The 143,811-nt window shown below is 31.1% G+C and overlaps 13 protein-coding genes and 1 non-coding gene across 26 annotated transcripts; 2 read left to right on the forward strand and 12 right to left on the reverse strand.

The window, feature by feature from the left end:
• Positions 1-2,901: 2,901 nt before the first annotated feature.
• On the reverse strand, positions 2,902-5,468 carry LOC114183080 (zinc finger protein BALDIBIS-like). Of its 4 annotated transcripts, none has more exons than XM_028069932.1 (4): positions 5,298-5,468; positions 4,900-5,158; positions 4,358-4,757; positions 2,902-4,118 (listed from the first exon to the last, which is right to left on the reverse strand). In XM_028069932.1, the coding sequence occupies exons 2-4, from the start codon at positions 5,051-5,053 to the stop codon at positions 3,215-3,217; spliced, it is 1,458 nt and encodes a 485-aa protein (XP_027925733.1). In that variant the 5' UTR covers positions 5,054-5,158; positions 5,298-5,468; the 3' UTR covers positions 2,902-3,214. The 4 variants fall into 4 exon arrangements, with proteins under 4 accessions (XP_027925733.1, XP_027925731.1, XP_027925729.1 ...); XM_028069930.1 differs by having other exon boundaries at positions 4,358-4,760; XM_028069928.1 differs by having other exon boundaries at positions 4,358-4,760; positions 5,254-5,468.
• Positions 5,469-14,416: 8,948 nt separating this feature from the next.
• Positions 14,417-17,019, forward strand: LOC114184067 (NAC transcription factor 56-like). The gene is made up of 3 exons (XM_028071303.1): positions 14,417-14,710; positions 15,022-15,308; positions 16,055-17,019. Exons 1-3 carry the CDS (start codon positions 14,536-14,538, stop codon positions 16,628-16,630), a joined length of 1,038 nt encoding a protein of 345 aa, XP_027927104.1. The 5' UTR covers positions 14,417-14,535; the 3' UTR covers positions 16,631-17,019.
• A 422-nt stretch (positions 17,020-17,441) lies between these two features.
• LOC114183243 (syntaxin-71-like) lies at positions 17,442-20,333 on the reverse strand. 2 transcript variants are annotated; one of them, XM_028070180.1, is made up of 9 exons: positions 19,678-20,333; positions 19,468-19,593; positions 18,605-18,764; positions 18,427-18,512; positions 18,252-18,320; positions 18,106-18,150; positions 17,954-18,016; positions 17,786-17,862; positions 17,442-17,664 (listed from the first exon to the last, which is right to left on the reverse strand). In XM_028070180.1, the coding sequence occupies exons 1-9, from the start codon at positions 19,831-19,833 to the stop codon at positions 17,652-17,654; spliced, it is 795 nt and encodes a 264-aa protein (XP_027925981.1). In that variant the 5' UTR covers positions 19,834-20,333; the 3' UTR covers positions 17,442-17,651. The 2 variants fall into 2 exon arrangements, with proteins under 2 accessions (XP_027925981.1, XP_027925980.1); XM_028070179.1 differs by having other exon boundaries at positions 19,468-20,333.
• Positions 20,334-20,583: 250 nt separating this feature from the next.
• On the reverse strand, positions 20,584-21,199 carry LOC114183244 (protein transport protein Sec61 subunit beta-like). The gene has a single exon (XM_028070181.1). It carries the CDS (start codon positions 21,081-21,083, stop codon positions 20,769-20,771), a length of 315 nt encoding a protein of 104 aa, XP_027925982.1. The 5' UTR covers positions 21,084-21,199; the 3' UTR covers positions 20,584-20,768.
• Positions 21,200-22,118: 919 nt separating this feature from the next.
• LOC114185948 (MLO-like protein 6) lies at positions 22,119-26,563 on the reverse strand. 2 transcript variants are annotated; one of them, XM_028073924.1, is made up of 15 exons: positions 26,330-26,563; positions 26,190-26,247; positions 25,853-26,079; positions 24,863-24,979; positions 24,690-24,750; positions 24,392-24,480; positions 24,130-24,204; positions 23,880-23,974; positions 23,733-23,782; positions 23,590-23,630; positions 23,313-23,486; positions 23,167-23,202; positions 22,939-23,006; positions 22,794-22,854; positions 22,119-22,696 (listed from the first exon to the last, which is right to left on the reverse strand). In XM_028073924.1, the coding sequence occupies exons 1-15, from the start codon at positions 26,438-26,440 to the stop codon at positions 22,313-22,315; spliced, it is 1,647 nt and encodes a 548-aa protein (XP_027929725.1). In that variant the 5' UTR covers positions 26,441-26,563; the 3' UTR covers positions 22,119-22,312. The 2 variants fall into 2 exon arrangements, with proteins under 2 accessions (XP_027929725.1, XP_027929726.1); XM_028073925.1 differs by lacking the exons at positions 22,119-22,696; positions 22,794-22,854 and having other exon boundaries at positions 22,935-23,006.
• Positions 26,564-29,878: 3,315 nt separating this feature from the next.
• On the reverse strand, positions 29,879-34,353 carry LOC114184765 (MLO-like protein 6). The gene is made up of 15 exons (XM_028072076.1): positions 34,255-34,353; positions 34,101-34,158; positions 33,808-34,022; positions 32,403-32,519; positions 32,254-32,314; positions 31,949-32,037; positions 31,768-31,842; positions 31,481-31,575; positions 31,341-31,390; positions 31,203-31,243; positions 30,938-31,111; positions 30,789-30,824; positions 30,646-30,713; positions 30,493-30,553; positions 29,879-30,414 (listed from the first exon to the last, which is right to left on the reverse strand). Exons 3-15 carry the CDS (start codon positions 34,015-34,017, stop codon positions 29,992-29,994), a joined length of 1,500 nt encoding a protein of 499 aa, XP_027927877.1. The 5' UTR covers positions 34,018-34,022; positions 34,101-34,158; positions 34,255-34,353; the 3' UTR covers positions 29,879-29,991.
• Positions 34,354-35,550: 1,197 nt separating this feature from the next.
• Positions 35,551-35,622, reverse strand: TRNAP-AGG. The gene has a single exon. It is a non-coding gene; the product is annotated as a tRNA-Pro (tRNA).
• Positions 35,623-52,856: 17,234 nt separating this feature from the next.
• Positions 52,857-58,668, forward strand: LOC114185706 (auxin response factor 4-like). The gene is made up of 12 exons (XM_028073579.1): positions 52,857-53,751; positions 53,881-53,937; positions 54,072-54,257; positions 54,360-54,444; positions 54,541-54,631; positions 55,239-55,403; positions 56,223-56,342; positions 56,443-56,521; positions 56,617-56,779; positions 56,888-57,645; positions 57,735-57,925; positions 58,246-58,668. Exons 1-12 carry the CDS (start codon positions 53,413-53,415, stop codon positions 58,427-58,429), a joined length of 2,418 nt encoding a protein of 805 aa, XP_027929380.1. The 5' UTR covers positions 52,857-53,412; the 3' UTR covers positions 58,430-58,668.
• A 1,473-nt stretch (positions 58,669-60,141) lies between these two features.
• LOC114184847 (E3 SUMO-protein ligase SIZ1-like) lies at positions 60,142-79,495 on the reverse strand. 6 transcript variants are annotated; one of them, XM_028072192.1, is made up of 19 exons: positions 79,266-79,495; positions 78,941-79,037; positions 78,468-78,548; positions 77,845-77,887; positions 74,159-74,231; positions 73,511-73,670; positions 73,192-73,322; positions 72,580-72,648; positions 71,931-72,018; positions 71,775-71,850; positions 71,491-71,564; positions 71,203-71,310; positions 68,538-68,699; positions 68,335-68,439; positions 68,172-68,252; positions 67,641-68,070; positions 66,840-67,550; positions 60,837-60,937; positions 60,142-60,725 (listed from the first exon to the last, which is right to left on the reverse strand). In XM_028072192.1, the coding sequence occupies exons 2-19, from the start codon at positions 78,962-78,964 to the stop codon at positions 60,675-60,677; spliced, it is 2,568 nt and encodes an 855-aa protein (XP_027927993.1). In that variant the 5' UTR covers positions 78,965-79,037; positions 79,266-79,495; the 3' UTR covers positions 60,142-60,674. The 6 variants fall into 6 exon arrangements, with proteins under 6 accessions (XP_027927993.1, XP_027927992.1, XP_027927988.1 ...); XM_028072191.1 differs by having other exon boundaries at positions 60,142-60,688; positions 66,840-68,070; XM_028072187.1 differs by having other exon boundaries at positions 66,840-68,070.
• Positions 79,496-100,793: 21,298 nt separating this feature from the next.
• LOC114183621 (protein disulfide-isomerase 5-1) lies at positions 100,794-103,295 on the reverse strand. Of its 2 annotated transcripts, none has more exons than XM_028070701.1 (5): positions 103,027-103,295; positions 102,770-102,828; positions 102,488-102,663; positions 101,472-101,574; positions 100,794-101,097 (listed from the first exon to the last, which is right to left on the reverse strand). In XM_028070701.1, exons 1-4 carry the CDS (start codon positions 103,144-103,146, stop codon positions 101,483-101,485), a joined length of 447 nt encoding a protein of 148 aa, XP_027926502.1. In that variant the 5' UTR covers positions 103,147-103,295; the 3' UTR covers positions 100,794-101,097; positions 101,472-101,482. The 2 variants fall into 2 exon arrangements, with proteins under 2 accessions (XP_027926502.1, XP_027926503.1); XM_028070702.1 differs by having other exon boundaries at positions 100,794-101,106.
• A 7,175-nt stretch (positions 103,296-110,470) lies between these two features.
• On the reverse strand, positions 110,471-112,511 carry LOC114183853 (vicilin-like seed storage protein At2g28490). The gene is made up of 5 exons (XM_028071012.1): positions 112,176-112,511; positions 111,850-112,037; positions 111,650-111,724; positions 111,067-111,507; positions 110,471-110,970 (listed from the first exon to the last, which is right to left on the reverse strand). Exons 1-5 carry the CDS (start codon positions 112,468-112,470, stop codon positions 110,599-110,601), a joined length of 1,371 nt encoding a protein of 456 aa, XP_027926813.1. The 5' UTR covers positions 112,471-112,511; the 3' UTR covers positions 110,471-110,598.
• A 7,633-nt stretch (positions 112,512-120,144) lies between these two features.
• Positions 120,145-122,162, reverse strand: LOC114183854 (vicilin-like seed storage protein At2g28490). Of its 2 annotated transcripts, none has more exons than XM_028071014.1 (5): positions 121,838-122,162; positions 121,502-121,689; positions 121,312-121,386; positions 120,743-121,141; positions 120,145-120,646 (listed from the first exon to the last, which is right to left on the reverse strand). In XM_028071014.1, exons 1-5 carry the CDS (start codon positions 122,133-122,135, stop codon positions 120,275-120,277), a joined length of 1,332 nt encoding a protein of 443 aa, XP_027926815.1. In that variant the 5' UTR covers positions 122,136-122,162; the 3' UTR covers positions 120,145-120,274. The 2 variants fall into 2 exon arrangements, with proteins under 2 accessions (XP_027926815.1, XP_027926814.1); XM_028071013.1 differs by having other exon boundaries at positions 120,743-121,180.
• Positions 122,163-129,071: 6,909 nt separating this feature from the next.
• Positions 129,072-131,095, reverse strand: LOC114184045 (vicilin-like seed storage protein At2g28490). The gene is made up of 5 exons (XM_028071279.1): positions 130,769-131,095; positions 130,425-130,612; positions 130,244-130,318; positions 129,660-130,100; positions 129,072-129,563 (listed from the first exon to the last, which is right to left on the reverse strand). The coding sequence occupies exons 1-5, from the start codon at positions 130,824-130,826 to the stop codon at positions 129,192-129,194; spliced, it is 1,134 nt and encodes a 377-aa protein (XP_027927080.1). The 5' UTR covers positions 130,827-131,095; the 3' UTR covers positions 129,072-129,191.
• Positions 131,096-141,682: 10,587 nt separating this feature from the next.
• Positions 141,683-143,023, reverse strand: LOC114183811 (LOB domain-containing protein 1-like). The gene is made up of 2 exons (XM_028070960.1): positions 142,609-143,023; positions 141,683-142,360 (listed from the first exon to the last, which is right to left on the reverse strand). Exons 1-2 carry the CDS (start codon positions 142,843-142,845, stop codon positions 142,001-142,003), a joined length of 597 nt encoding a protein of 198 aa, XP_027926761.1. The 5' UTR covers positions 142,846-143,023; the 3' UTR covers positions 141,683-142,000.
• Between the last annotated feature and the right edge of the window lie 788 nt (positions 143,024-143,811).

Genomic DNA, 143,811 nt, shown 5'->3' on the forward strand with positions numbered 1-143,811 from the left:
GTTGCTTGGGAGGACACTCATACATGTGGTGGTTAATTCTAAAAGGAGAAATCACTTAAACTAGTTTAGTAGTTTAGACTTTAATGAAAAAGGTAATATATTCTTTCCTTGTTATACCACAATGAGTCACATTTACATATAATTCATGCCAAGAAGACTTTTGATATAAAGAATCCTTGGATATAAGATTCTTCACTCATATTTATACCTCATGTAAACCGCACCAAGACATATTCTCCAATACCACTATTGAATTTATTGAGAAGAATTCAATGGAGATACACAATAATGATAAGATTTGAGTCCAACTAATATAAGGGTTAACACCACTTTCAATTCATGACCTTAGTATAATGCTTTTATGAGTTACTTACCTTCACTACAAAAAAATACCATATTATCAACAAAATTTTATTGACAAAAAAAAATTTGTAGGAAAAATTGGATTTGCGATGAATTTTACTAACGAAAAAAATCAATCAATAAAGTAGGATTTATCGATAAATTGTGTCGACAAATTTTAGGATTTTAATTACCAACAGATATTTTTGTCAGTAATCCTTTAGTAAAATATATTGATAATGCATAATTTTTATTATCAACAAATATTTTTTCTGATAAAATGGACGTCAAAGTTTTTGCTACAGCTTTGACTATGTCGTAGTAAAATCCATCTACAAATCAATCAATAATAATTTTTCTTTTTAAGTCTGTCAATGAATTCTTTGATAATTAAACTTTCTGAAATTTCATTGATAAATTTATTATTAGTTTAATTTATCGATAAATTGGTCAGTAATTGAATTTTTTTTTAAATCTGTCGATAACTCCATCAACAAAATGGCCGTCAATTTTGTCACAAAATCTGATGAGGAGTGTGTTATAAATTAAATGAAAATAGATGAGAAAAAGAAAACAAAAATGAAAATAGGGAGGAGAAAGAGGAAGTGGGGAAGAGGAGGAAGAGAAGGTGACAACAACAATTCCAACATAAACAACTTGAAAAATTAAAAAAACATTATGAAAATTTAATTTTTCGGAAGAAAAAGTTGTACTTGAACGGTAAAAAATAAAAGAGTGTAATTTGGGAAAAAAAAAATATTGATAGCATGCACGTCAATAAGATTCAAAAGTGATAAAACAAAGCCTCTTAATTATAAGTCACCTCTACCTTAATACATTTTCCTTCAAATGAAAATATTATCGATTAGGAGTAACTCGATCTTAAATTAATTAATTTCATAATTTTAAGAGTGTAGAATTACATTATATTCTCACCATTCATCTTTTTAAGACATCATAGTCAAGATTAGTTATCCTGAAAGCTTTCAAGAAATTAACGATGATAAAAAATAATTTATTGTAAGCAATGTTTTAAAAGAATTTCAACAGTAGAATAATTAAACTATACCAGAAAACAAACCGTGAACTGAAATATACTTAGTTTATGTTTAGGTCATAATATTTTATGACCTATTTTATATTTATGGTGATTTTCTTTCGAATCAAATCAAATGCTAATAAAGTTGACACTCAATAAGATATTCTCTAAACTAAATTTGACTGTTCATAATATATTAATTTATAAGCTACTTACCTAAGTTTATATTTTTAATTTGTTTTTTAGAAGAGTTTTGTATACTCGAAATTATGTATATACCTTTTAGATATACGATTTAATTGACTGGTTATTATTCAGATCATTCAAGCACTGTCTGCGAAAAAAACAAAACAAGAAAAGAAAAATCAGTAAGGTAAGCAAATTCTGTTACAGGCTGAAATGTCAGAGATTACGTGAAAAACTTTGTCATGGAGAGCTTTGAGAAAATGAAAGTGTATAAGAATCGTCTCCTCTCTTAAATTATCAAACGAAGGAGATGAGGAAGGTCATATACAAAATTTCCTTTATCTCATGTTCAAGTCTTGAAAATAAAATTTTACTCTGCAGGTCTAAAATTGTTGTCTAATCTCCATAATTAATATATTTGATATACTTATAATAATATCTTTAAATAAATTAAAAAAACTGCAACCGAAAAATTTAATTGCAACATTCTTGTTTTTTTCTTTACAAAGTTTGCATGCACGTATCATCTTGTTGGAAGTCTCACGTCGACCAGAAATAAAAATAATTCATAATATATAAATGGGTACCATTCTTATCTTTAAAACTGATTTTGTGAGATTGATTTAGGCTTTAAAATCTACTTTTAACATGGCATGAAAGTCATCTTAGAAAGTGAGATCTTGACAAATTAATTAATTATAAAACATAATTTTCTCTCAAATTTAAGTTTTATTGCAACAACGTCACCACAATTTTAATAATAATTAAGTATAATATTTGACACACTGTTTTGTTCGATACAACATACATAATATATATATAAGAGAAAAATAGAAATGAATTGATAGAAATATTGCTTAAATAAGAAAAGTAGTACACACATGACTTGGTTTAACTGTTAAATCAGTGGGCATGCTTTTGTACATGAGATAATATATTTGTGTGTGAAAAACAACAAAAATGAAATAGCTGGAAAGAAAGCTTTTGCCTCTTTGTGAGTATTTTATTGAGGGGAGAAGTAGTTCACGGCCTCCCAAAGGTCACTGAAAACAAATAAAAGTAGGTCATGGACAACACTTGCTGTAGCTGCTAAAGTTGCATCGTCGTAAAAACACGTAACAAGGCCTGTGTTTTTATTTTTAAAACACTGTAGTGGTAAAAACATCGTGTAACAGTGTTTCCAAAACCTATAACTTGGAAACTTGATAATGAAAGAGAATGAATCGTAAGCATAAAAGATTTTGAAAGTGGAAGTGTTTGAGCAGCATATATAAGATTGAGGGAGTGTGTGCGTGTGTGTAGTTATTGTTTGGCCTATAGTACACACAGCATTATGAAGTAGGATATGCAGAATGTATGAAACTTAAAGAGAAAGAGGGAAATAAAATTGTTACTTAGAATATACAATAGAAGAAGCTAGGTAGCATAGAATAGAGAGAATATATATTGTCTGTTCCAAAACGTAATGGCCCCCACATCCTTCACGGGATGCTTCTGTGATATCGATTTCATCACGTGATACCTCCCTGTTCACTGTGCATGCTCACCCAATCACTCGCTGCTCGCTACTATCGTCACTTTGAGGTACATATCTTCTGTTCATTCTATGCTCTCTCCATCGTCATCATCATCTTCATCATCATGCAATCAGTAGTGTCCACGGAACTGCCTTTGCACCTTCATCACTGACCCATCTCCCACACCCATGAAATCTTTCGTTTCGGTCTTTGAACTTGAATCTACTTGCTTCTCCATTATTTCTGCTTCTCCACTTTCCCACTCTTCGATCCTCGGCATCACCATATGCTCCAAACTCTTCCTGCAACTCAAGGAAAACCCACTTCCCATGTTGCTGCTTGCCTGGGAATTCACCATCAGGTTGAAGTTTTCAGACTCGTTTCCTTGCTTGAAAATCTTCTGAATTTCTACCACATTGTTGCTTGACGTCATGTTCGGGTCTAACAAGCCAAAGCTAGAGCTGTCGAAGGGTAAATTATCATTACCATTACCATTACCACTCATCCTAGTAGATTCCATGTGACATGGGTACAAAGAGCTCACGCTATGCGACAACTCCCCTTTGTTTTCTTCTTGCTCTAGCTTTAGTCCATGATGAGGCACAGAAACACTGGCACTTGTAAAAGATGCTTCTGGGTATCGGTAATTTGTCCACTGTGCCTGTGACGACGCTGTCCCGAACATGTTGTTTGTTTCCGGCAACGTTGTTCCAGGTGAGAATACACTTGAATTGCCGGGAACAAGGCCAAGAGGATGGTTCAGTTGAAGATTTGTCTGGTCTAGCCATATCGGTAATCTTAGCTTATGTTCAACATGTTCCGCGGCGTCACCAAAATTCCCCATGTATGATTCTGAACCTGGCCCACCAAACTCTGAATGAAACCCGTGTAATTGTAGACCCTGAGGCATTAGTCTCGGGCCTTGCGCGTTCATCAAAATATCGTTTCCGAGGTTTGATAAAATTGCCGGAAGTCTCCCACTTTGTTCCACCATAGCGTCACAGAAAGCTCTATGCGTTACAAAGCTGTCCTTCCTGATTTGTCAAACAACTACAATAATTAATTCCCCATCTACCTCAACATTCTCCACTTCTCACCTCAAAAACATTAATTGCATTTAATAAACGTCCCAACACATACATTAAATTCAAGAATTAACCATTTCATTTCCTGTCATATAATAATTAAACATGCAGCAAATGAAGTGGAGACATATAATTGAATGAGGTTGATATGATGATGAAGAATGTGTTAACAGTGATAGTGTAGATACCTGGAGAATATTGTGCCACAGTCACATTTGTACTGTCTAGTCCCACAAATCTTGTTATGGGCTTTCCAGTCAGATTGAACAGCGTATTTCTTGGAGCACTTTTCGCACTTCCACTTCTTCTCACCGTGCTTTCTGCTGAAGTGTTTCTTTATCCCAGTGAGGTCTCCCAAGGCTCTGCAAGGGTCATGGTGCACGCAACTCTTCTCTGGACACACGTACACCTTCTTCCTCACCACCTCTTCCTTCGATCTTTGCCGCAGCTTCCACGGCAGATTGTGCCCTCGCCGATGCAGCTGCAGGTTCTGGTCTCTCTGGAAACCCTTGTTGCACACTTCGCATATGAACCGGTTCGTCGCCATCAGCGACTTTGGCGACAGAGCAATCACTTCTGCATTCGGATCTGCTATATTGGGCCATTAATTTACCAACCCGTGATTAATTAATATAATTTTTTTTTGAATTATATATAAAAAGAAAAAATAACATATACAAGACAAAGATGGAGATTGACATAAGAGAGAAGGACTTGGATGATAACTTGCCTGGTGTTCCGGGTAGGCTTCTTTTTCTCTTAGCTGATGATGAGTTTGGATTAGGGTTAAGATTAGGGTTTGAGTTTGGGTGGTGAACTTGAACTTGAACCGAGGAATCTCTGAGGTTGGAAGGGACAGTTGTTATTGCTTCACCAGACATCATGTTTGAAACCGAAGAGAATTGAAGTGTCCTAAACAAGCAACCTCGCAAATTCCGAAAGTACAAGCTAGCTCAAAAGTTTTGAAGCAGACAACGGTGACACAGGCACTGCAAAACAAAGTGGCATAACATGGAAGAAGTTAAAAAACAAAAAATTGGTTTAATTTTGCGATTTGAGACAAGAAAAAGGTACACATACATACATAGATATAGATGAGAAGAAATTGAAAATGGTTGTTTGACGTACATGTGAATTGCGGTGAGAGGAGAAATGTTAGAGAGTTTTTGGGTGAAATTGAAGAATTGTGAAAGAGAAGAGAGAATAAGGAAATAGTTAAAATGAATTGAATCTGATTTCTCTCCTTATCAACACGGCTGCTGAGGGTGTCAGTCAGCCATAGACTATGCTGGACCACTTTCTCTGTCTCTCGCTTTCGTGCACCATATATACCAATACCAATACATATACCTACTAATCAAACTAACACTGCTACTCTACCAAGTCAAATTAAACCACCTTCACACCGGTTTCTACCCTTCTTTGAGTTTTACCCGATTTACATTCACGTTAGATTAGAGATAAGATGATTTTATAATATATAAATATCGGTCTTTTTAGATTTAAAGTTAATTCTTAACATATATTTCTATTCATTTTAATCTCTTACACCTATCTATATATATATATATATTTTGTTCATTTTTGTTTATTCATGAAGCTTTGCTTCTTCAGCCTGCCATTTCCTAGACTGCTAATGTTGTTGGAAAAGAAACCTTCTTAAATTTCACATATTTAACTATTAGGTTTTCTCTCGTTAAAATATCATTTACCATAGTTTTTTTATTTCTAAATATACATATGATAGTTAATTTATGTTAGTTAAAGTGTCATCTCAGCAGTTCTTTAGATATTTTTGTTATGGCATGCAATAATCATTTCACTTCTCCACGTGGCTAAATATGGTAAAAGTTTAGATCTTTAAATAAAAAAATAAATAAAATGACAGATGCTCTATACTTGCACGCTGTGGCTAACAAATTGGTCCACGTGATAATATAATTAAACATGTATTTTATGAAGATATATATGAGTTGGAATCTTGTTATGTAGAAACCTTACTGTAAATATTCTGCATATATATATATATATATATATATATATATATATATATATATATATATATATATATATATATATATATATATATATATATATATATATATATGCTCTAGCTGGTTGATGAAATCTGAGGTTTATAATTTCTGAGGAACACATATTCTGGGAGACAAATTTTCCAGCACAGACACTTTGGCAAAACATGGGATGTCATGTTTCTCATATTTTCTTTCGTGGCTGATGATGCAATCATCTTTTTTTATTCACCAGTTAACTGTTTTCTTGTTTCCCGGCGGTTCTGTCCTTTTTATACATAAAAAGATAAATTATAATCTTTTGTAAAAAAATTATAATATGATCAAAGCATTTTTTTTGTATATATATAAACTGTTACATCTAAGTACATGTACTACCTTTCAACATAAAATATGTATATTAATTTAATATACCTAAGTTGAATATAGAAACAAAGTTAAGTCCATTAGTTTCAGATTACATGCAACTATGAAAACATTAATTCATAATAATGTAATAGGAAATTTTAATCTGAAGAGAAAGAAGGAAGAGAGAGAAAGTGATGATGGTGTCCGTGAGGCTTAACTTGTTGGGAATGGGAATGGGAGCCCACAACACAAAACCATTCTGTGAGAGAGAGAGTTATGAATCTGAATATGAATTTTTGTGTCTATGGCTCAAAAGTTGAAACATGGTGGGCTAGCCAACATGAGACAATGATAAAGGATAAGAGTTTTCAATTTTTAATGAGAAAATTATACTTTCACAACTTTATTTTACAATCTAAAGTTATTGTTTTTTAATATTTTTTAAGTAATTTTTCATTTTTTCTATATTCCAAACTTACTTTTAAAATATATCAATTCAGAAAATTATCAAAATTTAGATATTATAATATTATTGTTCTTTTTGTTGTTACAACATGAAGTAAAATTTTAAAATTATAATAATAACGACAATAATAATTATCCACGCGCTTCTTTATTTCTACAGCCTCTCTAAAATATCAATATTTCAATGTAAATCAATTTAATGGATATTTTACAATTTAGATGCGGTTATGATTCTTAGATTCGATTCGATTCGAATAACCATGCTCACCAACTCTTCTTTCACCCGTGTTTGATTTCATACAAAATAAAAACTAAAAATTAATGATTAGTGAGTGATATAAATAAATAGAATTTCATTGTTATTTAGATAATAGTTAATAAACATGAAAAAATTGAAATTAGAATAATATAAATCAAACAAAATTATTAAATATGATAAATAATTTTTAAAACATCAAAATGAAAGTTATTTAAAAATAAAATAATTATTTTTGTAACAAATTTAAAATTATCCCATAGCTTTTAGTAATTTTTGTTTATATATATATCTTAGTTTAAAAATTTATATACTTATTTCATTGATAAACTCTTGAGCGAGTTGCTGTCTATTACTTCCCTTTTCTCTATAAATTCGCTCCTGTGGCCCACATCATCGATCTCGTCTCCTGCGGAATTTCTTGTCTTCTTTCTTTATCTTTTGCATGTTCAGAGAAAAAAAACAATGTATTGTGATAAAATATTTCTAAATTATATTTTTATAACGAGAGTATATGTAACTGTTCGAAAATTTTTCAATAACTCTTATTGAATTATAATTTTATTTTTATTTTTTATCAATAAAGTATATTGTTTATAAGATTTTTTATATACATGACAGTCTGTGTTATGATGATGCTTATCATGACACCTCTCTCACTAATATATATCTACAAGTTCTTTAACACAAAAAAACAAATTATACATTAACTCATGAATACTCTCTCCTTAGTTTATACAGGAGTGAAATTAACCAATCGTTACCATAATTGAAAATTTTATTTAATATTGACTATTTTAGAAACAAGTTTTTTTCAAATTGTCTTTTATTAGAACAAATTTTAAAAATAAAATCACTAACAAATTAAGATATTTATAAGATAACTAAATAACTAAAGTTTATATACTTTGGGTCTATTTTTTTATAAATTGAATAAAACAGAGTCTTAAAAAAATTTAAATTTAAATTTAAAAAGGTATTTATAACATTAAATTTTTCCCATTTACATAGCATAATTCACATCTATGTATGTGAATTTAAAAGAAAAAAAGTGTAACAACAGTGTCTTTACTGATTATGCTTAGGGAGGCAAAAATAATGTAAAATGGTAAAAAGATATAACTTTTGACAAAATTTTCCTCTTGTGGTTGAAAAAGCTCTTTGTCAAATTATTTACACTCTTCATGCACACGTAAAGCTTCTTTATTAGACTAAATCAAATGTCTTGTTTTTTTCTTTTATAATTTCAAAATAAATTTAGGAGTGCTTCAATCCATATTTTTCTAATTTTTATTTTTAACTCCTGTGAGTATTGTAACTTTTTTTTTCTTGCATCAAATATGTGAAACATTACTACTCTTTTTACTTTTAAAAATTCTAACAATTTCAACAAATAAATAAAAATGAAAGGAAGATATTTTGACAAAAATGTCAGTAGCTGTCAGAAATCATATACCAGGAATATTGAGGGTTTGTCCTCTTCATAAGAAGAATATTAAAAAAAGGTAGGAAGGATGAAATATAGAGGATCCAATGCCATTTTAAATAATATTCAATTATTTAGCTATAATTATATGCAAATATTAATGCAGAAAAACGAAAAACGAAATCTTGTATTAAAAGAAAAACCGTAAGAAAATATTGTATGAAAGTTAAGTTAATCTATGGTACATGACAGCAACACTAGATGTGCACGTGAACTTCATAAATAAATTATTAACATTCTTAAAATGCTCCTTCTTGTCTGTCACGAGTTTCAAACAAATCCGAATTTTTTTCAAATTACAAAGAATATTCACATTTATGCATTCTAAACACTGTTCAAGTTAAAATATTTAATCTAAATCTAATGCATAGATGTATGCATCAGAATAAGTTAAAAAGCTGCTTTAAAAAATGCTACTAAATTAAATATGAGAAGGTTGGTAAGAAATTTCTTATATTCACATAAATAGTTTGCTACTTCATCAAATCTGCAATCAGACAATTAGTTATTGGTTATCTTTTATGTGAAGAAGCTAACAAATATGAGGTACATTTTTTTAACTGATTTTATTTATGCTATAGATAATGGCTTTCTTAATGCTATATTAGATGTTTTTCATATAGTTATTTATAATTATTTATAACTATAAATTACACCTAATTTACAGTTCAATATTATAAAAATATTTGATTGTATTTCAGTAATATTTTACGTAGTATAATATAAAACTGTTTCTGGTTAATATATTAATAATTATATAATTTAGAATATATATATATATATATATATATATATATATATATATATATATATATTATTGTTGCGGTGGCAGCAATTGTCCCGTGGCGGTGGACCGAGTCACAATTAAATCATGACGCTTGGGCTCATACGCTCTTAGGTAGAAAGAGTTGCGTCCTGACTAATAACTATGACTTTTGGTTAAGTGGTAAGTGCTCGATCCAACAATGTTGAGCGGAAGATTGTTGCGGGTAGTAGCAATTGTCCCGTGACGGTGGTCAAATGGTAAGCGCTTGATCCAACAATTATGACATTGGTCAATTGGTATTAGAACCAAGGTCATGAGTTCTATTTCCAATAGATAATTGCTGAGGGAGAGTGATCAAGTGGTAAACGCTCGATCCAACAATTATGACAACTTGAAGTAACCCATTTCAATTTTATCGAATGCTTGGTTTTGATGAATCCACCAAAAATTCAAATCAAACTATACTGATTAAATAGAATCAGTATCAATTTATCTTTACCCTAAATTTAAATAAATTAAAGTCATAAATACCTAAGAAATGTATCCACAATTTTCAGCCTCTAACAAATTACAAGAATTAGCCTAATACGGAAAATAGTAATATTAAACCGTCCCAATAGAAGATTCAATTCGTAAAAAGAAAAGGACTGGGTCACTTACAGAACCGGGCCTTATGGGCCATCACTTTTCAGAGCCTGGATTCTACATTTGGGTCAATATCCTTTTTTAATGCACCCACATACTTTTCATACGCATCATCATGGAGATGGTTAAACTGCCCTCGTAAAAATAAAAAATTTTAAGATTATACAATTTGAAAAGAAAAAATAATTTATAAAGTTCATAACCAAAATTTTTTTCGTATAAAAAGATAACTTAAAGATTACATGATACAAAATAATAAAAACTTCTACATTATACAAAGTAACACATATTTTTGTATTACATGATATATATATATATATATATATATATATATATATATATATATATATATTAACTATATATATATATATTAACTTTTTGTTAAAATTAAAATTAGTCTATCTTCAAAACTTTAGACTAATTTAGTCTCTCATCTTTAAAAACATGATAAATTTAGTTATTTTAACAATACTTTATTAAGTTTATTTGACGTTTTATACGTATTTCTCAATCAACATTGAAGCAAAAATGATTTAAACGATATAAATAACTCAAATACTATCATGAAATGCATTTGAAATGTTAAATAAACTTAAATAAAATTAGTTAAAATGACTAAATACACACATTTGTAAGGTTGAGAGACTAAATTAGTCCAAAATTTCGAGGAATGACCATTTCTAATTTTCACGTTAAGAGACCAAAAATATATTTAACTAAAAAAAATTACAGAATGCCCAATCTAAATCATTTTTCAAAGATAAAATGAAAATTTTTATATTCATAAAAGTGCAAAAAGAAAATACCAAGTGGAAAAGGAAATTCACTCAGGTAAATATTGTTTGATTACGTTTAAAATTTAATTAACGGTGTTCATAATCATAAACACTCAACTTTAACGAAATACCTAAATATCATTATTACTTAGAATGAAGATATATCAATAGCAAGGGGCTTCAGTCATTTTTGGGAAGGACAGCATAAAAATGGATAATGAATTTCTCCATCTTTTGTCTTCTCAAGGTAACCATGTCTGCATTTAGAAAATGAATTATTAAGATTTTGAATAAAAAACGATCATTTTACGATTTAGGAAAAGTAAATAAGATTACTTTTGCGTAGGATGTAGTTGTCAACGAGTGGGGACACAAGAACATGGATTCCCAACAAAAAAAAATGAAAAATTGAAAAGGAGCTTGTAAAAAGTTATGAATCTTTTTCTTTTGGCCATTATGATAAATAATGATTTCAGATAAATGTAATGAAAATTGGAAATAGAGAGATTTGGGTGCAACCTCAATTTTCCTCCTATTTTGAATTTTGATTATGGCATAAAATTTACAAAATAACATAAATAAATTAATGTTCTATCACTATTAACGTGTTTTATTTTATTTATTTATTTAGGACTCAAAAGATAAGTATTGCTTTAAACATGATGAAGAAGAATTGTTTAGATAAAAAAAAAAAGAATATAACTTAAACCCAAAATTTTAGATTCTACCTCAAAAATAAAAAATAGAAAGAGTCTATTCACTGTATATCATATTATATTTTAATACATTATAAATTAAAATGTAAAATTTAAAAAATATATTTTTTCGTTCCACTATGATGGGAGGTGCAGGAAGAAATGATAAAGGTGTTGAAAGCAAACACATTAATATAATTTAATATAATTATTTTTACAAAACCTATAAACATCACTCTCACACATTAGCAACTGCTCTTCTTTCTCATCTTTCCTTTATTTTAAATTAATGATTTTAGTAACTTACTTTTAGGTTTTAGATTAAAATAAATAAATGATAAAGACTAAAAATAATCTTCTATACATATAGGAATTTGTATCTTTAGTGATATATTGAGTTAATCCAAAATTCATTTGTTATCACGTTAAAATTGATTAAAAAAAATAATACAAAACACGAGAAGACTAAACTAAAAATAATAAAAAAATACAATCCACAAAATATAGACAAAATATATTTATGATTTTTTTTAAATAAATACATAAAGATAAAATATAAAACATTTATATTGTTACCTATAAATAAAATTATACTAATTAACTCATCGGCACAAAGATTTCTCTTACAAGAAATACGATAAAAAGTTTTGAATTGAATATGCTTAAAAAAATTGCAAACATTAAGATCATTTCATTCTAAGAATCCAAAGAATAATTTATTGATATAAGAAATCATAACAAACTAAAATATAATTACTCTATAACAAAAATCAAGATTATCGAGAATCTAATTAAGCATATTTTTATCTCATTAACTGTCAAATAAGAAAAAATACATAAATTGAAAAAAAAATGTTAAGTTAATCACTGATTTACCTTTTAATGATATTACAATGAACAGTTAGATTTAACTTTGAAATTAAATAAAAAAAGAAAAGAAAAACATTCTTGAAAATTAGTCTCTTCATAGTGTCATGTAATGTTAAAAATGTTAATTAATAAATTATACGTGTTTATTGGAGAAATAACAGCTGGAGAAAATCCAAGTTGTGTGAAAAGGACCATGCAGGGCTATAGTTTCATGATTATCGTGTTCATTTGCCATGTCAATTATATGGGTGCTTAATTAGTGGGTGTCACATGTTATAACTAATTGTTTTAAATGATAGTCTCATAATATCAACAAATGAAAACTAAATTCATCAATAATCTATAATTTGTAATATCTCTATACTTTTTTGTTAATATTTGGATGGAATATCTCTACACTTTCCAATATTTAATATATAAATATATGATTCATACTCATTAGATTCAAATGTCTCAAATTACATACCAAACTCGTAGAAACGTCAAATTCTTATAATTTCCATAATGATAATTTATTCGTTATTACTCAATAAAACTTTAACTATAATTGGCACCTATTAAATCAAGTCAGTGATCTGAGAAGCATATTTCTTATGCCATTAGAGTAGATACTTTTAATCATTAAAATTAAACCTATAAACCATGAAGTAAGGTTTGACCAGAGTAAAAAAAATAAAATGCTTGGCCACTAAAATAACTTAGTGATGGACGCATGAAAAAAACCTCCTAGGATTCGAGGTGTTTAAGGACAAAACATGAGGAAGAAACTCGATTGGAACTAAGTTTTGTGTGTCAACGTGAACCAGAATATTGATTATTTACAACTTATGCGAGGTAGGTTCCAAATCAAAAGCTGCTTTCGCTGGTGACGAACAAATTGAAAAACCTGGGTATCATCGGTTTTTGTTTGCGACCAAAATGTTTGTGAAAAAGTTTGAATGAAGGTAATACTTTCCCTGTTGCTTTTGATCAGCTCTATTTTTGTTAACGAGATTCTAGTTCAGCACGACTATTTTACATTTCTTAATTCGTTAGCATTTGAATAATGAAAAAACAATAATGTCACAGACTCATGTGTTGATGTAGTCCCCATTAGACTTGGTTTATGTTTCAGTGCTAGGAAATGGGAAAAAAAGGACAAGAAATGAGGACAAGGCTAATATAGAAATGAGGAAGTTTCAAGGCATTAGAAGACTTGACATTTGAAGTAGCTTTATTATGTCTTTGTAATAAGACAACTCGCGAAGTTCTCCAAGGACACAAGCTTAGCGCAGAAACCTATGCAATCAGACTCATCACCATGCCTTCAAGTTTAAATACTACATAGTTGTTTAGAGTTGAAGGGGGTTCTGTAACCTTAGCCAAACAAACAGTGAGAAAAACAAAAGCCTTAGGTACCCCTTTGGATTTTTTATTTTTTAGAAGAGGGAGGGAGTTATTATTTACTTTGATTAATAGAGAGTCAGTATCAGAGGGTATTTAAATTTGTCGTCTGCATTGTGTAATCCAATCAAACAAGCAACGTATCTTAACCTGTTAATCTGCTTCATTTTGGATACATTTTTCTTTTTGCACAAGAGTCCTGTCTTGCGAAAGTGACACTAACTTATTATGTCACAAAATTAATTTTATATCTCAGTTTTAACTTTGTGCAAAGCTCAATTTATAGCAGAACTATGCATTGTGGTGATGAGGTGTTAAGCAGATTGTGCTTTATCTATCATGCGCAAGTTGCTATCTAGTACGTAGGTGAAGGTCAATTCATTGAGTAAAGCCAAATTGATGGGTTTCTCTGTCTTCTTCTCTCAAACTTTACTTGCAACTAATTGGTTCCTGTCCCTAGTATCTTCTCCACAATGTTGGTAATATCTGCATGGGACTGGAGCCATATTATATATAATGCGGATAACTAGATAAAACTTTACTCTCTTATTTAAACCCAGCCAAATTGGTATTATCGGCACTTGTTGATTCCCTTGGTCTCTCTCTCTTTCTCTCTCTTTTGCTAAGAGCAAAGTGTTCTTTGATGGAGGGAGATCAACTGGGTTCTGGTTACTCTTTTCCACCAGGCTTCAGATTCCACCCTTCTGATGAAGAACTCATAGTTCATTACTTGCAGAACAAAATCTGTTCACGTCCTCTTCCAGCATCTATTATAGCTGAGATAGATCTCTACAAGTATAACCCGTGGGAGCTACCCAGTTTGTCCTTCGCCATGCACTCACTCCTTCTGTTTACCAAGGGATTAGATAAACTTCTCCGAAATGCTTTCAAAGAGAAGAAAATAAAATGAAAATTTTAACTAAACTTTTCTGCATCTGTTAAACTTTATGCTTAAACTAGCTGCTTCAAAAGTTTATATTATAAACTAGTTTTAGCTTATGAGACTTTTTACTTTATTTTCTTCTCTTATAAATGTTTCTGAAAAAAGTTTATTGAGAGACTTCCTAAGTCATGTTGATGAATGCAGTTGAGAAAAATGAATCCTTTTTTTTTTTTTGTGATTTTGCAGATAAGTCTTTGTTTGGAGAAGAAGAGTGGTACTTCTTTAGTCCAAGAGACAGAAAGTACCCTAATGGATTGAGGCCAAACAGGGCAGCAGCATCAGGATACTGGAAGGCAACAGGAACTGACAAGCCAATTCTTTCTTCTAGTGGATCAAAGCGCATAGGAGTGAAGAAAGCTCTGGTGTTTTATTCAGGTCGACCTCCTAAGGGATCTAAGACGGATTGGATCATGAATGAGTATAGATTGATTGATACAATCACCAAATCCTCCAGGCTAAAAGGCTCCATGCGGGTAAGTATTCTTGTAAACAAAAATTTTGGTTCCATGGGAAGAAGAGTTTAAGATAACAGGATATTTATAGCAGAATTGCTTTCAAACAGGATCTTGAACCACACAAACTAGCAATTCCATTTGGTTTCGTTGTTCCTAGCAGTTGGTTTAAACACACATGATTACTACTAGTAACTTAAAATTGTTGAATAAAGAAATGCAGTATATTAAAGTCTAAATAAAAACAATATCTGCTCAAATCTTTCCACCGAATTAAATACTTGTTTGTCCAGCTAAAAGGGTCGGTCTGATATCCCTATGAAAATGGAGATAAAAATTCCATCATTAAAAACATCACTCCCAATTTTCAGGAGATATAAAACTATTGTAAGAATGAACAGTACTTTAACTTTTAACATAATTAAGTAAACTTCAACCATTCTGCTAAAAACTCGTAACAAAGCATAGTAAAGTATAATATAGATTCCATTGAGGAACAGCATGAAACGGGCAACTTCTCAAAGGTACGAATTTAGAGTTCAGTTTTATGCACTTACATTAGATTTACGGATTACTAAAATGCTATATGTTAATGGTGGACACACCAATCATTTTAAACCAAGAAAAAGATATCTAGGATCATTTTTCTACTAAGATAACTTGTGAGGTCTATTCAAACTATTTTCAAACGTGTTTCTGAAACTTCGATACCTTATTCATAGTACATGAACTTCATGCAATAATAAACTTGTCTCTTGTTGTCACAGCTGGATGACTGGGTACTTTGCCGGGTTCGACATAAAGGCTACTCTTCGAAGATATCAGGTGAAAATCAAGAGAATCCTAGTGAACTAAATCTGTCTGCAAAACTACCTAGGAGTGAAGAATATCCAACAAACATGAACTGTCGGGCTGACATGATCACTGATTATCAATACAAAGACTATCAGATCATAGCCTCTATTCTTGTTGGTGCACCTGTATCTCCCACTGAAAACATGCCAAATATGAGCTTTAAGGGCTGCAAAGGCACCAATCTAGTTTCAGTTTTTGAAGATGGTTTCACTAAAGTGAACTCTCAAACGACATTTCCTTCTTTCGACAGTTACTTCAACCCACTGACAAGAAAATCCAATGAAGATGAACCGTATGGAAATCTCATCTCTTTTAACAGGAAGTTCAACGCTGAGGACAAAATGGACGAATCACCTAGCAGTAGAGAATTGAACTGCTATAACCAAAACCAGCCTGAAGATGACATTTTCAGTGGTAACCCACCAGACAATGGCATCAATTTTCAAGAGCTTAACGATTTAGTCTTTACAGGAAGGTACCCTCAGTGATGAAAGTTCTTATTATAATTTATAAGACAGTTATTACTTCACAGGTATGACTTAGATGTAACCGGAAGGATGATAGCACCAAATATTCAAGCGAATGATTGATCTTTTTCTTTATGCATGGCTAACATGGGGCAGTATAGAAGTTTCCATGTATTCGTGAAATTACTAGGAATCAGTGTAAATAATGCCCCAGCCAATTAGCTTCTTGAGCGTGACCTGTGTCAGTTCAACCAGTACTTTATCCTACCTAGTATAATCATAGCGTGTAGAAACAATTTGTATCTATCCAACCCTCAGGAGTTGCTTTTTATTTAAAAGTCACATGTAAGTAACAAGAAAATCCACATGCTGCTGCGTATTGCAATACCTTCTCAGGAGTTTTTATTTTACTTCTAAATGACTTGTATCATTTCTCACACCACTTTTAATTTTGGCTTTTGTATGTTTTACTATAAAGGTCAAATTTTACAAAATTCCAATTTTTATAACTTTTCATTTGAACTTTAATTTTTACCACTCAAAATTAATTTAATTATTATAATCAATTTTATTTTTTTTATGAACCAGCATAAATCATCGTGATCTTCACGTAAATGATCGTATGCATTAAGAAAATTTTGCAGTTCACTTTGCACCATTTGTTTCGGTCACTGATTTAACATAAATGGTAATTGAGATCATATTTAATAATAAAAGTTGTTTTTGTGAGAGGTTATGTAAGAATGGTGTTAGAAGACTGGTGTGCCCCAAACATCAATCTTCTAACTTAGTATGCAGAGACTTACATGCCAAGAGAAATAGTAGGCCAGACTCATGAAATAGAGCGATGATATATTAAAGTGGCCATTAATACATCAAGGAGTTACAAAGCACATTGGTAAAGTATATGTTGCCATTCTCCAGCAGCTGAACCGTGATGTAGTGTTGGAAATTTACAGTGACAGCCCTCAGATAGCGCAAGGATGTAATACCATGTTACAACCGGATACCAGTACAATAAGGGAAATGATTCAAAATCAAGTCACCTCAGAGCACTGAAATAAAGAGAAGATACTGTGTTAGCCAGGAGATGAGGGAATACAGAATTAGCATAAATAAATAAATTAAGAAGCACTCTTGCTAGTTTCGGTTATGATGAACACAATCGCAGCTTACTTGTATAAATACATAACGATTCCAAGAAGAACACAGAGTAGAATGATGTCGATGATGAAGTTTCGACTAGACCTTATCTGGAGAGGAAACAAAAAATTGCAATTCAGTTGAAACTTGCAATTTGAAAGTTTTCACAGAAAGCAGAGTGCAATTAATCATGTCAATTACATCGTTGAGAGTTTTCTTCAGCTTCACGTTAGTGTTCCTCAGTTCGTTTGTTGTCTTATCCACCTGTGTAATCAGATCACGCACTTCATATGCATTCATGACAATATTATTCTGTGAAAACTACCTATCTGTCTATCTATCTGAACAGATACCTTTTTGTCAATTTCGTCCATTAGTGGAACTTGCCGATCCAATTCCTGAACATAGTTGGGGGAAATATGAGAAAAAGATTACCCTCTTAAAAAGCCGACATCTTTCAACAAAACTCAAACAGAGAAAGATGCATAACAGAACAAACCTCATTCATATCTTGGGCCAGATCCTTCAAGGTATCCAATCCCTCCGATATGATATCAAGTCCTTCATCCTGTACAAATAAAAATTTGACTCATCAAGACTATAGATCAATCTGTGGCAAATACCATAAAAAGACTACAACAAGGTAATTGGAATACTGAAGAAATCTTGCATACCTGTTTCTTCCTGCGCATTTCATACTCTTGTCGGAACTGACTGGATTCTTCACTTTGTTGGAAATATTCATCATCAAGTTGTCCTTCTGAGGTTAGGAATGAAAGAGGCGATCATAATTAACAATGAATTCAGATGCTGATGATGGTAAATGCATTCAATACTAGTAATGCCGATCACCTGAGTCAAACTTGACATAGGGCTGAGTTGAGTCAGCACCCCATGCTGCAGTTTGAATAGAAGCACCAGAAATACCATCAGGTATTGCTTGGATTCTCTCGGGCAATGCCAGAACAAGATCCTGACGAACGGCCATATCCTCTTTTGTGAGACCTTTAACCTGTTAATGTTAGCATTAGATTTTTAAATGCAACCAAACCCTTGCTTCCATTATTACTACTTGAAGATAGCATAGACCCAAGACACAAAGCAAATTGAAGCATATCTTCCCTCTTCTGAAAATAGATTTGAATAGCAGTTATTTTATTTTCATTCATCGATTTCTCGCTGAAACGTATATACCAATAGAAGGTGGACCATTAAGCACATTTGAAAGATTTCAGAAAGACAATATCTTGATTTAGCCAACCCTCAACCAGTGACAAAGGGACTCTAGTGAAAGCAAAACTCAAAAGAGTGGAACTTATTTCTTAAGCTTGTTCAACCAGACAAATAATTCAAATTCATTACCAGAATGATCTGCATCTCATCCTTCTGAATACTTTTATGTAACTTGCGTAACAAGTCATTCCTTTTTCTCTATTTGGTGTACAATAACTAAACGGGGATTTTTATGAAACTACTCAAATCTCCCACCACATTGGCCATTCCTTCTAAGGCCATAAAAAAAAATGTCAATATGGTATTTTTGTTTAAACCATGATCAGTTGGAATTAATTTTCCGTCTGATAGAAAAACAAGTCCTTTGTTTTAGCATACATTAAATGCTAATAAAACTGCACTTAATACGGCAAAAAAGGTGAAGAAACAAAAAAGAGAAACGTTAGAGCTGATGAACAGATTGTGAAAGAAGGTTGGTGGACCTTCTTATTCACCAATTTGCGCAGTCTTGGAATCTCGTCCATGAGTCTGCCCTTGGTCCGACGAACCTCCGCATTCAAAGCCGCAGAAACAGCCCTGTTGGACTCCGTGGAAGCAGCCTCCGATTTCTGCATTGAAGCAAAGAGGGTGAATTTCGAAGAAAAGCAAAGAGAAGAAGAAGAAAAAGAAAAGGGAAGGGAAGAGAAGGGAACGTTGAGAGCCGTCTGAATGCTGGATTCGACGGCTGCATAGAGACGAGCAAAGGCGTCGTCGCCATAGGCGTTTTGCTCGCGCTGCTTGTCGATGTCGTATTTGTCATATTTGTGACAAATGGAATCGACGCGGAAGAGAATGTCGATGACGGACATTGTTGCCGCTGTTGTGGATTCTCCTCAGGTTGATTCTGTGTGGGGGAAACTCTGCAAAATAAGGAATGGCAATGGATAGCGTGACACCATGGGGGAGAGAGAAAGTTGTTGAAGTTCTTCTTTTTGGTTACTCTCCACTCTTCCATCTCAAACGCTAACGCAAACCAGCCGTTCAACGCACAATTCGCTGCCACAACCCTTCTCCACACATTACCAATGTCAATGCATGCATATTCCTTTCTCTTACCTCATTATAGTTACCGTTACCTTATTATTAATAAAGTTAGTTAATTTATCTTCCTTTTTTTATAAATTTTACCAAGCAAAATAATGTATATATGAAGGTTATTTTGTTATCCTATAATAGGAAGTAATTTTGTAATAATTTTAGAAACTAAACCATTTCTTTTAATAAATTTCAGATTAGATTAACTTTAGATTTTTCTAATAATTATTTTAAAATATACTATAATATTTAATATTAGAAAAACTACCGAGTTTCACTCCGATTAAGAAAAAAACATCTTTCATTGTGTTGAGTTAGATTGAGTCTTCTGGAAACCAACCGCAAAAAGATCTCTATCCGCGTGTAACTCTATGACAAACATCAAATACATGTCTTTCTAAATGTGGATTTCTTCACCAAAAAACCTAGTTTAATTTCAAAGTCCCTCAATTGAGATTCAGTTTAACGGTGTGTTCTGAAACCATTCCTGCAGGAAAATATCTCAATTCGATTTCAGACTAGGAAAAAAAAAAACATAGCAAACTAATTGATATATATGATCAAAAAAAGAAACAACATAGATCGAAGTTTAAGGGCACATTTGACTTCACAAGAACAAAATACTGAAATTGAAAATGTGAATAAAAAGCCGAAATTAAAGCAGCCAGGGCGTGGATCAGACCCACAGATCCGAGAGAGGATCGTAAGATCAAGCGCCGCCAGATTTGGAGCGGTAGAGTTTGCCGAAGACGTGGAGGGCGGTGACGAAGCCGATGAAGCAGAGGCTCATCACCAGCACCACCGTCGGTGAAATCTTCAGCCCGGGAGCGTCGTCCGTGTAGAACCTCAGCATGTTGCCGCCTCCACCGCCGCCGACACTGGCGCTGGTGGAGCTGTTTCCACCAGCAAGGCGGCGACGGCGCATGCCGGCGGTGGCAGCAGCGGAACCGCGGGGAGCCGCGATTCCTGGTCGGGTGGCGGTCGTTGAAGTGGAGGACTGAGACTGAGAGGAACCTCTGGCCATGTCGCAAACACAAGGATGAAGAAGGAAACAGAGAAATTGGGAGAAGTGGAATTTGAGGAGAGAAGAAAAGGAAAGAAAGAATTAGGGTTACAATAGTAAAATTAAAAGGGCGTCATAAAAATTGGGATCTTTTTCATAATCATTTCATCTTAGTTTTGATAAGAAATTTAGTCTTTATTTGTAACAAGATAAATAGAATAAATTACACACTATTATCTTAATTATTTTGTTTTATGCGTGTATTAATGAACTATTTTTATTTTAAAACACGAAAGAGTTGGATTAAGAAATTATTAAATCGGGTAGATTTGGTAGTTGATCGGCCCCCATAAACTTGATTTGGATCTCCGCGAATAATTCTTCATAGATTTATTCTATTTAAAAATATTAAAAGAATATATTTCATTAATTTCAATGATTTAATTATTTTATGTTTTACCCTTTTCTTGAAAATGGTAGATTAATTAGATATTTACAATGAAGTAATCTTATAACTTATATTTACTTATATTTTAAATTATGTATATCTTAAACTAAGTTTATTTAAAATAATCATTGATACGTTTTAAAAATGGATATATTAAAATATTTAAATTCCAGTGAATATTTGTTTTAATAAAGTCATCACAATGAAGTGATTTAAATATAACTCAATCTTGATCAAGAATTACCTTCTTTGCACAATGAATTTTTATATTATTTATAGTAAATAAATGCATATTAAGCATTTTTTTTATTGTGAATGACATCAGTATCTAATTCAGTGGAAAACTATAAGGATAAATAACATATATGTCAAATATGAAACTCATACATTAAATAACCTAAACAAGTTTAGACAATTTTTTCCATCAAAATTTTAAAAGAGAATTTTTTTTTTTTTTAAATTACAAAAGTAGGAAGCAAAACTTAAAAGATGAGTTTTTTCATAAGTTAGAACTAGCTGATACATAAATCTAAAAAATATATATCTAAAAAAAAATCTCTATGGACAAATTTCTAGAAAAAAAAATCTTTTTTCCTTCTTATTTATTTTGTCTCTATAAATTCTTGCGAAAAGCTTTGTCCATTGAAATTCAACCGGAGGAATTCCTACAACTATGTCTATAAAACTATACATAAAAGATCATTATTACAACCTCTCTTGTGTTATTTTGAGTTTTTTCACATTTTATACAAGAGTTTAAAACTCACGCACCATAAAATCTAAGTGCTATGTAAAATTTTAATCATTTATTATCAAATGAAAACTCCTTGCTATGTTCAATATTAATCTCGTGTTGACTCCGGTCATTGACATTTTCTGGTGGGCCATGATCCAACTGATCCATTTCCATTTCCTGATGATGCACCTTAGATGATGGGCCTAAATCGATCTCATAGGGATGCTGGGCCTCAGAGTTAGTGGGATAGGTGTCCGTTTCACTGTGCCAACGGCGTAAGAGATGGGCCTGAGACACAGAATGATCGGGGGTTGTGGGCCCTGACAATGGGGTTTGCGTCTGTGATCTACGGTTCTGTTGCTTTACGTGTTTCTTGGCTCCGTGGTGCCAATTCCTCAGAGCCATGGCTACTCGTTCGTTGAATATGGTTGATTTCATGGTTGAACCCATCTGTTCCAACACATCACCAATCAATTTTTATTCATTCCTTAATCCTCTTTCAGAAACCCTAAATTAGAAACGTTAAACACAAACTAAACTAAACTACCTGTGTGACGAGGGCATAGAGAGGAAGAGTAACGTAGCTGCAGAGGAATTGAACGAAAACCCTGCCACATCAACCACGTTAATTTTATTCGATTAACTTAAGATTAATATTTGCAAAGTTTTAATTAGCATGAGTGTGTTCTCACCCCATTGAGATTTTGATCACCACATCCTCCGTCTGCGAATGGAAACAAGATTTCATCCCAAACTGAAGCTGAAAAAGAAAGTTCCATAATTCATATAAGTAAGTGAAAAACACGACAGTGCTATTCATCAAGAATATAAATAGCAACGTTAGATATGTTATGTTATGTATCTTAGTGTGGAAAATTTTCGTTTTCATTGGTATGTAGAAAAAAAGAAGCACGACTAACCGCAGTCCATGAAAAGTAGGCGAGTTGGAAAGAGTTCTATTCCGATGAACATGCAAGAAAAAGAGACATAGAAGACTTTGGATTAATTAAGAATGTTTCATTTGATTGATGTTGATGCTTTGAACAAATGGTGTACGCATTGAAACCTGAAAGAGCACGAAATTGACGAGGTAGAGAATGAGTCGAGGTTTGTTAAACCAGAAGAGATCATCCCCAGGTTGAACCAGTGGCACGCCCTTTACAACCTCTCCACGTTCTTGAATTCTTTGACCCATCTTCGTTATTATCACTTGCAGCTTAGTTCCCACTAATAGAACAATCTGCATGCATTTTCACCACGTTAATTATGATTACAAAAAGTAAAATATTGTTAATTATTGATTAAGCTAAGGCTTAATTAACGTTTAATTTGCATGTGCTTACAATCAAAGGAGCAAATGGAAGCCACAGATAAGAGTACCAGCCTGATATCATATACAAAAATTATGTAAGGAAACGTAAGTTATGTACTTACCTTCATATATCATAAGAAATTATTAAGCTTGGTGAGTTATTATAAGAAGTACCATGGGTGTGAAACAGGAGAAAAAGCACTGTGATGAACCAGATTGGAGGACTGAAATATTAGAAAGAGAGGAGTTAATTAATTATACAATAATTTTACTACTTTTGCGATAAGTAATTCAGAAGAGAGAAAGAGACAAGCACAAAACCTGATTTCAACCACCACTTTGAAGTCTTCTTCCAAACTTCTTTTGATATATTGCCGAAAATCGAATTTATGGCGACTTTGAGGCCCCAAATGTGCCTAAAGAAATTCAAGTTATATTTCATTAAGAACACATTTCATATGTTTCATGTTAAGTTTGCAATTTTGTTATGTTTCTCATAAGTTATAGGGATTTTTTTCATTAGAGACTAATTGTAGTTGGTGAAATTAGTAAAGGAGTGTGATGTGATTACCATCATAAATCCATGCCTCAAGGTCAAGTAATCAACTTTAGGAACTGAGCGTACGAACTGCCTGAAGAAACAAACCTGTACATAGCAATAAGGTAAAGAAAACAAATAGCTGAGGATGTGTGATAAAAAAAGCTCGCTACAATGAAAAAATGATCACGACATTTCATATATAAGCTCTAATATGCAATCTTTGAGATTGATACTCTTTTATGTATACATGAACTTGGAAAAAAAGAAGAAACACAAGCTTGAAATGACTTACAATCCAAACAAGGATAGTATGTTGAGTCCAGAAACTCAAGTGTCTTCTTCCAAACGATGTTTCTCTTGCAAATCTAAACCGTTCTGGATCTGTACAGTAAAAACAACAGACAAAATGTGAGTTTATGCACTACTTTTCTTTCAAACGGTTATACTTTAATTAAAATATCCTTATTACTCATTAATGGTAGTTAAGACTTAGAAGACATATATAATAAAGTGAGGATTTAATCAACCAAATTTTTAACCTAATTCTTAAATGTTTTGAAATTTGAAGAGTATAGTGTGCAGAGACAAACCGTGTGAAAATTGATACTGTGCTGTTTTTGTTTCCTCTTCCCATCGTTTCCACCTTCTCATCTATTATTGATTTATTCGACAAAATGAGTAAATCAGAGCCAAGAGTTATAAACGTTGTAAAAGAATCAAACATACATGTTTTCTTAATTAATATAGATATTTTATTGGTTACCTTTGCCCTACCCAGAGCCAGAGTGAGAATGCAGTAAAGGACGTGAAAAACAGCCAGCACGAAGATGAATATATGAAGTTGATGAATGCCCTCTGATGAGACAAATGGGACTTTACCCTATTTCACAATATAAAACACATTATATTTTAAATTTAGATTAGGAATTGAAATATGATTTTAAAATCTTACGTCAAGTATAAGAATGAAAAATCTACGAAATTATTGTTTTAAATTTTAGACTAAAAGTAGATTCGTATTTTTTATAAGAATTCAATCATTAATAACAAATCTTTTTTGTATTTTCTTATGGAGAATCATAAATTAGTGCAAATACAGTATTTTTATTCTTTTTCAATATTTCTTGTTGAAGATAAAAGTTTAACAATATTCATAGATTTCTAGGATAGATTTTATTTTTCTTGTTCTGAAGAGTTCCTTTAGGATTCAAGAACACGGTGATTTTTATTAAACCAAAAATAAAATAAAATGGTACAAAAAGTCAAAACATTATTAGTGCTGGAAATTTCTAGTTTCACGACAAAGAAAAATGCTCATGGAAATCTTCCATGACCGCGGACATTTAATCGAATATGAAGAAGTCAACATCGCAGTCAAATTAAATATCATTTAAGAAAATGCTGACAGATTAAAAAAAACGATTTCATTCCTAAATAAAATCCCTTTTTATATCTTTACCTACGTCTGTTATTCTTAAAAATATAAGAGCACTATGATACTTTGAAGTTATAATTTTTAAAGGTATACCAACAAATTTTGAAACACACTTGAACATATATTATTTTATCTTTTAATTTTTTTATAAATATAAAGCTTAACCTTTTAATGATCAAAACACACTTTTAAAAATAGATTTTTAAGTTCTGGTGTAAAAAAAAAAAAAAAATCCTTTCTTAAAATTTGACAGCAGCACTAATACTTTGAAGTTATATAATTTCTTAAAATCTGACACAGTAAGATATATATATATACCTGTGCCGCACACTTGTCAGTTCCTCCGGCAGCCAAAAGACGGCGTTGATTTTGGTGATGATCGGAAGCGAAAAGGTCCGAGAATAATCTCCGGGCATCGGTTTTGTGGTCTCTTTGGTGGGTGCAGGGGTGGAATGTGGCAGCAACCTTTTCTGATATACATATCCTCGATATTACACTTTGTCCCACCGTTAGAAGCAGCGATATGAACCCCAATAACATAAGTTCTGAATCCAATCAAAAATCCAACTCAATACTCATTAATCAAGCTTCAACTAATCCCTCACACACGAAACTCGAAAGGTTCAGATTCACACACACACACACACACACACACCTGATTTGATCTTTTCAAGTGACTCATGCAGCGCTCTTTTGTGCTTCTTCTTCAACCACTGCTCCAAGATACACGGTGCAGCGATTATTACAGTATTCATAATTAAGATTAAACAGTTACAGATATGAAATATAGATAACCTTTCCTATTAGGTTGAAGATGTATTCGATGATGATAGATACAGAGAGCAAAACGAAGCAAACAACGGCCACCGCCCAGGTCGGAGTTTCCTCCAAGCTTCTTCCTTCCATCTTCTTCGCTTATTGCCTTCTTAATTCCTTTCAATCTATATAAATAGATTGCAGATTATGAGTGCCAAGTACAAACTTAGCTAGCTCCCCGATTTTGAACGAAAATAAAATCTATGTCCTAGTTAGTTGTGTAGTGTGGTGAAGGTTATCACAACGTTAGAAAATTGTCCTTTTATAATAAATTGTATACATGATAACTTTATTCATTTTTATAGTAGTTAATTATCTTTAAAATCGCATAAATTTAGATTTTTATCAAACCAATACTATTATATGGACTGTTCCGATTGATGATTTGACGTGCTTAATTTTGTAGAGAGAGACTTTTTGTTACTTAATTTGTTGCTTATTTTACTCATTATATAATTTTTTTAAGAAAATAAAGATCAGAGAAGTCATATCATCAAATTATGGTCATGATGACTCACAAAACTTGACCAAAACGAATTAATATCCTAAAAAAAATTGAAATTTTATTATATAAATAACATGTGTTTATTACTTATCTAAACAACATTTTTAACAAGGTTTAAAAGGCGAAATTAAAAGAAATATTATTCAAATTATGGGAAAAAAATTATATTTTATATTAGACTGGTTACTTCAAAATTAAGGGGTTAAAAAGGTATTTAAAATATTATTTATTCTGTACTATATATTTTGATTGATGGTAGACCGTAATAAATACTAGTGGTAATATTTGAAGAAGGAAAAAAAAAAGTGAGTATAAGACTAAATAAATGTTGTGTGTATTAAATCACTGGAATGACGTGCAGAGTGGACAAGCGCACGTAATCTTCCAATCAGATGCACTGAATCCTGATGATACAGGATTCTTTAAATTTTTTAAAAATAAAATTATGATGAATTTCTAAACTCTGAATGTAGTTATATTATATATCATTAATTAATTTTATCTCTAGCTAATATATAAGTTTCGACCCAAGAACCTGACGATATTGTCTTGTTTACACTGTAATTTCTGAGTTGATAAAAATTTCTGGTTTACACTACAATTTGGTCCCTTTTGTCTTGTAATTGAACAAACAGTTTGGTTGAAGACAGTGACTGCTTATAATTAGTTTGCCAACTCTGACTTACCATATTTGAAACTGGATAAGGAATCGTGTAGGAAAATAAATTAAAAAAAAAAAAAAACTGAATCAATGTCTCATTTATAAACTGAAGACATATGCAGTATACTTTTTTTTCCTCCGGTGATGCATAGTTAACTTTTACTTCAGTAAATTAAAAGAATTTGACTATATACCAACTAAACTATAATATTAATATTAACTTAAATCATAAATATGAGAGTCCAAATATCAAATATATAATTTTTATGATATGGGTAGGAACCTTCAGGACACTATGGTCTAAATTAAAAATAATGATACCTAGGGTGCTACGCATTAACGCTATAATGTCAAGAAGTGGCTGCAACTCTTCTTTGTGATAAGTTGAATTTGAATGAATTAATTCACGAATAGGTTACCCTTTTTAACTCTTTTTGGTTATATTTTTTTCTTTGGGAATTTCGTGGAATTAATTTAGCAAGGAAAGAAAGTGTGTTAAAATGCAACTAGGTGCAGTATAAGTTATAACCCCACTTGCTCAAATTAAAAAGAAAAAAAAAGGCATAGAACTGATCAAATAAGTATTCATGAACATTAAAAACTAAAATCTAGATAATGACTTAATTGGAGGGTAACTTTGTGTATAAGGCTTATATAAATAAATGCTGCCACTTAGTTGACTGACCTTTGTGCCTGCCAAACAAAATTCCCATCTAGATTGTATGAATAAACTTTTATGAGGTTTTGAACCATGGTTACCTCCGATTTTCATTTTCGAAAATATTTTTATTCTTATTCTTTTTATTAAATATATTATCAATTTCACTATTTTAAAAAATATTAGTTATGAGTTATTGTCGCACACCTACATTATTTAAAAATATTATATATATAAATAAATTTTTGAATTTACTAAATTTCATCGATATAATGGGTTTATGGGTCTTGATCCTTATATGGTGCTCTACTTTTTCAATTCTGGTCAATGTGGGACTTAGACTCACACTTGGATTCCTAACAATTTCGACCTTAAGTTAGTTGAGATTATTATAATCAATCACTCAGTTCAAAATATTATCCTTTTTAAATTTCGGAATTCTATCCCAATTTTGTACTCAAAAGAAGCATTGAAGGATTAAAGGAAGAATATATATATATTTGAACTATCATAGGTCTTGATTAAATGTGAATGAATTTGGTGTACAGAAACCTAACAACATCTTGAATGTGATGATTGATCTCAATGATACTATCTCAACAGACTTAAAGGTCAGAATATTAACATGGACGAAAATGAGGTTCTGAAGACAAATTCTCGTTCTCCAAGGAAATAGAAAAATGGTTTCAAAGATTTGAGATGATGGATTTTAGAGAGTGAATGAATGAATTTGTATAGATTTGGAGGTAAAGTTTGAGTTGCTTTTTTTTAAGGGATTTGAAGGTGAAAGTGAGTAGATTTAGGAGTAAAGTTTTTAAAAAAATTTAGAGATTAACTTATATGATAGATAAAAAAGTTTTAATAAATTAATTAAAATTACTATTTTGACCTTATATGTTGGGTCTTTTGAGAGATGATTACCAAGGAGGTACAATATTAATAAGACATGAGTCCAACTCACATATAAGGAATTGACACTACTGTCAACCCAAAACCTTAAAGCTTAGTTTATGGATCTTCATTCTTATATGATGCTCAATTTTCTCATATTTACTTAATGTGAGACTTAGACCCACACTTAAATTTTTAACAAAATATATATATATATATATATATATATATATATAATCATGTAACATGGAATCGGTTCTTCCGACCTATAATCATGTAAACACTAATATAGGTATAATTGTAAAAGCAAAGATTCATTCCCAAATCACCCCGCAATCAAGATTGGAAAAACTCATCATCTTGCAAATTTGTTCCTTCTGTCACCCTCCAATCGCATGATAGCATATGAATAGGCACTCGTGGATCCGTGCCTCACAATCCCTTTGAATAGTTTATCCTCTCAAAGGAATTCAGCATTGGTCTTAATTACGAGTATGAAATAGTGGTTTCATAGAAAAACATTCGTTATCCTTATACCTTGATAGAAGATTTATTCCAAATACTTAATAATGACATATCATTTTAAAAATTGAGATCAAATATAATTTAAATATATTTTTCTCCCTCGATCCTCTAGACGTATTTTAATGATATATTGTGATAGGTCTTTTAGAAGCTAAAACATATAGATGGAAAATTTGCATTAAGAAACGTGGCATTTTCAAAAAAAAATAAAAATAACTAACTAATTTACCTTTCAATGAAGGGATACATAACCAAGAAGAAATGTTTTATAAGAAAAAAAAACGCATAAAACAAAACAATATATTAACCCCCACGTTTTGCTTCCTTGGAGTTATACAAAGATGAAATGCTACTAAAATCATGATCACCTTTGTCGTATTGGCATCTAATAAAAATTGTTGTCATCTTTTATCGAAAGAAAATTCTTGCTTGTCTTCAATATCAATATCAATCTGGTTTTGATTAAGATCTGAGACCTGATCCATGTCAATTTCCATCTCCATCTCCATTTCCTGCTGTTCAATGGAAGAAGTAGCTGCAGCATTAACCTTGGAGGAAGGGGGTGAATGGATCCCATAAGGAAGATGTGCCTCAAAATCCAACCTTATCGGAGAAGATGGATAAGTCACCATTTCACTGTGGTACCGTCTCAGCAGATTACCCTGAGACTTAGGATGCTTCGGTGTTGAAGGTCTCGTTGAAAATGGACTCTGCGATCGTAATCCACGCTTCTCTTTTACGTTCTTCTTCGCTGTGTGGTGCCAATTTCTCAGAGCCATCGCTACTCTTTCGTTGAAAATCGTTGCCTTCATCGTTGAACCCATCTGTTCAACTCTTACAAATTATAATCACTCTGATCACTACAACGTAAAATTTTATAAACACAATAATCATTAAACTACCTGCGTCACGAGAGCATAAAGAGGAAGAGTAACGTAGCTGCAAAGGAATTGAACGAAGATCCTGCAACACCATCCGTGTCAATTTTATACAATAAACGTGAGAATATTATTTGCAGAACAAAGTTTTTGAATGAGTTGCTAAATTGGACACACCCCATTGAGATTCTGATCACCACGTCCTGCTTTTGGGAATGGAAACAGGACTTCATCATAAATTGAAGCTGAAAAACATAGAAGAAAACAAGATAAAAATGTGAGCAGAATTCAGATAACTTCATTTATTTAGCTTTTCTTACCGCAGCCCATGAAAAGAATGCAAGCTGAAAAGCGTTCTGTTCCAATGATCATCACGCCAGAAAAGAAACATGTAAAACTTGGATTATTAGTCTCTAATTCATTAAGAAGTTTCATTTTGACAAATACTTGATGCTATTGTTGAACATACCTGAAAGAGCACAAAATTGATGAGGTATAGAATAAGACGAGGTTTGTTAAACCAGAAGAGGTGATCCCCTGGTTGCACCAGTGGCATTCCCCTTACAACCTCTCCACGTTCTTGAATTCTTTGACCCATCTTCGTTATTATCACTTGCAGCTTCATTCCCACCAATAGAACAATCTACGTGCATTTTCACCACGTTAATTATGAATACAAAGAATAAAATATCATTATTATTGATTAAGCTGAGGCTTAATTTGCATGTGCTTACAATCAAAGGAGCAAATGGCAGCCACAGATAAGAGTACCAGCCTGAACATATATACAAATGAGTGCGTGGACACATAATAATGATCAATAAAATGATTGATTCAGCTTAGTGAATTATGCGATGTATTAGTTCACTCACCGTGAGTATTAAACAGGAGAAAAAGCACTGTGATGAACCAGATTGGAGGACTACAAAATTTGAAAGAAAGCATGCTTATGTATGGCACTTGAAAATTCTAAAAATATAGAACAAGAATAAGGACACAGAGATGGTAAAACCTGATTTCGACGACCACTTTGAAGTCCTCTTCCAAAGATCTTTTGATATATTTCCGAAAGTCGAATTTCTGGTGACTGTGAGGCCCCAAATGCGCCTAAGGAAATTCAAGTTATGTTTCATTAAGAAGACAAGTTCAGAGAGTTTATACCAACTTCGTTTGGATCGTTCTGGTTCATATTTTTCAAAATTTTAGTCCAATAGATTTCATACAAGAGTTAAATAAGATTCAAGTTAAGTTTGTAATTTAATGTTTGCTGCAATATACTTATGTTGGTGATGTGATTACCATCATAAATCCATGCCTCAAGGTCAAGTAATCAACTTTAGGAACTGAGCGTACGAACTGCCTGAAGAAACAAACCTGCACAGAAACATTTGATTTGCAAAAGGTGTGGTGGAATTAGAAACTTCTGCTCCAACATAAGGACAACATTGGTCAATGGTCAGGGTCATAATGGTATACTTACTATCCAAACCAGGACAACATTTTGGGTCCAGAAACTAAGGTGTCTTCTTCCAAACGATGTCTCTCTTGCAAATCTGAATCGTTGGGGATCTGCGCTAAATAACAACACACAAATATTGCACTTATAATTGTGACCATTTCTGGCTTGTCTAAATTACAAATATTTCATTGAAAACTTGTTTGGTTGTTAAAGAATTTTCTAAACAACTTTTACTCGTATCACTAAAAAGACCATTAATTTTATTCACAGTTACATTTTTCTCAAACTAATATTGAAAATGCATTTGAATTATGCAGAGGACGAACCGTGTGAAAATTGATACTCTGCTGTCTTGGTTTCTACTTCCCATCGTTTCCACCTTCTCATCTATATATGGAGTTTGAATTGAAGAACATAACAACTGAGATAATATAAGTTGATAAAGAATATAAATAGATATTTTGTTGGTTATTACCTTTGCCCTACCCAGAGCCAGAGTGAGAATGCAGTAAAGGACGTGAAAAACAGCCAGCACGAAGATAAATATATGAAGTTGATGAATGGCTCCCGATGAGACAAATGGGACTTTACCCTATGCAGTTTTGCAATAAAAAACACATTAGTTAGGACCCCTAACCTAAACTAGAATTTCTAGAGATAAATAAATTAAGCAATTCAAGTATAGTTATTATTTGCATTATGTCTTGCCCTGGTTTTCATACGTATACTTAGATTTTTGGGATGTGCTTATAAAGGGTTGATTTTGACAGAAAGTTGAGTTTTGAAATTAGATTTAATATATTTTAGAGAATAGATTGGGTGGTGCTTCGAGTTGCTTCAGTTGGTCTAGTGTTTTATATTCTTTAAAAGTATTGTGATTAATAATAAATTTTTTTATTTAATGGATAAATTTCTAAAACATTATATATATATATATAGTTTAATACCATTCTTTTTCTTATATTTGTAATGGTGCATTCGATATATATCTTCCCTTCATTTATTTTTTAATCAATATGGTCTTTCAAAGCTAATATCTTTCTTCTCATTTTACTTGTAAACAATAAATACGTAAAAGGAGTGACAGACTGTATTAGTATATATCAATTTATATTTTTTAAATGACATAAATATTTAGTTAACAAAAAAGAACCATATTGAATATTTAAAAAAAATATAAAATCAAATTGAGTAAAAGATAAATAGAAGAAAAATCGAATCATTCTTATAAATTAGGAGTTAAAAATATTATTAAACATATATATATATATATATATTATTCGAATTTAATATTTTGTATTATTGGATTTCGAATTTAATATTTTGTATTATTGGATTTAGTTATAGAAATATGTAAATATTACCATATTACATTATATATATATATATATATATAACTAAAGTCTTATTAATCAGGTTGGAAAAAGATAATCTCAAGTGAAATATATTCCTTACTCATTCCTTGTTAAACTTAAAAAGTCAAATTTTTAAATGAAGCAAAAATCACTACCCATATATATGAAATGAATGAAAGTAGTTAATTTTTTTCTTCTTTTTTGAGGAGGGATTGATCACATAGTGGATTTTCTTCAAACTAAATATAAATATAAGGTAATTAATTAATAATTAATGGTGGATATTTCTAACCCTGTGTTTGCGGCAAAGAACAGTGTCCGTTCCTTTGTTTGGTTGAAATTTTTTGGCTAACAAGTCCCTTATCATAAACATGTACATTCATGTTTTCTTTGTAAGGAAATATAAGGAGATGAATATTTCTGTCAATAAATTATAATATTGAATAAATTTAACGCATAACAGAAGTGTATTAAAAAAATATATGTATGCCTGGAGAGAGGATCTAACCCTACATACATAAATACCTGGGCGGCACAGTTGTCGTCCGATGGTACCGACGCTAAAATGTGGCGGTTATTGTGGTAATCGTCGTCTTCTAACGGCGGAGGGTCTTTTTTCTTCCCTCTTGTGTGAGTGCAAGGGTGAAACGTCCCTGCAACCTTTTCTGATATGCATATCCTCGATATCAGACTTTGCCCTACCGTTAGCAGCAACGATATGAACCCTAATAACATAAGCTCTGCATATTCATGCAATCTAACTTTTAGTTTCTTTCTCACTCAAACAAGTTAATTCAACGGTTCAGACTGCCTCAAACCTGATTTGATCTTTTCAAGTGACTCGTACAGAGCTCTCTTGTGTTTCTGCTTCAACCACTTCTCGTATCAACATACACATACACAGTGTATTAGGGTTCATAACAAAATAAAATACTTACACATATGTAACTAATAATATGAATATATATATACCTTTCCTATTAGATTGAAGATGTATTCGATGATTATAGATACCGAGAGCAAAACAAAGCAAACGGTGGCCACCGCCCAGGTAGGTGTTTCGTCTAAATTCCTTCCTCCACTTCCTGCCATGCTTCTCAAGTTCCTACTTTCTTTCTTTTTTTTTCTTATTATTTGTTCTTATTCTTGTCGCTTGTAGGTGTATAAATAGGTACCATTACTTTAATCCATTCAAAATTCCCTTCAATTGCTGAAATTCTCCAACTTCGTATTAAAATCCATTTCTTGTCAACTGTTAATACATTTTTACTTCTATGTGAGATATAAGTTCACTTATATTAACGTGTCATCATTCAAAATTTTATTCGAGATTTCAAATTTATTAGAGATTAGAAAAAAATTATAATAGATAGAGAAATGCAAATATAATATTGGAAATTGATTTTGTAAAGTTAGTTAAATTAAGTTTAAAATTCTACTTTTAATTATGAATAAATTAGAAAATACATGATAATGAAATTTTCGTATCAACGATAAGATATTAGCATTAATTTGGATATTGAAATCCAAAATGGTAGTAGCTGAAGTCTACGTACAAGTTGTGTGCGTAGGTATTAAATTACTAGAATGGTGACGTGGGAAGTTGGTTACTGCATGAATCCTTGAAATGAGAGGTATATGTTTTGGACCAATGCTTCGTCAATTTTCCATTCGCAGATCCAAACTTCATTTGGAATTCCTCAGTTAATTAACGTTGCAGGTCACAAAATTAAAAACAAAATTAATGAACAACATTGTTGCTGGTTCCCAGAGAGAGATGGAATTAAAATTTCTGGTTTGTCGTACAACTTTTTCTTCTGGTTAATTAACAAACTGATCCTTCTTGAAGACTGAGTTCAATGAGCGTAATTACGTGCCAAACTATACTTTAATCAACCCGGTTTAGAGTTACTAATCTTAAAGTATTCAGATAATATAGTTGTTGCAACCTAGTTGACTCACCTTTGTACCACTTCCATATACGTGGATTTCATAATGTATGCACCATGATTTGGCATGTAACACTATTACTTGCCTAATTAAATACTAATAAATGCTCAAAGTATCCAAAAGAATTCCTCACGCACACAAGTTATTTTTATTCATTATAATTTCTTTTGTGTCAAGTTATTTGTATTAAAAAATGTCAATTGATTAATTTAAATAATAAACTATTATTTGTGAATATTCGTGTTACACATCTACTTTCGTCACAGGGGTCGCTGTAACTTGCTTATTAAAAAGAAGTTTAACAAAATCAAAAAATTTGGGGCATTCCGAGAATTGAACTCGGGACCTCTCGCACCCTAAGCGAGAATCATACCACTAGACCAAATGCCCTTACATGTTTTCTCTAGAAACTTGTCATAATTTGTTAATCATATAAACATATACTATTTTTGAAAATATAAAATTTGTTATCTATTGATAATAATGATTTAACAACCTAATGTTTTAAACAATATGGTAATTGACTATTGATCATTTATATTTATTCATAGTACAATTTTTTTTTTATTACGCTTACATTTTAAATGTTATAAAATAGCATGAATATGTCTACTTAGATAAATATATTTACTCTTTAATACTTGCATCTTATAAGAGTACATGTTGTAAAGTGTTTACACATTTGTTTAGTTAGTATAATTTACTCAAATATTTTGTGTAATTTAATCTTGTAATTATTTCTCTTATTAAACTAATCCACATAATTTTTTTTTTACAACTTTGGTACAATTTATTTTTAATTGATAAAAATGAATATAATATATATATATATATATATATATATATAATAGTAAATTATGTTTAAAAACAATATTTAAATAAGTTACTTAAAAAAGTTTAAATATGTTTATCGAAACTTACACATGAAACTAAAACTTATTTTTTAATCTAAATTTTGATATATTTTGATCTCAAAACTTTAAAATGAATTAATAAAGTCTTTTTATCCAAAAACATTAAGATTTTTTGTGTTAAACAATATTTTAAAGTGACATTTACACTTAAATGTATTCAAACGCTTAAAATAATTTGTAAGTAAAACAAAAATAAGAACAAAAGAAGACATGAGTGTTAAAAAGTATAAAAAATACTTTCTTCCCATAACATACACCTTTATGGGTATATAAATTGCATATTCAATAATAGAACAATTATTTCTTTTGACTAACATTTATATATAATGACAATGGTTCCGTCGCAAAGTGTCTAAAACATGAACATAAAATTCTATTGTTCTATGTCAAAATATAATTATCATAGTTCATAAAGCAGTAAGATAAGAGTTATATAAATAAGCAACAAAATTTTGACTAAAATAAATGCAAAGAAATATATAATTTATTTTTTAACGTGATTCATGCGCATGTATTGTCCACCAAAAAATAATTGAAGTATTTGGAATTAATACCTCGTATATTCGGATAGGTATTAGAATTTGTACACATACATAAATATTGAATTCTCCATATGAAAATCAAGTGCATATCTAATTTCAAGTTGACAAGTTAGATTTTTGCCCATTGATTTAAGTAATGTCTATGACTTTTCATTTCGGAATAGATGACTATTTTTATTGAATATACCTGCCAATCAAAACCAAATTATACGAAATAATGCATTAGAATTACACAACACTATATTTAGGTAAATAATTATACTTTGAAATAGGAGAACTTTGTGTGAATCTGAAATATCTAAAATATTTAACAGATTTAAATGTGTAAAAGGTATTCGTACGAAATTCTTTTTAATTTTGAGTATTTAATATCTATTAAGTAATTTTATGATAAACACGTGAAATAAAAAAAAAAAGGAAAAAGCATACAAGAGTAAAATTAAAAATAATAATTGGTATTCTTTTTTAAATCTTTGAAATAAAAGTTTAAAAAATAAATTCCCAAAGTATAATTAAATATTAATAATAATGCAGAGTTGAATAGTTGTAAGTCAATGTAAGAATTTGGAAGTGAAAAGTAGTGGTGCTTCAACAACCACGTTGGAATTTTAAATGTCCTACTTCATTTTCCATGCATTCATTCGTGGTTTCTACTTGCATACTCCATTTGAAGCAAGTTGCTTATCAAAGTTCTTAAATTAAAAAAATTGATATGCTTTTTTATAAAAAAGAATCTTATATAAGCAACTATAGATAAAGTTGTTTAGCTATAAAGAAAATAACTTTTAAAAGTTAAAAATATATTGTTGTTTGATTATAAGTGATACCATTAGAAGAAAAAAAATATTTTAATGACATTTTGAAATTATAATAAGTTTATAACAGTTTTATAATTTTATTTGAATTAATTGTTATTAAAGTGCAGCAAAACATGGATTATTTCAACTCTTATTGTTTCCTTAACATGCAATGAGAATTTTTATATAAACATCATCTAAAAAACCAAAAATAACGACTTATGAAAGTAGCTTTTGTCGTTGTCAATAAAAAAAAAAATGTCTTTGTTTCTTCTCACAATGTATTTATTTTTTATTTTTATCTTTGGATTTAATTTAGACAATCATCCACAAAAATCATCATTTAAAATAGGTTAAAATAATGGTTTGTACAATAATCATCAGCATATATATTTTTTGGGTTGTTTTTGTTTTGTAGCGTTATAAGCACCTGCATTTCAGAAAATTATCTCCCACACATTCAAGCACAAATATACATCACAATAAGAATAACTTTTTCTTTAAGAAATATTATGAAGACATCTTTATGAACTTTTTCATAATTTAAACTTTAAGAACATGATAAATCAATATATAAAATTTTATTTTTGAAATTTTAATATATTGAAATTATTTTAATCAAGGTTAATTTAAAAATTCCCTTTTGAGGACAAATAGAAGATAATAATAATAATAATAATAATAATAATATATTTATTATAATCAGGATAAACAAAAAAGAGAGAATAATTTCAATTTTAAAATAGGAATAAATGATAACTTATATATAAATAAAAATTATCTGAATTGATTTGCATTTGCTTTGGAATCTTATATCATTTAAATACTCATAAGATTATAAAATTAATAAAACTAAGCGATCTATTCAAATTCAATTAGTGAATTATTCCTTAAAACTCATTTGTTTGGTTAAATAAACATAAATAGCTAGTATATATTACTTTTTTCATTAAAATTGTTTTTTTTTCTTTCTAACATTTGTGAGTTAAACTTAAACATTCTTTAATAAATAGTAAATGTCATTTCAATTGTTATATTGTGAAAATGTTACTTAGAAATTTTCATATAACAAAATTAATTAGGTTATAAATGAGAAAACTCAAGATTAATGTCTTTTTAAAGAAATCAAGCTCAACCTTTTAATCAATATCAATTAAAAAAAGTCAAACTTAATATATCAATTTCTTTCACAAGTAAGTCCAAATTCCAAAAACTTAATTAAACAAGGTTTACGCATTTTTTTATGACCAATTAAGTAAAATATCAAATTTAGTTCAAAATGAAAAAGTACATTCTTATTTAATTTAGTCGAAGTCTAATTTTCTTTAAAATACTTAAAATCTCATAAAAATTTCACTAAATTGCAATTCACTATTTTTTTTTACATTTCAAATCCGTAGATATTTAATAATCCTTCAAAATTTGTGCTAAAAAGTTGATAACATGAGCCAGAGGGAAAATATTTAATATTATTTTACAATGCAGATATTTAATTAATTTAAAAACCTATAACATAGAAAACACATATATAATTTAAAACTAGGGAAACTTCAAAATAATGAAATTAATATTTTTCTATCAAAAAATAACGAACTGCTATTTTAATTTCTTTTACGTAATATATATACACACACATATTTATTTGACTATTTAGATATTTTGCTCCTAGAAAAAAGTTGCTCTTAAAAGATCACTAATAAAACTTACCTCTGCATATGTTGAAATGAAGTAATACAATATATATTAATGAGTTTTTTTTTTTAATGGGGAAATTCATTTATAATATAATATGTGATAAATAATAATTTTCGAAAACCTTCACTCTTAAACTTAACCAGCTAGTTTAAAAATTATATTTCGAAAATAAAAATAGAGAATTTAATGAAATCAAACTTTGACATTGATATCTTCATCACCAATATTTTTATTTTGGCAACTTAAGTTTTTAAACAAATAACATAAAAATAAACTGTTAGTCTTTTGTTTTGTCCTTTGAGCAAGTGGTTCAGCTTCAAATGTTTCAGTCAGTTTGAATATTAATTGTATTTTGGAGTGTGAATAAAGTTATCCAATCTCATAAAAAATCATCAAAACAAAAAGAAATTTTGATTATTCTTTTAATTGTATCGAATTTGTGTTTAAATATAATTATAAAAATAAATTATTTATTTGAATATAATAATAATTATATTAAATTTGTTAATCTAAATAAATAAAAAAACAAAGAAAACTACCCCTGCGTAGTTGAAGAGAAAACAATAAAACACACTAAATAAGATTTCCAGTAGCAGTGTACTGTTATAGATAAGAAAAGTTTAATGTTTAACCTGCAAATGTGAAACAATTTTTTTTTTTTTGTGCTTTCTTCTCCAAATTTGGTTCTAATAAATCATTTATCGTCTATTTCCCTCTCTCCCTGTTCGTTGTGCTTTCATCTTATGTATTGGCTATAACAAATTATACAATATACTGTTTAATGTGTTGATTTAATTAGCTTTTACATACATTATTAAAATATTTGCAATTTTGGACTAAATTTCACTTTATATTAAATAAATTTACATACATTTGTACAGAATACGTTATTTTTCAATCTTCCTCTAAATTTGAAGTTTTATTAAAATTTTAATTAATGTCATTAATCGTCCTTTATTTATTTTAGTGTTTATATTTTTATTTGTTCCTGTAATTAAATTGGATTTTTTATTAAATTTTAATTAATGCAGAATTTAGTAAAACTTGAATACAAAATACAGAAATTATAAATGATATTTTATTAAATACAAAATTTAATGTTGAATTTTTATTAAATTTTAATTAATTGATATGATATTTCAAAAATATAAATTTTTGTGGATAGTCAATTTTCAATTATAGATAAATAAATGAAAAATTATGAAGAAAATCAAATAAAACAATATGCATGAAACTGAACTTGAAATGTAAAGGAGTGGGTTGAATTTTTAAAAAACCTTTCATAAAATAGAAATAACTGCACAAATATAATAACTGAAAAGGGATTTTTTTTTTTCAATTTTTTATAGAAATATAATACATGAAAAGTTGTGTCATCTTTGCCAATGTGTCAAACATATTCTGCAGATGATATTCCTTAAATTCATTGTTTGTGAAAATATTGCTGTTTTGGGAAACCACTAGAGGAAGACTTTGTTTCAAATGTAGGTTTTCATCTTCCTCTAAATTCAATGAAAGGAAACAAAATTCAGAGAATCCTAAATTGAAATAAATAACCAATATAATACAGAGAAAGGAGAAAAAAAGAAACCCTACATAAACAGATAAAGGACAACAAATGGTTGAGAAAGAAATAAGAAAGACCTTGTGAAAGTTTTTGAAATAGTGCGTCAGACAAACAAACGAGAATGGAGAGAGAATTATATTGTGTAGATGCAGCTTTGTTTTTAATAACTGACACAATTTTTCAAATTTTAAATATAAAAATTTATCCTCTTGTCCACATTTCGTAATATCTGTTTTATACTTAGTTATTTTAAAAATTATTTATTTTATAAATAATTTACTTTTAATCATTTTTCTACAAATCTCTTTTGTCTTAAATCATTATTTAAATTTTCTTTTACAAATCTTATTTTTTTATAATTTTATATTTAGCAACTATTTTAAAAATTATATATTTGTTGTTGATCTTAACTTTCTTGAAAATTAAAAAATGCGAATACACAAACGCGACAGCACTATGTTTGCTAGTAAAAGTAAGGAAAATAACTATTAAGAATAGAATTGAAATAGTAATTGTGGACATTAAAATAATATATTTTCTTTATATATTATTATAGATGTTATAAGTTTTAAATATAAAAAAGAAACTATTAAAAATAGAAGTGAAAATAGTAATTGTGGACATCAAAACTATGAATTTTTTATATATATACTAGCAAAAACACAGCATTATCTTGTGTGTCCGCGTTTTTTAATTTTTATAGAAATTTGAGTTAAGATAAACAATATTTACTTTTAAAATATATAATTAATTTTTAAAATAGTTGTTAAATAAAATAACTATTAAAAAAAATAATGGTTAAAGGTAAAAGAAATTTTTAAAATAACAGTTAAAAGTAAATTATTTATAAAATACTAATTAAAGAAAATTAGAAAAACAAAATGTGGACACAAAAAGATGGTCTCTTTATTTATTTATTTATATATATATATATATATATATATATATATATATATATATATATTTATTTATTTTGTTATAGAATTAACTCTTAAAAAATTATTTCCTAATTTATATATAAGCTATAAGAATTAGTTTGTAATTAAAAGTAATTTTGAAGAGATAATAATATAGAAAGGTTAAAAAATAATAAATAATTAGAAAATATAAATAAATTCATTAAGTAATAAATTATTCTTCTTTACTTTATTATTATTATTTTTTGTTTCATTTAAAGAACTTTTTTGTTTCGTTGAAACAATTTTCGTTATTTCTCAATGATGATTATTTCTTAACAACCATTTCTCAGGCAAGTGTACTGGTACGTAGTAGTATCAACAAGTGTCGTATCCACAAATAGTTAGCAAGTATATTGGTAGTTTGATTTTTGGTTTTTTGGTTTTGATAGAGTAAGTAAAAATAGATAGTAGTTATTAGATAGATTAAGTCGAGAAGAGGTTATGAATTAATTTCATCTCATCTTCTTCTACTACACCACTATCATTTTGTTTACTTATTATGCAAATCATTCAATGTCCTGAGAATACTCTTTCTATGCAAATCTAGGTTCAACCCTAATACACTATAACCTAAGGACTTCAAACCCAGTGTGATTCCTCAAACTCTTGGTAGAATGAATCATTGCTTTAATGTGCAAGACTATCTCCTTCAGCATCCCCTCTAGTTACTAAATAAGCACCAGTACATATATGATCATTGATTGGAACTTAGTTTGAGATCAATCTTTCAACTCAATCCAAACCATTGAAATAGGAAGAGTCGTCAATTCATCCACACAAGTTGAGACAAGTCTTCTAACTCAAATCAAACCGGTGAAATAAGATGAGTGATCAAGTCATCATTAAGTATAAATTAAACAAAAAAAATCGAATGAAAGCAAAGATAACTATCCAAGAAGTATAAATGAATAGAATCAGAAAATTACATCAAATCTGGACATGAGGGAGTTCAACTACTCAGAATATTACAATGCAATTCTAGCACAATCTACACATAAAAGCATCTCCCTCGTGCCTCACAAACCCTTTTCTATCCTACTACTACATTTTCTAGCCTCAACTTAACGCCTCTAATGAAAACCCAAGGTCTTTATTTATAAAAATTTTGGGTAGTGCTCAACCACAAGGATTTTTTCACAAGTGAGTTTTCTTCTCAACTCAACCCCTTCTCCTGGTTTTTAGCACATGACATTTCCTTCTTGACAAGGTTTTCTTGGTTGCTCAACCCCATGAATTTGTACTCCAGGTTTCCTTGCAAAGAAGGTTTTCTCATGAGGTTCAGCTCTATTTGTTGTGCTCAGCCAGAAAGTCCAAATATGTTGTTCTGTCTTTTCTACTACCATGGCTCAGCTGATTTTATGATATTTTCTCCTATTTTTATTGAAAAATAGCAAAAATATCATTATAATTCATAATACTCTATTTCTCAATATATCATTCTGTATTTTGAGCTCAAGGAGGTTTGTTCTATATACAAATAACATCATTTGATACATGATAAGTGTCAATTTTAGATAGAAAATTTACTTATTTTTGACACATATATCACCCAACCATTAACTATGTTGCTATTTGAAAAGTTTTATTAGATCTCTAAGGTATTTTTCATCATATCATACCCTTAATTATATATTTGCTTTCCTTTATGCAATTTCATTCAATAATCTCTCAAATTGTTTCAACGACACACATTTGGTAATTTTTTAATATTTTTATTTATTGTTTATTTTTATCATGTAGAATACTATTTTGATATATTTAATATAATTATTTTTTATTTTCTAACTCATTATCAATCATACTATAATTTTGTCACTATAATTATATAAGTAAATTTTATTTACTATAATATAAAAATTTAATGTAATTGTCATGAATTTTGTTTTATTATTATCTAACATATATATTGAAGTTTAAAAGATACAATATATATGTTAAAATATAATTATTATTAGTTTAATATTTGTTCTTTAAGTGATTTTGATAAGATGATGTATTATAACTTTTATATACTATAATATAAAATTTTAATGTAATTGCCATGAATTTTCCTTTATCACCATCCAACATATATTCTAGTTCAAAAGATACAACTTTTATGTTAAAATTTAATTATTATTAATTTAATATTTGTTCTTTGCGTGATTTTGATAAAGTGAAGTATTATAACTTTTATCAGTGTATAAAAAATATATTCATTAGAATTTAAAAAATTAAAGTAAACAAACATTTAAAATATATTTTAATTTTTTTTTTTTTGCTTTTATATTTTTTTAATAATATTTTTAAATTTTATCAGTTAGGTTTCATTAATGTTTCCAAATTTTATCAACTAGATGAAATACAGCTCTTACATTTTATAAAATCTTTAAATGGTAAAATTTTTTCTGTATATTTGAAAAGAAAAAACTTTTGAAGTTTAAACAAACAAATACACACTTTGATGGATAAAAATAACAAAAGTTTGTTAATAACATTCAAATGTGATCGGTCATAACTGAAAAATTATATATAAAAAGTCCTTATTAGATTATTGATTCGTTAAATTCTCGAAAATATTTTTCTTTTAAGTTGTAAGAAGAAATGTTTAAATAATGATATATAAAGTAAAACATAAAGAGGTTATCGATAAAGTGTGTATTTGTTATTTTCTTTTGTCTCTTAAAAATCTCACCTTAAAGTAAAACACAACTTAACATTATATTTTGGATTAAATATGTTTTTGTCTTCAAGGGTTAAATATGTTTTTGTCTTCAAGATTGAATGAATTTTGAAATTAATTCATCTTTAAATTTTTTTACTAATTTGATCTTTCATATTTAAAAATACGTAGATCGAAGAAAGAATAATTTCAAAACTTACTGAAACTTCAAAAATAAAAAAAATTTAACCCTTATGTTTTATTGTCTTTTTTATTTTCTTTGCCAATATATTTTAGTTGTTAATTAATGTTTAATTATTTTTAAATTTTAACCTATCTTATCCAATAGGCATAGAGTCCCACAAAGTATATTCAATTTCATGATTACAAAATATTTTCAAATTCACCTGTTGGATAAAATATCCATATATTAACGGCAGGTACGATCGTTAATACTAAATATTAACAGAATATTTAGTATATCAGATAACATATCATATTTGTTATTATGTAAGGTTAACTGTTATATTGTTAGTATTATCCTATTACCATAAAGATTTATGGTCCAAAAAGGTCTTATAAATATGCGTAATATCTTCCATATTTATTATATAAATTAAACGCATTAGAAAAAGGACAAAATTGACGAAAATTTGAACCAAATGAATATTTTAACTTAAATAATGATAATAATCAAAGGCAAAATAGTAATCTCCTATTTTTATCGATTAAAATATTTTTTTTAATTTATTAAATATATCACATCACTCGGTAACTTTTATAAATTTTTGCCTCAATTCCTTTAAATCACACCCTCTTTTCTCTAATCCAAATTCACATACACTTTTTTCTCTCAAATTCACTCTTTTAAAAAGGTATTTTCAAATCCAAACACACCCTTAATCGGTACATACATGACACGCAAAGTAATTTATCGAAAGTTTTATAACGAAACGAGCGGACTATAATGTTCAGAATGAGTGGAGCATTTAGAGCAAAATCAAAATTAAAATTGATATTGAACTGAATAATACGGTAAATAATTTTTTTTTCTGTCTGATAGGTTATATTTTTTCATATATGGTTTATAGTCATGGTCATGGCATAGTTATGGTCATTGAGAGATTGTGGTTCTATATGGTTATATGACATTAGTCTTACACATATAAGACCTTAAACACCACTTTTACACCAAAACCTTAAGGCAATGTTGTTATGGGTCTTTATTCTTATATAGTGTTTAACTTTGTCTTTTCTATCCAATGTGGGACTTTTTGACTCACACTTGGACTATTCCCAACACTGTCCAAAATTCTCACAGTTATTATTTCATCTTTAATATCATTCCCTTTTTATTTTCTCATTCTTAATTATTTTTAGCATTTGTTTGCATTCATGTATGATAACATTTGCTAATAATTGAAAGAAAAAAAAAATCTAAGATCTATTTTTTTTTTCGCACTTGTTACAAAAAGAAGCTAAAAAGTATGGAATGATAGATTGAGTCGAACAAATGTCATTTGTATTCCTCTTGGTTAAGTTACGTACCAGTTTAGTTTAAGTCTTAATGTTTACTTGTTGCACCCCTTTCCTCTGTGTTTATTAGTGGGCTTTTTCTCGTACTTTTAATACTTCTTCTGGCACCCTCTAAAATTTTGAAAATGATCATTTTATCCCTAAATTTTTCAAAAGAGCCATTTTATCCTTAAAATTTTCAAAATGACCATTTTACCTTCCATACAAGTGACTTCTGGATTACATTGGGAAACTTTCCAGAACAAACTTTTCAAAAATTTTGGAACAAAGATTTGGAGAGTAAAATTTATGGAACAAAATATTTGGAATGCAATTTCCATAATACCTGAAATATTTTTGAAATCAGGTTTTTAGAATGAGATTTCTGAAACAAACTTTTCAAAATATATATAATATTTTTAAATAATACTTTTTTCAATATTTTCTCTTTCCTTGCTCTGTATCATTCTTTCACTCTTCTTCTTCCTCTCTAATTATGGGTGTGGTAGCATTGATAGTGGTATGACCAAGAATATTTGATTTTTTTTTTCTCTTTTATGGGAGTATAATTAGTAATTATGGGATGTAAGAAACAATAACCTTAAATTTATAGGCAAATACAGACTTTCCAGAATATTTTCAACTACATAAAATATTGATATCAGATTTAAGTCAAAATCTTACGACAATAAATTTATAAACTTTCATTCTTAAATAATACCTATCTTCTTATTTTTAACCAATATAACACTTAAACTCACGTTTAGATTCCTATCATGTAATTATCGACCATCACACAAATCTTAGCTATTACTCCTTAAGTTTTCAATCGTTATCACTAAAACAGTAACAGACAAAATAAGTTATGACAGCTTCTGACTTATTATCGTAATAAAAGGTAATCTGAATTTGTTGATTAATTAAATTTAATTAGGATAATGTTGTGAAGATTTGGTGGTAATGAATGATGGTGAAAGATATCTAAACCTTAGGGTTGGTGAAAATGAGTATAATATGGGAAAGAGAGATAATGGGAAATGAGAAATGGAAGTTGAAGAATGATGGGATGTGCCCACCAGGTGTTTGTTTTTTGGAAGTAAGCCGAAGATGGGGCAGCTTTATAATAAGTCCTCATTAGACACTAACACAGTGCCATCCACCAATTATTTTGCCTTCCCTTTCGCTACTTCGTAGGGTATATACTCAATACATTATTATCCAACCAATATCTTACTTCAACTTTTACTCATGCAAAACTAAACTTAATCAATAGCCACACAAATTCCATCTTCACAAAATACTATCATATTCTTTTCTTTGGATCTTTAGATTCCAGTTTTATAATAATAATAATTCTCACTGTTCATTTAATAGACACTTTTCACGATTAATTCGATTAGTCTTAACTTTTTTAATAAGTTTAAAATGATTTTATTAATAAATAAGATTTTTAAAATAAGAAATCATATATTTTAAGGCTTTTTATTTGACTAAAAATATATATTTATTTTCAAATGAGAACACATTTTTAAGAAGGGTTAATGCGGGTCGGCACACATCATTTTGATCCGTCGTACATCTCCTCGGCAAAAAGTGATTTGAATCTCTCTGTCTTACATAAAAATTGTAGACTAATTTTGTCTGATTTTCTCAGTAGATCGACTTGCATAAATTTTGTTTATTTTCCAATTTTGTTATTTTGAATTAATAAACGTAAAAAAACATAGTTTAAAGATAGCTAATAAAATATTCATTTAAAACAAAGTAGAAATTATACTTTTTGAATATTGATTTGTGAGATATCACTATTAAGATTCTTTTATTATAATGACGAGCATTACTAATCCAAATGATTAGGTCCACAAATTTACCTGAATATTTAATTAATAATCCTTATATTTATATACATCTAATGATTACAAATTACTTTAGTTGATTATTTGTCTTTCCATTTAATATTAAAATATATACCTTTTTTACAATTTAAATTTATACAAGTTACGTAGGTCGATCTGTTTGATCTCGTCATTGGTCTATACAAATTGTGGGTTATGTAGGACGAACAAAAGCAGGTAAGTGAATTTCAGAATTCAACTTGTCATGCACTTTTTTTATGGACTGACTTGAAGAAGAAAAAAAAGGTAAAACCAAATCAGTCAATAAGTGGGACATAATAAGTAAATAAGTGAAGAGTTATCTATTACTTTTCGTACATTTTTTTTTTAAATTTACTGATCAATCTTCTTTTGTCATCTAATGTGATATATTTCTTATGTACCACGAATTTGATTATAAGTTACATAAATCAACCCTTATTGCTTGCAGTACGAGTTGATCTGATGACCCACTCCATATTGTAATCCTTTTTTTTTTTAATTAAAACATGTTTTCAAATTATGATATTTTACATATAGCATTGAATTATATGTACCTATAACATTTTTTTTGTATACATAATAATATGAAAATACTAAATAATATTAATATTGTAAATATTAATTAAATAATTTTTAAAAAAAAACACAAAAAATGATATTATTATGTATTCAACGTGATATCCATTTTCTTTTTCTCCAAAGTCGATTATTAAAAAAAATTATACTTATATAAATTTCAAATACCAATTTTACAAAATTTAAATAATTATAGAAAAAGTAAAAATGACTAAATGTGTATCTTAAAAATAACTTGTCAAATTAAGAACCAAGAAAAGGTTAAATATTTTTTTAGACTAGCTAATAAAGTAAATCTATTTTAATAATTTTAAACGTGGATAACTACGAAAATAAAGATAAGTATTAGGACAAATATAAAAAATAAGATGTAATATATATGTAAAGAGAAATGATACTTTGACAAAGTTTGATTTGACAAACTTTGACAAACAATCAATTTTGTCATATCCAATTTAAAATATGGATAATACTCATATTCATATTTTTACTTAGTCAGTTTAGATATTTTTCTTTAAAATTGAAACAATTTTAAATAATATCTATGAAACAAGTTTTTCCCATCCCTAATTTTCATTCCGCAGTAAGTAAACAATAAATTCTTTATCATTATTTGATTTTTACTTTTAGGCATAATTTTTAGTTTCCTAATTCTTTTATCACCCCTTTTGTATTTAATAAAAATGTAGACATAACCATGCCAGAAATCTAGAAAGCAAAAAGTTGGGCGTAAAAAATCATATGAAGAAATGCACAATAAAACCTAAAAAGATGGAAGCCGATAAAAAAAAAAACGTTAGAACCAACTTAATCATGAAAGGCCCTAACTTTTATTTTATATTAACAAAAATTTAAATTACCATCACTTTCGGTAAGAAAAGATTCCTTAAATTGCAATACTCATCATTAATTAACAGTGGGTTTAACTTCAAACATAATCAATCCATCATTAATCCCCTTTTTACCAAGAAAATTAATAACCTCAGAAAAGGGTCATTAGATATTTAACAAAAAATTCTAAAATGTTTAAAAAAGGGCGCATGCACTTAAAAAGATGGAATCTCTCAAACAAGACTGTTATTGTCAGTGTCCTAAATCAAGATAAAGGCCACAAACACACACACACACAGAGAAAAGAGAGAAAATTATTGTTGAACTGAACAGTACCAATAAATGAGGTGTAAGAAGTAGGAGAAAAGAAATTAAAAATAAAAATAAGAGAGAGAATAAGAAAAAAATGTTATGTTGTGTGATGTGATAATAGAAAAGGGATAAAAATAGAATGAAAAAAAAAATAAAAAAAATAGAGGTATCTATAGATAGATATATGAAAATTATTCTCATTTGGTGGCAGACATCAAGAATTGCAGACTATATATAACTAACTTTAGTCTTTGTTTAGAGTCTTGTGGTGCATATTTGCGTCCTTTTTAGGTTTATACTTTATACCCAAATTTCTGAAACCATTTATTCCCTACTAATGCAAATAATGCTGTTACCTAAATAGCAAGAAGTGAGGAATAATTGACCATTTTCTCTTTAGTTCAATCATATATCATAACTGTAAACAGTTCTGAACTATGAATCAATGAAACAAGACCACATAATCATAGTTTTTAAAGCAGTTATTAAGAAAATTAACAGTGTGTATTGTCGGTGACATACATAATAACAAAGCAAAACAGAATTGGTGTTTCTGTTTTCATGTTGGCATACCCAAAAGAGAAATAAGAAGCCATTTCCAGTATTTGAGTCAATATAACCCCACTTTTGATGTCGACTAAACCAACTTTTTTTATGAAACTTGCATGACTTTAGCACCAGGACAGACAAACCTTTAAGTCACGTCCATATCTAATTGTCTACTATCCCTTTGTAGCCATGTGAAGATATGCATACATGTATATTCTATGTCCTTTTAAATACCAGAAATACGAATTTTAAACTTAACTTGGTCTCAAAATCTCGGTTTATAAAATTAGATTTGCACTCAGTTACATATTATAAATTGTATTATTTCTAGTTTATGTAAAATTTTCATAACAAAGAATTATGAAAACTAAATACTCAAAATTATATATTACATATAGTACACAATAAGGAGTCATCAACTTTAAAGATTATTAATGACTCCTGGTGACCGCTTAGGAGTTCTTTAATATAGAGTAAACGATCTTGGAAACTACGGTGACCGCTTACTGTGTACTAAGGAATTCCTTAACATCATATATATATATATATATATATATATATATATATATATGATGTTATTGAGAAATAAATTTATCGTGTTATTAGAACATTAATACTAATGTGATGATATATAAAAGCAATCCATCTATACGACAACAAAGTTGGAATTTCGAAAGCATCCTTTGGTGGAAGATTGCAGCTTTTAGTAACTGGAAAGAGTATATAATATAACTTTACAATGCATACACGTTGTGAATAGAACCCTAGCTATAGTATATATGCAGTGTATTTTTACTATTAAAGGAAGAACAGTGGTTTACATTTTGTTACAATGGTTTCATTAAGCATGGAAAAATATGTTAACATCTTAAATGTTTAGTTACTTCACACCACCAACTTTAGTAACTCACCAATCACTATAAATAATCTGCGTATTGTACAAATATCTATATATGATAGTTCTTTAACCTCGTCGATAGTGACATATGATTGCGTTAACACCTTTTTAAAATAACCATTTAAGAAAAGTAATAAAAGTAAAAGAAAGTGGAATTAACCCGTGCATGCCAATGTTTAACTGATATTACTTTATGAAAAGATGTTACTGAAAGCATTATTAGGAATCACTTATTATGGGAGTGTTTTTTATTATGTGTGCACTGACAAAGTGATACATTTGAAAGTGGAAAATGTTGATAGTTTTTCAAAAGCTCTTGAAAAGCGTTGTCTTATTTTATGTTCATCAAAATTTCTTATTCGGAAGAAACTGTTCTAACCCAACTGTTATAGCAGCTTCTTTCTATCTGATATACCATTCATTACAGAGGAAAACAAAAATAAAACTTATTATGTTAAAAACCTACTAATTAGTATTACTGAGATTTATATTTATTTGACGTTTTACCTGCAAGAATGAAGATTGTTGAATTATATTTAATAGCCGAATGTGGATAGAATTCAAAACCTACTAATTGCTGGAACCTTTCATTATTATTTTACACTAGTTAAGCAACCGTTAGTCAACAAAACCTAGTTGACCCTTTTAATTGCTTGCTATATAATAAAGATATATGAATGTAACGTGCAATAGTTATATATTATCTATCATACTTTAGCATCAGAAAAGTAGCATTTAAAGATCCTGTCGTATTCGATTCATTTCAATCTGCAAGTTTTCCCAACTGTTGAGTCAATTCCATAGGTGTCCCATTGTCGATGATATAGTTATATTTATATTTCATCATCATAAAATATACATTTTAATAACTCAAACCATTTTCACTATTCTTTTCAAACTATGATTCAATCATAAACTATACAATTAATGTGAGTAATTTATGAATAAATAAAAGCAAAGAACTGTGTAGTGTAGGTTATAAAGCAGAAAATATTTTGAAGTGTTTTGTAACATGTTGAATAAAACAGGAGTGAGAAAGAAAGCAGTTATTTGCAGATAGATTTAATTTTATTTTACCCCCGGAGGGGATGGTATGGTACAGAAACAAAGTGATGGAGATGAAGGGTCTATTTTTGACATAGAAAAAAACAGAAAAATGAAGGACAAGTAAGTAAGAAAGTTGCAGGCGCGTGAGTTGAAGTTGAAAGCTTGATGGGTAGAAACATATGAAAAAAGGAAAGAGTGATGAGACGTGAGATATGTAAAGGAGAGAGAGAGAGAGTGAGTGAGTGCTCTTTCCTTCTCTTTCTGAAGTCTGAGAAAGTTATTAGGATTAGGAGTCCTAACAACTAACAAAACGCCCACCCCAACTCTACACTGTATGTATATCCTACACATACTCACTTTTCTTGCTCTAACTAAAAACTTTTTGTTGTATTCAAATGAATGCATGCATAGTGTTTGACCCTAACATCAAGCTTTTCATTCACATGATCATATTTTTATCTACAATTGTATGTTAGAATTCGTATATACTGATAATACATGCTAATTAAACCGATTTTTATGTATAGAGGGTACTGATTTTATAAAATGAAGCAGTGTGGCTGAATGTGTCGGATATCACACGCCAAGAAATGAAATCAGCCGAAAAAAGGTGGGATTATTTTTTTCTATTAATGGTTTAGGAAATAATATATTAAGTCTGAGTGGACTGGATTTGAAGCATGGTATTGATTGCCATAATATTTACGTACCTAATAAAATGTGGGGTGGGTTAAAGTGTCAGGTTGAATTTTCTTATGTTCGAGAGGTGTTTGATGAATTGAATGAAAGGGGTGTTTTTGGTTGTGTTGGTGGAGGGCCTCACAGACAAGTGAAGGAAATTATTAACAAAGAAGAAAAGATAAAGGTAAGTGCAATGCAATGTAATGCAAAGCAAAGGAGAAGAGGGTGGGGAAGTGTGGGTTCTGTACTGTCTTACCTGTCCCCCCCACCCAACACAACATACTCACAAACACATACACACTCTCTCTCTAACACTACTCCAACTACAACTCCAAAAGCCACTACCACATTGGCTTTTGTTGCCTTTTGTTGCTGTGCCTCCTATGCAATTGTCTATGTCTGCTGCTTCTGCTCCCTCTTCTCAGTACCTTCAAATGGGGGTGGAATCATACTTTGAATTCCTTGTTATTATTTGATGGATACTCTTTTTCTCATATTCTCTTCTCTTCTTCCCACCATGTCCTCTCTTCCACCCCTCCCCTGTTTCTTTTTTCTCCTTTGTGGTGTCCCTCCAAACATGAACTCCTTTTTCATGATTTGACCTCATTTCCATTTTGTTACAGTTCTCACTTTCTGGATTTCCTTTTCTTAGACCCACTTGATTGCACCCTTCGCCTCCTTTATCCTCTCTTTCTTTCTCTCTTGTTTTTTATTCTCTCTGGTTCCTCCATTGAGTCCCACTCTCCACAAGAACCAACAACCATCACACTGGGGCGTTCATGGAAATTGATCTGAACTATGCAGTGACTGAGCCTGAGAAGACCGCGTCTTGCAATGGCGACTGTGACAAAGGTGCTGCTTGCGTTTGCTCTCTGTCCTCTCCTACTTGTTCATCTTCTGGTTCCTCCTCCGCACGTGTGTCCTCCTCTTATCTTGAGCTCTGGCACGCTTGTGCTGGCCCCCTCACTTCCCTCCCAAAGAAAGGGAATGTGGTGGTGTATTTCCCACAAGGGCACTTAGAACAAGCCTCATCTTTCTCTCCCTTTTCATCAATGGACATGCCAACCTATGATCTTCAGCCACAGATCTTCTGTAGAGTTGTCAATATTCAGTTACTTGTGAGTTCTCAAATTGAGAGTGAACTTGAATTTTACCTGCTTAATTCTTTTAAACTTGCACCCTCTTGCATTGGTTGTATTTGTATGGTTTAATTGTCTTTTCTTTTTTTATTTTTACACTATGATTAGGCCAATAAGGAGAATGATGAGGTTTATACACAGGTTACTTTGCTTCCCCAGGCTGAGGTTGGTTTTTGTCCTTATTCTGTTTTTGTGCATAATTTTTGTTCCCTAGAAGGATGAGATTTTTTAATTAAATTCCTTGAGCATTGTTTATAGTAGAAGGGCTGTAGTGGCTTGAAATCTTGGGTTGTGCTCAGTTGGCAGGGATGTATTTGGAGGGAAAAGAGCTTGAGGAATTGGGAGCAGATGAAGAGGGAAATGAAACAACACCTACAAAATCAACTCCTCATATGTTCTGCAAAACACTCACAGCCTCAGACACCAGCACTCATGGGGGGTTTTCTGTCCCTCGCAGAGCTGCTGAAGACTGTTTTCCTCCATTGGTGTGACATCATGCTCTAGTTTGCATTCAAAATTTCCAACACATGAAATTGTTTAGGAGTTGAGTTCATTGCCTTGATGTATTGCTTTTCTGCTCACTGCAGGATTATAAGCAGCAAAGGCCCTCTCAGGAGCTTGTTGCCAAGGACCTGCATAATGTGGAGTGGAAATTTCGACATATTTACAGAGGTAAATGAAAAGAAACAATAAACAACTGTGTCCGGTTGGCTTTATAGTCATAATGACAATGAATGATACAGAAAATCCTTGTGATAATTTTGTCAGGTCAGCCAAGGCGGCATCTTCTCACTACTGGCTGGAGTATTTTTGTTAGCCAAAAGAATCTTGTTTCTGGAGATGCAGTTCTCTTTCTGAGGTGTGTTCAAATAGGATTTCGTTTTATGAATAAATAATATAAACATTCATAGTGTAAAGATTTTTTATACAGTCACAGTATCAGTTCCTCAATTACAAATGCTTATGAATAATAATTTTTGTTGAACTTCTAAAATAATTACCTTAAAAGTTGTATCAAAAGGTGATTTTTTATTGATTAACAACATTAAAACTTTTTCAATGAGCGTGCATGCCTACTACACTTTTACTTTAATTGGTATTGATAGGTATGTTTTTATACATATTGTTTTAGCAGTCAATTGATAGGAAATACTCTCACTGAATTTAAAGATAAGCTAAAAAAAATTGGTTATGTAATTTAGGAAATGTCTTTCTTTATTTAATGAAATCAAGAACACTAAATTGAATTTAATGAACATTTTTAATCAGGGTGAAATTAAGATTTTACTTATATTTGATTATAGATCTAATACCAATTAGCATAAGAAATCAGAGAGAGAAAAGTTCTTCTCATAGTAGAACATACCATAAAACCTCTGATGCTTTTTGTTCACGAGGAAGCATGGAGAATGAGTGGTAATGATATTATTATGGTTGTTCCTCATTGCTTATTAATATCTTTGTAGGGGTGAAAATGGAGAACTGAGATTGGGAATCCGAAGAGCTGCTCGACCAAGAAATGGTCTTCCTGAATCAATTGTTGGTAGCCAGAATTATTATCCCAATTTCCTTTCTTCTGTGGCCAATGCTATATCCGCCAAAAGCATGTTTCATGTTTTCTACAGTCCAAGGTACTACATTCATGCCTCAGGAATTTTCGTCTGGCAAAATGTTAGAAGTTAACTCTCAAAATTACTTAGCCTTTCATAAACATTGATTTGGTGATGTTGTGATAACTTATCTGTCAATTATTAATAAACTCATAGTTATAATTGCAGTGAAGTGATAGAATATCATAGCTCACCAGAAAATAGTAAGAACCGAATAAAAGCATTGGTGGTTCTTACATAGAAGCGCTAGAGAGATAGCTCAGATGTTTATTTAATGTATCGTAATTATCTGTTATTCTTCCATCTTATCAATTGTGAGAGAATTGGGGTCTTTCAACACTGGGAAGTGCAGAACCCTGGAAGTTCCACAAGTTGAGGAAATCTCTTAGTTTATTCATAACATACCAGGTTACTATTAACTTCATCCTTTCTTGGGAAGATTAGTACCATATGATTATGGATGCAAGGATAGTGAAGATCGAAGAGTTTTAGTTTAAGGAAAAAATGAGAAATGGCTACGGTCTTACTAGTTTTGATCTTTTTGGACGGACGGGAGGGGAAAATGATTTTCATCTTCTCAGTCTTTGAAGAAATAAATAGAGGTGATTTTCCCTACGAAGAGGAACATGATAATCTCTTCAAGAGAGTCTATATTGTTAGTGCTCAGTTATATTGTTCTGCTGTGTCAAATAGTAAGTAGCCTATGCTGAATAGGATCCTTACATTATATGTGAGTAGGCTTTATCTGTTTCTTGTTTGATAAATGATTTCAGCGTACTCAAGATTGGCATAAGAGTGTAGCAATAAATTGTAACGTGTTTGAACTTTTGTATAATACAGAGCAAGTCATGCGGATTTTGTTGTGCCCTACCAAAAGTATGTCAAAAGCATAAAGAATCCAGTAACCATTGGGACAAGATTCAAAATGAAATTTGAAATGGATGAATCTCCGGAGAGAAGGTCAACTACAACATAGTTATTAAACTTTAACCATTATCTACCATGAACAAAAAAGGGAAAATAATCCCAAGGAATATGACATTCTCTTCCTGTGTTGCAGGTGTACTAGTGGTATAGTGACTGGAATGAGTGATTTGGATCCCTATAAATGGCCTAAGTCAAGATGGAGGTGCTTGATGGTACAATTGCTATTTTTTTTCTTTAGAAACTAGTGAATCTACGGTACATTACTACAGACCAAATGGTGATAGTTTGTTACTGTGATATCTGACAGGTGAGATGGGATGAAGATATTGAGATTAATCATCAAGATAGAGTATCTCCTTGGGAGATTGATCCTTCTGCATCTCTCCCTCCCTTGAGCATTCAATCCTCCAGAAGGCTGAAGAAACTGAGGCCAGGTCTGCAGGGTGCTTCACCCAGTCACCTCATCACAGGTATGTATGAATCACAAATCCTAATGCTGATATAGCCAAAGTGTCTTAAATCAGTAAACTTCAGGCATTCTAATTCTCCTCTATTTACATATTTTTTGGCTTATGCAGGAGGCAGTGGGTTTATGGACTCTGAGGAGTCTGTAAGATCATCCAAGGTCTTGCAAGGTCAAGAAAAGTCAGGTTTTATGTCACTGTATTATGGATGTGACACAGTAACTAAGCAGCCAGAATTTGAGATCAGATCTCCAAGCCATCCAAATTTTGCATCATCAACTGGAGTGAGAAAGATTGCTGCTGGTGAGTTTATGAGGGTTCACCCTCCTAGTTATGCAGGATTCACAGAACCTAACAGGTTTCAAAGGGTCTTGCAAAGTCAAGAAATATGTCAATTGAGATCTCTGACAGGAAAGGTTGATTTGAACTTTGGTGCCTGGGGCAAACCCAGTTGCACAAATCACAACCTGCAACAGGCAACCAAACCCAACTTTCACTCTTTAGCACCAGAAGTTATTCAAACTGCATATTTTCCTTATGGTGATATTCACAAAGCTGGCCAAGGTAGCAGCACCAGCATGTCGTGCTCTAAACCTAACAATTTCCAGCGAGAAAATGTCACATTTAACTCTCCTTCCTCTCAGTCAAGGATCATGAGAAATGAAGCTGGAAGACCAGAAGTCACAATCCAAAATGAGCAGAAGCTGCAGGACAATATTTCTGGGGCTGCTTCTTTAGGGACAAACATGAGGATTTCAAATGATGAAAGTTTCAACGGGAAGGTAAATGCTTGTAAACTATTTGGATTTCCCTTGTCTGGGGAAGTCACCACCCAAAATTTACAGAACTCGGCTAAAAGAAGTTGCACAAAGGTGAGCGATGATAGCAACAGAGTTATATTGTGATATGCGTTTTTCTCTTTGACAATTTGCCAACACATGTAACATAACACTGAATGAAGGTTCACAAGCAAGGTAGCTTAGTTGGAAGAGCCATTGATCTCTCAAGATTGAACAGCTACAGTGACCTGCTGATTGAACTAGAGAGACTATTTAGCATGGAAGGCCTTCTAAGAGATCCTAATAAGGGATGGAGAATCCTTTACACTGACAGTGAAAATGACATCATGGTTGTGGGAGATGACCCGTGGCAGTAAGTAACCATCTTTCTTCACTCTTATTTGTTCTAATGAAATTTGAATTCTCTACTGGTTTTCTGTAATGTTACTCAGCTGTGCTTTTAGAATCGATTGATGAACACTGATTTTAGCGATTTAAAAGACTTTTAAAATATCAATATCAGTTTATTTTAATGCTAAATAGATAATAATACTGTCAAAAAACCAATACAGAATCTGAACTCTTTCAAATGCAGCTTTACCACCTTTGAGACGGTTATCATAGGCCATGTAATCCCATGTAGCATTCTTGGTGAAATCCACTGAAAAACTGCATTTTTCCTTTTGTCTGCAGTGAGTTCTGCGAGGTGGTCTCGAAGATTCATATCCATACACAAGAAGAAGTTGAGAAGATGACAATTGGGATGATGAATGATGATACCCAGAGTTGTTTGGAACAGGCACCAGTGATGATTGAAGCTTCAAAGTCTTCTTCTGTGGGTCAGCCAGATTCTTCTCCAACAGTGGTTAGAATCTAGTTTTAAGGTTGTCTTAGGTATTGTGATGTTGCCCTATTTTTATGCTATATGATCAATACTATTTTGCACATATGTTGATTGATACCACCATCAATTGCACTATCTATGAACTAACAAGGTAAGGGCATACTAAAAATAAATCGACAACAATGTCTCTGAACTTGCTGAATAAGGGCACCATATTGCTTGGTACCATGTAAAGCCATTTACAAGTAACTTTGGAGTAAACTGTTAAAACCTGCACGGTGTAATATCCATATAAGTTTATTTTAATCATAATATTTAGGTTATTAAAGAAACATTTTCACTAGTGTTATCAGGTTAATTGAAACGCCAAAAGATTTAAATCTTCTATAAAATAACAATTGAATGTACAATGTTCATGAATTTTGTTTTTATCTTAAAAAGAAAATCCAACTTATAATGCATTGTTATTTGAAAAATTCATTCCATATCTACCATCATACTAAAATAACATGAATACTTCATACTAAAATAAAATGAATACTTTTATTTAACTTAATAACATCTCAAACGGCTAGTTTAAATATAATATATTAAAGTGATAGAAATTTTATACTCATTTATTGCTCATTATTCATGTTTATTTCAAATTTGATTTGACTGAAATGTAAAAGATTAATTTATGGTAGTACTAAAATATGTCCAACTTAAGAAAAGATGAAGAAGAATGATTGAACTAGAGTAAACTTAGATCAGATAGATTCGACGTATCTCTCAGTCACACTTACACAGGTTAGTTCTCATACATTTTAATAAAATCACTAATTATTGAGTTATCAATAATAACTTAGATTTTAAGTTCAATACTAAACATCAATTTCTTAAAAGTTAAAAAGACTTCTTTTAAGATTGACAATATATAAAAACTAATGAGTTAAATTTTATTTATGACAATTAAATTCAATAAGTGATGCAATCTAGATAAAAATATAGAAAAGTGTTGATTTTTTTATCCAGAATTATCAATGTAAAAAACGTAACTTTATTCATATGTAATATGTAATATAAGATGAGTACAATGGAAGAAATATAAATTAATAAACTAATAAAAGACAATGCCTACAAAATAGGATAAAAACATATATATCCTTTGAATTAACATGACATTTATTTAAAATAAACTACACGTAAAAATCTTAATACATTAGGTTGGTTAACTAGTTCCAACAATTATGTCTTCAACAAAAATACTTTCGAATTAGAATTTGAATTTAAATCTTATTATGATTTTCAAAGCATGAATAAATTAAATCACGAGATAATATATATAATACTATAATTTATTAAACAACTTAAAAAACTTATCTCTTGTCTTTAGTGCAATTTACTCAAATATCTCAAATATATTCTCTCTCATCATAAAACACGAACATCAATTTCATCGAATGACATAGTTTAATAAGAACGTAAATCCTAAACTCCACTCGTTTAATATGTTGGATAGTATACTAGAAACCTACTTCACACTTCAACTAAGCCTCTTGTAACTCTTCCTTGAAAAAAATTATAGGAGTAATTTTTCTTTTTTCCCTAATACTATATATTTCCACAATATTCATGATAAATGTAAAAAAATCTCTTTTCAAATCAACAAGCATTACAAACTATTTTAAAACAATTATGTCACAATGGTGCAAGATTAGACAAATAAAGTACTTCCTTCTGTAGAAATCAACTGTTTGGAAATATTAAGTAAACTAGAACATCAATTAAAATAAACGAGAATTTAACAAGTTTTCTTCCCCTGTTCCCAAACAGGGCAAAAAATTTGCGCTACATTGAAGATCATATTTCAAATATGTTACTCCAGCTGTGCAGACAGGAAAAATGTTTATCCTCTCCAGCATATACAATCGAGGAGGTAACTTTAATGCCTAAATATATTACAAATATTGGCAATCATATATTACAAAATTGGGTGACTACCTGGGTGTGAATAAGATTAAACTACTTTTGATTTTACTATTAAATCTGCTGGCTTAACATTTACAGATTAATTACTGTCAGCAGAAACAAAATTGCAGATACAATAATCTTTACAGCACTATATACCAGTAGCATCAGTTCCTGGCTGAAAACTGGGGAATAAAAGCATGCCCCTGACCCTTTCATTATGTCATATGGACAACTTGAATATCAAGCATAAAAAATTGAGAAACTTTGCAGCCTACACCCTCACCACCAATGGAAAAATAATACCAGAGGTGTGCCTCAGACCACATTATCTTCCATTTCCTGAGGACCAAAAATGCTGCTCAACTTTCTTCAGTTTCTAAATACAAAATGTGGGGTTAAGAAGGACGTCTAGAGTTAATAGAAACACAAGGTTCTAATACCTCTACTCGGAATCTGAATCAATAGAAAGATACGGGCGGGGCCTTACTGAACGTTTTTGACGAGGAAAAGAGAAAGGGCTATCTGAATCAGATCTTTTCCGAATTGCCTTGTCAGATCTAACATCATTCATACCAAGGAGTAAAGGAGCTGCACAAGGAGCCGTGGTAAGTCAATAATGGGAGGAGAAAAATATATACCATTGCATATAAGAATCACTGAGTTAGGACTAGAATATGGTAAAATCAAATCAATCTTGCAAAATGTCTACAGTTACAGACAAAATAGCAGAATTAAACATCAGAAAGGAGACAAACCAGAAAAATGTACAATCACAGCTGACATGTTCTGTCAAGAAGTTATCTTCTCCACGATTATAGATATGGTTAATTACAGTACATAAAGATATGTATGGAAAGCTTGATAACAGGTAGTACAATAGTTTCAGCAAACTTTGATAGAATAGACTTCAATGCCAACTTGAACTATGTAAATAAATTATTTTATTGATAACAATCACCCAAATTACACTCTCATCCTCTGTTTGTAATAATGTTATAATTGTAGAAATAAAGAGTTTATATAATCAAAGAATATCTAGATTATATATGTACTATTAGAAACATTTTCTTTTATTCCCGTATCCATATTATCATGAGAGGATATCAAATCTCCCCCCTTTTTTATATAGATTCATTTCTTCTACAACTAAATATATTGTACTATACATATCCGAGACCATCTCAACCTATATATCGGGATCCATATCGGCTAATGATTCAATTCCATGAAAGATTTCTAGTGATCAATTTATAGTTGTCCGATATGGCTTATCATTGTGATCCATTTATTTGCAAAATAAATCAAGTTAAGGGAGAGAATACATAGAGATTGAAGGAAAGACGAACTTCAATGATAAGCCACAATTGGGCAAATGATTACATATCAGCCTACCATACATTTCGGCTCTCAAAAAAAATAGACAAGGTGAAAAAAAAACAAGATAACTACTTTATGGTTTCAACATTAACTTCTTCAACGGTAGCAGCAGATTTTGGAGGCGAACTCATATTAGAGGGAGTTCCTTTGTTGTCGACATCTTCCTCAACATCTTCAGCATCATCCTGTCGGCATCAAAGACAGACATATCGGCCAGGTGAACCAATGTTTTTTTATGAACATCTTTGTTCACATCAAAGCGTTCGTCACCGGCATCGATGTTGTAGAGGAGCGCTACTTGGTGAAGTTCTTTCTTAAAACTTTTGGGTTTCTAACAACTCCTCAACCACGCTCTCTCGAGCTTGCTTCCCTTCAGCAATCATCTCCTTGGCCTTTTCTAATTTGCCCTCGGTCTCCAAGCAACGATTTTTCCAAGATTTCAGCCTCGTGCTGATTTCTGACAAATCATTCTCCCATTCTTCCTTCTCGATTTTCATAGCCATCATCGGGCTCTTCAGCTCGGCCAACTCATAGGCTATCTTGATTTTTCCACATCCTCTGTCTCGTTTTTTAGGAGAGCAAACATTTGGTGGCCGAAAACCATTGATCGACTATTATATTTCAGGGAAGCGTTTATTAGCGAATTTGGAGAGTTGTCACCCAGCAATCGTTCCTCTTCCTCAGATAAGGATAATTTATGTTTTTCTGAATATCTATGTTGCCCACCAACAGACTTCCATTGTCTTTATGGTCAAACTGAGAAGTCCCCACATACTCCCCAAGGTTAGTCGACTTGTTTTTCGTTATCTGATTGCCTCCTTATTGTGGCCGGGGTGGATACGTTTCTACTATTGGACCTTTTTTAGTACCACGACTTGGACCACTACCATCCTTTTTCTTGTTCTTAGTAGCAATCTTCTTTAGGTCAAAGAAGATGTTCTTATTTCCAGTCTTAGCTTCAGCTAACGACATGATTCTTGCCAACACAGAGACATTCAGATTACATAAAACATCGGCCATAACTTCACAAAGAAAAGAACATACCGAACATGCCGGTAAAGGGATGCAGGAAAGGAAAACTTTCACAATTTGTCGAGTAGGAAGTTAGCAAGGTAATTCATCCAGGTATCCCAATATCTTCCTATCCTCTTTTGGCAAAGAATCCCTCGACCAATAAAAAGGAAATTTAGGTTTTCCACCGACGTAGAAGTACTCTCAAATCGGTTTTAAATTTCTTAAAGGGTGAAGAGAAAGTTGAGTAAACAGGATCACGCTTGTCCTTCTAAAGATAGCAAGCTAACCATTTTCCTAGGTCAGGTACTATAAAAATGAAGCAATACCTGAGGGGTTGGATTCGTGTTAAAGAGGATACAGATAACCCTAAAAGCCTAGAGAGAAGCCCGTGCATTCGGGTGAAGTTGGGTAGGAGCCACATTTAGGATATGTAGCACTCCCATGGTAAATTCATCTAAGGGAAGGTGCACATGTAAATGTGTGAAAAATCATGCATACATATAGAAAAAGTCATGTGGGTAACTGTCTCAGCCATGACAAACATTATTAATGGTACTCACACAGTCAAACAAAACTATGTCGTCAGACACATGCTCCTTGAACATATATAAATACTATTGCGGTACCACTTTAGGGAAGACGACACCTATATTTATAAAAATGCCCTAGAATACTAAGACCTACCCAAACATATCCCCATCTTAGTGGGAGATCATGTTTGGCCCACTCGAAGGCAGAGTTACTTTCATTACCTTCTATAGGACCCTTGTTGGAAGATGACGCCCCTGATGAGGATGTCGTCCTCTCCTAGTCACTAAGACTTATCTCGACACCACTACCAGACATGTTGGATGCACTAGAGGAAGACATACCAGTGCAGCAGCAAAGTGCACAAGTCTCTTAGAAGAAAGGATGTATTATCAGAGGAAGGAGTGGGTAACTTCCATATGTTGAAATGACTAACCTTTTATAGGCAAGAGTGAAGCATCTTCAACTTCTACCTTTCCATCTTCAACTGTTGGTGGTCAAGGGATTTTTGCCATCACTCTTCTCAAGGTCACCTACCACTAACAACCTAATAGCCTGGTAACGTTTCAATCAAGCCTCTTCACCTACTATATCTGTAGGACGAAGTGACCAAAGAACATGAAATTTTCTCTACATTCCTATGCATATCGGCTAATGTTACCTAGAACATCTTGATATTCAAGAGTCTCATTTGGATCGATGGGGCTAGTGTATTGTAGGTATCTGAGACCATCTCGGCCTACACCCGATGTTATCTCAGGCATCCTAGATATGTCATCTTGGCCCATCATGACCGAGATCCTTTTGCTTTTCATATGATTGAAATGATCTTGGTCCATACCTACCCAGGATCATCTCGTGCAAGCCATGAACACCCACGACAACCGAGATCACATCGGCCTCATCACATTGTAATAGTAAGGATTAATTATGAGATAGTAAATGTTGAGAGCTAAAACGTATTAGTATATCATTAAGCAAGTTAATTATGATAATTATCCATGTGGTCAAGACCCAACCAAGTAAGAGCCCATAAACCTAATATAAATAGCATAGTTCAGGAGGGAATTAACTACGTATTCATTATTACAGAATTGGTGATCATGACACACACCCCTGACTAGAGTGTCAGAGTGTCTTTTGCAGGAACACCCCATTTCAACTTAAGACGAGGCCTGGATTAGGATACATCTCAATTAGGAGGTTGAAGAGTAAAGACAGAAGAGACCCCATTTCAACTTAAGACGAGGCCTGGATTAGGATACATCTCAATTAGGAGGTTGAAGAGTAAAGACAGAAGAGAGGAGGAGCTTCTCGTTCACAGTGTGCTTTCGGTCCTGAAAGAACATAAATCATTTGTGTTGTCTCATAAACACATGTTTCAGCTTAGTATAAATACTCTAGAGCCTTGTACAAGACCATGCCAATCTAGTAAGCCTATTGTTTCGGTGCCACCTCTAGTGAGTTTTCTAGTAAAGCTTCCGTCAAGGTAGTTAAAACTGAGACTATGGTTAGGATAGTGAAAGGTTCACATAATCGTAATTCGTGGGATCACATGAATTGTAGATTTTACTTTCTACAAACATGATACACACATAACCAATAGTAGAAAACTTGTTTTAATGTTCTTAATATTACATTTTATTGGATTTGGGTAAAGAGATGAACATGCATGTAACCCATGCAAGTTCCAAGTACCTTAATTGGGTTTATTTTTATTGAAACCCATTCAACCAAAAAGGTGAAGGAAGGTGAAGGGTGCACTAGAAAACATCCTTAATTTTGAATTGGGTTTGGATTTTGTTTTAATTGAAACCCCATTCATGAAAAAAGTGGATAGGTGTTGCAACTGCAAAAAATGGTGAACTTTAGTTACATTAGTCTTTAAGCATGTGGTATTGCGGCTAACAACACACATAACAAGGTGAGTTTTCAATTACATTAACTTTTAATTAGGCTTAGGTTTTATTTGAACTAAATCCAATTACCCAATTAGGAGGCGAACAAGTGGCACAACAAGCAATTTAGAAAAAACAATGATCCACAAAATTTTATGATTTTGTTCAACCATCCTAACAACTTTGTTGTCCACGAGGCTTGGGATTTGAATCAGAAATGTGTAAAATCATCATAGGATCTTACGATTTTACGAGTAAAATCTCGATTTTAACTATAATGGTTTCCACACAACCCTTGCTTCTCCAACAAACACAAGGATGAAATTGTGCCATTTTGATGCATCCAAGCAAAAGTAAACCCAAGCAACCAGTCCACATGCCCTTATCTCAAGTTCCCGTTACAACTCCGTTCGAGGCGTACGGCGATGTAGATGGCTGACGACCTTTCGAGTAGGTCGCTTTCTTTGTGTGCTCCTGCCCTTGTGGTGGCTCTATCACAGTTCATTTGGTGGTTCAACCCATTGTCCCCTCTCCTTAAGTTAGTTCATTCTTTTTTACCCAACTTTCGAAAATATGAAAATGACTTCCGACGATCAACCTCCATAACAGATTCTCCCATCTTTTCTAACCATTTTGTAAGTACAAAGAAAATGGACATGGACGGGTCTAACTATTCCACTAGGGATTCTGAAATCGGGTTATTGTTATCTTAACATCAATTGAATTTCTTCCTACATAACATCATGAACAATGGGTAAAGATTGATGCTCAACTATGTAGTGTTATTAAATCCACTATTCACACCTCACTCAAACCTAGTTTTCATCCCATGGGTTGTATATCAATTTGGAGTGTTCCCTTTATAGAAATTAAATACATCATCTGTAGTGTGTGCCAAGATCTCTTAACTTTCTTGCTTGACCCATCATGTGTAGTGTATCTATTTCAATATATATGTAAAATAACATTGTTATCATATGTCGTGATAAAAAGGGTATTGTACAACTAAAACAATATCTAGCTCAAAATTTCAAGATAAAAATGCATGGACACCTAAGGTATTTCCTTGATATAGGGGTGGCACAGTGCAAAGATGGATTTGTCATAATGCAGATAAAATATGAATAATGACATTTACTAAGTTTGTGGACACAAATGGATCCAATGCCAAACTTGTATCTAGTCAAGGAGAACAAGTCCTAGGAGATACATATGATTAGTTGGTAATCTAAATTACCTCACTTTGATTCGTTCCAACATCACCTTTGGTGAGCATAGTAAGTCAATTTATAAACTCTCATAGTCAAGAACATTGAGATGTGGTCATACGCATCCTAAAATATATTAAGAAGGTTCTCTAAAAAGGCCTCATTTATAAAGATAAGGAAAATACTCAAATTCTTAGGTATTTTGTGATGACTGAGCAAGTTCATATATTAATAGAATAAAAGACAATATCATTGTCAAGAATAAGTAAATGGTTATTTGCCCACTTGAAATATGGATGATATTATCCTCCACATGTGTTTGTGTGTAACTAAAACTTGAGTCCAAACATATGAAAGTTGCACAAAATGATATCCTCAGATAAAATCAGCACTCAAATTGACAATTGAATTCCTCTAAAATAAGAAAAAAGTAGTGACAAAAGCTTTAGGCCAAGAGTAACGAACCGGTATCTGTCAAGGAATTTGTGGCACCTTCTCCAGATGCAATTTGCGGTCTGGAATTCAATCCACTTGCAGTGGAAGTGTCACCATTACTGCCACTAGCACCACCTCCAAGACTAAGAGTGATCCAATCCTCCGTAAAGACACCATTTGATACGTCTGCATGATCACTCAATTCATGCTGCATAGATGATTCTGCTGGTTTTGTAGGTAGAAAAATCTGAAGGGAGGGATCTTCTCTGGGAAATGCCAGTGGATTGTCAACCAAGCCACCATTTAAATCATCCTCAGGTCGAACTACCGAGGAATCTGGGGTAAGAGTGCTAGATCCCAAAGCAGTATCCGGGGCCAACATATAACCATTCAGGGACGATGAGCAATTGATGTTACCACTCTGCAAACCAACCAATGTATCTGACACATCCTCCACTTCAGAACTAAATAATTGGAATCCTGGGACTGCTGGAGTTCCAGATTGCAATGGCCAGAGGGAGGACATCCCAAAATCATCTTCACTGGGATGACTATTAAAAACTCCCAAACCTGCATTTCCACCAGGATTGTGATCTTCCGTATATGGATCAATAATTCCAGGCTCTAGCACCGAGTAAACATCAACTGCAGCACTAGTTTGATTATTGTTGTACCCAGTTATAGGAGTCGGAGACATCAATACATCGTTGTCTTCTTCTGAATCACTAATAACAATAACTTCTGCATCACCAATTGGAGCAGAAGCATTATGAACAGAATATCCATATGCGGAATCAATATTACTGTTAAACACAGAATCAATCTCAATACCATTGGTAGTAGAATAATCAATATGTCCACCACCACCCTGATTTACGCTTGGATCATCTTCATCCCGGCCACTTCCAGTGTCACTGCTGCTCATTGGAATAATAACATGTTCAATATTTTCAAGATCCTCATTCAATCTATTATTACCAGAAGAGGTGTTTGTATTCTCAGGTTTGCTGACTTCCCAAACACCGTTACTATTCTTCCTAAGTTTTAAACCAATAGGACCATCTGAAACACCTTCCTGTTTGAGCTTTAAATTTTCCATTTTCTTTATTTCATCAGTAGAGACAAAGAGAGATCCATCAGGACGGTGCCAATGAGCAAGAGTTCCCAACTCCCGTCGTTCACTTTCATTCTTAACCTTGACACGCCAAAAACCATCAGGCTTCACCTCGATCTCTGTAATCTCTTCTCCACAATTTTTCATCTATGCCAGCAAACCAGGATACATAATAACTACCGAGTCAACAAACTCAATTATACGCTTTATCAAGAGAGAAATAAAGATAAAGGGGGACATAACACTACCAGAGTAGTGATGCGATTGAAGTAAGGGTCAATGATGATATTCTCCAGAGCATAATTTTTAAGGCATATGGGACACTGCCACTGCAGAAACATTTAATGCTTCATCAAAAAAAATTTAAAAACAGGTGTACGACAAAGCAAGCTCAACTTTTGAGAACCATACCTTCCTTGATCGTTCATTCATTTCAACAAAAACTTCAAGATCGAAACAGCCCATGTGAACACAAGGTTTGAATCTTCCTGCAATCTTCATTCTAGAACCACTCATCTATAAATTTAACAATTACAAAAAATTTAGAAGACTTTCAGGAAGTGAATCATAAAACTTCATGGCAACTAAAATAATCCAACACGTGAAAGCCTTACTGGGCAACGAAGATTGATGCTAAAAGTATCTGAAACCACTTCCAAATCACTATCACTATCAGCATTATCATTAGCATTTCCACCCCCAACACAACAACAAACACGTGCAAGAGCATCTTCAAAACGCTCACCATCAGGCTCCTCTGGAATCATGCTTAGAATCTAGAACCAGAGAACAAGTAATTGATTTAATAATACATGTATAATAGTATTAAATGAATATATAGACTTCAAAAATTAAACATACATGTCAAGGGCATTTCAACACGACACAGATAGAAATGTCACATCCTTCGTGAATTAAATTTTATTTTTCAAAGGAATAAAGTTTGATATTTTGGCTTTGATGCTTAGCACTTCCCTGTGTGGTTGTTTCACTAGAGTAGCCGACTCCGACTCAGTAAAAGAAACCCATAACAGAAACGGAGAAAGGAAAATGATTTCATGGTTTACTGAAAAACAGCATAACAAATAGAAAATTGAAAGATAGCCCACGGTTGCCCCTTACAACTAGGGATGTCAAAAAAATCCATACTCACAAGTATCCGTAGATAAAACCCACAACGGGTAAACAATAAATATTGTAAACGGGTATAAGTATTTTTTTTATACCACATATACCCACATGTTAATGGGACAAGTAATATCCGTACATGTGGATATCCATATACTCTAATTTAAATTAAATAAAAATTTAAAAAAAACATGATTAAAATATTAATATATCGATTTTCAATGGATTGTTTTTATCCATTGGTTTTAAAAATTTCATTTCTTTGTAATATGTCATTAACAATATTTAAATGGGTTATCTGGACTTTGTTTAAAATTTATGAATGTTATGTATTTTATTTTATTTGAATTTACGATTGAAATATGTTGTTAAATATTTAAATTTTTCTTTTGTAAATACCCACGAGTGTCCGTGGATATTAAAAAAATATGTGAGTACCCGCATAACGGATACCCGCACGGATATGGGGACGGGTACGGGGCGGATATTTATCCATCGGGTAAGTTACGAGGGAGCAACTATCCATAGGATAATGATATTTTGATCCACTTTTAACACCACCACTCATATCACCCTTCAATTATCTATTTTAATTTTTTTAGTGGTGTGATGTGATGATCTAAGAGTGATTGGAGTGCTAAGTTAAAAGTGGGTCAAAATATCATTATCCCTACCCGTATCATGCCCGCTCCATTGACATCCCTACTTACAACTAAGCTTTGACACTGCTCTCTTTAACCAAATGCTAACAAATCTCAATCCATCCCCTTCGACTCCTAATTATGCCAAGCTGCCTTCTCTAACTAATTCTCAATTCTCTACATTCAATAACTGTTGAGATTTGGGATTCTGTAATCCAGAGATTTGGTACCTTCATGGTTGCTGCATTTAAGGACCCTTAGATTTAGGAAAATGTGTTTTGTTCCTATTGACATGTACAAAAGATGTCATTTTATTTTCACCATTTCTTAAACAATCATTATAAACAGGATGCATATGGAAAATACTGCCTTTTTACAAAATCGAAACAAAACACAATTCATTCCATGCACTGTATTTCTACATGTTCTGGAGGTAACCGTATCCTTAACTCCTTGTGCTTTCCTTTTGCTTGTCTACTACAAATTTATTTTTCCATAAGAGAAATATTTGTAATTAAAAGTAATGTCACTCCCACTAAAATCCATGCACACTCTCCACATTTAGTGAATGAGGGGCAAACACAATTCAGATCACACTTAAGCATATAAGAACGATAGATAAAATATTGGCAGCATAAAACATTTCTGCTTTGTTTGGAAACACCAAAACTTCATCAAGAAACAATTTTGGGTTATGATAGACATGCAGCTTGATTAAAACAGAACCCTACCAAATAACATAAACAAAGATCAATACGTTAAAATCTCCAAAAGAAGCCAATCCAAAACAAGTGTTAGCAATATTTCTTCACCATATTTACTAAGCAGAAAACTGGTAATCACATAAAAATAAAATAAAAAACAAATGAACAAGATTCATATATTATATTTTTAAGAGTTCGGTAGACCCAACCATGCCCTTGTTATTTATGAGAAAGGATGTTAAACATCATACAAAAAAAAAAACAATAGTATGCCGATAACTCCAAAGCATGGAACTAAGAAAGCATAAGAACTCTGACAAATACAATTTTCACGTCAGAAACAATAACAAGACATACCTTTTCCGAATTAAAATGAGTGCTAAATGGCAATATAAGCAACAGCTACAATGTCAAGTCAAGCCATAGCACTACATAAACTACCCTGCCCCCCAATACTTTCCGAATTCAATAATGTCCTTAGAATTGAAAAAAACTGAGAATCACATTAGCAATCCAAGTTTTGCTAAATTTCATTTTTCTTTTTCAGAAATAAACCCAAAGGAAACAACCAAAAACTTTTGACTGACATCAATATAAGGAGATTCAACATCAAACTCCACAATTCAATAAGCTAGGATTGAAGGAACAAAAAGTAAGCCAGAATACTATACTTAAAAATTAAGCAAGTTTAGAAAGCAATCTTGATTGAATAATCTTGACTATTCCAATAAGTTCTAGACCGAAGGAACCAGAAATCAGCCAGAATACTATACTTAGAAATTAAGAAAGTTTAGAATGCAATCTACCTCTGGCATGGTGAGCCTTTTAATAATTCGAACCCCTAAACAGAATATGCGAGCATCCACCACCGTCAAGGAAATCCTATTAATTCCATCCTTCGAATATGGTGTGATCTGACACAGGAGAAATAAAATAAGAAATTGAATAAACTACTACAAATGAAATTTAATTAACAAAGAAGAAAAAATTGATCTAAAACCAGCACTCAAGCATAAATATCTACATTCAAAAAAGGTATAGAAAACAAGATAAATTTCTTAATTGTTACAAACAATAGAAGACAACAAACTCACAACTGAACCAGAGTCACGACCATTAGCCCCAAGCATCTGTGAACCGGGTCTGTTAATTGCACGAACAGGAAGACCTACAGGTATATAGTTAAAATTCAATGACAAAAATACAATTCAACCATAATACATGAATTCCATGAAGAAATTTGGATACTTTACTAACAAAATACGTACTTCTAATCACACATAATTTAATGTGCAGACTAAATTAAGACCCAAGACATGAAACAAAAGTCTAAAAAGGAAACTAACAAAAGAGAGTAGATTAAGACTAGCACACATACCGTTGACTTTTAAATCTGTATGTTGTGGCCATTGCATCCTGAATGAAACCTTGTCATTCAAAAGCATACACCAAGCCTAAATATGAAAGAATTGTCATACATTAATACCTAAATAGCCAGTTATGCATCAAACTACAAGCACTAAATCATACCAACCTGAATATCATACTCTGGTTTCGATACCAACTCCTTGTTTGCTTTCGTGAGTTGAAACGTTCTTTCCACACTTTGTACTGGGCTGGTTCTAAACAATTCAAATAGAAATATGGTTAAACCATTCAAGCACAAAATTATATTAAAAGTAGGTTTAAACAATAAATCTGTGATGGATTTGATAATGACTTAAGAAAACCATGAGACAAGATAATAAAACACTCAGGAGGGGAATTTAGTTCCGAAAGGTTAATGTCCTGAGAGAACTTTCAAATCAAAAGAGCAAACTCAACACCCAAACAATTTTACTTCACACAATGTAAATATAGGAAACAGCGCTAATATTGGTATCCCTTTGAATAGAACAAAACAACCAACACGGAACATACGTAGAAAGAAACCAAAAGCTATACACAAGACACCCGAACTTGCATTAGAAGAAAAGAATTAAATATAACACAACTCCACCCTCACCACTAAATTAAATGGAAAGTAGTCAAGCCTGAATGAAGGAGAACCCAAGCAAACAATTGTAATTGTAACTTACGCAACAAATTCTCTTATTGGCAAATAACAACTAAAACAGACATTCAATTTGCTCAAACACAAACAAAACCAGTAGCACAATGTCACAAACCAATTACACCCTTACCCATCAGTGGGAATATTGGTTGTTGTCAACTTCACCGGAAACAAAAGGTGTGTGACTGAAACACAAAACCTGTAATATAAAGAGAAAAAAAAAATTGAGTGATGGGCTAAAGAAAATGGCAAATAATAAATGCATACAGGAGAGTATCACACACAGAGGAAGAGCTTTTTAAAAGACAATAAACATAGCATTCATCTGAGAATCATAATAATATTCTCAAAATGACATTGTTCTACAAAAACCGAAGCCTAATAATGGAAATTGGAATCTCTATTCATAACTAGCAGCCACAACAATGTTAGCTTAGAAGAATGAAATACCAAAAAGTGAGTATCTCTACAACTATCAATATGCTACTGAAAGAATCATCAACAACGAAGTTACCACAATAAAACATGTTATTATCCATAAGTTCAGTCAATTGTATCACTACAGGATATCAGAGACAACAAATTGGATGAAAACGGAAATAACACAGGCCCTTGATAATACAAAATAAAATGGCATGTAAGTAAAGATTACAAATATTTAGCATTGAATGGGGGAAAAGAAAATTTTTGAACTATTATTTATTCCACTCCATCTACTGAAATAAGAAGAAACACAACATACGGGTCTGCACGATCAACTCGACATATTTCACAGTAGAATTTATCAGGAACATGTGGGGTTCCATCCGTAGGTTTCTCTGGAATAACAACACAGTTTATATGCTGCGACACATCACACCTTGTATCTGCACACTGCATTTAGACGAGAAGAAAAAATGTTTCCATTAACAAACATAAATTTATATGAGATGTTAATAAAACAATTATATCAAAGAGAGGGGGATTGGGATGGAAATGACCAATAAATCATAGGGGCGAGAAAAAAAGGCATATAATATTTAAATCATCTGGATAGATAACATATATATTGAATATTACACCTTGACCAAAGGGTCCGTATCCAATACATTTCCACAAAGACAGCGAATCTTAGTATCTGATAGAAAGGAATCCTCCATTTCACTTTTAATTTTCACATTACTGCTATCAGAGCCCTGTCCCTTCGATGACAAGTCAATGGCCCCAGAAACCTGCAATTTTCTGGGCAAAATGAAAACACAAGTCACAAGAAAAATAGTAAACCAAGGAGATTATAGTATATGCCCGTAAAATCAACTTAACATAAACGTAGAAACACATCATCAAACCATGAGTAAACTACAAACTGATCAAAGATGAGCTTTATTCGGATAAGTTAGAAATGTTTTTTAGAGTTTCTCTACCAAAATAGAGGATTTTTCCAGTAGAGAACCTCTCAAAAAACACTTATAAACATAGACACACATCATCAAACCATGAGTGAACTACAAACTGATCAAAGATGAGCTTTATTCGGATAAGTTAGAAATGCTTTTGAGTGTCTCTACCAAAAGATAGAGGACTTTTCAAATAGAGAGCCTCTCAAAAACACTTATAACTTCATATTCAAACATTCTCCGAAAAATTGTTGGCCTTCCTTTACATTTATCTGAAGCATAATAAGCTAGACAAAAGAAAATATCATCAACAGTGTTGTCTCTAACACTAACCTATATGTGTCCTCCACTAACTTGGCCACCCGTTGTTTTCCAACTGCATTCTTCTTGATCCACAATTTAGATACTGGGAAAAAGTAACAATCTGTGAACTCAGTTTACAGGGGAAAAGATAGAGGCATATCTGAAAGGCAACTTCACAAAATAAAATTATATGCATAAAAAATAAAAAATCCAAAATACATTCAATTCAATAAACTATGGCTTATAGAAGTTGCATTGCCACCACTCTAAACTAGTGTTCTAAAACTTGAGTTCGACCAGTTTTATTCAAATAATTGAACTGGTACAAACTTATTCAAATTGGCTGGTTCGCAGCACACCAAGAGAACTGGACAGTTTTTAAAACAAACAACCCATCACACCCAGTAAGGCGACATGCCATCACCCAACCCTTGCCAGTGACTAGTTTGTTGCCTAGTTCACATTACAGTGTTGCAGGGAAGAGATAATGTAAAGAAGGAAAAAGATTTTCCAAATGTTAGAGAGCAGAGGAAGTTCCCAGAGATTGTTACTAGCACAAGATAGTGAAATGAGAAACTGATATGAACAGTTTAACTGAAAACAGGAGAATTAAACCTCCAAGGTTTGGCTCTAGCAAAGAGCTCCCCCTTTTCTTACAATATATCCCTATGAATGCACATTAACGATCTAATTGATACCTTCTAACTAGTTTCTTTTATCTGTCCCTAACTAAGTTTTTCTTCCCTTCTATCCTAATGATACCAGTTTCCCTTCTACCCTAATTATACCACCAGAATGAAATTCAACCATCTTCAACTTGAAAACCTCTGGAAACTGGAATCAAATCAGATTTTCAACCACCTTAAGTAACCTTCTTCAATGACTAGATAACCACTTATTATGAACCTAATCAATGTGGTACCCTGATGAGAAATTTATTAAAATCCCGGAACAATGCTGGTTGAGATAGTGCAAGATCAACTTCTGAATTTAGCTTGGCAAAATGCCAATCTTTTCTTCTTGAATCCTGTTATTAAGGTAAAAAATTATAGCCAGTTTGCAGAACTCAAGTTCTGCGCCTTCCTCTTTCTCCATATCTCTGAATATCTTCATCCCCCTATTTATCTAATTAGTTACATCTACTTAACCAACTAGTCTAATAATCCCTAAATAATTGTTCTTCCCTCCTACCCTACAGGAGTCTAAAGGTTGTGGATATGCCAACTTCCACTGCTTGATGATATCGTCTCAACAAGAAACATGAACAGTATGCACTACGCACAAAGCGGGTTAGCTTCTTCGTGACTAGTCCTCATTGCATTGAGACTAAAGTTTGACGAGCCTATAGGCCAAAAATGGTCATCTATTTCTAATTATTTTTCTAATTTATATTTTATGGTCTTAAGCAGATGATAGATGCTTTACATTTATAGATATTTTTTATACTGCATTTTCTTTACTTAAAACTTTATTATAATCAAATATTATGCTAATCTAACTACTTAGAACTTTGCTTTAATCAAATGTTATGCTAATTCAACATAGTATATATCTACATTCCTTTTGAGAAAAAGAGGACCTTTGAAGAAATTGGTTTTTGGGTACCAACATTCAGCAGTGGGTCAATTTTCTTTTTTATTTGGCCTTTTGTATGCTTAAGCCCACAAAACCCAAGCCCAAAAACCAACTTTTTTGTAACCCCAGCATTGATAATAAAGAAAACACCTTCGCTGACTTGACATCATTGCACCTTCTTCAATCTAGTACAAATGTACATCCTCTCTCACCCAAGCCCGAGTTGCATGAATCACTACAATCAGAGCTCTTCTCCACAACTCATGAGTTTTGGTTCCTCTGCTTCTGCTACTCTGTTTGTGTGGTTGATTGGTTCTCTTTCTATGGAAGAAATGAGGATCTCTTGAGGCATTATGGTTTCAATTTGAATGATCTATCTTAGAGATCTAGTTTCAGGTGTTGTTTTTTGTACCAGTAGTCACTTGGCACTACTATAGTGTTGTGTTTTTCATATATTTTAGAATCTTAAGCTTCATGTTATGATTCCACAATTTACAATTTTGTATCCTCTTTCCAAATCTGAATAGAATCTCGAGTTTAACTACTTATGCTATGAGGAAGAACAGCAAAACAAGAAGTACAAAGATACTAGACAGGAAAGCAAAGCAAGAAGCCAATTCCACAACTCTATCATCTCTTACACTTGAAGAATCAAAAGCAATGGATAAAGGAAATGAAGGATAAAGGAAATGAAGGGCAGCAACCTTGAAGAATTTTGGAGACTATGCTATTTATATTAGGTCAAGGCAATTCTCTAGCATTGCTAGGCCCACATGAAGCCAGCATTGTTAAATAAACTTCATTGCCTAAAGTTCATTTTATTCATAACTTATATTTGTATATTTTATAAAGTTTGACCAATGTGACCCACTCCTAGCGGTATATGGCTTGTGTTGTAGTTGTTGACTACACAGTTGCCAATTCCAAATAGCAGCCAGTGAAGTTGACCTGAAAATGCTATAGCAGATAGTTTCTGCTATAGAGGAATTAAAAGAACAGAACCGTGCAGGAACAGAACAAAGCAAGGCAGCAAAGGACATAGTCAGATGGAAAAGTTGACAGGTTTTCCAGAAAATTTCTGAAGGTCTCAGTATGATTGGAAACTATGGAGAGCAGAGGCTGCATAAGTTGGGAATGCCCACCTGTCACAGCTGGCAAGGGAATGTTGTCAAGTATAGGTGGGTATCCCTCATAAAAACAGTGGGTGCTACTTCACAACAGAGTGCACACAACTGACTGACAAAGTAGAGTTCCAGTTTTGATTCCAGGGAGGGAGGGGAACCCAAATTGAATCTCCCAATACAGCCATTAATCACTTATTTCATGGCTAAAATGGTTTCTTGTGACTCACACCAACAGTTCTTGCTCCAGCCAGGATTTCAACAACTTCATCCATTCAACTTTCGTACCATGCTTGAGCCACTCCATAATAAAGTCTCTATTTGGCATTGTTATTAACTATGGTTGACCAATGTGACATATTGAGCTAGAAATTCAGCTGAGTTGATGATGAGACTGAATTTTAAAAATGTACATATAAAAAGACAATGACAAGCCATAAAAGGAATTTCTCTGTACAAACACAAAGCCAAAAGAAATGAGAAAACCCAAACTCATCAGATTAAGGGCATATTTGGATAAGCTTCTCCATAAACAATTCTACAGGGGGAAATGAAAACAAAAAGTTATAAGCTTCGCTGGAGGCTAAAATTAGTTTATGCATAAGTTAAAGGCAAATTTGGAGAAACTAATATGAAAGAAATTCTACAAATTAACTTATATATGAGTTAATTTTAACTTCTAAAGAAGTTTATTTCATTTTTCCTTCCTGTTTTCTTCTCCTACAAGTGTTTGAGGCGATGTTTATCCAAACAAACCCTGAGAAGGAAAGTTTACAATACATCTGACTTGTATAAAAGAAAATTAAAACGCTAAACATATACAGCAATTAACCACTGCAATAAGATATTGACATTGACATACAAACACATTTGAGACATTTGTATGTTAAGGAGTTAAGTTAATAACTCTAACATGTAGGTATTCAAATAAATAAACTTTGACACAACCCAAGCAGAAACATTACAAAAAGGTTGAGTCACCATGTGTGTACATCATAGAGAGAGTATAAATAACCATACCTTGGTCCTCTGAAAGAATAGACAATATCCTATCAACAAGATCCTATAGAAAATGAAGCATTCATATTATTATATTGTCCAAAAACCCCAAAAGATGTTACTAAGTCAAGCATTAAAAAACAATATTATTGCCCAAGTTAAAATTTAAAAACCAAAACAAAAAACATGAAAGTCTATGCCCCTTCGACAATATCCATCATTTCAAAGAGTTTCAAACGCAAATTCTTCATTACTAGGATACATATAAGTTGAAACTATGCAGCCTAAATAAAAGAATAAAGAAAGGGGGTAGATAAATAAAAAAAAAAAAAAAACACGTAATCAGAAAATGAACATCATTCAATGATGCCAACTACTCTAGCACTCAAGATTTAAAGAAAAATCCTAAAATTGAAGATACATCTTTTCTGAGTTTCAAAAGCTATTCTTCATCACAAAAAGACGTATAAGTCTAAACTGTGCAGCCCAAATAAAACAATTTAAAGAGGTAAGGAAATCTCATAAAAAATAACAAGTAGTAAGCCAATGAACATCATTCAATGATGCGAATTAGCACTCAAAATTCAAAGCAAAATCCTAAAATTCAAAATACATGCGTAATAGAGATTTTTTTTTCGTCTCACCTGCTTCTTTCCCTGTTTTGACAGTCCCAATTGAGTGAGCACATCTTTGAGCTCTTTTAAACGAAAATATTGCAATTTTTCCTACAAGAAAAAATCACGAGACCAGTAAAGTACAACATCATAGTTCTTGATTAATAATACACAGCATAAAATCAATACAAAAAAAGTGAATACTAACATTTCCCTGAATGACATACTTAACAATGATCATGATAAATAAATCAAAATAAACAAAAACTGCAAGTACATTCAATGAATAAGGTACAAACTATATTTGTTAGAGAAAATTCTAATTCTAAAATCTAGCACTATAAGTAAACTTATTTTTTAAAGAAGACTCCTTGTTCTTCTTAGAATCCATTCCAAAACTAAAATTGTCAATTACCAGCAAAATCAACACTGCATTCTGCATTAGTATAGTACACTAAAAAACCAAAATAACGATTTTCAAAAAAAATTAAATACAAGCACACCTTGCAACTAGCTACCAAATCCATTTTGCACAGAATCTTCAGCAAGGATCGAAGAGCAATCAACAAGCAAAATCCCGGAAGCTAGCACATGCTACTCCTGCAGTGATCACTCTGCTCGAATTAAGTAAACCAAGCAAAACAAAAGCAACCAATAGAATTTAAATAATAAATTGAAAAGATTAAGAGCGAAACAGATATTGAGGGTGATAATGATAAATTGAGCACAGATTAAAATGCACATCATACATACAAATAGGAATCGTAGCACAGAACAAGAATAAAAGAAGGAAGAAAAACAGTAACGATTAGGGTTTTGGAAACTTACTTGGGTTGATGTGAGTTTCTTTTACAACCACAACAAATCCTACACTTGAAACTTCGGACTTATCGGACTATATGCAATCCGATTTTTTAAACCAGAACACGTCCGGGTTAGGTTTCAGTACGCTAGGTTTCAGTAAGCGCGTCTAAGTTCAATGGACACAATCCTTTTCTGCTTTTCTGTATTTCTTCAGGTTCCTCTTCCCTGCTACAGTTTATATAGGGTTTCATCAATGTCACATTAGACTGATTTTTATACCAACAAAAAGAAAAACTGTGTATAGTGATAATTGTAATATATGTATGTTTATTTATTGATAGTTATAGTTGCACTTGTTCCTTAAAATGTTTTTTAATGATTAAATAATGTTTAAAATAATTTTTCTTATTCAATTAAAATGTTTTTTTAAAATATCTTTTTGGATTTTTTTAACTAAACATAGTTAATAAAAAATAACTTTTAAGTAACTGTAGTTGTAACTATAGTTTCAATATTAGTCTGTTTGTATTCTATATGACTTGAAATGACAAAGTTTGTGCACTAATTAAGATATTGAAGTGAACTTTTTTTTTAAGATATATTGTACACTAATCAAAATATAACATTTTTAAAAAAAAACAATCATATGCTATCAATTATGTTGTAATCACATATGTGAAATAATAGAATAGATGATGAAGTTTAAATTAGGTCAATTATAAATAGTGTCAATTCTGAAAAATATTAATATACAAATATAAAAAATATTAAAATAACAAATGAAATAAATTAATTTGGTATTTTATTAACATAAAAAAAAAGTTAGTTTAATATTTTATTAATAGTTATGTTTTATATTATAATAAAAAATATAATTAAATAGAAAATGTTAAAACAATAATTTAGAAAAAATATTTATTTTTATTTCAAAATATAACTTGTTTCTTATTAAAATTTTATGAAAAAAATATTTTACTTAAAAGATTAGTTTAACTCTAATTTATATTTTTAAAGAAATTATATCAAATTATTTTTAAAATTCTAATTTTTAAATATATTAATGTAAAAAATATATTTTATTATATCAATCAAATCAACAAAAATTTCTTTTCATTTTTTTTTCAATACAAACAACTCAACGTTTTACGAATTCTTTTGCCTCCTCTTGAATCTAAAGCCTAACCCATACATTCAAAAAAAAAAACAAAAATAGTGTTTAAGACCCATTTCTTTTTTTGTCTTAACATGTTTGGGCTTGGTTTTACTAGAAAGCCCATAGCCAGCTCCCTTGTCCCTATAAACCCCAGCTATCCATTCATTTTTTATTTTGTCTCCCATCCCAAAGACAACTCCCTTACTCTTTCTCTTTTTCTCCAACAAGGACTCTGTTAGATTTTGAGCAAGTCTCTCCCTCGAGCTAGCAGAACATCCTTCCTCCATGTAAGTTAAGCTTAACATTTCCTTTTCTCCTCTTCCCACTCAATTCCCTTGGTTCTGTCTTGGGTTTGTCCTTAGAGACTTATTCTCACCCTTATGTTCGTACTTTACATCTCTTTAGATCGTCTTTGGAGTTGTGGTGCTCTTCCTTGGATGTTTGTGTTGGTTGGGTAGCATTTTTCCAGGTAAGGGAAGTTAGGGTTTTCACGTTTTTTAAGTATATTGCTTTTGTTTCATGTTTTAAAGCTACTTGGATGATGTGAAAATTAATTGCTTGTGTTTTGATTTGGGATTTTGGCTTTGCATGCGTGGATGTAGGTGGAGATCTGCTCTGCTCGCTTAAGCGAGTAGTTTTTCGCCCAAACAAGGTGTTCTCGGCTAAGCGATGAGCTCTCGCCTAAGCGCAAATAGTAGAAACTCTTTCATGCTCTCTGCCTCGCGAGTTGTCGCCTAAGCGAAGACCTTTTCGCTTGAGCGAGACAAATTTCTCCTAAGCGAGATGGGCTAACTTAAGCGAGAACTCGTGGTGCACACTGTTTGCGATCTCACCTAGGAGAGAGCTTCTAACTCGAGTGAGAGGTTCCTGTCGCTTGAGCGAGAGCTTTGTACCTTGAGCGAGATTGACAACAGTATTATCTTAAGTACTTGGTTGCTTCCTTGCTTGCTTGATTTACTCCTTAGAGCTTAAAGTATGATACCATGTATGTTTTATGTGATGTAATGAGCTTGAAATTGATCTATTGGTATGAAATGAGACATTACTTGGTTGGTTGGTTATGCATTGGCATGAAATTATAATGCTTGAGATGACATGTGGAATGTTGTTGGTAAAAGAGTTCCATGGGAAACTCTCGGTGATGGTGTGGTTAATGTAGTCCTTGATATAGGAGATGTCTAGATAAAGGAAGGTATCCTAAACTCTAATAATCGTTCACACTCACATAGAGTAAAATGAATTATGTGGTGAGGGTGGTAGGAGGTCCTAATTTCGGGAGGTGTTTGAGCCTGATACAGAATGGGATTAACCTTGTGTGTGGTTGGGTGATAACCCCTTGTGTCTAAACTTTGCAGAGTTTAGAAACTAGCCTAGGTGCATACTTCCTTTAGAATTATATATAAAACGCATAATCCGGATAATTGAGTCAAAAAGTCTAATTGTTTTCTTTCACATGTTTTGTGTGCCTAATGCTTTGCATGTTTATAACCTATTTTAACATTTGCTTGCTCAATAACATGTCAAAATATTTTACTTTACCTTACCCTTTTATCTGTGTTTTGTGTTTTGTTTGACTTTTCCTTTTTGCAATGATCACCAAATCATTGGTGTGAGTAGATGTGGAAACTTCGGGTGTTGTCTAGGTTTGGTTATGTTGTTTTTATACTTTTTGGGAATACAATGTATTGTTATTTTGTAAATTTCTTGCTCTACGAACAACCTTTTGAACAATTGTTCCATTTTAAACTTTATTTATGACATGTGTTTGTGCTTTAACTTTTCCTTTATGGATAAGTGTAATGGTTGATACCTATCAATATTGTGTACTCTATTTATATTATAACCATTTGATGATTATTTATTGAAATTATTTTATATTAAATGGGATGTCACATATTTTATTTTTTTTAAATGATAAATATGTTTCTTTGTTTAATTCCTTTAAAATTAAATAATTTATTTGTAGTCCCTCCATTTTAATTAGAAAGATTTAAGTTTTTTTTCTATAAAATACTAAAGTCACCTCACTTTTTTAAAAATATAATAACTAAACAAAAGTATCAAATTTTCATATTGGGATCCAGTTTAAGTTTATTCAAAATTCAGAAAATTAAGTTAAATTCAATTCAAGTTGGATGATGAGTAATTTATTATTATTTCAAATCAATCAGATTTTCAAGTTGATTTTATTTTTTATTAAATTTGAAGAAAAAATATACCAAACTGTAGAAACTATGAATGAGTTGAATATTTTAATTAAAACTCCAGCTGGTCCTCTTTGTATAAATATTATAATATTATAATTATAATATAATAATATTTTATTTGGAAATTAACATTAAAAAAATACATATATATTTTTGAATTAATCGACTAATGCCATATTTAAAATTAATTAAAATTTTAATATTAAATATACTTGCAAATTTGATAATTGATTCATCAAGTACATTTTATTGAGAAAAATGTTATTATGTAGAATGATAATTTATTTTTTAAAACAATGAGATATTTGGTTTCATCTATACATATGTACAAAAATTAAGATAGTTAGATTATATTATTGAGATTTTTAGAATATTTTGTCTTCAATACATAATATTTATAAGGATTAGTTTAATATTAATTTTTATTTTTCAATAGTTAATTTAAAATTCAATTTTAAAATCTAAGTACCATCTTAATATTAAGGAGTTTAATTGTTTTTTTAGAGACTAATGTACCCTCTTTGTTCGATCGTCCTACATTAAGCAACTCTCCTAATTAAAATATATTTTTAAAAGTTTGTGCAAGATAAAAGAAATATTTATTTATATAATTTTTGTTAAATATGAATATATTTTTCTGACGTCTGATGTTAATTTATATAAAACTAAATATCTTGCAGGTCATGTATAATTAAAGAAAATATATAATTTACTCAAAAGAAATAATTATCATTATATATAAACTAGTGAAAAATACATCCGCATTGTGTATGTGTTTATTTTTTTATGATAAAAAATGATAATAAAGTTTTAACTATAAAAGTAAATATAATTTTTTTTGTAGAAAGATTTTATTTCTTTTGTAAATAATTTATATTTATTTAATTTTTAAAAAAATGAGTAAATATAAAAAAAAAAGTTAAATTTCAAAAAATACCATTTGAAGGATAAAATTGGAAAAAAATGTGAAATCAAATCAAATTTATATATAGATATAAAAGCTAGATATATAAATATAGATGAGAGGAATTTAACATCATATCAAATTAATAAACTTTAAAAATAAATACAATATTTTGTTTGAAGAATTGAATTATCATATATTTTAAACTAATACAAAATCTGATATTAAGTTTAGTGATGAAACTTCTACTCGGAGTTCGAACTATTGGATGAAAAAGTTAGTTTATTTAAAAATAGTGTAACACTTGATTTTTCTGTTAGACAAGACAATCTCTATTTATTTGAAAAGAAAAGAAAATATGTTAAACTAAGTTTTATTTAACTATAGGTGAAGTCTATTTAAAATATGATTCTTAAAGCATTAATATGATAAAAATATAAACATAAAATGAAAACAAAAATTGTATAAGACTTTGTACGAGTATAGTATAATGCAAAAAGTTAATACTAAAATAACATAAACATGGATTTAAATGGAAGAGACATAAATATAAATGTGAAAAAAAAAATATTATAGTATTTATTGTTTATCTTGATATAAACATTTAAAATTAAAAAATAAAGCCCAAAGCGCAAGAAAATAAATTCAAATTTTACATATAATATATTATATGAATAAAAGTTAAAAAAAATTGGAAAATATATGACTTATGAAATGTTTTAAAAATTTAAATAATTTGTATATGCTTTGATCATAAATTTAGACAGAAGCTATAAAAGCATGTGCAAGTCTAAAATGTTCCTTTCTCACAACTTAAATTCACCAACAAACAAATGAGTTAGTCCTTTTACTGAGTAGTTGGATAGTATTTAATTTTGATATCTAACCATTATTATTATTTAATTTTGAGATAAATGTTTTTATTCATTATCTTTAGGCATATTAATTCTTTTGGGATTTCACTATTCCTCTTAAACATAGATTATAGTATTCCTTTAATAATTTTAAAATATGATGTACTTGCACTAACTCAAGTGGTGAATATGCTACAATTTTATCATATTTCATGTTCAGAAGAGTTACATTTGACATATCAGTACAAAATTATAGTCAACATGTCAATCTTATTTCAAAATAAATAAATAAATTGGGTTAATTAATCTATCATTAACATACAAGTGAACAAACTTAAATTTTATAATTATTTATGCTAATAATGATCACGAAATTCAATTATATAAAAAAATATTATAGATTTTACACAATTTTATAACTAAGTTAACAAATTACCAATTCCACATTTTATAAAAAAAATTTCCGGTATATTTTTTGTTTTTCGAGAATTTTTTTTTCATTGCTTTTCTTTTTTTATTATTTGTCTTTATATAACATGTTTTTTTTACGGGATAGTACAAATTTTGTTAATAGAAAGATTGAATAACAATAACACAGTTTTTTTATAAATTCAGATGTAAGTTTAAGTTTTACATTATGTAAATCATTACCCAAAAGTGATCTACACACAAAACAAATTTTGAGAAAAAAAAATCTTATGCAAACCAAATGATATAATAATAGTTGGAACTAATAAGGAAGAAAATGATCAAATTAAACAAGTTTTATAGGATTAAAAATGAAAGACCTTGAAAACTATGATATTTTGTAGGTCTTTAAGTGATTAAAAAAAGAAAAGAATAATGGTGAATCAAAGAAGTATGAGCTAAAAATTTTAGTCAAATTGTTACCAACTTGAAATGAACCTTTTTATATGTTATAACATATTTGCCCAATCTGTGTTTAACAACACTCATAATTTCTTGCCACGCCTACAATGGTTCATACAATTCAACAATTAAGATTTTGAAGTGGAGTAATGTGTTGGGTATTGGGCTCCTTTCCTATGTGGAAAAAAGGCCCAAAACTTGAAAAGCCCATGTCTCACTTAACCTAGTAGAGAGGGACTATAAAATAAAGAGAGAGACAGAACAATAAAGTCAGAACACACTGAAAGCCCTAACACATAGAGGGAGAGGTAGAGGGAAAAATTCTGTTCACGTTTTTCATAGAGCTATCGCAGTAAATTCGGCGCTGCGGATTCGTTCACCGTTGGATCGGGCTGAAATATTTACAGCAGGTTCGGAACTCATTGCTCTTCATTATGACCGGTCGGATCTTTGATACGAGGTCTGAGTTGGGAGATATTAATTTCACATTGCAATAGTGATTTGTAGAGGTTTTCCTCTCTTGTTCTTCTCTATTTGAAAGCTTTGTTGCTTTGTTATTTGGTTGGGTGTTGGCACTAATTTGTGCTATTGATTGAGACTCTTTTGTACTCTTGTTGATCATAGTGGAGCTATTTCTTTAGTCTGGACGACTCGTGGTTTTTACCCTTGATTTGAGGGGTTTTCCACGTTAAAAATTTTGGTGCCTTTATTTGTGCTTTTGGTGATTTATTATTGCTGCTCTTTGATTATTGCTCCTCATAGATTCTTGTAAGTTAGGGGAAATTATATCCGCTGCATTCTTTGGTATATTGTTTGTTATTGTTTTCCCCATCAGAGTGGCATCAGAGCTCTTGGTTGGGCTATATTTACTTGCTTGAATGATGGAGGTAAATGCAAAGATGGTTGCTTTGAATGGTACAAATTATCATTTGTGGAAGGGAAAGATGAAAGATTTATTATTTGTCAAAAAATTGCATCTTCCGGTCTTTACTACATAGAAGCCAGATTCTATGTTAGAAGAAGAATGGGACTTTGAGCACCAATAGGTATGTGGTTTTATTCGGCAATATGTTGAAGATAATGTTTATAATCATATTGCTAATGAGACACATGCCAGAACTTTGTGGGAGAAGATTGAGTCTTTGTATGCTTCTAAGTCGGGCAATAATAAATTGTATTTGTTAAATTGCTTGATGAATTTGAGGTAAAGGGAGAATTCTTCTATTTCTGATCACTTAAATGAGTTTCAAGGGCTCATAGATCAATTGTCAGGAATGGGCAAAAAGTTTGATGACGAAGTTATGGGATTATGGTTGCTTAATACTCTACTAGAGTCTTGGGAGGTATTTCGGGTTTCAATTACGAACTCTGCCTCGAATGGTGTTGTTTCTTTTCAGATGGCAAAAAGCGGTGCTCTTAGTGAAGAGATGAGAAGGAAGGCACATGGTTCTTCATCTCAGTCTGAGATACTTGTTACAGAAGCTAGGGGGAGAAGTCAGAAAAAGGAACATAAAGGTGGTAGAGAGAAGAGTAGGAGCAAGTCCAAGTCAAGATACAAGAATTTAGAGTGCCATTTTTGTCATAAAACTGAGCACATTCAGAAATACTGTTTTAAGTGGAAAAAGGAGAACAAAGACAAGAAGGGCAAACAGAGAGAGAATGACCATGATGATGATGATCGTGTCACTACTGCTACAGATGGTGATCTTGTTCTTCTTCGTGACTTTGAGTCCGTTAATCTTGTATCTGATGAGAGCATGTGGATTATTGATAGTGGTGCCACACTGCATGTTACACCTAGGAAGGAGTTCTTCACATCTTACACTTCTGATGATTTTGGAGTGTTGAAGATGGGTAGTGATGGTGAGTCTAAAGTGATTGGTGTTGGTGATGTTTGCCTGCAAACCAACATGGGAGTGCAGTTGTTGCTTAAAGGAGTCAAACATGCTCCGGATGTCCGTTTTAATTTAATCTCTGTGCAGTTGCTTGATGATTGTGGTTATGACAATCACTTTGATTCTAGTAAATGGAAGCTCACTAAAGGTAACTTGGTTATGGCCAGAGGGGAGAAACAATCTAAATTGTACTGAACTAAAGCTTTGGTTGCTAAAGACAGTGTGAATGCTATGTATATGGAGGTATCTTTGTGGCACCGGAGACTTGGTCATATAAGTGAGAAAGGGCTTAACTGCTTAGCTAAAAAGGATGTGCTTATTGAGAAATGCAGAATTGGAGAAATGTTCTCATTGCATGGCTGGTAAACAAACCAGAGTATCTTTTAAGAAGCATCCTCCCTCAAGGAAGTCAAAATTGCTTGAATTGGTGCATTCTGATGTTTGCGGCCCATTAAAGGTAAAGTCATTTAGTGGTGCACTTTACTTTGTTACTTTTATTGATGATTGTTCCAGGAAGCTATGGGTCTATGCTCTTCAGCGAAAAGATCAAGTACTTGAAAAGTTCAAGGAATTTCATGCTATGGTTGAGAGGCAATCAGGCAAGAAGCTGAAATGCATTCATAATGATAATGGTGGTGAGTACCGTGGACCTTTTGATGTTTATTGCAGGCAGCATGGTATTAGACACGAGAAGACTCCTCCTAAAACTCCTCAGTTGAACGGTCTAGCGGAGAGGATGAACATGACCTTGGTTGAAAGGGTTACATGTATGCTTTCAGAAGCAAAGTTGCCTAAGCCCTTTTGGGGAGAGGCATTGCTTGCAGCTGTGCATGTTATTAATCTCAGTCCCGCAGTTGCTTTCAATACTGAGGTGCCAGACAAAATTTGGTTTGGTAAGAATGTTAGCTATGATCATTTGTGTGTCTTTGGTTGCAGGGCATTTGTTCATGTTCCTAAGGATGAAAGATCCAAGTTAGATAAAAATACAAGGCAATGTATCTTTATTGGCTATGGTGAGGATGAATTTGGCTACAGGTTTTATGATCCTGTTGAGAAGAAGCTTGTTAGAAGCCGTGATGTACAATTCATGGAAGACCAGATCATTGAAGACATTGATAAGGTGGAGAAGACCACACCCGAGAAAGATAATAATCTCACTGATGGTAATCCGATGAGGTTGCCCGCTCACAATTTGGAGAATGTTGAAACGAAAGCTCAAGACAATGAGCAACATGGTGATGTTGATGATCAACAGTTTGGAAGTGGAGTAGAGGTTCCAATTGATGATGCTCAAGAGGAACATGATGATGATGATCTTGGTGATATACCTGAATCACCTCAAGTCCAACTCAGGAGGTCTAATAGACAAAAACAACCTTCTACAAGGTATTCTTGTGATGAGTACATAACCTTGACTGATGGTGGAGAACCTGAGTGTTTTGAAGAGGCTTTGGATAGTGAAGAGAAGAAACAGTGGCTGGATGCAATGCAAGATGAGATGAAATCTTTGCATGATAATCACACTTACGACTTGGTGAAATTGCCTAAGGGCAAAAGGGCATTGGAAACTAGGTGGATTTTCAGGGTGAAACAAGATTCAAATTCTACGCTTCCAAGGTACAAGGCCAGATTAGTGGTGAAAGGTTTCAGACAGAAAAAGGGTGTTGATTTCAATGAGATTTTCTCACCTGTGGTGAAAATGTCATCCATCAGAACTGTGCTAAGTTTAGCTGCTACTCTTGATTTGGAGGTTGAGCATATGGATGTGAAAACAACTTTCCTTCATGGTAATTTGGAGGAAGAAATATACATGAAGCAACCTGATGGTTTTCTTGTTGAAGGCAAGGAAGATTATGTGTGTAGACTAAGGAAGAGTCTATACGGTTTGAAGCAGGCTCCAAGGCAGTGGTATAAGAAGTTTGAGTCTTTTATGTGTGAGCAGGGTTACAAGAAGACTACTTCTGATCATTGTGTCTTTGTTAAAAGTTTTTCTAATGATGACTTTATTATCCTGTTATTATATGTTGATGACATGCTTATTGTTGGGAAAGATATTTCCAGAATTGACAGGTTAAAGAAGACACTTGACGAGTCTTTTGCCATGAAAGACTTGGGAGCTGCTAAAAGGATTCTTGGCATACATATCTCACGTGATAGGAGAGAAAAGAAGATTTATCTATCACAAGAGCAATACATTAGGAAGGTGTTGCAGAGATTCCAGATGAAAAATGCTAAAGCTGTGAGTACTCCTCTTGCTACTCATTTTAAATTGAGTGTTAAACAGAGTCCTTCAAATGAAGTTGAGAAGACCAATATGAGTAAAGTTCCTTATGCATTTGCGGTGGGCAGTTTGATGTATGCGATGGTGTGTACAAGACCAGATATTGCACATGTTGTTGGTACAGTTAGTCGATTTTTGTCAAACCCAGGTAGAGAGCATTAGAATGCTGTGAAATGGATTTTGAGGTATCTTCATGGTACAGTTGATATAAAGCTTTGTTTTGGAGGTGATAAACCTACTTTGATGGGTTACTTAGACTCATATATGGCTGGGGACATTGATTCCAGAAAGTCCACTTCAGGCTATTTGATAAAGTTTGCAGGAGGAGTTGTGGCTTGACAATCAAGACTACAAAGGTGTGTAGCGTTGTCTACTACAGAGGCAGAGTTCATTGCTATTACTGAAGCATGCAAGGAGTTTCTATGGTTGAAGAAATTCTTGCAGGAGCTTGGTTTTGTGCAAAACAACTATCCATTATTTGTGGATAGTCAGAGTGCTATCCATCTTGGTAAAAATTCAACTTTTCATTCTAGATCCAAACATATTGATGTGAGGTATCATTGGATACGTGATGCTTTGGATGCTAAGTTATTGGAGTTGGAAAATGTTCATACAGATGATAATGGTGCTGATATGATGACTAAAGCATTGCCAAGAGAGAAGTTTGAAGTTTGTTGTGAGATCGCTGGTTTGGCGGTTATCTCCACATAGTTGTGAGGGGGAGATTTGTTGGGTATTGGGCTCCCTTCCTATGTAGAGAAAAGGCCCAAAACTTGAAAAGCCCATGTCTCACTTAACCTAGTGGAGAGGGGCTATAAAATAAAGAGAGAGGCAGAACAATAGAGTCAGAACACACTGAAAGCCCTAACACATAGAGGGAGAGGTAGAGAGAAAAATTATGTTCACGTTTTTCATAGAGCTGTCGCAGTAAATTCGGCGCTGTGGATTCGTTCACCGTTGGATCGGGCTGAAATATTTACAGCAGGTTTGAAACTCATTGCTCTTCACTCTGACCGGTCAGATCTTTGATACGAGGTCTGAGTTGGGAGATATTAATTTCGCACTGCAACAGTGATTTGTAGAGGTTTTCCTCTCTTGTTCTTCTCTATTTGAAAGCTTTGTTGCTTTGTTATTTGGTTGGGTGTTTGCACTAATTTGTGCTATTGATTGAGACTCTTTTGTACTCTTGTTGATCATAGTGGAGCTGTTTCTTTGGTTTGGACGACTCGTGGTTTTTACCCTTGATTTGAGGGATTTTCCACGTTAAAAATTTTGGTGCCTTTATTTGTGCTTTTGGTGATTTATTATTGCTGCTCTTTGATTATTGCTCCTCAGACGAGTGCAGTACCAGTATGGTCCTAGTATCGAAAGTCTTCCTGGCAAGAGTCCCAAGTAAGGGTTCCAGGTAAGTGTGTCCCGTTAAGAAGAACGGCGGTACAGAAAAGGGCAGTACAAGGAGTACTCGTGGTTGGGAATGCTTTCGCTGGAGGGGGAGTGTACCAATGTGGTTGAAGGGACTCACCCTTGAGGGGGAGATTGTTAGGAATCCAAGTGTGATTCTAAGTCTCACATTGGCTAGAAATGAGAAAGTTGAGCACTATATAAGAATAAAGACCCATAAACCCATTGCCTTAAGGTTTTGGGTTGCGAGTGGTGTCAATGCCTTATGTAGTTGGGCTTAGGTCTCATTGGTGTTGTATCTCCCCAGTGATACCCCCTCCTTGTAGAACCTAACATAACGGAACACAAAGTCTTAGACTATTCTTTCCTTCAAATAGCATTCCTCGCTTGAAAGTCTTTTGTGATATGATTGGACAACCAATACTAAACAAGACAATTGGTTAATGGTTTTAATAATTATTTTATAAATAATCTTATATATTGAAAGTCAAAGAAGTATAACACTACATCAAACAATTATTGATAAGCTTAGAACAGGACAATGATGACCACCACTTGTAAAATTCATTAGTTAACTTACATTTTACAAGATTTTAATGTTTCTTTTGAGCGATTTTATAAGACATATTGTAATCAATCTTATATTTTATATGTGCATAAAACACGTGAAAATAGATTGTCACATTGATCTAGATAAATCTAAAAAATACCCATTCACTTCCTTTTTTTTACTAAGCATTTAACAAACATACACCAAAACCTTTTATCATATCACTATAAGAAAAACCAAATTTACCAACAGACAAAATATATTGATAAATAAAATTACTGACAACAAAAAATATGTTGGTAAAACACTCATAGATAAATTTTATCGATTGCTAGAAAAATTCGTCAGTAGTTACTGATGCCCAAAATAAGTCAGTAATTATTTTGCCGATAAGAAAAAGTTAGTAATTATTTATTGGTAAATATTTGTTAGTAATTACAGACGAATTTGGTAAATAATGCAATTTGTTTTTATTTCTTATTCCTCCTCCTTTTCTTTTTCCTTTTTCTTTTCTTTTTCTTCCTCATCCTCTTCTCCTCCTTCTTTATCGTTGTCATCATTGTGTTTGTTGCCTTTGACACCTCCTTCTCTCCCTCCTTCCCATTCTCCTCATTTGTTGTGTCGTGGTCAATCCACCTTTGCGACTACCGCTGCCACTGCTACTGTTGTCATAGTCGTTACTGTTGTTGCCATTTCTATTGCTGCCATAGTCGTTTTTGTTGTCGCCACCTCCTCCTCCACCCTTTCCTAATCCTCTTTATTCTCTCTTTTTTTTTCTTCCTCTTCTTATTTTCTTTTTCATACTCATATCTAACTAATGAGTTAAATATGTTTTTTGTCCCTAAACTTGTACATGAAATTGAAATTCGTCAATGTTTCAAACTTTGGTATATTTTGATCTCCAAACTTTAAAAATTAATGGATATAGTTCTTTTAACCCGAGGATGTTAAATTTTTGCATGTTAATGTTAAATTCCCAAATTAAGTGAATTTTAAGATAATTTTAGCACTTATCTTGTTTTAAACTTGTTTAGATTCAGCTTGATTAAACCATATTTAGTTTGTTCTGCAACTTTAAGCATCAACACATAGTTAAAGTGTAAAATTGTGGGCATATAAAGCATCATTCAATTATGGGCAAATTGTGACTGATGGAGTTAAGGAGTAGAATTGAGGCTCAAGTCATATAGAAAACTCATTGCAAAGGAAAACCTCAAGCACTAAACCTAAGGCTAAGCCATGAAGACTCCTTCCCAGAAAAGTTATCTTAGAAGCTTAAGCATAAGAGCACGGGGCTTGGGCCATAAAAAAAATCCTTAAGAGGAGGAAACCTTAAGCACTCACCTTTAGAAGGATCTGGAATGTATCTTTTACAACTCGAGCTCAAAATGTGTGGCTTAAGCCCTAACAAAGGCAGTCTGGAAGGATTTGGAATAAAACCTTTGCGGCTCAAGCGCCAAAGCTGGAGTTGAGCACCACCCTGGACAATTTATAAATACATATCTCATATCTTCATTTTAGGCATTAAGTGGAGACACATATAGTGTAGAAAGATGTAGACACAGTAAGACAAAGTGTTGTGAGACTCGAGAGAGATGCTTTCATTGTAAATCTTATGTCTAGATGTTGTTAGGATTGCAATGCAATATTCTATGAGAAGTTGAACTCTCTCGTGAGGTTGGATGTAATAAATTCTAATTCTTTGTACTTTTACTTATTCGATATTTATATATGCTTTCATTCAATATGTTAGTGAGTTAACTTGTGCTTGTTGTTGGATGAATTGATCACTCATTTTATTTCATGACTTGGGATTGAGTAAGAATTGGTTCCAAGTTGTGGTCTAGCTTCTGGTTTTGAATGCTAGGAAATAAATCTAAGGCTCTAGTTGGTTATCAATTCTTAACCCTAATGCAGGTGATTCATTTAAGCAGTCACTGAAGAATCATACTGATGGTCCTAGGCTCTAAGTGCCAAGAATAAACCTAAAGTTACATTCAAAGAAAACTCTTATGATAATGAATGGTTTGCGTAAGTACATAGACAAAATCAACAGTTGTATTGTGAAAAGGATGACATGAAATTCACTCATAACATCTATTCACTTAATCTATATAATATATACTATGATCTATATAATATATTTTACTATCGATATTTTTCAAATATAAAATCCCAAAAACAAACTACCAATATGCTTGCTAAATCTCCGTGACTACGATAACCTCTATTCGACTCTACTACAAATGACTTGGTCCACTTGCCAATAGGTCACACAACTGAATAACTCTTTTAAAACTTGATATTGTGTGATGTTGGAGATTTTGGGAATCAAGTCCTATGGATAATTTTAGCACTTATCTGTTGAGGTATCCCATACTATCATTTGAGTTTAAACATGTCAAATTATGTAAGTAACTCAAATGTCAACCTGAAACATTTAACATGTTAAAAAAATTCACAAAATTATATTAAAATGATTATATTTATTCATTTTTACAGCTTGAGGATAAAATCGATTAAAATTTAGAACATGAACGAATTCCAACTTTGCGTTCAAATTTAAATACTAAAAACATATTAACCCTAATTAACTCGTAACAAATATCTCATTAAAATTAACATTAATTTTGAAGAATTGAATTACCAAGAAATTTAAAAATAGAAGTTAAATTACAAACAAATTTATCAATACACTTTAAAAAATAATAATAATCACAGACAAACTTTAGAAAAAAACTCATCATGAACTATTTTTTGCACTACATGAAATCAATAATATAACAAATTCTGAATGCATTAAGTTCTTTAAAGTATTGCAAGTCCATCATTTTCTTAAACATTATGATTTCATACTTTATAGAACCTCTGATTTCTAAATCTTAAAAAAAATTGAAAAATATTTTATTCAGATAAAAACTTTACAATTTAGATGACCTTTTTCTTAATGCAAAATAGTCTTTCGTACATCTCTCTTAATGTTATGAGCTAACCGTGCAATTAAGTATTTTAAAAATGATATGTGTTGGTGTACTTGTACGGTCTCATTAATATTCAATGAACTTTTCCTCAATTATTTTTTCCCATTTTACTTTTTATTTAAAGGGCATTGTCAAAGAAAAATTAAATAATTATTTAGTTAAATTAAAATTAATTTACTACAAGTCTAAAATAAAAAATTTAAAAAAGTTATATTCAAGATGTTTTTATAAATAAAATTATATATACATTATTTTCAGTTCATAACAAAAAAATTACTTACTTATCTAGATTTATTTCTTCTTTCGTAAAAGTGCTTACCTGAAAGTTTGTGCAAACAAATCTGAATTAAAAATAAATTAATCTCATTTATGAAGAGAAGCAAATAGAAGAAATCCTCCATAACAAAGGCAAACAAAATATCTTTGGATAGATATTACACACATCTTCATTCTTCCTTTTCCAAACTTCAACCCTCCCATGTTCATGAACAGAGAATCAGAATGTCATTGCACAAATTCACTACACCAAAGAAAATGAAAGACTTGGTCAACATTACGAGTACAATCATTAAGTTGCACCGACAAGTCCATTATTGCAGTAACGCAGCAGCTTTTTGTGAATGTTGAAGTGACAGAAAATGACGTTAGTATCATCGAAACGACACTTATTTAAGGATAATTGATATTTCAACAAAAATTTTTGATAAGTATTTGAGAAATGTGACGTGGCAGCGATTTTTTTTAAATTTTAATTACGAAATGGTTAGTTTACATGTGCAGCGGAAAGAGAAACTAAAATGAAATTAAATGTAAGTTAGAGAGAGAAAGTGAAGAGAGAAAATGGAGAAAGTGAGGCAGGGGGTTGCGAAGTGAGAAAGTGAAGAGAGAAAAGGAGAGAAGTGAGCCCGCCGAAGTTTGTGGTTTAGTGAAAGTGAGATTCCCGCAACCATTTCGCCGGAGGGGGGGTGGAGGATAGTTATCAGTGAAAGCGAGAAAGATAGAGAGCAAGAGGGATAAAGCGAGAACGAGAATGAGAGAGTGATCGGAGTTAAGCATTGCAGATTAGTGATGGATAATTGCAGTCATTGACGCCGTTTGGGTAGGTTACCAGAGGCAGGTCGTAGAAGAAGTCGTCGACGACAAGGAATTCGTCATCCCGAGTGTACACAACTGTATAAACAACTGAAGTCGATGTGGGTAGTAAGGACGCTGTATGTGGGGAGTTGAAGCAAATTTTTTTGAACAAAGCTGCAGGACAAACCAATAAACCTAATTAAAATGTGGTAAATACGTTATTCTTATTTCATTACTTAAGAAAAATATTCGTATGCATAACCCAATTCCAATTCAAATAATTAAGTGGGAGTAGTAGCCTCACAGGACCCCAAGTATAAACCTGATAGAAAAGCAGGGAGTAACTCGCAACTATGTGGGTAGTACACATGAACTTTTGCAATACTACTTCAACTTTGAATAAACACTATTCTTAAGTCGCCTTTTTCGACCATTGACCATCAAGTAACTCAATCACGAGGTCTAATGGACCAATTAAAATTGAATTAACGGAAGTATGTGGATTTAATATGTGCACACAACTGTATAAACAGCTGACGCCGATGTGGGGAGTAAGGACGCTGTATGTGGGGAGTTGAAGCAAATTTTTTTGAACAAAACTGCAGGACAAACCAATAAACCTAATTAAAATGTGGTAAATACATTATTCTTATTTCATGACTTAAGAAAAATATTTGTATGCATAACCCAATTCTAATTCAATTAATTTAGTGGGAGTGTACCCTCACAGAACCCCAACTATAAACGTGATAGAAAAGCGGGGAGTAACTCGCAACTATGTGGGGAGTACACATGAACTTTTGCAATACTGCTTCAACATTGAACTAACACTATTCTTAAGTCGCCTTTTTTGAGCATTGACCATCAAGTAACTCAATCACGAAGTCTAATGGACCAATTAAATTTGAATTAAGTGAAGTATGTGGATTTAATATGTGCACACAATTTTATAAACAGCTCACGCAGATGTGGGTAGTAAGGACGCTGCTTGTGGGGAGTTGCACCGAAGTATTTTGAACAAAGCTGCAAGACAAACCAATAAACTTATTTAAAATTTGGTAAATACGTTATTCGTATTTCATTCGTTAAGAAACATATTCGTTTGCATAACCCAGTTCCAATTCAATTAATTTAGTGGGAGTGTAGCCTCAGAGGACCCCAAGTAAAAACCTGTTACAAAAAAGGGGAGTTACTCGCCCCTATGTGGGGAGTACAGTCGGACTTTTTCAATACTGCTTCCACGTTGAATAAAAACTCTTCCTAAATCACCTTATTCGAGTAATGGCCATGATGTAACTCAATGACGAAGTCAATCACGAAGTCCAGTACACCAATTAACATTGCATTCGCTAAATTTTGTGCTTTTTCAACTACACAAATCGGTAAAAAGTATTTGACGCAGATATGGGGACTTATGCATACATATATGGGGAGTAAAGGCAAACTTTTTTAACAAAACTGCAGAAAAAGCAAACACAATTAATATAATGTGTAAACACATCATTTGTGTTTGATTTAGCCCAACAAATATTCCTTTCCATTATCCAATCTCAATTCAAGTAATTTGGTGGGAGTGTAGACTTACTAGAGGCCAAATTCAAACCTGTAATGGTAAGTGGGGAGTTAAGTGCAACTACTTGGGGAGTGGAGTTCAACTTAATCAGTATTGCTTGCATATTGTACACAACTTTATTTAGATCTCCTTATTGGAGCATAAACAATTATGCAAATTATTGACGAAGTCCAGACCTCCAATTAACACTACTTTCACTGAATTTTGTGTTTTTTAAACTCCACAATCATGTGTAAAACATGTCACGCAGACGTGGGGAGTTATGCATATATGTTTAGGGAGTTTGGGCAAACTTTACTAAGAAAGCTGCAAAAAAAACCCAATACAATGATTTTAAATTTAGTAAATACATCAATAATATTCGATTCAGTCAGACATATATTGCTTACAATTACCACATTTTAATTAGGTTTATTGGTTTGTCCTGCAGTTTTGTTCAAAAAACTTTGCTTCAACTCCCCACATACAACGTCCTTACTACCCACATCGGCGTCAGCTGTTTATACAGTTGTGTACGCTCGGGATGACAAATTCCTTGTCGTCGATGACTTCTTCTACGACCTGCCTCCAGTAACCCACCCAAACAGCGCAATGACTGCAATTATCCACCACTAATCTGCAATGCTTAACTCCGATCACTCTCTCATTCTCGTTCTCGCTTTATCCCTCTTGCTCTCTATCTTTCTCGCTTTCACTGATAACTATCCTCCACCCCCTGAAATCTCACTTTCACTGAACCACAAACTCCGGTGGGCTCACTTTCCCCCTTTTCTCTCTTCACTTTCTCACTTCACAACCCCCTGCCTCACTTTCCCCCTTTTCTCTCTTCACTTTCTCTCTCTAACTGACATTTAATTTCATTTTGGTTTCTCTTTCCGCTGCACGTGTGAACTAACCATTTTGTAATTAAAATTTAAAAAAATCGCTGCCACGTCACCTTTGTCAAATACTTGTTAAAAACTTTTGTTGAAATATCATTATCCTTATTTAAGGTATTGGAATTCAAACCACATGCAGTCTTCTATCCCAATCAAACATTTACGTACAAACAATTGAATGGTGACCCACATAAACACATACAAACAACAATGATGCAGCAAATGGAACAAGGTATTGTGGTTGGAATCCACCCAATATAATTAGCACAATGTAGTGAGAGTTCAAGAAAGCTGCAAATTTGGATAAGAAAATAAAAAATTGTAAAAATTCTGGTGTATATATAGCATTGCACACTAGTTGGTCTACTTGCATAGAATTGAAGAAACAGATGTACAGTGATGGTGAAGAATGAAGGAGTGGTGATGGCATTGAAAGGTTTGCTACGCAGGAGAGATGACGCTGTCACTTACATTATTTTTTTTCTTAGTTGAGAATGTATGAACAAAGCTTGTCAGCGTCATATCTTCTGCATACTAAACCTTCCCTGTGCAAACTGTGAAAGTGATTTTTTTCCTTTGAAGTGAAGACTGCTATGTATGTGAAATCATACACTAGGCCTTCATGGTTTGAATATTCCCTTTTGGTTTCATTTTAAGTGCATTATGTGTCTTTTCTGGTAGTGTGAAAGATCTAGAATGTATCTATTTCAGTTTTCTGATGGAAACATTTTGAGATTTTGAATTTATCAGACCAACAGATTTCTTTGTTGATGCTGAGTTCAAGGACCCTGATATGTCTTCTGCTGTATTTCAGAGGAAAATAATCTGTATATAATTAAAAGGTTTTCTGATAAAAAAAAAATGATATTTTATCGACTTTCTATTATAATTCAAAAATGTTATGTTTTAAATGATTTTGGAATAAAAAAAATATTTAAAAATATTAATTTAAATTTGAAAAAATAATTATCAATTAAAAAAATATTTTTCATGTATTTATTTTTACTGCATATTTCTGGTTCTGGTGTATGCTGCATGGCAGCTGCACGCGAAAATTTTGAATTGTTATTATTATCGACCAAGGCAATGGAATCTGCATGAAGAAATTTGGAAGCTCAAATAAGGCACAAGCAATATTTATTTTGGATGGTTGAACATAACAAATGATTAGCTTCTCATATATATATATATATATATATATATATATATTTTGACTCACCACACATTCTTTTTTTCTTGATCCAGGAATTCCTTATTTTTTTGACAGCCGACACCACACTTCTGATTGTGAGAATTTTCTGGATCAATGTCAATAAATCTATATTCGATTTTCTTTTTCAATTGAAGTCTCTGGTAATTATCATTAGTCGATGTTTAAAAACATGTATAGTGAAATTGACATCACAAATGATACGTAGTAATACTTTTTATATTTAATATTTAATAGCAAATAAAATACTCTATTCAAATAAATAAAAATTAAATCAACAAATTTGAGTTGTTTTATCTAAAACATTAAAAGAAAAAAACCTTTACATTCAATAAATTTAATTTTTCTTAAACTTAATAGTTATTTTATCCAGACCCACGGATATATGTACAATATATTTTTACACAAAATAAACAAAAACTTTTCTCAATCTACTAATTGTAAGGAAGAGACGAGTACATGTAATTTCAAACATCCCTAATTATACAAAATAAGTTATAAGTTATTCCAATTTAATTTCAGTATAAAATGGATATTCAAAAACATTCGTAAAATGCATAAATACAACAAACATCCATGAAACATGAGATAATAATTACTATCCAAGTGTACGTCTGTGACCCATTTATATGGTTAAAAATTCCCTCATAAACTTAGTTTCTCATTCTCTTAAGTTATTTGTTGTATTGTAAAGCACGAGTTTTCGAAAAGTAGTAATTTGTAGTTACTGCAGAGAAAGATTTGAGATTTGAGATTCAAGTGGCATTGCGCCTTAGTTGCGGTACACAAAAATCTTAAACTATTTATTATTATTATTATTACTATTATTATTGACTAAGAGTTTGTAATGAAAGATTTCTTCATAAAGAATAGAAAGAAAAAATAAAAATCATATTTTATAAACTAAAATGAGCTTACCATAAATCAATTTGTAAGAATATTTATTATATAATCCTTCTAAAATGTTAGCGTTAACATAGAAAAACATATTCTTTTTCCTAAAAATTTTGTCGGGGGAACTCATCCAAGTCTAAGGCCATGAAATGGAAGCTAGGTGAAGAAATTTTGAAGGCTAAATTACCCATCTATTCAACTATCTGATAGGCATAAGAACTTGCAGAAGCAATATTAATTTTCGAAGGTTCAAAATAACAAGTGATTAGCTTGTCATATCATCCTATAACAACTGATAGTTACCCCACATTCCTTATCCCCTTGTCTCACTATGATTTTCAGTAGGTGTGTCTACCTATAGGTGCATGTCGAAGTTCTCAATCTTTTGCTATCAGATGCTAGTGTCAAGCTTAAATGTCCATATTTTCCGAAGCAAAAACTTAAAACTTAGCCTTTTTTTTTACTTAAACTAGTGTGGTAAATCCAAAACAGCACAAATAATGACTATGCTCCATCCTAAGAAATCATTCCTCTGCTCAGCTTAAGGGTCCTTGAACATTAAAGTCGACCAAATGGAGGATACACTACTCCCCAGTTCTCGAAGGAGATGATAACAACTTACTTTAAGGGGTTATACTAGAGCAAAATCCATTGAGTTGTTCTGTGCCACCAATAAAAGTGCATGCACTGTCTGTCAATCAACACATCTCTACAACATATTTTAATTTGCACATAAGAAGGCCATATAGGCTAGTGGGATGGTATAATCTCACAAAAAAAATAGAGCATATCATTCAAAAGATTGAATGATATATATTAACAAATCCTGAACCTAACGTATAATTCCTGATTAAAGATTAACAATTATAGTATCGAATGGAACTTTTAACATTGATAAGTCACTATCAGCTTTTTAGAGTATAAAAAAACCTAAAAATGAAAATTGTGAAGTATAAAAGAAAGAAATTGTGGTAGTGTACGGAATTAGTTACAGCTGCTAGGTGAAACAAACAAACGCTGATCAGAACATAGAAAAATGAATGTCTCAGCCTGAACCTGAAGGTGATTACTAATCAGGGAAGTGCACCACCTACAGTGAAGAGCTAGTTGCAATCCAGATGATGACTACGCCTGAAGAAACTACAATGAATCATTGGCAGGCCATATACAAGTATATGAAAATTTGATGGAAGAATTATAATTTAGATTGAGGGGAAGTTCATTTCTAATTTAAGATGATTACCAAAAGATTGATGAAATAGTTCATAAGTTGACTTAATTAACCATTCTTCAAGTTAATTCATCCTAAACAGATAACTAATTCACAAAAAATATCCTAACTTGCAGCTCTCCCAAAAATAAGTATTAGAAGCTAAATACAAAGAAAGATGGCTATCAAACACATTGATTTGACACTGTGCTTCCTTAGGCACTATTATTACACCACTACATTGAGAGGATAGAAGATAAAGGCACAGGGGGTGGCTGTCATGGTAATAGCATACCTCAAAAGTTGTTATAATTCTTTATCGCTGTCAAGTGCTTTTGCTGCTGCCTTTTCAGCTTCTTCCAAAACAAAGGTTTTCATTGATTCAACATCCCTTGTACCTGACCGATTGCAAAGCAAATAATAAGATTAGATTTATGAACTACCACTTCTCATAGTAGGTTTGGTTCGGAAAGAGTAGCTAATACATGTTTCATGTAAATAAATCATATAAAACTCAAAGGAATAGGCCCTAAAATAACCTAACAGTGAAAAAAAAATACCACAATTTGCAAATTAAAGAAAATATTTCTTCCTTCAGGGTTGATTAAATAAAATGAAAATAAATCATAAAAATTCTTAAATCCACTGCTATAAGGTAGTTCGCACGTTGCAGAATTCTGTATCGCTAAGTACCAGTGACTTGAATAACTGCTAAATGTGATGGGGAAAAACTACAGTAGAAAAGCTTTGAATCACTGAACTTAATGATAGGATATTAAGATATTAAGATACACATGCTGTGAGGATACATGATACCCTATGTTATTGCTATAGATGCATAAACCACAACCTTCTGACAACTACCAAACTCATTAGATCATCATCATTACTTAACACAAGTGAAAGGTGCCACTTTGAACATTCATTCGTGGGCAGAAGAGATATGCAATGGTTAGGAGTTAGAACAATCGTATTGGCTTAACTTTTCACATTCAAGACGTGCACAGAAAGATTGATTGTATAGAGCAATGACTGAGTTGATCCCTTGTTTGGTTTTCCAAACTTGACAAGTAAGAAACCCAAAAGAATTCCACTATTTTTATCCTAATCCAAGGCAAGTTATACACAAGAAAACAAGGCATGTAACACACTAAAACATAAACTAGTCACGAATCATAATTGGTCATTGATGGTCATTAAAAGAAAAAGCCTAAACTTGGGGCCGTGAATTGAGGTGAAGAATACAGGGGAATTAACAGAGCAGAATCCATAAAGTCTCATTTGACAAGGGGTGAAAAAAAATCGAATTACCTTGATATCTTGCTACTTCTTCACCATCATAGAAAACCTTAAAGGTAGGATACGAATGAATATCAACTTTGGAACAGACTGTTTTCTCCATGCCGCAATCGACTTCCCCAACCTCTATTTCATCTTCTCCTTCCATTGTCTTTCCCAAATCATCCCACAACGAGCCCAGGTTTTTGCTGGCAACAATTACCATTATGTGAAAAGTTAGCAAACAACAACAATACCAGCAGGTTCAGTAAGCATCAAGTGTAGGCTATTGCAGTATAGAAAATAATTAATCACCAATGCTTGCACCAGGGGACACAAAATTTCACAAACCACGCAGTATCCTTCTCCTTGATCTAGACATAAACAAAAAAAGTAATTGAGAAATGAGATCGTACACATTTCTACATCAGTGCTATTTTGCACGCAATCTAACCCCTAATTAAACAACTTGAACTAGCTGCGACAGAAAATTATTGTGATCTTACAAACGAAAACCAAAAAAAAAAAAAAAAAAACCCTCGACAGTGCAATTTTTGAAATTGGGGGCGTACCTTATCGTTAAATGTATCAGAGGTTAAGGTTATAACCTCGGATTGAGTACGAAGAAAGAAAGAGAAGAAAATGAGAAAGGTTATTGCAGTTTGAGTATGAGTGTGAGTTCTGATAGCCATGGTCGTCGTCTCTGATCAACCCTACTCCTTTCTTCTCCACCGCCTCCAAATGTTTGTCTGCAGATCTTTCAGCCACGTGCTATGCGCGTGCTTCATATATCTTCTTCGTCTACACTCTCTAGAATGGATGTAAATCCTTAAAATTCAATTTATAAAGAAAACTGTAACATTTCGAAATAATAGAAGTTGAAATTAAAAGAGTATGTTTTTATTGGATTAAAATATTCTAAACTCGTGTATATGTACATATAGGTATTTGTGCAATATATCTTTTATGTAATAAATATATATTAAAAAAAATTAGAAATTGAGGGGAAAAAGGATAATATATATTTTTAAGGTTATTATTAAGTTTTTTTAAATAAAATTTAATAAATTCATTCATTAGTAAAATTTGAAAAAATGATTGAATGTTTGAGAAATGGAAGAAATTCAATTTCATAAAAATGAGCAGAATAAAAACATATTTAATCTTGTATTATAAGAAATGTATGTTTTCTAATTAATATTAGATGATTTTTGGTGTGGTAGTTTCAAATAATTTAATTTGGTGGGATAGTTTGGAGAAATTTAATTTGGTGTGAATATGGATTACAAGTGAATAATTATGAATGTTATGAGAAGTGACTTTTAATAGTGAGTTAAAATGGGCAAAAAAATGAGATCGATGGGTATAAATTAAGCAAAATCATTAAAGTTATGGTTCTATAAATTGAGATGATTAAGTTATCATTTCTCATCAAATTTCACAATAAATCATACGAAAGTTATTTCAATTATTTCCCTCTTATTTTATGGTTAAGAAGTGAGATTTGAGTATTGTATGAAGTTTTAGTGTGATGCCACAAAAACAATTCTATTTATGGTCATCTAATTATACCCACCTAATACTAAACTTTTTATTCCTTAATAATATTATTTTAATATTATACTTAGTAGATGATTTTTCTTTTTGTTAATTTTATTAGATTGGTGATATAGTTAATGAATTTGATCAAGATTGGTCATATTATCATGGGAAACAAGTTTCTAGAATCATGAATGAATGGAAGAAGAAACATGAAACATTTATATATATTGATTATTTCAGACTCACGTTTTTATATATATATATATAATAAACAATTTCCAATAAATATTTGAACATTCAAATATTTTAATGACAGTACTTACGAAACTTAGACAAAATATATTTGTTATGAAAAAAAAATATAAATAAATATACGAAGGTAGAATATTAAACTATATATGAATTAAAATTAAAATAACTAATTTAACAACACATTTTTTTTTTGTTTTGTTAAAAATATGAAAAATTATGAAATGTATCCTCATAGAAATGCAAGTACCAATGTGAACTTCCTATTGTACACCCAAAATTTATTTGTGCTTTAAGTCGATGTAAATCCTTCCAATTGAATGGTAAGTAAAATATATATATATATATATATATATATATATATATATATATATATATATATATATATATATATATATATATTTACAAACACAAAATCGTTATGATGGGGTATGACTTCAATACAAATTGTATTTCAAGAAAGTCATGGACAATTACAATGACTTTCAATTACAAAGTACACCATCACAATTCGTTTGATATTATCACGACTTCGTTCAAAATAATTTACACAAAAGTCATTCTTATTATAGACAATTTATGATTGCAAAACATAAAATTGAAACTCGTTCTCGAGTCACACAACCTTGGTTACTTATATTAAAACAAAATTCATGAAGTATCCGATTTCTAATTTCAAAAATCATTATCAAAAGTCATTTTCAGACAAATAACTTCTCTCAAATTTAATGTTGAACTCCTTTTCTAAAAACATGACTTACATTATTTTTTTTGAAAAATGATTAGTTAACTACTTTTTCTTATCAATTCTCTTACCACTTAACGTGGATTCTCTTACCACTTAACGTGGGTTGAACTTTTGCATTTTAATTTTAAATTTTAACTAACTTTTAAGCTGTAGAAGTGTCAGAGGAAATAAAAAAAGTCCATTTCGCGCGTGAGTAATCTTTCGGGCAGAAAATTCCCATTCTCTTAGAACCCATTTTTCCATTGCCATTTTTGGGACCTCATTTTTTCGCACCCACCAAGTCTCATTGAACCCATTTTTTCATTCTTCGCTGAACATTGCCAACCATAAGGTAAGAAAACGAAACCCTTTCCCTACTCTACACACTGCAACCCATAAAGCTAGTGAATGAAGTCCCTCCCATTTTTAAACGAAGGAGATTTTGCACATAATAAAGTTGACAAATTTTAGAAGTCATGAGAACACGCAATACCAAACCTAGTTGTGCACACCAATACCAAACCTAATCCCACTTCTTCTAAACCAGGTGTAAGTTGATTTGGAAAAAAACTAACCTGCAACATTTTTAAACTTATCTTGCAACCCAAGCGCAATTATGATGTAACCCATGAAGGAGTTTTTGCATAAAAAAAGTTGACAAATATTGGAATTGCATAAGAACACACAAATCTCTTCCCTACTAAAAGGGTGGACTTCAACTGGGCACACAAATACCAGACCCAATTCCACTTATTATAAACCAAGTGTAAGTTCCTTTGGGAAAAAAATAGTTTGCAACATTCTTAAATTTATCTATAACCCAAAAGCAATTAAGGTGTAACCCACGAAGGAGTTTTTGCACAAAGTAAAATTGACAGATTTTGGAAGTGCATGAGAACACACAATTTTCTCCCTTACTAAAAGGGCGGACACTAGTTGTGCACACCAATACCAGACTCTATCCCACTTCTTCTAAACCATGTGTAAGTTCATTTAGGGAAAAACTAGCCTGCAACATTTTTAAACTTATGTTGCAATCCAAGAATAATTAAGGTGTAACCTACGAATGAGTTTTTGCACAAAATAAAATTGACAGATTTTGAAAGTGAATGAGAACACATAATTTTTTTCCCTTACTAAAAAGGTGGACCCCAATTGTGCATATCAATACTAGACCCCATTCCACTTCTTCTAAACCAAGTGTAAGTTCATTTAAGGAAAAACTAGTCTGCAACATTTTTAAACTTATCTTGCAACCCAACAACAATTAAGGTGTAACCCATAAAGGAGTTTTGCACAAAGTAAAATTGACAGATTTTGGAAGTGCATAAGAACACACAATTTTCTCCCTTACTAAAAGGGTGGACACCAATTGTGCACACCAATACTAGACTCTATCCCACTTCTTCTAAACTAGGTGTAAGTTCATTTAGGGAAAAAAACTAGTCTGCAACATTTTTAAACTTATGTTGCAACCTAAGTTACAAAGGAGTTTTTGCACAAAATAAAATTGACAAATTCTGGAAGTGCATGAGAACACACAATTCTCTCCCTTACTAAAAGGGTGGACCCGAGCTGTGCACACAAATGCCAGACCCCGTTCCATTTCTTCAAAACTGGGTGTAAGTTCATTTGGGTAAAAACTAGCCTGCAACATTTTTAAATTTATCTTGCAACCCAAGAGCAATTAAGGTGTAACCCACGAAAGAGTTTTTGCACAAATTAAAATTGACAGATTTTGGAATTACATAAGAACACACAATTCTCCCCCTTACTAAAAGGTTGGACCCCAACTATGCACACCAATACCAGACCCCATCCCATCTGTTCTAAACCAAGTGCATGTTTATTTGGGAAAAAATTAGCTTGTAACATTTTAAAACTTATCTTACAACCTAAGCTTAGGTGACGAAGTAAATCAATAACAACATTCATCTCCGCAAAACCCCCAATGTCTTGTGCATTGGACGGACAAAAGTTACGACCAAAACCCTTTGTTTAGGGCTTGCAAAATTCAGTCCAAAGAAAAGAAGGGGAGAAAGGGCTAGAAAGGGTTATGGTTTGCAATGTAACGAGTACAACAAAAGGGGTTTCGTTTGCTAGCTTTATGGGTTGCAATGTGCAGATTAGAAGGGAAGGGGCTTTATTTTCTTACCTTATGGGTGACAATGTTCAAAGAAGAAGGGAAAATGGGTTCTGTGTGAAGCTTCTAGGAAACTTGGTGGGTGCAAAGAAATGGGTTCCGAAAATGGCAGCTTCTAGAAAGCCTAATAGAATGGGGATTTTCTGTCCAAAAGATCACCCACGCGCCGAATGCACTTTTTTATTGAGAAATGATAGGTTGACACCCACATTTGACCACTTTTTTTACCACCTTAAAAATAACTTGTAACTCAAGACAAATTAACTTGTAACCTATGAAGGTGGTAAAGAAAGTGGTCAAATGTGGGTGTCAACCTATCATTTCTCTTTTTTATTTCCTCTAACACTTCAATAGCTTAAAAGTATATTAAAAGTTAAAATTAAAATGCACAAGATGAATCCACATTAGGTGGTAAGAGAAGTTGTAAGAAAAAGTAGTTAACTAATCATTTTCCATTTCTTTTAAAGTACCCATTTCGCTATTTCAGTGAAAAAGCCGAGTGTTAAGAACAATGGAACTTTTGATGAAATATTTAAGCAAGTTATATTCTTAAGTCTCAAGTTTATTAAGTTTTACGAAAATGATATTTGAACATAAATTTTGAACTCATTCTTGACATGGGTGACGTGGCAGGCTTTTTTTTATTTTTAATTTATTTCTTTTAAATGAAATCTAAGCCATTGTCACGTGTGCGGAAGTTACCCTGAAAATCCTTTTTACCAAAACGAAATCAGACGTGGAGAGAGAAAGTTGAGTGTTGGTGAGACAGGGAGAGAGAAAGGCGTTGCAGAGTGGAGCGTGGGAAAGTCGGAGGAGAGGCGGTCGTTAGTGCGACAGAAGGAGAGAAACGCGTTACAGACAGAGAGAGAGGCGGAGAAAGTGTTGTTTGTGCGACAGAGGGAGAGAAATGGGGTTATCTTATTTAAGATGTCTTTAGGTTGTTCTTTAGATGTTGTTAAGTGCATTTTATGTTGAAGTTTGTATGGTAAAGCAGAAGCACCACCAACACTGTTATGTATGTAATGTTATTCAAGTTATTAACTGCTCCAATTTGCTTCATATTGGTTTCTAAAAACCATTTCAAAATGCTGGAAAAAACCCCGCTCCCAGAGGTGGGGAGTGGTCTGTAATTGTATGGGGAGTGGTGGCAAAGATTTTGGTCTTCAGAACTTCGTAAAAAAAAACCGAACACCCAGCATAAGGTCAACAACAACATCACCTCACACACATGCAAATAAAATGAAATTAAAGTGAGTAAGGGCTAACATGGGCTTTGTCTTCCTTGCTTGGAGGCATAGGCAAATAAAAAAAATCAAACAACCACTCCCAGATGTGGGGTGTAGTACCAAATTATATGGGGAGTAGTGGCAAAGATTTTGGTCTTCAGCATTTCGTAAAAAATATTCTAACACCCAGCATAAGGTCAACAACAACATCACCTCACATACATGCACATAAAATTATATTAAAGAAGTGAGTAAGGGCTGACATGGGCTTTCTCTTCCTTGCTTGGGGGCATAGGCAAATAAAAAAATCAAACAACCACTCCCAGATGTGGGGAGTAGTACAAAATTATATGGGGAGTAGTGGCAAAGATTTTGGTCTTCAGCATTTCGTAAAAAATATTCTAACACCCAGCATAAGGTCAACAACAACATCACCTCACATACATGCACATAAAATTAAATTAAAGTGCGTAAGGGCTGACATGGGCTTTGTCTTCCTTGCTTGGAGGCATAGGCAAATAAAAAAATCAAACAACCCCTCCCAGATGTGGGGAGTAATAGCAAATTATATGGGGAGTAGTGACACAAATTTTGGTCTTCATAATTTCGTAAAATACCTTCTCATAAACAAATAATCATAACAACCAATTCATAAAATATTAGCCAAAATATGAATACCAAAATATTAGCCACTACTCCCCATATAATTTGCGACTACTCCTCACATCTAGGAGGGGTTGTTTAATTTCTTTATTTGCCTATGCCTCCAAGCAAGGAAGACAAAGCCCATGTCAGCCCTTACTCACTTTAATTTAATTTTATGTGCATGTATGTGAGTTGATGTTGTTGTTGACCTTATGCTGGGTGTTAGAATATTTTTTACGAAATGCTAAAGACCAAAATCTTTGTCACTACTCCCCATATAATTTGCGACTACTCCCCACATCTGGGAGGGGTTGTTTGATTTTTTTATTTGCCTATGTCTCCAAGCAAGGAAGACAAAGCCCATGTCAGCCCTTACTCACTTTAATTTAATTTTATGTGCATGTATGTGAGGTGATGTTGTTGTTGACCTTATGCTGGGTGTTAGAATATTTTTTACGAAATGCTGAAGACCAAAATCTTTGCCACTACTCCCCATATAATTTGGTACTACTCCCCACATCTGGGAGTAGTTGTTTGATTTTTTTATTTGCCTATGCCCCCAAGCAAGGAAGAGAAAGCCCATGTCAGCCCTTACTCACTTTAATATAATTTTATGTGCATGTATGTAAGGTGATGTTGTTGTTGACCTTATGCTGGGTGTTAGAATATTTTTTACGAAATGTTGAAGACCAAAATCTTTGCCACTACTCCCCATATAATTTGGTACTACTCCCCACATCTGGAGTGGTTGTTTGATTTTTTTTATTTGCCTATGCCTCCAAGCAAGGAAGACAAAGCCCATGTTAGCCCTTACTCACTTTAATTTCATTTTATTTGCATGTGTCTGAGGTGATGTTGTTGTTGACCTTATGCTGGGTGTTCGTTTTTTTTTTTTACGAAGTTCTGAAGACCAACATCTTTGCCACCACTCCCCATACAATTACAGACCACTCCCCACCTCTGGGAGCGGAGGTTTTTTCCAGCATTTTGAAATGGTTTTTAGAAACCAATATGAAGCAAATTGGAGCAGTTAATAACTTGAATAACATCACATACAGAACAGAACAGTGTTGGTGGTGCTTTTGCTTTACCATACAAACTTCAACATAAAATGCACTTAACAACATCTAAAGAACAACCTAAAGACATCTTAAATAAGATAATCCCATTTCTCTCCCTCTTTCGCACAAACAACACTTTCTCCGCCTCTCTCTCTGTCTGCAACGCGTTTCTCTCCCTCTGTCGCACAAATAACACTTTGACCGCCTCTCCTCCGACTTTCTCACGCTCCACTCTGCAACGCCTTTCTCTCTCCCTGTCTCACCAACACTCAACTTTCTCTCTCCATGTCTGATTTCGTTTTGGCAAAAAGAATTTTCAGAGTAACTTCCGCACACATGACAATGGCTTAGGTTTCATTTAAAAAAATAAATTAAAAATAAAAAAAGTCTGCCACATCACCCATGTAAAAAATGAGTTTAAAATTTATGTTCAAATATCATTTCCGTAAGTTTTATTTCTTTGGAAGTTGGACCAAATACAAACTATTATAACCACTTCATTCCTTTACAAGCTTTAGAATTGCATCCACTTCCTCATGTGCAGGTGCAGGTCACGGAGTTGGTAGAATCACAGATTCGTGTTGTGCACTAACCAAGTGCTTAATCTCCTCTTTACTCACCCCAAACGAAGTTGCAAGCTCGGGTCCCTCCATGGTCCTTACGACCGACCTGGCACCCACCAGAACCACTGGCCTATTCCTCTGAGCCGAGGTGGTGAACCCCAAGAGCTCTAGTGATTCACCCTTGTGTGCTATTTCGCAGTAGGGAAAGTTACTTGGAATGAAGAACACATCACCTTTTGTGATGTTAGTGTCCATTGCATTGCTTCCGTTTGGAAACAGAACTTGAACCCTACCTGAACCATTTACCACTATGCCATATTCCGTTGCCATTGGATTCACACGGGGTGCCATCATTGATCCCTGCCATGTATACCAACAAAAAAATATGTTGCAACAAAGTTTTCTTCTTCATAATACATTTCATAAGCTTAATTCATCGTTACAAAATATACATACAGCTGAGAGATACTCATGATAGATGCCAATGCCTGAACTTTTGAGTGGATGATACTGAGAGCCATCTACAGCAACCCTCCAACCATATTTGTTTTCAAAATCTGGTTTTCTCTTATTAAGGTTGTAAGAGCGAGGGGGGTCTTCAGTAATCTTCTCCCTCGTGTTCTTGATTTCTTCTCCGAATACAGATTTGAAGAGCATCCTCCATGGCAAACTTGTTTGTTGCTGCTCTTCTTCATCATCACCAGATTCCTCATCCTCCTTCTCCACTTCTTCGTTTTCTTGTCCTTGCTGCACCATCTCCCGTAGCTGTTGCAGTTTTTCTTCCTCCTTAAGCTCAAGGAACTTGCTCCATTTGCCTGTGGCATGTGAACCTTGCAAAGGCACAATCACTCCCATCTTTTGGCCGGTGAAGAATGTTCCCAACTCTTCTTGTGATACCTATACGTGAGTTTATCAAAGAATTGTTTATGTTATGTTGTGTTGTGTGTGCAGAGTTTAGATTCTTTATTAAATTTTTTTTGTTATTTTTGTTGTGCATGTTCTCTAAATTGTTTGGTAACCAATAAAGTTCTTAACTTACGTTAAAAGCAGCTTCAAGGATTTCTTTCTTGAATCCAGAAAGTCCTGAATTTGCTCTTCCTCCAATATAGAAAGACTGCAGGCAACACATAAAGTAGGAAGATTAATCAGAGTAAAATCAGTTGCATACTTTTTATTTTCTTTCAAAGTTATAAATATATAAAAAACCAGAAAGCTTTTTATTATTATGCGGCCATGTACTTGGAAAACATCATCTCCCAAGCCTTGAGAGGGTTCAATGCCGCTGATAATTTCAAGCTTTTGATCACTTTCCTCGTTCGCTATATAGAATGCAGAACCAGCTGGAATTTGGTATACATCTCCCTCCCTCAGACGAATTTGCGTCAGCCTCTGGTTGTTTTGGTCTATGTATCCCAAATTTGCTTCCCCTGAAACCAATCACCAACTCAACTTCCAAATTCTCAAATTCCCAAAACAACTTCCAAATGATTACACAATTTGAGAAGCTCTTAGATTCAAGTTTCATGCAGTCTAAAATGCATGCATGCAAGCATATAAAACGATACCTGAAACCACGTACATGACATTAGTGGCAGCAAGGAAGCGATGAATCATAAGGGACCTTGGTTCCATAGTAGTGGTAGCAATCTGCAATCTCTCGGGAACTCTCCTATCATAAAACACTACCATCTTCCCAGCGCTGGTGTTGGCCACGAGCTTCGATTCCTTCACCAAGAACAACTCTTCATCAAGATCCTCTTCTATGACTTCCACCTCTGTTCTCAAGAACCGCCCCATTGTTACTGCCACGCCATTACCAAGAACGAACAATAACACCAAAAGGGTCGTACTGCTTCCCATTGTTAATCAACCTCAGTGAGTGGTTTTGGATGCATTGTGATTGCTTGATGAAGAGAATTTATAGAGAGAGAGATAGGCACGAGACACGTGTCAGCCATGTAGGGTATGAATGAATTTTCTGACCATGTATTAGGTATATATATATATATATATATATATATATATATATATATATAGTAGACGTATGTTTCAGTTGAGAAAAAAATTCGATCAAGGACAAACATAGTCTATGCTTGAAAATCTCTGCTTTTAACAGGCCTTCCATATTAAAATATTGAAATGGATCTCAAGTTACATGAAGCAATACAAATTGATAAAATTCTTCTTTTAATATTCTCTTTATTTTATGATGTGTAAGTGTTGTTGAGGAAAATTATTATGACATTTAATGCAGATAGGGAAATATTTGTTTAATTAGAGAATATTAGGCCAATCATGTATATAAATATGATCATTCTGATTGTTTTTAATTAGACATGCAGAATATAAATATGGATAATTATAATTTGATCTTTTGTTACGTGTGCAAAAAGGAAAGTATGGGTGTTGAAAAAATTTATCAAAGTTTTGGGCCAATAATGGGGGGTGGTTAAGCCCTTGTTTATTTATTTCGAGAAAAAAATCCTTTTCCCCCCAAACATAGGTCTTTCTCTGGTTTGATGATTACGCATAGCTAGTCAACTTTTTGGAGTCTATAATTATTTTGATACAATAATTTTAAAATTATAATTCTTAATAAAGTAATGTCACGATCTGGATTGTGTTTGATTATTTTCTTATCAAGTATTTATCAAAGAAAAAAAATTCATTATATTTTATAAAGAAGAGGAATCAAATTAAATTGTATAAATTTCACTAAAACTCTTATATTTTTAATTAGTTATATATAAAATAAAATAAATTATACCACCAATCATCAATCTATAATATTATATCATGTTGATTATTGATGTTAAGTTTTGTTAAATAATGACACCGTAATCTTATCACTTATAATATTATAGGTTAAATTACATATTTGATTTTAATTTTTGTTTGATTTTGTTAATTCAGTCCTAATTCTTTTCACATGCTACCATTTGATTATTTTATACCTTTGTTAAATATATACAAGGAAAATCTCCAATAAATATTTGAATATGCAAATATACCAAATTTAAACAAAATATATCTATTATAAAATATATATATATATATATAGCTAAAACATTAAATCAATTATATTGTTTTATATAAATCAAAGTTAAATTAATAACACAATGATTTCTTTTACAAAAATATGAAAAACTTTGAACTATATACAGTGACAAATCTTGATCAAAAAGTTTAAAGGGACCAAAATAATATACTCAAATTTTATATATTTAATTATTATTATTAATATAAAAAAAAGTATATAAAATTTAGTATTGAAATCCTTGTATGTTTTCCTTAAAAAAATTATAGTTTTGAAATTTCATTTTATATGAAATTCATTTTAAATAAGTTTTTCTAATTTTATCTCTTTCTTTTGGATAATTCCATATTTGAGAAAATTTTCTTATAATAAGCTCAAAAGAATTAATATGAAACATTACGTCTATAATTCAAAATAATTAATATGAAACTTTCCACTTATAATTCTTAATTCTACGAATCTTAAGAGATGGTTCTCTAATTCAACACTTGAATTCTTGATATCATACTTGAAAATAGGTGAAGAAGTAAATTTGTATTGTTTTCATCTTCAAGGGTATCTTTCCTTTTATCACTTAAAAGAATGAATCTATTATTTTATTCTTCATCCATATACCTATTGAAAGAAAATTTAAGACTAAAAAATAATTTATTACAATATAATCAAAAATTGAGATATGTAATTACTACAAAAAGATATGATAATCAAGTCACATTTAAGATATGATTATGAAAAAGTATATATTACATAAATTTTCTTTTTATGCTCATAAAAAAATAAATATACAAAAAACTCAAAATGAAAAAAAAAAACTAAATCAAACTAATATTTTCCTATCAAGAGAAATGAGTTACCTTTTTTTATCTTAAAAGAGAACTGAAAGAGAGGAGAATGAATTTATGTTTAACTTTTAAAACAAAAAATAAATATTAGTTATGTACAAAAGGCATATAGTATATAACTTTTCTTTTTATATTAATAAAAATATATATACAAAAAACACATAAGATGAAAAGAAAACTAAATATCAAACTAATATTTTTCTATCAAGAGATGAGAGTTACCTTTTTTATCTTAAAAGATAATGGATGAGAACTAGGGATGGCAACGGGGCGGGGCGGGTACGGGTATCATGATCCCATCCCCATCCCCATAATAAAAATTCATCCCCATCCCCATCCCCAAACCCAACGGGTATACAACTTTTGACCCATCCCCATCCCCACCGGGTAACGGGTATTTTCTTATACCCATACCCATACCCATTTTTTTATTGTTCCATATATCAATTAAATATTTTTTATAAAAAAAATTTAAAAATCACACCAACGGAATCATGATACTATCAAAATATTCAATATTAAAATAACATACTCTTTTTGATTTTCATGATGTCAAATATTCAATATTAAAATAACATACTCTTTTCTTGCAATAGTTACATTTAGCTTTGTATTTTCCATCAACTTTTATCTTTTCAAAGTGTTCCCACACAACACTTTTCAATTTCCCTTTCTCAGGCTCTACTTGTGTTGTTGAATGTATTTCATCATGAACTTCTGAAGGTGTTTGCGTAGATGGATTCAATGGAGATTGACTGTCATTTTTGGAACTTTGAAAGGGAGTTGGTTGTTGTGAACACTGTGGTGGACTTGGTACCTGCAAATCTTGATCTCTTGTGCTCATTTTCTCTAGAAACTAACATACGTAACAAAAAAAAATCAAACAAAGTAAAAAGGTTAATTTCTTTTTTAACAAAATATAAAAGAAAAACCAATAATCAAGTTTAAAAATATTTCAAATATTTTTTATACTATTAAAAATTTATATTATACCACGAAATAGCACAAATAACAAAATTAAATTAATAATAATTCAAATTTAAACATAGATTCTTCATCTTTTGATCTTGAATTAAATTAAGGATTTATGCAATTGAGCACTTAAAATTGAGAATTAAACATTATCATGAAACAAAAAATAAATAATAAATAAAATTATCATAAAGGAGTAAAGATAATTAAATGTGTGACCCAAATTTGAGAATATTCATTTGAACATAACATAACGGAAAAAAAAATGTATAATTAAGATTATGATAAAAGGAAAAGTACCTTGAAGATCTGCTTAAACCTTAAAGAACAAGCCAAACAATTAAAAGAGAGTAAAAAAGTGTATAACCAAAGTAACAAAAAGAAGAGCTACAAAATAAGAGTCAAACATTTTCATGAAAATAAATAAATAAATAAAGATAATCAAATGTGTAACCTAAAAATTATTTCATAGAATGAAATTGAGGAACACCTATTTGAACATAACCATGTACAGAGAGTAAAAATTATGTAATAAGAAGAAGAAAAATTACCTTCAAAATTAAATCTTGAAAAACAAACCAGACAATTGAGAGAGTAAACAAAGTGTATAACAAAAAACAAAGAAAATGAGAAATATGTTATATATATATATATATATATATATATATATATATATATATATTATATTATATTATATTATATATTATATTACTATGTATATATATATATATTATATGTGTGGATATCTTATGTTTATATATATATAATTGTTTATATATATTATATTATATTATATATTATATTATTATTACTATGTATATATATTATATGTGTGGATATCTTATGTTTATATATATATATATATATATATATATATATATATATATATATATATATATATATATATATATATATATATATATATATATATATATATATATATATATATATTTTTATAGATATATATTTATTTTAAGTATATATTATATTATATTATATAATAATATAAATATAATAATATATATTATATTATTATGTATATATATTATATGTATATGCGTAGATATTTTATGCTTTTATATATATATATATATATATATATATATATATATATATATATATATATATATATATATATATATATATATTTCTTTTAAATTTTTATAAATTTGTAATGTTATAAATTTGTTTATAAAAGATCTCACTAGTTAAATGATTAATTTGTTTTATACGTATATATTATATATATTATATTATATTATTATGTATATATATTATATTATATTATATTATATTATATTATATTATATTATATTATATTATATTATATTATATTATATTATATTATATTATATTATATTATATTATATTATATTATATTATATTATATTATATTATATTATATTATATTATATTACATGTATATGTGTAAATATATATATATATATATATATATATATATATATAAAAGTATATTTTATTTATATGTATATATACTATATTATATTATATTATATTATATTATATTATATTATATTATATTATATTATATTATATTATATTATATTATATTATATTATATTATATTTTATGTGTAAATATATTATTTATTTATATATATTTTTTAGATTATTTAATAAATTATAAATAGTTTAGTAATTTAAGCGGGGACGGGTATTTGGGCGGGTATATATATATCTCCATCCCCATCCTCATCCCCAGTTGAAAATTTCGGGTATTACCCATACCCATACCCATACCCAGTCAAAGCAGGGATTCCCCGTCAAAACGGGGACGGGTTCGGGTGATACCCACGGACACGGGTTTATTTGCCATCTCTAATGAGAACTCAGAGCGAGGGAGATGAATTTATGTCTAACTTTTAAAACAAAAAACAACAAAAGAAGAGATGCAAGAGTAGAAAATAAATACAACACGTGAGAAACTTAGGATGATTATCTCAATAAATTTTATTATTTTTATTAGGTTTAATTTTTTTATTAACATTAAATATTATATTTTCTAAAAAGAATAAAAAAATCAACATAAAATATTTTAAAACAATATTTTTAAAATAATTTAAAAAATCTTGAGGGGCCACCTACGGGCCTTTTAAGGTCCGTCATTGACTATATATGCTTACGAAAATTCAAACACCATGTCAACTTCCTCTAAAACATCCAAAAAACTATTTGTTCTTTAGAATCAATGTAAATCCTTCAAATTGAATACTAGGTAATATATATATATATATATATATATATATATTACAAACACAATTATCATGAGGTCTACTTTAGTGCAAACTCTATTTCAAGAAAGTCATGTGCACTTAAAATGACTTTCAATTGCAAAAGACATAATCAAAATTTGTTTGTTATTATCACGAATTCAGTTCAAAATATATTACACAAAAATTTATTCTCATAGTATAGAAGATTTATGATTGCTTATGATGCACACATATGATACGTGTATCAGATACGACAATACGAAACCTTTCTGATACATCAATACACTAATTTTGAAAATAATAGGACATGACATGTGATATATCACTACTAAAATAACTCATATGTGCCAATTTTGTTTTGTGTTTTTTTTTGTAAGAAATACTTATAAATTTTGTTATGAATTTTTTTTTGCAGTAAATTGCTGCCAATTTTTTTGTAAAATATTTTGTATAAAACACTTTCCACAACAAATTTTATATGAAATACTTATGAATTTTATAATTTTATAGAAAATAATTACTTACGAAGAAATTATCTGTCAATTAAGATTTTTAGAAAAAATCACAGAAAAAAGTCTTTTCTTTCCAAATTTTTTAACAAATTTGCAACAAAAATCCTATGTAACATGACAATTTTTAGTAATGTATGTATATTGAAAAATATACAAATATTTTTGAAAACATGAGAAATATATGATTATTCTTGTGTCAATCCAAATTAAAATCAAATGTTTTAAATATTTTCAACATAGAAATTTAGAAATTATTGTCATCATAAAAGTATTATTGGTTTATATATTAGATATTTCATTGATAAGTATCAATAAAGTATCCTAAATTATTGGATACGGATACTGCTAACTTATTGACAAGTATACCGATTCGTTCCAAGTAGTAAAATGGTAGTCCAAGTGTCATTTTCTCAAGGGATTTGTGTTTGTTACTCTACTTGTGATTATTTACTGATTTTAGCAATTGTGAAAAACATTTTTAATTCAAAAGTAAAATAAAAGCATGCAAAATTATAAAAATAAATATGTGATTTGGTAAAAAGCTTCATTAGGATTGGACTTCATGAATCAAATTAATGTAATGCTACACAATATATATTTCTACATACTCACATTCACGTTAGAAGCATACTTACTCTAATATCTTAGAAGCAAGTTCTAAATCATATGTTAAAACTCTAATTCTTTAGCCATTTTAGCATATAATTTGCATTAAGATCACATTTCTAGATAATGTCTATCCCTAGAACATAACTCTTGGGTGTTATATCCATGTCTAGTTCCAATTCATTTTCTAATGATTCAGTAACAACAAATAACATGATATTCCTATCATACACATTAATAATCAAGATAGAACAATTGAATATGAAAGAAATTATATTGCATAGGAAAAGTTACATAGAGTATGAATTAATTACATCCAGTCGTAATGAAAATGGAGATTAACAACTCCTAATCATCTAGCACGTACGAATTTGATGAATTTGCATGAGTAGATGGAAGAGTTTGTTGTAGTTTCGTCCCAAAATGTGCCTTTGACTTAAGTTGCCAGTTTCTCTGTGTTTCCACACCAAAAAACTACTCATTTTGTTTCATTCTCGACACTTAACCAACCATAATTTGTCTTCTCGCTGGGCGAGCCTTATCTCTCGCTGGGTGGTGAGAGGTCAGTTAAACTGTAGTGCAACTGCCATGTCTCTGCTCACTAGGCGAGTGATGGAACTTTGGTTGGGCGATATGGTCCTAAGAGACAACTTTGTAGTCTTCCATTTTCCTATACAATAACCCATGAAAAGAAAAACACTCCTAACTCAACAAAACACATAACACTAACGAACTTTCTAAGAAATAACACAAAACACATGAAATATAGACAAATAAGAGAAGTTAATAAACTTAAATACCAAAAATTTATCAAACTTGTCGAAGATAGATACGTAACACAAATTAAAATGTCGGTACATCATAGATGATTGCAAAACATAAAGTTGAAACTCCTTCTCGAGGTTGGTTATATATATTTACACAAAGGAAAATGATCTTTTGACAACTGAATTTTGACAACTTTCTCTTACGATCTTAGATGTCATCTTCTAAGCGGTTTTTCATTTTTTATTTTTCTCATTCTCAATCTTCCAAAATCACTTAAAAGATAAAACATCATGTTGTAAGAAAAAATTGACAAAATTTAGTAGTCAAAATATCATTGTCCTTACACAAAAATCATGTATGGAGTACACGAATTCTAATTTCGAAAATCATTATCAAAAGTCGTTTCAGAAAATTAACTTCTTTCAAATTCAATGTTTAAGTCATTTTCTTAAAACACGACTTACCGTAAGTTTTTTTTTTAAGTACCCATTTCGCTATTTCAGTAAAAGAAAAAAAACGAGTTTTAAAAACAATGGAACTTTTGGTGAAATATTTAAGCACAAGTTATCTTCTCAAGTCTCAAGTTTAATAAGTTTTATTTCTTTGGAAGTTGGACCAAATACAAACTATTATAACCACTTCATTCCTTTACAAGCTTTAGAATTGCATCCACTTCCTCATGTGCAGGTGCAGGTCACGGAGTTGGTAGAATCACAGATTCGTGTTGTGCACTAACCAAGTGCTTAATCTCCTCTTTACTCACCCCAAACGAAGTTGCAAGCTCGGGTCCCTCCATGGTCCTTACGACCGACCTGGCACCCACCAGAACCACTGGCCTATTCCTCTGAGCCGAGGTGGTGAACCCCAAGAGCTCTAGTGATTCACCCTTGTGTGCTATTTCGCAGTAGGGAAAGTTACTTGGAATGAAGAACACATCACCTTTTGTGATGTTAGTGTCCATTGCATTGCTTCCGTTTGGAAACAGAACTTGAACCCTACCTGAACCATTTACCACTATGCCATATTCCGTTGCCATTGGATTCACACGGGGTGCCATCATTGATCCCTGCCATGTATACCAACAAAAAAATATGTTGCAACAAAGTTTTCTTCTTCATAATACATTTCATAAGCTTAATTCATCGTTACAAAATATACATACAGCTGAGAGATACTCATGATAGATGCCAATGCCTGAACTTTTGAGTGGATGATACTGAGAGCCATCTACAGCAACCCTCCAACCATATTTGTTTTCAAAATCTGGTTTTCTCTTATTAAGGTTGTAAGAGCGAGGGGGGTCTTCAGTAATCTTCTCCCTCGTGTTCTTGATTTCTTCTCCGAATACAGATTTGAAGAGCATCCTCCATGGCAAACTTGTTTGTTGCTGCTCTTCTTCATCATCACCAGATTCCTCATCCTCCTTCTCCACTTCTTCGTTTTCTTGTCCTTGCTGCACCATCTCCCGTAGCTGTTGCAGTTTTTCTTCCTCCTTAAGCTCAAGGAACTTGCTCCATGTGCCTGTTGCTTGTGAATCTTTCAAACGCACAAACTTTCCCTTCTGTTGATTGATTAAGACTGTTACCTCTTCTTGTGATACCTGTACGTGAGTTTATCAAAGAATTGTTTATGTTATGTTGTGTTGTGTGTGCAGAGTTTAGATTCTTTATTAAATTTTTTTGTGTTGTTTTTGTTGTGCATGTTCTCTAGATTATAAAGTTCTTAACTTACGTTAAAAGAAGCTTCAAGGATTTCTTCCTTGAATCCAGAAAGTCCTGAATTTGCTCCTCCTGCAATATAGAAAGACTGCAGGCAACACATAAAGTAGGAAGATTAATCAGAGTAAAATCAGTTGCATATTTTTTTTTCAAAGTTATATATAAAAAGCCAGAAAGCTTTTCATTATTATGAGGCCATGTACCTCGAAAACATCATCTCGCAAGCCTTGAGAGGGTTCAATGCCGCTGATAATTTCAAGCTTTTGATCACTTTCCTCGTTCGCTATATAGAATGCAGAACCAGCTGGAATTTGGTATACATCTCCCTCCCTCAGACGCATTTGCGTCAGCCTCTGGTTGTTTTTGTATATGTATCCCAATTTTGCTTCCCCTGAAACCAATCACCAACTTAACTTCCAAATTCTCAAATTCCCAATCTAGTGAAACAACTTCACAATGATTACACAATTTGAGAAGCTCTCAGATTCAAGCTTCATGCAGTCTAAAATGCATGCATGCTTGCATATATATAACGATACCTGAACGCACGTACATGACTTGAGTGGCAGCAACGAGGTGAGGAGTCAGAAGGGACCTTGGTTCCATAGTAGTGATAGCAGTCTGCAATCTCCTCTCGGGAACTCTGCTATCATAAAACACTCGAATCTTCCCAACGCTGGTGTTGGCCACGAGCTTCGATTTCTTCATCAAGAACAACTCTTCATCAAGATCCTCTTCTATGACTTCCACCTCTGTTCTCAAGAACCGCCCCATTGTTACTGCCACGCCATTACCAAGAACGAACAATAACACCAAAAGGGTCGCACTGCTTCCCATTGTTAATCAACTTCAGTGAGTGGTTTTGGATGCATTATGATTGCTTGAGGGAGAGAATTTATAGAGATAGGCACGAGACACGTGTCGGCCATGTAGGGTATGAATGAATTTTCTGACTATAACAATATAACTTTATATCTATAATAATACGCAAGAAGATTCTCTCTTTGTTTCAATTTTTTAAATTTCTGATTTTATCATTTAAATATAATAATTTATTAAATTTTAAAAGTTGATTGTTATTTTCATAAACTTTTTGTTTGTGTTTCTTCTCTTATTCTTTATTTATCAATAATTATTCTTTTATCTATTCTGATATATTTTACTTTATTTTTAATAAATATAATTTTAATATATATATATATATATATATATATATTAACTTAATAATATTATAATATTATCACTTATTAATATAATATCGTACATGTGTTATATATATATATATAAAGAGAATAAAAAGAATTATAATATTCATAATTTTAACTATTCTTTTAAAATATAATTATTTGTTAAATTTTTAAAAATTAACTATTATTTTTCTAAATTTTTACAAAATTATTTACTTTTTTTTTCTTTTCTTTTTTTTCTTTTGTAATTTTTTTTTTATTAATTTAATAACGTTATAATATCAATAACTATTAATATAGATTATGTTTCAGTTGAGAAAAATATTCGATCAAGGACAAACATAGTCTATGCTTGAAAATCTCTGCTTTTAACAGGCCTTCAATATTAAAATATTGAAATGGATACATGAAAAAGCAATACAAAATGATAAAATTCTTTGTGGAGGAAAATATTGTTGAGACATTTATTGCAGCTAGGGAAATATTTATTTAAGAAGAGAATATTAGACCAATCATGTATATAAAATATGATCATTTTGATTGTTTTTAATTAGACATGCAGAATATAAATATGGATAATTATAATTTGATCTTTTGTTACGTGTGCAAAAAGGAAAGTATGGGTGTTGAAAAAATTTATTAAAGTTTTGGGCCAATAATGGGAGGTGGTTAAGCCCTTGTTTATTTATTTCGAGAAAAAACCCTCTTTTCCCCAAACAAAGGTCTTTCTCTGGTTTGATGATTACGCATAGCTAGTCAACTTTTTGGAGTCAATAATTATTTTGATACAATATTTTTAAATTTTAATTCTTAATAAAGTAATGTCATGATCTGGATTGCGTTTGATAATTTTCTTATCAAGTATTTACCGAAGAATTAAATTTTTTTATTATATTTTATAAAGAAGAGAAATCAAATTAAATTTATATAACTTTTACTAAAACTCTTATATTTTTAATAATTTATATATAAAATAAAATAAATTATACCACCAATGATCAATGTATAATGTTATATCATCATCATTATTAATGTTAAATTTTGTTAAACAATAACAATGTAATTTTATCACTTATATTAATAGGTTAAATTATATTATTTTATTTCTATTCGTTCAGTTTTGTTAATTGATTCTTAATTTTTTTTCACATATTATCATTTAATTATTTTATACTCGCGTTATATATATATATATATAGGTGGTTCAACGATCTGAGAGATCTAAATCAAAACTTAAAAATGAGATATTTTATTTAAAATTTAATTTTTAAACTTTTTTATGCAAAAGTATTTATTAAATTTCCTTCTTAATATATAATAGGACTAATCCGTTCAATCTTCCTTGAGACTTTGTTAATCTTAAATAAATTTTTATTATATTTAGTTTTGAGAAATTCCTTTCGACTAAAACAACCAACACTAGAATTATTAACATTATTCTATTTGAAAAAAAATATTAATTTTATATAATTAAGAATGTCAATTGGTTTATCATTTTCCAAACTTGTAATTTTCCTTAAGATATTTAATTATGAAATTAAATCAAATTCATCAATGTCCAACAAATTATCATGTTTTAAACATTTTTCAAGGTTTAAACTTTTTTTTTTCAAAAATGAAATATGTACATACCGTAATACACAAGATATTTGCTATTTTCTGTTCATTGCTTCTTTTTGTTATGCAAATAAAGCCTCAATTCTTTTTTTTCTTTTAAATTTTTAAATAGCCTTATTCAAATTTTCTAGTTGACATATATATATATATATATATATATATATATTATGAAAAAAATTGATAATATATAAAACACTACTAAAGATAAATATATAGAACGAATGAATTAAACCAATGAAATCTGGTTCTGGCTGTCAAAAAAATAAACTCGATAGTAGACTTGCAGAGTATCTTGAAGTTTCAAGTCTCTTTTTTGTTCTTAAGTCTCAACTTTTTTTCTTAAACCTGCAAATAGGGATGACAACGGGGCGGGGCAGGGACGAGTTTCGTTATCCCATACCCATCCCTGTAGAAAAAATTCATCCTCATCTCCATACCCAAACCCAACGGATATTAAACTTTTGTACCATACTGCAAAGTTGTTTATTTTAAGATTAATCATTAATAAAAATAAAACAAAAAATATTGCTCTTCTCAACTTGATACTAAGTATTTTTTTTTCCTAAACTTGAATTATCTTTCTACAAAAAATTCAACTTTGAATTATGCTCCAATTAATCTATTATCCACCAAAAGACCAAACCATAATTTAATTATTAGTTTTGTAAAAAAATTCAGTTTTTCATCAAGATATATGCAAAAAAATAACTTTCGGAACTCGTAAATCTAAAATGACTGGAAAAAATTAGGCAAAAAAAACACATTTTCAATCCTAATACAAATCCAAAATAGAATAAAAATAACAACAACACAAATAGAAAGAAAAAACATATTAAAACTTGAATTCTCTTTTTATAGAAAACTCAACTTTAAATTATGTTCCAATGAATCTATTATCCACAAAAGACTAAACCATAATATAATTAAAAGTTTTGTAAAAAAAATCAGTTCTTCCTCAATATATATGCAAAAAATACTCTCAAAACCTGGAAATCTAAAAGTAACAAAAAACAAAACTGAAAAAAAAAACTCATTTCTAATTCTAATACAAATCCAAAATAGAATAAAAATAACAACATAGAGCAAAAGAAAAAACATACTAACCATAAATGAGGATGAAAAAATTTGTATACACGGACAACATGAGGTCTAAGAGATTTATGAGATGTAATCTGCCAAAACCGTAAGAAAATGACTCCTAGAGAAAAGAAAATAAAGTAAGGAGGGGTAAGAGAAGTCATAGAGACATAAAAGAAGAAAATAGAATCAAGATTGATTATAAGAGAATAAAGATAATTAATCATCATCTTTCTTGTAAACAAAATTATAATTTAATGTTTTAACTCATTAATTGTCATTTTTACTACCAATAAAAATAAACATACACTAATAATAATTTAACTAAATTTTATTCCTAAATATAAACTTATAATTAATTTAATAGAGCTATATTAGTAATAAAATATTTTTTTGAGACCTTTTTTATCTTAAACATAATTTTATAATTAGTTTAATAAAGGTATATGAATTACTACTAACAAAATTTGAGGCATTTTTTTCTTAAACATAATTTTATAATTAATTTAATAGAGAAATATTAGTAGTAAAAAAAAATTGATGAGGTCTTTGTTATCCTTGAGGCTAAAACTAGTGCTTTACTCGCTTTACTCTTGAGTAGGCTATATATATAAGGATCAAATAACTACTTGAACATGTGAATATATTACATGGTGACACTTACCAAACTTAGACAAAATATATTTATTATGAAAATAAATAAATAAATATATGGAGGTAAATATTAAACCATTTATACTGTTTTATATAAATTAAAGTTAAATTAACAACAAAATGATTTCTTTAAAAAAAAATATGAAAAACTTTGAACTATAGATGCTCACAAAAATCCAAGCACCATGTCAACTTCCTCTAAGACACCCAAAAACCATTTGTTCTTTAAATCCTTCAAATTGAATTCTAGACAATATATATTTACAAACACAATTATCATGAGGCCTACTTCGGTGCAAACTCTATTTCATGAAAGTCACGTGCACTTAAAATGACTTTCAATTGTAAAGGACACAATCACAATTCGTTTGTTACTATCACAATCTTGGTTCAAAATAATTTACACAAAAAGTCATTCTTATAGTATATAAGATTTATGATTGATTATGATGCACATATATGATACGTGTATCAGATATGACATTACGACATGTATCTAATACGTCGATACGCTAATTTTTAAAATAATAGGACACAACACGTGATATACGCATATTGAAAAATATACAATTTTTTTAAAAACATGAGAAATATATGATTATTCTTGTGTAAATCCAAATTAAAATCAAATTTTTTAACTATTTTCAACATAAAAATTTAAAAATTATTTTCATCATAAAAACATTATTGGTTTATATATTAGATATTTCATTGATAAATATCAATAAAGTATCCTGAAATATTGGATATGGATAAGTGTCAGACATAAATACGTAACACAAACTGAATTATCGATGATCGCATAACATAATTCAAGTCACACAACTTTGGTAACATATATTTACACAAAAGTCACGGAGTAGACGACTTCTAATTTCGAAAGTCATTATCAAAAGTCGTTTTAAGAAAAATAACTTCTTTCAAATTCAATGCTTAAGTCGTTTTCTTAAAACACGACTTACCGCATTTTTTTAAAGTACCCATTTCGCTCAATAGAAAACCGAGTTTTAAGAACGATGGAACTTTTGGTGACATTTTTAGGACAATGATATATTAATAACACCTTTTTTAGTTTTTTTTTTTTTTTGTATTTCGGGGTCCATTTAAACTTAAGTTTGTAAAAATGGGTTCGTTTAACTTTTTTTTGTAAAATAGGGTCAAGTCGTTATGGTGGAGGACGACATTAAAGGTGAAGTCGTCCTCCACCATGCCGATTTCTTTATTTTTTTTTTCAAAAAGCAAAATTGTATTGTGAGAGACCGGTTTCTTTTCGCTTCAAAAGTAAAGTCGTCCTTATGCATGACGACTTCACTTTTCAATTTTTTTAACATTAAACTTTAAATTTGTTTGATTTTACAAGCTTAGTATTTTATTAAATGATACTTTTTATTTGATAGTTAGTAGACTAACTAAAACACAAATAAAAAAAAAACCCTAAACAGATTAAATTTTCAAATATAATTATTGAAGGATTTTTTAATATTTTTTAATTTGTATCATTTTATCTTTTTAATTTTGTATTAAAGTTTAAAAATTAAGTATTTTAGAATTTCTTAAAACAATTTTTTTTATATTTTTACTATAGACAAATATTTAAAAATAACTAAATAATATATTTTAAAACCAAATATAAAACTGAATTTAAAAAAAAAAACTAAAAAGTGAAGTCGTCATGTTCAAGAGACTTCACTTTTAAAGTGAATAAAAGCTGGCTTCCCTAAGCACAATATTGTTTTTTGGAAAAAAGAAAAAGAAATCAGCATGGTGGAGTACGACTTCACCTTTAATGTCGTCCTCCACCATGACAACTTGATCCTATTTTACACACATTTAACAGACTCATTTTTATAAATTTAAATTTAAATGAATCCCGAAATAAATAAAAAAAAAAACCTTTTTTACAACTTACTACTTGACCATCGTGCTTGGTGGCCATTGTAAATTGAATTTTGAATTAAATTTTCTTTGTCTACATGGCAAGATAGAAAGGAGAAAGTCACCCTATTTTGAAATCTAACCTAGTTTTTTTTTACACTGATATTTTAATACCATTTTTTTTACTATCATTTCACATTACTTTTCATAACTATTTTTTTTTAAGATATAAAAGTTAATTTTTATTAAAACTATTTTATCCTATTATGATCAAATGATGTGAAAAGAATTTTTTATTTTTTTTCCTTTTCTTCTCACCTTTCTTCTCTCCTCCGTTCTGCAGAAATGGTCGAGAGTGTTTGTCTTCTCTCATTCGTTCCCCCTTCCAGCTATTTTCGCTCCACCGTTATTGTTGCTAGAATGACCGGCGAAAGGAGAAAGGCGCCCACCTTCCATTATTCTTTCTTTGTGCAGCATCAGTGACAGTGTGTCTTATGTGATTGTTGTGCAGCAGCGATGGTAACACATGTATTTCTTTGTCGCAGGTGAGGAAAATTTGTTCAAATTTTCACTTAGAGTTTGCATTTTGAAGGGAAGTTTCTGATGTGTTCATTCTATTGTTGATTCTTCACACCATATTTATCCGAAAGTTTGTTTCTGTTGTTCGTGGGTACAACTTCGTAATAGGTTAATATGAAATTTCTGAAATTTATGGTTTATGGTTTCATGTCATTTTTAAATTTGTTTTTTTTTTTTTTTTTTTTAAGTTTGTACGTATTGGCTTTAGTGCTGATATTGTGTTACTTGTAAAAATTTTATGAAAGGTGATGCTCTGTTACTTGCTCAATTTTTATATGTTATGAAGATAGTTTTTGTGTTTCATGCATGTTTTATATCATAATTAATTTTTCTGCATTCCCATGGTCAAGTAGAGAATTAAATAACTTTCATTTTTTTAGTCTTAATGGTTGTATTATTTGTAGTTGTCTTATGCAGTTTGAGTTTTGCTTGTAACTCAAAATTTTAAAGTTGTTTGTGGGTGATAGCTTGTGTGTGTAGTGTGGGTGTGTATACTGAGATTCATTGAGTGCACAATCACTTCAATTACGATTTAGACACTCAAAACCAAAAGCAGAAGATTTCAGAGCGCCTGTTAAACTGGCAATTGACTTATGCACGAGGAGGGAAGGTTGGTGCTCCAAATTGTGATAAGGAAGTTTCTCACAACCACATTCCTCTGCTGACCAGTGGACAAGAGGTCTTTCACTTAGCTCTCGACATTGTAGTTTTCTCCACCTTCCACCTTCAATTTCATGAGTCAGAGTGAAAATTGTTGTATCGTTGATTGGAGAATTATCTTCTTAAGTCTCAAGTTTAATAAGTTTTATTTCTTTGGAAGTTGGACCAAATACAAACTATTATAACCATTTCATTCCTTTGCAAGCTTTAGAATTGCATCCACTTCCTCATGTGCAGGTGCAGGTCACGGAGTTGGTAGAATCACAGATTCGTGTTGTGCCCTAACCAAGTGCTTCATCTCCTCTTCACTCACCCCAAACGAAGTTGCAAGCTCGGGTCCCTCCATGGTCCTTACGACCGACCTGGCACCCACCAGAACCACTGGCCTATTCCTCTGAGCCGAGGTGGTGAACCCCAAGAGCTCTAGTGATTCACCCTTGTGTGCTATTTCGCAGTAGGGAAAGTTACTTGTAATGAAGAACACATCACCTTTTGTGATGTTAGTGTCCATTGCATTGCTTCCGTTTGGAAACAGAACTTGAACCCTACCAGAACCATTTACCACTATGCCATATTCCGTTGCCATTGGATTCACACGGGGTGCCATCATTGATCCCTGCCATGTATACCAACAAAAAAATATGTTGCAACAAAGTTTTCTTCTTCATAATACATTTCATAAGCTTAATTCATCGTTACAAAATATACATACAGCTGAGAGATACTCATGATAGATGCCAATGCCTGAACTTTTGAGTGGATGATACCGAGAGCCATCTACAGCAACCCTCCAACCATATTTGTTTTCAAAATCTGGTTTTCTCTTATCAAGGTTGTAAGAGCGAGGGGGGTCTTCAGTAATCTTCTCCCTCGTGTTCTTCATTTCTTCCCCGAATACAGATTTGAAGAGCTTCCTCCATGGCCAACTTGTTTGTTGCTGCTCTTCTTCATCATCACCAGATTCCTCATCCTCCTTCTCCACTTCTTCGTTTTCTTGTCCTTGCTGCACCATCTCCCGTAGCTGTTGCAGTTTTTCTTCCTCCTTAAGCTCAAGGAACTTGCTCCATGTGCCTGTGGCATGTGAACCTTGCAAAGGCACAATCAGTCTGATCCGTTGGTCGTTGAAGATTGTTCCCAACTCTTTTTGTGATACCTATACGTGAGTTTATCAAAGAATTGTTTATGTTATGTGGTGTTGTGTGTGCAGAGTTTAGATTCTTTATTAAGTTTTTTTGTGTTGTTTTTGTTGTGCATGTTCTCTAAATTGTTTGGTAACCAATAAAGTTCTTAACTTACGTTAAAAGCAGCTCCAAGGATTTCTTCCTTGAATCCAGAAAATCCTGAATTTGCTCCTCCTCCAATATAGATAGACTGCAGGCAACACATAAAGTAGGAAGATTTATCAGAGTAAAATCAGTTGCATATTTTTTTCTTTATAAAAAACCAGAAAGCTTTTCATTATTATGAGGCCATGTACCTGTAAAACATCATCTCTGAAGCCTTCTAAGGGTTCAATGCCGCTGATAATTTCAAGCTTTTGATCACTTTCCTCGTTCGCTATATAGAATGTACAACCAACTGGAATTTGGTATACATCTCCCTCCCTCAGACGCATTTGCGTCAGCCTCTGGTTGTTTTTGTATATGAATCCCAAATTTGCTTCTCCTGAAACCAATCACCAACTTAATCCAAATTCTCAAATTCCCAAACGAGTGAAACAACTTCACAATGATTACACAATTTGAGAAGCTCTTATTCAAATTTCATGCAGTCTAAAATGTATGCATGCATGGTAGCATATATATATATATATAACGATACCTGAACGCACGTACATGACTCTAGTGGCAACAACGTAGTGATGAATCAGAAGGGACATTGGTCCATAGTAGCGATAGCAATCTGCAATTTCCTCTCGGGAACTCCATGAAACACTTCAATCTTCCCAGCGCTGGTGTTGACCACGATCTCCGATTTCTTCATGAAGAAGAACTCTTCGTCAAGATCCTCTTCTATGACTTCCACCTCTGTTCTCAAGAACCGCCCCATTGTTACTGCCACGCCATTACCAAGAACGAACAATAACACCAAAAGGGTCGCACTGCTTCCCATTGTTAATCAACCTCAGTGAGTTCTTTTGGATGCATTGTGATTGCTTGATGAAGAGAATTTATAGAGAGAGAGATATGCACGAGACACGTGTCGGCCATGTAGGGTCTGAATGAATTTTCTGACCATGTATCAGGTATATATATATATATATAGTAGACGTATGTTTAAGTTGAGAAAAAAATTCGATGAAGGACAGACATAGTCTATGCTTGAAAATCTCTGCTTTTAACAGGCCTTCAATATTAAAATATTGAAATGGATACATGAAGCAATACAAAATAATAAAATTCTTTGTAGAGGAATATATTGTTGAGACATTTATTGCAGCTAGGGAAATATTTATTTAAGAGAATATTAGGCCAATCATGTATATATAAATATGATCATTCTGATCGTTTTTAATTAGACATGCAGACTCTAAATATGGATAATTATAATTTGATCTTTTGGAAAGTATGGGTGTTGAAAAAATTTACCAAAGTATTGGGCCAATATTGGGGGGTGGTTAAGCCCTTGTTTATTTATTTCGAGAAAAAAATCCTCTTTTTCCCCAAACAAAGGTCTTTCTCTGGTTTGATGATTACGCATAGCTAGAGTCAACTTTTTGGAGTCTATAATTATTTTGATACAATAATTTTGAAAATTATAATTCTTAATAAAGTAATGTCATGATCTGGGTTGTGTTTGATAATTTTCTTATCAAGTATTCATCGAAGAATAAAAAACTTTCATTATATTTTATAAAGAAGAGGAATCAAATTAAATTTATATAACTTTTACTAAAACTCTTATAATTTTAATATTTTATATATGAAATAAAATAGATTATACCACCAACTATCAATCTATAATGTTATATCATCATGATCATTGATGTTACATTTTGTTAAACAATAACAACGTAATCTTATCACTTATATTAATATTATACTTTAAATTACACACTTCCGGATTTTTTTATTATTTATTTTTATTTTATTTTATTTTTTAATTATTTTTAATTTTTGAAAAAAGATTTATATGTCAACCTAGTAGTATGTCATATGTCAAAATTAACGTTTTATATTCAGTTTGGTCTTTATATTAGTTATTTTTATTTAATTTAATCCATTTTTTCTAAATGGAACAATTTTGTCTCTCTCCAAATTGAGATCAAATTTAATTTTTATATAAATGTTATAATTTTTTTATTAAAATTAAAATATTTATTAAATATTTTTTATTTAATGTTACAATTAGTTTAAAATTGGAATGAAAATTTTAAAGATTAGAACTAACACTACTAATCTAAAAATTTAAGAAATTAAAAAATGAAACCTTATTTTTAAAATTATGAGAGGTTAAAAAGTGGAAAGTATTACCATTACAAATTAGGGAGTACAAAAGGATGGATGAGTTGGAGATATTAACGTCTAAGAGACAACAGATTTTTGATTCTCTTAGTTCCCCTGATGTTCCTTCATCCTCTGTGATTGTTTCTACTATAACCTTTTCAATCTCTTAGATTGTTCATGTTAATGTTTCTCATAACCTCTTAGACAGTTCTTGTTTCAACCTCTCAGACAATGAGTTCTTGAATACCCCAAAACATTCTCTGTCTATACCTCCTATATAATTATGTTACGCACTGGAAATTGAGTTCTTGAATAGTCAAGTAACAACAGTGAATGGTCAAGTAAAAACATTGACAGATAAAGTAACAACATTGATAGATCAACCAGTAATGGTAACTGAACTTCGACATCATTTGATGTCCTATTTAACTAAAATTAAATCTTGGATGAAGGATATTTGTGATGACCATCAAATCTTTTAGGTTTTTAGAGGGACGGAAACTTGTGACAGTTTTGAAAGTGTATGATCATGAGTATATTTAGACATATATATTTAGACAAATATATATATATATATATATATATATATATGAATAATTTAACAAAATTGAATTCGAAATGAGTAATTAAAAAGGTAATAAGTAATCTTATTTTCAACCTCTAAATAAAAAGACAAATTAAAAAAAATAAAAAAGATTTTTATTAATTAATATTTTTAGAGTACCAGTAGAAGATTTATTTAGAAATGTCAAAACGGGCCACTCGGCTTGGGCCACTCGACTTGTTTTGTTCCAGCCATCATGAATTGGTAACTTAATGAGTTGATCCAACCTGACTCATTTGTTAGTGAGTCAAAAATATTCGAACTCGACTTGCCCCACTACGGGTTTGTGGATTAAGCGGATTGACTCATTGGATCACTTAATTAAAAAAAATTAATTTTTTTTTCTTCGCTCAGAAAAAAAAATGATTAAAATATAAATAAACTTTAATACAATCCAAAATGATGTTAAACTCCAAATACAAACCAAAACCACAAAAATACAAAATTACTATCAAACCACAAATTACAAACAACATAGCCTGACCGAATTGCAAAAACTTAGCATAATAAAAAATACTTTTGTGTAGTGACAGAACTTGGACACAAATTTTAGGGGGACACATTTTCTTTTTTATATATAAATTATTTTTTCTAATTCAAAAAAGTTTTCATTTTGTGACATCATTTTCTCTGTTCAAAACAATCACACATGATATTATAATCCAAAACATATGAATAATATATATATATATATATATATATATATATATATATATATATATATATATATATATATATATATATGAAAGTGTACATAAAGTTTATCATCAACAATAATATATTTAAACAAGCAAAAAGTTACTTTTATGCTCTTTTAATAACTTAAAATCTTCAATAATTTAATCAGAATTAAAATTTGTTGCAATATCCCTTTCAATATAGATGATTATAGTGCTTGCTCAAAATTCAGCCTCCGTCTTTTGTAGGAAATGATAAAATTATAAATATCCCCGATTAAATCTTAAAACCAAGACTCAATATTTTAAGAAAATTAACAACTGCTAAATGATTAGTATCATTTACCTTAAAATATATTATTAATATTTCTTTTTCCTTACCTAACTTCAATGCCTAAAATAGCTTTATTTACACAAAAAAGAGTTTGATAAACAATTAGAGCATGATTTTATAATCTCTAACAAATAAAACATATTGCTTCAAAAAAAATGGGGTATAAAATGAATTTACTCAAAAGAAAAATTATTTAGTCCAAAATGTTTCTTAACTCCTCAATCTTGTCTTAGCGTAATTTATTTTTAAGAATAATAAGAGATTGATGATGAAAATTGAGATAGAAAGAGGAAGAGAGTAAGAGATGGAGGTACAAAAAGAGAGACATCAAATATAAAAGTAAAAAAAATTACAAATTAATCCGTAACAAAATTTATAAAATAATTAACCTCAATTATTAACTTCCTATTCGTATAGACTATTAAAAAGAGAGTTTAAGATATAAATTCCGCACGTCAATCATTGTTCATATATACAAAGTATAACAAGATGGGTTTGTCAAAATAACAATTGTTACACTGATTTTATACTTAATTGAATAGAAACAATGTACATCTTCAAAATTCACAATATATTAATTGGGTTTCCACGCAAAGTCAACAATTTGGAATCTTGTTGAGTGAGAAAAAAGAAAATACGATTCTAATTTCAAACTATATTTCAATTCCTACAAGAAAGAAAAGAAAATATACACTAGCGAATGAATTAACTGTTTGTATGAAAAAAAAAAATGTATGCATGCGTATGTTAACATTTTGAATTACTTTGACAATACAAATCTCTTATTGAATATATAATTATTTTTAGTGTTACACAAAACAAAGAAAAATAAATTATTCTGATCCACTCTAAAATTAGTGATTAGCAAGTGTATATAGGTTAAATTCTCAATCTTTTTGTTGAGAACATTATTATTTTTTTATTAATATGACAAAAAAAGTTAGATAATTTCTCCATCCATCCTATGCTTTCTTCGTGTACCTCCAATGAGGTATTTGGAAAAATCTAAATTACCCATAATTCAAGTTTTCAAATTGTGGAATTTAGAAACATATTTGAGATAACACAATCCAACCTTTATTGAATATTATAGATATTTAAGCTAAATGTGTAAACTGTGTATAATTATTTTGGTATTACACAAAAAAAAAAAACTTATTCAAATTAATTAAAAATTAGTGATTAGTCAGTGTACATAGGTTAGTTTCTCAATTTTTGTTCAAAACATTATATTTCTTTTATCAAATAATATAACAAAAAATTAGATAACCTCCATGAGGTGTTAGAAAAGTTTAAACTACGCACATAACTCATATTTTCATATTGCAGCCTTTATAAACATATTTCAGTTAATACAATCACATCATTGAATTCGAAAATGCATTTTGAATAGTATACTCTATAATTATGTTCGGATTGCATAATTTATAAATGTATTCTAAAAATATATAATATAAAATACATTTCCAAATTGAAGATTACGTAATCTATAATATATTTTTAGATATGAAAATACTTTTCAAATTTTCATATTTTTAAATTGTGTATTATAATTTATATAATCTGAAATATATTCTCATATTATACAATTCAAATATATATTTTAAATTATACGATCTTAAATATACTTTCAGATAATATATTTAAAGTTATACAATCCACAATGTATTGTTAGACTGTACAATTTAATAATATATTATAAATTATACTATCTAGCGTATTTCTTATGTAATTTAGAGTATATTTTTAAATTTTTAAATTGTTTTCATACACCTATTAGTCTCGTATAGTTTAGAAATCAATTTTAAAAGGAATTTAAATATTCAATGTCTTTTAAAAATAAAATCGTGACTGATATTTCAAGTTTCAAAAACGGACAATACTTCAAATACACAATAATTGATCCTAACAATGACCGTCGATAAATTTGGGATCAAAACATAAATATATTTCAAATTATATAATTTATAATAAATTTTAAGTTGTACAATCAAAATTACTTTTTTAAATTTAAAATTACACAATAAAAAGTATTCCTGAATTATAATGGATATTATAATGTGCAGTTTCGTTATGCGTGAAAAAAGGAAAGGTGCAGAAGAAAGTATGGATGTTGAAAAGAAATTGGCCAAAGTTATGGGCCAACGATCTGGATGGTTAAGCTCTCATGTTTATTTATTTTGTGAAAATACCTCTTTATCCCCATTCATTTTAATTGTCAACTTATTTTCAAAAGATAAATTATGCTTTGCTCGTTATTTTTTGTGGAAATCAATTTAGTCCAAACACGGGTTTTAATTTGGTTCATATTTTGAAAAACTTGATTCAATTAGGTTATTTTTGTTAGTAGTGTACTAACAACATTAAAGACGTGTTAGTAATTTTTTTAATTTTATTTTTTTATTAAAAAAATTCTCATGTGTCAAGCTAATATTCTGTCAAGTGACACTGATAATATGACGTGACAGTGAAAATGTCACATGACATTGTCACGCTAGATGTTACTCTTTGAGTCCGTTTCAATTTGGTTATTGTATTTTTAATTTATCTCAATTTATGTCTTTTTTTTTAGAAAAAAATGTCACCCCTTCCAAATTGAAACCAAATTTAATTTTTATATAAATATTTTCATTAAAATTAACATGTTTATTAAATATTTTTAACAACATTAAGTTTATTTAAATTTATATTTCATACTGAACTTTAATTAAAAAAAATTTCAATTTTCAAATTTATTTATTTAAAATGTTATAAAAAAAATTTAAATTATTTAAAATTTTACATTTGAATTCATATAGTTATTATTTTTAAACAAACTCAAAAACTTGTATATAAATTATTGAATTTTATACATTTTAAAAATCTACAATTATTTAAAATAAAAATTCAAAAAAATAATATTAGTGTATAATGTAATAAAATATTAATACAAATAAAGTTCAATATAAAATATAAATTTTAGAAGAGTTGAAAGAGCTGATAAATTTATTTTATTTTATGAAATGCAATTGATAAACATTTTTCATATTAGTTGAAATTAATTTTAAATTATTTTTTCATTAACATTACTTAGTATTAACATCTTTAAAATAATTTTAAATAAAATTTAATGTAAAATAAAAATTTAAATAAAAATTAATATTGTTAAAAATATTAAATTTAATAAATATATTTTTATATTATCTATATAAAAATTAAATTTGTTTTAATTTGAAAATAGATGAAATTGTTCAATTTTTATTAAGACTAAATTAAGACAAAATAAAAAAAGATGGATCAAATTGAAACTAATGCTATGACGACATAATACTGTCACTATCACATCACACTGTCACTTGTCACTTACGACGTGAACTTGACACCTAAAAAATTTTAATTTCTTTTATAAATTAAAAAAACTATGAATTTTCACATATAACATCTCTTTAACATTGTTGACATGGTATTGACAAAAAAAAAACTAATTACATCAATTTTTTTAAAATACTATCCAAATTAAGATACATAAAAATACTTAATTGATATTTTCCGACACGAATAGAAAAAAAAAAACATAATTTAACTTAAAATAAAAATTATCTGTTTCCATGTAAGTATATCATTGACCTTTTGACCTCGATGATGCTAACATAACTACCTCAACTTTTTGAAGTCTAGAATTATTTTCATACAAATTTACAATTATAATTCTTAGCACCGTATATAACATTAATTTGACTGAAGTATTGACTGAAGTATTTATCGCAGATTAAAACAATCTTCTGTTTGTTTTACAAAGAAGAGCATAAATTAAATTAATATTAATTTTATTAAATGCTGCATTTTGAATAATTTATATATAAATTAAGTTAAGTTACATAAAAAATATTATCAAATTATAATGGTATATCATGATTATTGATGTTATATTTTGTAAACAATACTTATATTAATATTATATTTTAAAAAGTGTAATATTATATTGGTATATATAAAAAATAATAATTTTAATAAAAAATTGTGTGTATAATATATATATATATATATATATATATATATATATTAGTAATTAAATGATTTAATCAATTTGTAGATGAATGAGAAAAAATTGGTAGGTACTGGAGTCAATTGATACAATTAACAAAGGAGAAGATATATCTGACAATGATAACAAAAAATACTTATATGAACAGTTTAACAAAGTTAAATTCTCAATGTGTAATGTAAAAGATAAATTATTCTTATTGTAAACTTCTAAATAGAAAGACAAAACAATTGTTTTTAATGTCAAAAAATAGCATTTTGTTAATCAATATTCTTAGAGTAACAATGGAAGGTTTATCCAATATGATCTATCACTAAAATGAGTTTCATTAATAATATTTTCAGTTTTATTTCTTTACTTACAAATATATTTTTGAAATACATTGAAAATAATAAGAGCTTAACTTTTTTTTTTTCGTTTTATAATTTTTTTGGAACCTTCAAGATTTTCCAAAATACAAATGGATGTTATTTTAATTTAAATGTGTTAAAATAATATCATATCATCAATCATTATATTAAATATAAGTTTTAACTTTCATACTTAATGTTTTTTTTTTTTAAATAAACTATTTAAAAGAGAGTTTAACATGTACAAAATAAACACCCCAAGTCAATTATTGTTCATACATACAAAGTAAAATAAAATGGGCTTGTCAAAAGATTAACCAGTTGTGCCAACATTTTAATAGCAAATGTTACATTTATTTCATACTTAATAGAATTGAAATGTACAACTTCAAAAATCATAACATATTAATTATGTTTCCACCAGAGTCAAACAATTTGGAGTCTTGTTGACCCAGAAAAAAAAATACAATTCTAATTTCAAGTCATATAAACATTCCTACAAGAAAGAGAAGAAGAAAATACATTTTCAATATTTCCTTTCAGAAAAATATTGATATCGTTCTGGAAACAAAAACAATGAATGATAAAAAGTAAATCGATCGATTACAATAAACTTTGTAAAGTTTTCTTCCATCTAAAGTTTTGAAAGAGAAATTGGGTTGAAGACAAACTAAATTTATATATGAATAATGATATTTTGACAACTTTTTTATATAATTTGAAGTAATATTTTTTAAGTGGTTTTAGAATATAAAAAATAATAAAAAAATGACAAAATAGAAAATCATCTTAAAAAATGTTATATCATGTTATAAGAGAATGATATTAAAATTTAATTATTAAAAAATTATTTTCTTTTCTATATATCTTATTTTTTAAAAGTTTAAAGTAAAATTTGGAGTTAGAAGGGTGGTCCAAATGTAACCTAAGTGGAGATTATTTATGGACATTGGTATTTTGATATCATTTTTTTTTACTACCATTTCATACTACTTTTCATAACGATTTATTTTCTCTTTTTTTAAAAATATATAAGTTAACTTTTATTAAAATTATTTTATTTTTGTACAAATTATCAAATGATTGTGAAATAGTGTATAATAACTTTTTTTCATTATTTATGGATGGTGTTCTATGGCTTATACCTTTAGGAGCTATAAAGAACTTATGAAAAAAAGTGAAGATATATATGAAAACGGATATATGAAAAGACTGCGTATTGATTATTGCAATAAAAAAGTGGGTGGTAGATCCATAGATACGCGTCAAAAACTAAAGGCAAATTAATTAAAGAGAAAAAGATGAAAACATGGCATTATCTGTTTCCCTTTTCCCAAGTCTTCGTTCCCACCTGAACAACCAAATATGAATATCATTAATAATCTTCCTTTCTGCAACAACCACCACACATTCTCTTCTCTGCATGCAATTCAATACAAGTTTAATTAACCATTTCAATTTCTTCAACCAATCTCACTCATGTGTGAACAAAATATTCACTTCTGGAATTTCGTCGTCTTGGCGGTTTCAAACTCTGTGCATGCTTTCTTTCTTTCCATTTACACACACACACACACCTCAATATCATTCAGACTCAACCTAATGCCACTACTTCTTCTATATTATTTCATTGTTTCTTCATGACCATTTCTTTTTATTCTTTTAACAATGCTGCGCAGGAAACAAATGGATAAAGAAACTTTTCGTTAATAGATATGTTATTGAATTGAACCAAGTTGTTTACTTAATTTGGTTAGCATTCATTAAAATATGTACATCACTGAAAGGACGCACCTCATGTTCCTCAGGAATTAGAAAAAAAGTAAAACCTCTCACGTTTGAGTCAACTGACAAAACCACGGGCTGTGATGAAAAACATATAGTTTTTAGAATATTACGTGTTTGGTTCGATGTCGGAGAATTGATTTCGATCGAATTAATTTTTTAATGTAAAAGTAATAATTAGTTGGTTTTCATTTAACATGAATCTTATTCCTTTTAATTGATCGTGCAAATCAAACACGTACTACTCCTTCTGTTTTTATAAAAAATCAATTTTACATTACTTTGACATATAACCGGACACTTGTACTTGACGTAAACCAGGCTTATGGAAATATGATGCAGATAGTATTGTCGTCATGCAGGGTTTATGGTTCGGTTTGTTTATGAAGAAATGAGTTTTGGAAAAACAAAAACTTTTACGCTAACCATTAAAAATTGACTATTTAACAGATGTAGTGTGAGTGTGTCTCCACTTTGAGTCAATAAAAAGCAAATGTTGATGGCACACACTCCAAACGATCGACGATGCCCGGAGTGACACACACATCAATAAGTTGCCGACAGCTGACAATGTTGTATGGTTGGGTTGCTTTATAAATATCACCTCACGTGGGCAGCACATGATTTAAATTATAGCCCCCAAAACGCGTTTATGGGAGACACACACATGCCATCATAACCCACAAACATCTTTTCATTATTCTTCTCACACCTTTGCCTTCTTCCGATGCTTCTTACCAATATTACTCTTTTTTGTCCATTTATAACAACATTTTTTTAAGATAAAACAATTTCATAATATATAAATTAGTTATAAATCTTATTTTATAAATTGATTTTGTAAAATTGAGTTAAGCTTAAACTTCCCTCCTTATCATACTGTCAAAGTCTAACATAATGGTATAAATCATAACTAAACATGATACCACGATTAAACCATCAAATCCTTAAATTCTCTTGGGATGGATTTTCTCTGTAAATAATGCAAAATAAATAAATAAAAATTGTCAGTGATTAACCAAACTGTGTAAAAAAAATATTATTATAACCAAACAATCCATTAAAAATTAAAACATCTAACAATAAAATCTCAACCGAACGAGTCAATGCAATCCAACTTGTCTTTCATTCACCAAGTTGGTGGATTATGTAAGTTTAAGAGTTGAACAACTTAACTCAACACAATAATATTGAAAGGATCTATCAATCAAATTTAACTCATTTAAACCTCTCTGGTTTATCCCTTCTGAAAAATCACTCATTTAATATAGCAAGTTTATTGAAATATGGTCGAAGAGGTCAAATAAAGTTGCAAATCACTGTTAATTAACGTAATAATTGTCTTCTTGCATTGTGGTTGTTCGGTCTTCCATCTTGATATTGCCTAGATTTGTGTTTTGATTGACATTATATCCACAAAGGAATTTTTTTGTTTTGGTAGAACCATAACGAATCCAAAGTCATAAGGTCAAAAGTTGCTTTGACATGGAACTAACCATTCATGAGAGAGATCAATTTTTGAATGATTATGGTAGGTGACCAAAAAAAGTGTTCCAGATTTAAAATACCAGTGCATACAAACACACGAAAGCATAACACTTCCCCTGTTTTCTTCAATATTGAAACCATTACATGTTTCAAAAAAAACCATCACTTTGCCAACATTGTGCAAAGCAAGACCATTAATTTCTCCAAAATCTTCCTACCCATGAGTTATAGCTGCCAAAGTTACTTTTATAATTTATTAGTTCTACTTGATTCCTTGAACCTCTCCTTAGGAGAATGTCATGGGAACATTTATGAAATGTCTAGTATAAATCTGGTTCATGATAATCATGTCCAAAGAGGCTCCCATAGAGAGTTTAGGTTGGTGTTATCCTCAAAGAAACTGAGATTGTTCTGATAGCCACTGCTGTGGGAAGGACTTGTGATGAAATTGTCGACGGATTGTTGGGGTGATTCCTGTGGAGTCTGTGACATTTCCATGCAAATTAGAGCCACGAGATTGGCTTGTTGGAATTGCATGTTTACAACCTCAGCTTGTGCCTTTGCTAACTGTGCTTGAAGTTCATTCACTTGCTTTTGGAGCTGGCAAATTGCACCTGCACTTCCATATACAGGGTCTCTTATTCTTGCACCAGCCTCGTAAACCATGCTCGCCACTGCATCAGCTCTCTGACACTCCGGAAGTTCCTGCAAATCCAACCAAAACAACAATGTCATCAATTTAGTTCTTCAATCCTCAATACAATGCATTAAGGTGTATAAAAATCTGTTTCCTAACATAGTATCAGAACTATGAATTAGAACATATGCTAAAAATATTATTTGTTCGATTTATTGTTCTATCCGTTATCTATTAGATATGTATATGTCTTGGTGTAAATGTGTTGAAAGTCGAAATTAACTAGTTGAGTTAGGGTTAAAATTCACTTATTTACCTGTAAGAACTTGATTATATTGCTGGCACCGAAGACTCTGTGAGCAGTGGTGAACTTGGCGGGTTCGGTGGGAGGGAAATAAGGTGCCAACACACATTTCTCAGCACATCTTCGCCTAAGGATTTTGCATGCAGCACAAGGGGTCATGACAAGTTGGGGAGGGGAAGAAGAAGAAAGGGTATTGGAGGAGTGAGAGAATGTGGGAGAGGAAGAGAGGGTGTTTGCGTCACTCTCCATTGCTGACCCTGAATATTTTGTTGTCTTGTGTTTGGCTTCTACTTGGTGTGTTTGAGGGACAAAGAGTGAAGAAGCGTGGGGTTGTTTGGGAGCCAAAACTTGGGTTTTATAGATAGCAAGAGCGTATGAAATTCGTTAAAACTGGCTGCGCTCTCTCTTCTTTTCTCACTTCTCTTGTTAGGTGTTGCGATTATGATGCCTCCTTTGGCTTATTGTATGAAAACTCTTACCAAGTTTGACAAAACCGTTTTTTATATATTCTGCTTGTTCCTTCCTTTTTTTTTTCATTTCCTTTCACTTTAACACCATCAAGTAATAATAATAATAATAATAACAATCACTGCAATGCAAGTTAAGTTAGACCTAGACCCTTCCACATGGAAGCAATTCTAGCACATATTTTCCATAGAAAAAAACATTATATTATGCCTAACTTGCTTAGGTCTAGTAAAGTGACTTTTCCTGATGAGTAAAAGAAAAAAGAAAGGGTGACAGTCATGTCTTATTCACCCTCCAGCTTTTTTGGACCCTAGTCAGTAGTCATGGTACTTCTTTCCAACGCAAAAAAAGTCATACTCCAATTAAACTGCTTAAACCACGCAGTAATTGCTCATTAATACGTGCCACACGTCTTCTTTTCATTAGTTATTATTTCATTTAAACCATTATATTCAACAAAATGCATGCATACATTTTGACAAACACCTGGTCTGCACTACCCATGTAAATTTCTGAACCAAATGCTGGATAAAATTAACACTTTACACAGTTAACCCCATTGACGCGTTCAATGAAACGGTATAAATAATCACATTCTCTGGAATGTGTGTGCCGGTCAGCACTTAGGGGTCCAGTTTTTGAGTTCTAGAATTCTAGTTCAGGACAACATGCACATGGCCCACACCATTGTTACTAAAGTGCATACCAAAATTCAGTTTAAATACAGTATCCTACGTAATAATGACG

The sequence above is a fragment of the Vigna unguiculata genome, chromosome 5, assembly GCF_004118075.2.
Source record: "Vigna unguiculata cultivar IT97K-499-35 chromosome 5, ASM411807v1, whole genome shotgun sequence".
NCBI lineage: Eukaryota > Viridiplantae > Streptophyta > Magnoliopsida > Fabales > Fabaceae > Vigna > Vigna unguiculata.

Excerpts from the sequence above, each read along its gene's own strand:
- LOC114184067 (XM_028071303.1), top strand. The coding sequence starts at position 14,536 with ATGGAGGGAGATCAACTGGGTTCTGGTTACTCTTTTCCACCAGGCTTC. Across the intron at positions 14,711-15,021 it reads TAACCCGTGGGAGCTACCCA|ATAAGTCTTTGTTTGGAGAA; the intron begins GTTTGTCCTTCG and ends GTGATTTTGCAG. Across the intron at positions 15,309-16,054 it reads GGCTAAAAGGCTCCATGCGG|CTGGATGACTGGGTACTTTG; the intron begins GTAAGTATTCTT and ends TTGTTGTCACAG.
- LOC114183853 (XM_028071012.1), bottom strand. The coding sequence starts at position 112,470 with ATGGGAAGCAGTACGACCCTTTTGGTGTTATTGTTCGTTCTTGGTAAT. Across the intron at positions 112,038-112,175 it reads TGTCATGTACGTGGTTTCAG|GGGAAGCAAATTTGGGATAC; the intron begins GTATCGTTTTAT and ends GATTGGTTTCAG. Across the intron at positions 110,971-111,066 it reads ATCATGAGTATCTCTCAGCT|GGATCAATGATGGCACCCCG; the intron begins GTATGTATATTT and ends TATACATGGCAG.
- LOC114183080 (XM_028069930.1), bottom strand. The coding sequence starts at position 5,053 with ATGATGTCTGGTGAAGCAATAACAACTGTCCCTTCCAACCTCAGAGAT. Across the intron at positions 4,761-4,899 it reads AAGCCTACCCGGAACACCAG|CAGATCCGAATGCAGAAGTG; the intron begins GCAAGTTATCAT and ends GGCCCAATATAG. Across the intron at positions 4,119-4,357 it reads TGTGGCACAATATTCTCCAG|GAAGGACAGCTTTGTAACGC; the intron begins GTATCTACACTA and ends TTGACAAATCAG.
- LOC114183244 (XM_028070181.1), bottom strand. The coding sequence starts at position 21,083 with ATGGCCAGAGGTTCCTCTCAGTCTCAGTCCTCCACTTCAACGACCGCC.
- LOC114184045 (XM_028071279.1), bottom strand. The coding sequence starts at position 130,826 with ATGTCCCTTCTGATTCATCACTACGTTGTTGCCACTAGAGTCATGTAC. Across the intron at positions 130,613-130,768 it reads AGTCATGTACGTGCGTTCAG|GAGAAGCAAATTTGGGATTC; the intron begins GTATCGTTATAT and ends GATTGGTTTCAG. Across the intron at positions 130,101-130,243 it reads TCCTTGGAGCTGCTTTTAAC|GTATCACAAAAAGAGTTGGG; the intron begins GTAAGTTAAGAA and ends ACTCACGTATAG.
- LOC114183854 (XM_028071013.1), bottom strand. The coding sequence starts at position 122,135 with ATGGGAAGCAGTGCGACCCTTTTGGTGTTATTGTTCGTTCTTGGTAAT. Across the intron at positions 121,181-121,311 it reads TCCTTGAAGCTTCTTTTAAC|GTATCACAAGAAGAGGTAAC; the intron begins GTAAGTTAAGAA and ends ACTCACGTACAG. Across the intron at positions 120,647-120,742 it reads ATCATGAGTATCTCTCAGCT|GGATCAATGATGGCACCCCG; the intron begins GTATGTATATTT and ends TATACATGGCAG.
- LOC114183621 (XM_028070701.1), bottom strand. The coding sequence starts at position 103,146 with ATGGCTATCAGAACTCACACTCATACTCAAACTGCAATAACCTTTCTC. Across the intron at positions 102,664-102,769 it reads GTCCCCTGGTGCAAGCATTG|CAAAAACCTGGGCTCGTTGT; the intron begins GTGATTAATTAT and ends AATTGTTGCCAG. Across the intron at positions 101,575-102,487 it reads AGAAGTAGCAAGATATCAAG|GTACAAGGGATGTTGAATCA; the intron begins GTAATTCGATTT and ends GCAATCGGTCAG.
- LOC114184765 (XM_028072076.1), bottom strand. The coding sequence starts at position 34,017 with ATGTTATTAGGGTTCATATCGTTGCTGCTAACGGTAGGGCAAAGTCTG. Across the intron at positions 32,315-32,402 it reads TGGCTCTGGGTAGGGCAAAG|ATGAGAAGGTGGAAACGATG; the intron begins GTAATAACCAAC and ends CTCCATATATAG. Across the intron at positions 30,714-30,788 it reads CATTCTTTTCATGGGCTGCG|CTTCAATTTATGATGAAGTC; the intron begins GTAAGAAAAGCT and ends TATGTTTTTCAG.
- LOC114183811 (XM_028070960.1), bottom strand. The coding sequence starts at position 142,845 with ATGGAGAGTGACGCAAACACCCTCTCTTCCTCTCCCACATTCTCTCAC. Across the intron at positions 142,361-142,608 it reads ATATAATCAAGTTCTTACAG|GAACTTCCGGAGTGTCAGAG; the intron begins GTAAATAAGTGA and ends TTGGATTTGCAG.
- LOC114185948 (XM_028073924.1), bottom strand. The coding sequence starts at position 26,440 with ATGGAAGGAAGAAGCTTGGAGGAAACTCCGACCTGGGCGGTGGCCGTT. Across the intron at positions 26,248-26,329 it reads TCTTCAACCTAATAGGAAAG|TGGTTGAAGAAGAAGCACAA; the intron begins GTTATCTATATT and ends ATCTTGGAGCAG. Across the intron at positions 22,697-22,793 it reads TCTATGCCCTCGTCACACAG|ATGGGTTCAACCATGAAATC; the intron begins GTAGTTTAGTTT and ends GTGTTGGAACAG.
- LOC114183243 (XM_028070179.1), bottom strand. The coding sequence starts at position 19,833 with ATGTCCGTCATCGACATTCTCTTCCGCGTCGATTCCATTTGTCACAAA. Across the intron at positions 18,513-18,604 it reads CTATGTCAAGTTTGACTCAG|AAGGACAACTTGATGATGAA; the intron begins GTGATCGGCATT and ends TCCTAACCTCAG. Across the intron at positions 17,863-17,953 it reads TGAAGAAAACTCTCAACGAT|ATAAGGTCTAGTCGAAACTT; the intron begins GTAATTGACATG and ends TTTCCTCTCCAG.
- LOC114184847 (XM_028072187.1), bottom strand. The coding sequence starts at position 78,964 with ATGGATTTGGTAGCTAGTTGCAAG. Across the intron at positions 71,851-71,930 it reads AACCAGAGTATGATATTCAG|GCTTGGTGTATGCTTTTGAA; the intron begins GTTGGTATGATT and ends TTTCATATTTAG. Across the intron at positions 68,071-68,171 it reads TCAATCGCATCACTACTCTG|ATGAAAAATTGTGGAGAAGA; the intron begins GTAGTGTTATGT and ends TTGCTGGCATAG.
- LOC114185706 (XM_028073579.1), top strand. The coding sequence starts at position 53,413 with ATGGAAATTGATCTGAACTATGCAGTGACTGAGCCTGAGAAGACCGCG. Across the intron at positions 53,938-54,071 it reads CTTTGCTTCCCCAGGCTGAG|TTGGCAGGGATGTATTTGGA; the intron begins GTTGGTTTTTGT and ends GGTTGTGCTCAG. Across the intron at positions 56,780-56,887 it reads ACCCAGTCACCTCATCACAG|GAGGCAGTGGGTTTATGGAC; the intron begins GTATGTATGAAT and ends TGGCTTATGCAG.